Here is a 119,550-nt window from a genome sequence, read left to right as displayed (position 1 = left end):
CTGTCTTGAGCCATTGTAATATCTGGCCTTTAATATCTCTGGGTTTTGGTTGTTTTTATATTCGTGGGTTATTATTATGATGTTCCGTACGTAACGCTGTTTTAAGTACTTCTTGTAGGGCTGGTCTTGTCTTGGTGAATTCTCTGAGCCTTTGCTTGTCTGAGAATGTTTTTATTTCTCCTTCATAAACGAAGCTTAGTTTTGCAGGGAATAATATTCTAGGCTGGGCATTGTTTTGTTTCAAAAGAGTGAGAATGGGGCCCCAGTCTCTCCTTGCTTGTAAAGTCTCATTAGAGAAGTCTGATGTTATTCGAATTGGCTTTCTCTTGTATGTTACTTGCTTCTTTTGTCTTACAGCTCTTAGAAAGGCCTCTTTAGTTGATACTTTGGTCAGTCTGATGATTGCATGTCGTGAAGTCTTCCTGTTTGTGTTGCATCTCCCAAGCGTCCTCTGAGGTTTTGAACTTGTATATCAAGATTTTGAGCAAGGCCTGGAAAATTTTCCTCTATTATATCTTCAAACGGCTTGTCCAACACTTGAGTGTTGTCTTCTTCCCCTTCTTGTAACCTTATGACCCTCACATTAGGTTTCTTCACATAATCCCACAGCTCTTGTAGCCTTTGCTCTTTTTTTTTTGTTTCTCTGCTTTATTTCTGTGAGTGATTTTTTTAATTGGAGGGAGTTATCTTCAAGCTCTGAGATTCTTTCTTCTGTTTGATCTACCGTGTTCTTGAGACTTTCCACTGTATTTTGTAGTCCCTAGAATTGATTCTTCATTTCCAGGAGTTCGGTTACACATTTCTTCATTGTGTCTATTTCTTTTCCCATATCCTGGAGGCTTTTTGTGGTTTCTTTGTGTTGGTTATTCAGTTGTTGTTGCAGCTGGGTGAATGTTCTTATGATCCACATATGAAATTCCTCTTCTGTCATATTGGTTGCCTGATTTTGGTCAGTGTCCTTTTCTAGGGGGCTGGTGCTCCTCTTTGGGGTGTGTTTTCCGTTTGGTTCTTCATATTTCCTGAGTTCTTTCGCTGATTTCTTCCCATGTCGATCAGTTGTTGTTTCTTTCCTTAAGTTATTGTTTGGGTATTCACACACCTTGTTTAGTTTCTGAGGCTTTAGGTGGTGTCTGTGGGTGAAATTGGACCACTCCCTGTATATTGAGTCAGTGGGTGCCGTGGAAAGGCTGTGCAGGATTCCGTCCCTGTCAGTAGGTGGCGTTTGCTTGGAGGAACAGGCTATGCTGTTGATTTTGTGTCCTGTTATCTGCTTTTGTTCTGGGCGGAGCTGGGTTGGGTAAGCCTGCCCTCAGGCCGTTTGCAGGGGTCAAAATTCTGTGCTCTGCTTCCAGGGAAAGCTGTCAGGGTGGGGCTGAATTGTCCCGCTCAGCCAGAAAGTCTGCGTGTTGTGGTGTGGCTGTCTGATACCCGCAGTCTGGAGGGGGCCACACTTCTTTCCACCTTCCTCAATTCCGCAGCTACTCCTGGGCCTCTGCCAGCAGGCCAGACCACAAGCCACCAGGCCTCTCCGGACTGTCATGCCCATGGGGAAGTTCCCTGCAATGGAATGCCACCTGGGTTAGGCACACGGCCTCCTCCTGGGAGGAGGGTTGCCCTCTAGCTTGCTAATCCACCCCCGGAGGCACACACACCCCAGTAGGCTGTTCACGTATAACCTCTCTGTGCCCTGGGCAATGCTAGCCCTCGGTGCAGGGGATCTGGTCTGCAGGTCCCACCTCTGGGTCCCAGAGTTCAAACTGTATCCCCACCAGGGAGAGGATTTCTGGTCCTAATTCACCCACAGGGAGCCCAAGCTGGGTCTATGTCTCTCAGCCTCTGAGTCTGCACCGTTTTCCTGGGAACTCCGTGCCAGCTGCACCTGGGAGGGCGGGCGGGTAGGGAGCTCACAGTCTGAGTTCCCCTGAGTCAGCTGTAGGGTCTCAAAAGGGAAGGTCCCGTTCCCTGGAGGTGCCTCTGGCTGGTGGCTGTATTGTCTCTCTGGGCATCCGTGGGTAGGGCCGGCGGAGGGGAGGAGGAGGCAATATTGCGCCTGCCGTGCGGCTCGGGTCTGTGCACCCGGAGCTGCCCGAAGGAAGTTGGGAACCTGTTGCCATGTCTGCTACAGGCTCACCACTGGCTGGCGGCAGCGGTCTCTGGGCTGATGTCCGCAGGTCTCTCCACCCATTGGGAAGCCCACCAGCAGTCCCAAATGCAGGGGAGGGGAAATAGCAAATCCACATACCCTTGCCGTTGGTCTCTGGGCTGCTCCGGTGGTCTCAGCCTCCAGTTCTCCTCAGCAGCCTCCTCCCGTGGAGTCTCTCTGGGTCTCAGGTACCCCTCCTTCAGCCCTCGTCCGCTGTATGCTCGTCTTCTTGCTTCTTTCCTCTAATTTCTGCTAGAATCTGTCTTTTCTGCAGAGACACTCTGTCTGGCGGTGTTATTCGTCTGCCATCTTGCTCCACCTTACAATTTGTTTTGTGAGGCAGTCTGGATGATATGTTATGTTTGGACTAAGAAAAAATTGAATAGAATCAATTCGTCTAACAAAGGCAGTATCAATAACTGCACAAATTATAAAATAAATGGCAAAAAACTGGAGATAATTATGAAATGAAAGAAGCAGTATTTGCATTTATAAAATCTGAGAGTTGGTTGTTCTGTTTGTCTCTTCACTCCACAGGCAAAATCAATGACTTTTTTACCCTGGACATATTCAATTTCTTCTCTGGAGCCACTAGCTCACTCCCACAGAAATATTGACTGGTAATTATGAAGCATCTATTAGATATCTAACACTATCCTGTACTTATTTCTCCTATTTAAATATAAATTCAACCCCATAATTTATAAATCCTTCTAATGTTTACCTGAACAAAGTAGCCTGATAAACTCAATAAATCAAATAGTTCTATGACCAAAAGTAAAAGAAAAAGTAACCAAAAAGTGCTTTCAATATGCTTCCCTAATTAGAATGAAAATATAGAATGTACTAACTAAAATTAAATTACACGGTGGAATTATTCATACCTTCAGGTAATTTTATGAGCACCATTAAGTTTTATAACAATCCTTGCTGTAATTAATGAACTGGTCATATACACAATACTTAATGAACTTTGAAATAATAAAATAACATAGTTGGCCTAGCATGAGTAACAAGCATGTAATAACAGGGGATAGGCATGGGCAAGTTCCCATTCTGAAGCTTTAGGGTTTTAAACAATTAATTCAAATAAAGCGAACAAAATATCTATTTTCAGAAACTTGTAAGTTTCTAATTTGCTAATAAATTCTCTACACTGTTGAAATTACCCATTTTGTCTAATATTTCTTCTTTTCTGCTCAAAATAAGTGTACATCCACAGTCACACAAACATAATTACTTACTCTGTAAGTATGCTACAACTATAGTTCAACTTACCTGTGATGTATTTATATATTTGATTCAATATAAATAAAAAATAAGCTTATCTGTTTCACTGGCAGGAAGGTTGCATATTGAAAGAAAAATGTAGGCTAGAAATTAACAAGTACTCATTCCATGTTCAGAAATGTATGGCTTTTCATTAAGTGCAAAATCTTTATTATAAGTATTAGAGCAACAATGTAATTATAAATATAATGAAAAAAAGCTTTGGAAACATTATTCTTCAAAGTAGAGCCACTGATAAAAAGGATCACAAATGATGTCTTTGTACTGTGTAACCCAACAGTACATTTTTACAATCCATTATCTCCAACTATGACTAACATGGGATAGGTTAAAGTTGGTGCAAATAACACTTCATTCTATCTACAAAATGTTTGACACATTAAAAATATTTTTAATTTAATGAAACATATTAAGTTTACATGTTATCTAAAAACATTCCAAATATCATTCTACTTTATTATTGTAATGTGCAATTATAAAACAATTTATTTCTAATATTGTCATTTTTTCATTCTGATTATAATGAGTAGAATATGAGTCTGTATACCTACATCATACATCACTTGAAATACTGTTTGTTATAAGAAAACTCCATAGTACCTCTCCATTTCATAAATCTTACATATTAGTGTTTTCAATTTTCCATGGAAAAGTACATGAATAATGAGTACTTAATATAGAAAGACTGTATTCTTAAGATAGAATAAATGTGATGTAGCTATCATTAACCACACACATTCACATACACGCAAAGAATGAAAGCATAACATCTGGTATATTTAAAGTTGAAAAACATCAGTATTTGCATGTCAAAAATAGCAAAAAATTATACTTTATTACATTTAAACCGCACACTGACCAGAAAGTGTATATTACATGTAATTATAACTCTCAAAAAATCTCCCACTTTTTTAAAGCTGACATACAAAAAAAATCAACTAACTATTTTAACTGGGTGTTCTCTATAATAAAAAACTTGGTTTAAAGAAATGTGAGAATGTGTTAGTGACTCAGTGCATTGCTCTGTGAGTCCTCTGATATCTGTTTAGACTTGATTCTTGACTAAGTGCGTTCTGAAATTTATTATATCTGTATTGTAGTTTTAAGTATCAAATTTTTATTGTTCTCTAAGGTGTATCTTTTGCATAAATATATTTTCACATTCATTATATTTGTAAGATTTCTATTCCTTAAAATTTTTGTGATGTTGAGCAATGTTTGAGAAAATATTGGGGCATTTCTTTCAGTGTAAGTTCTCCCATGTCCAATAAGATCTCTGTTATAACTAAAGCTATTGTCAGCTCTCTACATTATTATAGTTTACTGTAAGTACTGTTGTGCATTTTAAGGCTAATACTTTGGGAAAGCAATTCCATACACATTACATTTATCTAACATTTATCTAGTATGATTTCTTTGATGTTCGATAAAATGTGAGCAGTTTTTAAAGATTTTGCCACAATATCCACATTTGTAGAAATTTTCTCTAATATGAATTCTTTTATATAGAGGTGTGAGCACTGGGACAATGTTTTGCCACATTCCTCACATTTGTATGGTTTCTTTCCTGTATGGATTCATTTAGGTAGAGTGAGGTCTCTTAGCCTGGTAAAGGCTTTGCCACATTCTTACATTTTTAGGGTTTCTCTCCAGTATGGATTCTTTTATGTGGAGTAAGGTGTGTGCACTGGGTAAATGCTTTGCCACATTCTTCACATTTGTAGGGTTTCTCTCCAGTATGAATTCTTTTATGTTGAGTAAGGTTTGAGGAGTGCTTAAAGGCTTTGCCACATTCTTCACATTTGTGGGGCTTCTCTCCAGTATGAATTATTTTATGTTGAGTAAGGTTTGTGCACTGGGTAAAGGCTTTTCCACACTCTTCACATTTGTATGGTTTCTCTCCCATATGAATTCTTTTATGTAGAGTAAGGCTTGTACGCCAGGCAAAGGCTTTGCCACATTCTTCACATTTGTAGGGTTTCTCTCCAGTATGGATCCTTTTATGTTGAGTAAGGGTTGAGGACTGGGTAAAGGATTTGCCACATTCCTCACATTTGTAAGGTTTCTCTCCTGTATGAATTCTTTTATGTTCAGTAAGGTATGTGCACTGGGTAAAGGCTTTTCCACATTCTTCACATTTGTAGGGTTTCTCTCCAGAATGGATTCTTTTATGTTGAGAAAGCTGTATGCACTGGGTAAATGCTTTGCCACATTCTTCACATTTGTATGGTTTCTCTCCCATATGCATTCTTTTATGTAGAGTAAGATTTGTACACCGGTCAAAGGCTTTGCCACATTCTTCACATTTGTAGGGTTTCTCTTCACTATGGATTCTTTTATGTTGAGTAGGGTGTGTGCACTGGTTAAAGAATTTGCCACATTCTTTACATTTGTATGGTTTCATTCCCATATGAATTCTTTTATGTAGAGTAAGGATTATACGCTGGGGAAAGGCTTTGCCACATTCATAACATTTGTAGGGTTTCTCTCCAGTGTGGATTCTTTTATGTTGAGTAAGTATTGAGGACTGGTTAAAGGCTTTGCCACATTCTTCACATTTGTAGGGCTTCTCTTCAGTGTGAATTCTCCCATGTATAATAAGTTTTGAGCAACAGTTAAAGGATTTTCCACATTCTTCACACCTGTAGGATTTCTCTGTCGTATGAAATTTCCTATGTCCAGATACATTAGAGCTGTGATTAAACATTTTGGCACATTCATTAAGTTTGAATCTTTTTTCTCCAGTATGTCTTGTTTTCTGTCTATTTAGATTTGATGATTTACTAAAGACTTTTATACATTTATAACATTTGAAGATTTTTCTATGGCAACTTGACAGACATTGGGTAAGACCATCAGAACATATTTTCTGCTTCTTACACTCAACCACACAATCCCATTCTCTTTTTAAGTGTACATTTTCAAGGCCACAGCTTCCATATAGTCTCAGTATTGATTTCTGAAATGGATCTTTTATGGCTTGCTCTGGCAGTAGGTCTTTGGTAGAATGGGAAGACAGTTCTGAAAGAAATGAAAATAACAAAGTATCTCACTGACTAGACTCAGGTGAATATATTTCACAATTTGAATATATAAAACTGTAGAAAGCAAATTAGCAAGGGTATCTATCATCCATGTATGACCTTAAAAATATACTGTCATATATACTATCATAGATGTATGACCTTAAAAATATACTGACAACCATGATTCTTTTAAAAATCATAACTTCTAATTGTTCATAGATATCTAAATTAGAATAACACCAAAAACCACATGGAAGGGGAAGGAAACTTTGTTGCATTTATCCACCAAAGCCCTTCCTCCATGCTGATACTGAGTTATGACTTTAGTAGAAAAATCCATGCCCTAGATTTCCTACCAAAAGAGAATGAAACTATAGGCAAATGTCAACATATCTGTTTTTTCATAGCCTTTCCAAAGAGTAGTTTCTATCTTCCAGGAAAACTACATAACTCTATGGGAAAAATATGCATATATCAAGAATAAAATTCTGCATTATCATAATGTTGGTGCAAAATCTTAATTATGCTATAAAATTTGAAAGGCAGTGGGGCGGAGCAAGATGGCGGATGAATAACACCTCCAGACAGAGGGTCTCTGCAGAAAAGGCAGATTCTAGCAGAAACTAGAGGAAAGAAGCAAGAAGACGAGCATACAGCGGACAAGGGCCGGAAATAGGGGTACCTGAGACCCCCGGAGACTCCACGGGAGGAGGCTGCGGAGGAGAACTGGAGGCTGAGACCACCGGAGCAGCCCAGAGACCAGCGGCAAGGGTAGGTGGATTTGCTGTTTCCCCTCCCCTGCATTTGGGACTGCTGGTGGGCTCCCCAGTGGGTGGAGAGACCTGCGGACACCAGCCCAGAGAGTGCCACCGCCTGCCAACGGTGAGCCTGTAGCAAACGTGGCACCAGGTTCCCAACTTCCTCCGGGCACCTCCGTGTGCATGGACCCGAGCCGCGCGGCAGGTGCCATATTGCCTCCTCCTCCCCTCAGCCGACACTACCCGCGGCTGCCCAGAGAGACAATACATCCACCAGCCGGAGGCACCCCCAGGGAATGGGACCTTCCCGTTTGGGACCCCGCCCGCCCTCCCAGGTGCTGCTGGCACCGTGTTCCCAGGAAAACGGTGCCGACTCAGAGGCTGAGAGACATAGACCCAGCTTGGGCTCCCTGTGGGTGAATTAGGACCAGAAATCCTCTCCCTGGTGGGAATACAGTTTGAACTCTGGGACCCAGAGGTCGGACCTGCAGACCAGATCCCCTGCACCAAGGGCTAGCATTGCCCGGGGCACAGAAGGGTTATACGTGAACAGCCTACTGAGGTCTCTGTGCCTCCCGGGGTGGATCGGCGTCCTACAGGGCAACCCTCCTCCCAGGAGGAGGCCGTGCGCCCAACCCAGGTGGCGTTCCTGTGCAGGGAACCTCCCCACCGGCATCACAGTCCGGGGAGGCCTGGCGGCTTGTGGTCTGGCCTGCTGGCAGAGGCCCAGGAGTAGCTGCGGAGTTGGGGAGGGTGGAAAGAAGTGAGGCCTGCTGCAGACTGCGGGTCTCAGACAGCCCCACCCCCACACCCAGACTTTGTGGCTGAGCAGGACCATTCCAGCCCCACCCTGACAGCTTTCCCTGGAAGCAGAGCACAGAACTTTGACCCCTGCTAACTGCCTGAGGGCAGGCTTACCCACCCAAGCTCCGCCCAGAACGAGAGCTGATAATAGGACTCAAAATTAACACCATAGCCTGTTCTTCCAAGCAAATGCCACCTACTGACAGGGACGGCATATTGCACAGCCTTTCCACGGCACCCACTGACTCAATATACAGGGAGTGGTCCAATTTCACCCACAGGCACCACCTAAGGCCTCAGAAACTAAACAAGGTGTGTGAATACCCAAACAATAACCTAAGGAAAGAAACAACAAATGATCGACATGGGAAGAAAGCAGCAAAAGAACTCAGGAAATATGAAGAACCAAACGGAAAACACACCCCCAAAGAGGAGCACCAGCCCCCTAGAAACGGACACCAACCAAAATCAGGCAACCAATATGACAGAAGAGGAATTTCGTATATGGAACATAAGAACACTCACCCAGCTGCAACAACAACTCAATAACCAACACCAAGAAACCACTAAGTCTCCAGGATATGAGAAAAGAAATAGACACATTGAAGAAAAGTGTAACCGAACTCCTGGAAATGAAGAATCAATTCAAGGAACTACAAAATAGAGTGGAAAGTCTCAAGAACAGGGTAGATCAAACAGAAGAAAGAATCTCAGAGCTTGAAGATAACACCCTCCAATTAAATAAATCAGTCACAGCAATAGAGCAGAGAAACAAGAGAAAAGAGCAAAGCCTACAAGAGCTGTGGGATTATGTGAAGAAACCTAATGTGAGGGTCATAGGGTTACAAGAAGGGGAAGAAGACAACACTCAAGGGGTGGACAAGCCGTTTGAAGATATAATAGAGGAAAATTTTCCAGGCCTTGCTCAAAATCTTGATATACAAGTTCAAGAAGCTCAGAGGACCCCTGGGAGATTCAACGCAAACAGGAAGACGTCACGACATGCAGTCATCAGACTGACCAAAGTATCAACTAAAGAGGCCCTTCTAAAAGCTGTAAGACAAAAGAAGCAAGTAACATACAAGGGAAAGCCAATTCGAATAACATCAGACTTCTCTAATGAGACTTTACAAGCAAGGAGAGACTGGGGCCCCATTCTCACTCTTTTGAAATAAAACAATGCCCAGCCTAGAATATTATTCCCTGTAAAACTAAGCTTCATATATGAAGGAGAAATAAAAACATTCTCAGACAAGCAAAGGCTCAGAGAATTCACCAAGACAAGACCAGCCCTACAAGAAGTACTTAAATCAGCGTTACGCATGGAACATCATAATAATAACCCACGAATATAAAAACAACCAAAACCCAGAGATATTAAAGGCCAGATATTACAATGGCTCAAGACAGAAATCATAGCAACAACATCCAACCCAACAGAATGATCAGTAATCTACCTTACCTATCAGTTCTCTCAATAAATGTGAATGGCTTAAACTCTCCACTCAAGAGACATAGGCTGGCTGAATGGATAAGAAAATACAGGCCAAGTATATGCTGTCTTCAGGAAACACATCTAACCTACAAGGATGCATATAGACTAAAAATAAAAAGGTGGAGATCAATATTCCAAGCAAATAGAAGCCAAAAGAAGGCTGATGTGGCAGTTCTAATTTCAGACGATTTAGTTTTTAAACCAACAAAAGTAGTAAAAGACAAAGAGGGTCATTATATAATGGTGAAAGGCACAGTCCAACAAGAAGAGATAACAATTTTAAATATATATGCACCCAACTTAGGTGCACCCAGATTCATAAAGCAAACCTTACTGGAGCTAATCAAAGGGATTAATAGCAACTCCATAATCGCCGGAGATTTCAACACCCCACTGACGGCACGAGACAGATCCTCCAAACAGAAAATTAATAAAGAAATAATGGAATTCAACAAAACTCTAAAACAGTTGGGTCTGACTGACATTTAAAGAACATTCTACCCAAAATCCACTGAATATACGTTCTTCTCATCAGCTCACGGGACATTCTCTAAGATTGACCATATCCTAGGACACAAAGAAAATCTCAAGAAATTTAAAAAAATAGAAATCATACCATGTACCTTCTCAGATCACAGTGGAATAAAACTAGAAATCAACCCCAACAGACTCACATTTCTACACAAAAACGTGGAAATTAAACAACCTCCTACTAAATGATGACTTCATAAATGAAGAAATCAAGACGGAAATAAAAAAAGTTCTATGAAGAAAACGACATGGAGAGACAAGTTATCAACTCCTCTGGGACACAGCTAAAGCAGTTCTGAGAGGAAGGTTTATCTCCATAAATGCCTATAACCAAAAGACAAGAAGATCACAAATAGACAATCTAATGAAACGACTCAAAGAGCTAGAAAAAGAAGAACAGACCAACCCCAAACCCAGCAGAAGAAGTGAAATCAACAAGATCAAATCAGAACTAAACTAAATTGGAAACAGGAAAGCTATTCAGGAGATTAATAAAACAAAAAGTTGGTTCTTTGAAAAAATAAACAAAATTGACACACCATTGGCTAACCTAACGAAAAGCAGAAAAGAGAAATCTTTAATAAGCTCCATCAGGAATAAAAAAGGAGATATCACAACTGATACCAAAGAGATACAAGATACAATTTATGAATACTACAAAAATCTTTATGCACACAAACTGGAAAATGTGGAGGAAATGGACAAATTTCTAGAAACACACAGCCTCCCTAGGCTCAACCAGGAAGAAATAGATTCCCTGAACAGACCAATCTCAACAGCTGAAATAGAAACAGCAATTAAAAATCTCCCTAAAAAGAAAAGTCCCGGTCCAGATGGCTTCACACCTGAATTTTACCATACTTACAAAGAAGAACTAGTACCTATCTTGCAGAAACTATTCCACAACATCGAGAAGAATGGAAACCTCCCCGACACCTTTTATGAAGAGAATATTACTCTGATACCAAAACCAGGAAAGGATGCAACAAAAAAAGAAAACTACAGACCAATATCCCTAATGAATATAGATGCAAAAATTTTCAACAAAATCTTAGCTAACCAATCCAGACACTTATCAAAAAAATAATCCATCACGACCAAGTGGGCTTCATCCCAGGGATCAGGGATGGTTCAACATACGTAAATCTATAAATTCAATTCACTACATAAACAGAGGCAAAAAAAAAGACCACATGATTCTTTCAATAGATGCAGAAAAAGCTTTTGACAAAATTCAACACCCTTTCATGATACAAACACTGAAGAAAATAGGCATAGAAGGGACATACCTAAAAATGATACAAGCCATATATGACAGACCCATAGCCAACATCATACTGAATGGAGAAAGATTGAAATCATTCCCACTTAGAACTGGAACCAGACAAGGCTGCCCACTATCTCCACTTCTATTCAACATAGTGCTGGAAGTCTTGGCTACAGCAATCAGACGGGAAAATGGAATCAAAGGTATCCAAATAGGGGCAGAAGAGATCAAACTTTCACTGTTTGCTGATGGTATGATATTGTATCTAGAAAACCCCAAGGATTCAATCAAGAAACTACTGGAACTGATCAATGAATTTAGTAAAGTCTCAGGATACAAAATCAATACACAGAAATCAGAGGCATTCATATACGCCAACAACAATGTAATTGAGAACCAGATCAAAGACTCAATTCCCTTCACAATAGCAACAAAGAAATTAAAGTACCTAGGAATATATTTAACCAAAGAGGTAAAAGATCTCTACAGGGAGAACTATTAAACACTGTGGAAGGAAATAGCAGAGGATGTAAACAGATGGAAATCCATACCATGCTCGTGGATCGGCAGACTCAATATCATCAAAATGTCTATGCTATCCAAACTGATCTACAGATTCAATGCAATACCTATTAAAATCCCATCAGCATTCTTCACAGATATAGAAAAAATAATTTTACGCTTCGTATGGAACCAAAGAAGACCCTGAATATCAAGAGCAATTCTAGGCAACAAAAACAAAATGGGAGGCATTAATATGCCAGATATCAAACTATACTACAAAGCTGTAGTAATTAAAACAATATGGTATTGGCACAAAAACAGGAATATTGACCAGTGGAACAGATGTGAGAATCCTGATATAAAACCATCCTCATATAGCCATCTAATCTTTGACAAAGCAGACAAAAACATACGCTGGGGAAAAGAATCCCTCTTCAATAAATGGTGCTGGGAAAACTGGATAGCCACCTATAGAAGGCTAAAACAGGACCCACACCTTTCACCTTTCACAAAAACCAACTCATGCTGGATAGCTGACTTAAACCTAAGGTATGAAACTATTAGAACTCTAGAGGAAAAAGTTGGAAACACTCTCCTAGACATCGGCCTGGGCAAAGAGTTTATGAAGAAGTCCCCAAAGGCAATCACAGCAGCAACAAAAATAAATAAATGGGACATGATCAAACTACAAAGCTTCTGCACAGCCAAAGAAATAGTCATGAAAGTAAACAGACAACCTACAGAATGGGAGAAAATTTTTGCATCCTATGCATCCGATAAGGGACTGATAACTAGAATATACTTAGAACTCATGAAAATTAGGAAGAAAAAATCAAATAACCCCATTAAAAAGTGGGCAAAGGACTTGAACAGAAATTTTTCTAAAGAAGACAGAAGAATGGCCAACAAACATATGAAGAAATGCTCAACATCTCTAACCATCAGGGAAATGCAAATGAAAACCACAATGAGATATCACTTAACCCCAGTGAGAATGGCCTTTATCAAAAAATCTGCAAACAATAAATGCTGGCGTGGTTGCGGAAAGAGAGGAACACTCCTACACTGCTGGTGGGACTGCAAACTAGTTCAACCTCTGTGGAAAGCAATATGGAGATACCTTAAAGCGATACAAGTGAATCTACCATTTGATCCAGCAATCCCATTGCTGGGCATCTACCCAAATGATCCAGTGACACTCTACAAAAAAGACACCTGCACTCGAATGTTTATAGCAGCACAATTCATAATTGCAAGGCTGTGGAAACAGCCCAAGTGCCCATCAATCCAAGAATGGATTAATAAAATGTGGTATATGTATATCATGGAGTACTATTCAGCTCTAAGAAACAATGGTGATATAGCACATCTTATATTTTCCTGGTTAGAGCTGGAACCCATACTACTAAGTGAAGTATCCCAAGAATGGAAAAACAAGCACCAGATATATTCTCCAGCAAACTGGTATTAACTGAGTAGCACCTAAGTAGACACATAGGTGCTACAGTAATAGGGTATTGGGCAGGCGGGAGGGGGAGGGGGGCGGGTATATACATACATAATGAGTGAGATGTGCACCATCTGGGGGATGGTCCTGATGGAGACTCAGACTTTTGGGGGGAGGGGGGGAAATGGGCATTTATTGAAACCTTAATATCTGTACCCCCATAATATGCCAAAATTAAAAAAAAAATTTGAAAGGCAAAATAAGAAAATTATTATTTCCATGTGTTAATTTGTACACAATATAAAGAGAATTAATTATTGACATCGATATCATAAAGGTGAGGGCAGAGGTAAAGATTAAGAATTTTTGTATGCAACCGAAGTTAAGTAGTTATCCATTTAACATAAGTTGGAAGTTCAAAAGATTTTTCATAGTTCTCAAGGTGAACATCAAAAAAATGTTTATAGAGATAAAAAAAGCTAGGAAAAGAAACAAAATATGTCACTAAAAATCAGTGGGGTACAATGCAGAACAGAAGGAGAGGAAAGAAAGAAAAGATAGTGACAAAAGTCATATAAAACAATTAGCATTATAGAAATTGTAAATCCTTCCTTTGAGAAAATTATATAAATATTTATGTACTAGTGTTTCCAGTCAGAAGACACAGTTAAATAAAGGCACTTAAAAAATCCAACTATATTGTATCTAAAGTGACTTGACTTCATACCTGGTGAGAACAATAGACTAAAACTTGCAGAATATAGCAAGATATATCAGGAAAACATTTAGCATCTAAGAGCAGTGGAGTTCAAAATTATATTAGACACATTATTTTGAAGTGAAAAACATTATAATTTTTAAAATATAGTTTAAGTAAAAACTGTCACAAGAGACAAACAAGGGCATTAAATATAAAAAGTGGTCATTCACTGAGGGCTTATGAAAATAATACCTATATATGATATCTATCATTATCTCACATCAAGGTTTTCAAATATATTTTAAATAGCATTGACAGAATTGAAGAAAGAAAGGGACAGCAAAATAATAGGGTATTTTGATATTCTACTTTCAATAATAATAAAACCAGTCAAATATTTAATAAGAAAACAAAATATTTGAAAACACTATAGAGCAATTAGACCTAACAGATGTATTGGAAACACTCTACACAATAATAGTAGAATATACAATCTTCTTGATAGCTCATAAAACATTCTTCCTAAACAACTACCTGTTCAGCCACAAGTCTTACCCAATTTTAGAAAGTTGAAATTTTACACACTTTAATTTTTTACTAGAATGGAATGAAACTGAAAATGAATTATAGAAGAAACATAGAAAAATTCACAAATATAGGAAAATCAACAACACACTCTTGAATATGTTCTTCTTCAAGGGAATAAGACCTACTGTTGTGAAGATGTCCAAATTGACCTACAGATTAAATGCAATTCCTTTCAAATTCTCAATTTCAGTTTTTGAATAATAAAAAAACAGCAAACTCTTCCTTCAGAAGTTTCATTAAATATAAATTGTTTAGACTCTCTAATGAAAAATAAGATGAATGTATCAATAAATACAAACAGAACCCTACAATATGCCATCCTTTACCTCTAAAAAGTCAAACTGGTTGAAAGTAATTGTAAAAAAAATCTACATAAAAAATAAAAGGAGGATATCTTGGCCATAATTAAAGACAATACACTTTAAGTCAAAAACCTTTCAAAGTGACAAAGATTTTTATAAGGACAAAATGGGTCATTTAGGAGATATCTATGGTACAGAATACACATACACAGATAATATACATGGAATATACATATTTTAGCATGGATGTTTTAAAAAATATATTATATATCAGTGCTTCTAAATATGTTAAGAAAAAATGAATAAAAGTATGGACGGAAGTGTGCCAAGGAACACCTAGCAACACACTAGTTATAGAGACTGCAAGACCTCACTTTCAATGATGAATACAAAAATTTGACAAAAGATAAATAAGAAAACAGATAATGGGAAAAATTTATAGACCAGTTAGATGTAAAAGATATTTACAGAGCTCTTCAGTCAAAAGCAGCAGAATACACTATAGTTTCAATCATACATGGCAAATGTTGTTAGGACACTTAAGTCTCATGAAGTTGAAGAAACCTAAAAACATACAACATATATTTTTTGACATAAATGAAGTGGAACTAGAAATCAAAACTAGAAATCAAAAGCACAACACAAACTCACTAATACAAAAATATGTCAAAATTCAACACAATCTTTAATGCATTCATGTTCAATGGTCAGATGATTTTTAAAAGTTAAGATGTCAATACTATCCACAATGACATACAAATGTAATCAATGTCTATAATAGTCCTATCATACTTGTTTTGAGAATACATAAAAATAAATTGAAAAGTGTATTGGAACAATAAATAGCCAGACGGTTTTAGAAATACAAACAAGGAGTAATAGCACTTCTTGATTTGAAAACAAATCTACAGGAATAAAATAACGTGCTACTGCACAAAGACAAATAATGAGATGAAACAACAGAATGGAGAACCCAGAAATAAACCTTTGTGTCCATGACAAAATTAAGTTCCTCAAGATTACAATGACCATGCAATGAAAAAGAAGAGTCACTTCAACAAATGTTGTAGAAAACTGAATACTTATGGGAGAAAAAAATGATGTTGGTACCTTCCCTTGCACTATATAGAATATATCTTAAATAAATTAAATATTAAAACATAAGAAATACATGTATAAAACTCTTAGAGAAAATGTAAAGGAAACAACAGGATATTGGTCCTGGCAGTGTTTTAGCAGATGTAACATCAAATGCATAATCAAGAAAAAGGAAGAGAAGAAAAATGAGATTCTATCATTCTGCACAGGGGAAAAACTTAGTTGAGTAAGAATGCCGCCTACAAAATGGGGTAAAATAGATGCAAATCACATATTTGATAGAAGCGAACATCGTGAATAAATGAACAATGATTAAAATTCAAAAACAAAGGTGAATAACTTGACTAACTAATGGACAATACATTGATCTGGCATTTCTGCAAAGAAGATATACTAATGGCCAAACATAATTTGAAAGCAATCTAAAAATTGTTAATCTTTAGATACATGCAAAACAAAAACACAATGAGATATCACCTCACACCCATTACATTGAGAACTTTTAAATAAGTAAAAGCATATGCAGATACATACATATGGTGAGAATATAGAGAAACTAAAATGCTGCTATGTCATTCTGAACCTTTGATTCTAAAAATTATAAAAATTGAAATACAACACATCATAAATTTAAAATATATAAGGAGAGGAAATCAGCTATATGGTAGGAGGGGAAGGATCCACTTGTTTTATTTTACTCTTTCCCAAAGATCAACAAAAATTTGGCAGCCTTCCACGGAAAATTTGGGGACTTAAATGGAAGGTTATTAAACTCTAGTGGAACCATAGATCTGGGGGGGTCATTTAGAATATTCAGGCTCTCATCCAGCTGACAAACTTAAGGACCTATTGTCCTGAATACAGACTGCAACATGGGTCAACCATCTTGGATACACAGAGTCTCCGATGGTTCCCTGTGACAAAGTGGGAGTGCTGCTCATCTAGAGACTTTGGGAGAGACACAGCTATCTGCAGCCATGGAGGCAGACCTGAATAACTTGGGCTTGCTATCATCTGTAAAGCAGAACTGTGACTCTGCTACAGCTGTCTCAACTATAGTCCATGTCCAGTTCTTTCAGTGCATAGATCCACACAGCAACCTGCAGGGACTCTTCCAAGGTACTCATTGGGAGCCACGCCCACCCATGCTTATGGTATTAGCCCTAAAATATGCAGACTGAAATGAACAACCATACCCTAGTATGTGTCATACACATCCAAATCCTGAAGGCAACCAATTTACCCAGAAACAAGAGAGTATTGAAAACCACCCAAGCTCTTTGGAACTGGCCCAGCAGATGCAGACTCCACTGCAGAACTAGGGGCAGACTTGTGTCCTAGCTACAGCCACTCTTCATTGAAAACCCAGTGGACATACCTTTAGTCTAAGTACTCAAAAGAAAAAAATCTTTACCTTCCAAATCCAGTTTATAAAACCTGGGAAAGGTATTTAATCCTTCATATGCACACATACCACCATAAGTATAATGTGCAACCACTGTTAATGCTACTATTTTATCATGTGACTACACCACCAAAGTAGAAATGTTTGGCAAGAACATAACAAGATCCACTCAAATTAGAAAAGAAAAACTAAAAATAACACTGTTTACAGATGACATTATCTTATAGATCAAAAACCATAAAGAAGAAAGGAAGAAAGCTATAAAAGTAATAAAACCTCTCAGTTAAGTCACAGGATATAAAATTTACATATAGATAGCAGTTGTTTTTCTATACACTAATAAAGCAGACAATGAAAAAGGAAAACACTCATTTATAATATCATCAAGAAAATAGATGTCTAAGAAATAAATTTAACTAAAGTGCTTAAAAAAACCCTTTACCCTGACTACCATAAGATATTAAAAAAAGAAATTGAAGATGGCATGAGTGAATAGAATGATATTATCCAAAACAATGTATACATTCAATGCACTCCCTATCCAAATTCCAGGGGCATTACTTGACAGTATTAACCAAAAACTTCTAATATTTGTATGATCTCTCAAATACCATTGATGAGCCCTATACAATAATGAGAAAGAAGAAGAAGGTTCCAGCATCACACTTTCTGATTTCAAACTAAATTTTAAGGTGGCAGTAATAAAATCAGCAAAATATGTGCATAAAAACCATCACAAATAACAATGGAGGAGAATGGAGAGCTCAGAAATAAACCAAAACTTACAAGATCAAGTAACATTTATCTAGGCACTAGCAATGCACAATGCAGAAAGTATGGCTCTTCAATGTTTGGTGCTGGAAAACTGGATACCCAAAAACAAATGAATAAAATAAGACTATTGTTTCTTATATGGCACCCACAAACTAACTCCAAATGTAATAAAGATTTAAATGGAAGACATAAAACTGTAATGTTTCTAAAAAAATAGTATAAAGAAAAGAAGAAATATGGGAAAGCCTTGACATAAGACTTGCAATTTTTTTTTTTTTGAATATGAAACAATGTGCACTGGAACAAAATTGGAAAAATTTGGCCTGCATCAAACTTAAAATCCTCTGTACAGCAAGAAAAAAAATAGAAAGCATATACGATGGGAGAATATATTTTCAAAGTTTATATTGTATAATATTTTAATATCCAAAATATATAGGAAACTCATATTTTTCAAATGCAAAACAATGTCATCACACACTTAAATATAAGCAAAAGTTTATGTAGATTATTTTCAAAGAAAACATACCAGTTTACAACAGGAAACACCTAGAGTAACTCAGCATCACCAAAACATCATATAAACACAAATGAAAACTATGATAAGGTATGACCTCACAAGTGCTAAAATGGCTAGTGTCCAAAACAAGAGACATAACAAGTGAGGACAAGAATGTGCAGGAAATCAATCCCTGTAGACTGTTATTGATTGTAAATGGATAGTGTCATCATAGAGATTTGTCAAAAAATGTAAATAATACAACTGCCTTATTATTCACCAATTCTACCTATGAGTATAACCACGTAAAATCAGTATCTCAAGAAGATTGTGCGCCCCTATATATATCGCAGCATTATGCACATTTGCCAAGAAAATAAAAACAAACTAAATGCCTGCTTTGATGAATAGATTTAAAAATGCCTGTACAAACATACCATATACTATTACTAAGCCATGAAAATGATAAATATCCTGCCATTTCAACAACATGGATGGACATAGTAGGCATTATGCTAAGTAAAATCAGCCATTCCCAGAAAGATAAATACTGCTCTGGATAATTATTTTTAAAAACATGAATTTACAAAAATAAAGAGTACAACAGTGGTTTCCAGGATATAGAGTCAGAAAAAATGAGGAGATGTTTAAGGGTAAAATCTTTTAGTTATAAGATGAATAGATCTTGGAGATCTATTGTATGGCAACATGATTAGAGTTATTAATAATGTATATGCTTAAAATTTGTTAAGACCATAGACCTCACTCTTAATAAATGTTCTCACTATAATTAAATGGTAAATATGTGAGATGATAGAACAGTTTATTACCTTAATTATATTGTGTTACTATTTATACACACATCAGATCACTACAGTGTGTACAATAAATATATACAGTTATATGATTATTATTTGTGGAAACTTCCACCCATTAAACACCCCACACACAGAAATGTATACACACATACACACATATGAATGACACAATTCTGATGCTACTAAACAGGGGGAAATTATGGAATATAAGTTATCAAAATATTATGAATCAATTGGGAGTATAAGTATATTCATGTATATGAAGCACTGAATGAAACAGTATATTTAGGAATTCTATAAGGGAGCATGCAAAATAAACTATATTATAGTTTTGGTATTTGGCTATAATAAAGTTGAAAATGTACTCTTATTTATACTAGAAAAAAATTATTTAGAAGTGAAATAACATTAGAATTTTTAAATTTAGGCAGAGGTTATGCATTTGCACAAAATTAGTGAGCCTGACTTTCTGTAGAATTGTCTCTGAAAACTTAGAATTGGAAATCATGATGCATAAAATATGACTATCTGTCCCTAGTGTTTCTGGTATTACAGAAACAAATCTAAATATCTCCACAGTTCCCCTTTACACATTTCAGAAATGAGGCATCAGAAGGAACTTAAAACATGGAGCTGGGGATGGAGGATCACACCTATAATCCCAGCAATTTGAGGCCAAGCAAAAAGGATCACTTGAGGCTGGGATCTTAATACCAGCCCTAGTAACATAAGGAGATTCCATTTTTACCAGAAAATAATAATAATAATAATAAATGGCTGGCCATGGTAGCTCATGCCCATAGTTATAGCTACTTGGAAGACAGAGGTTTTAGGATCCCTGGAGCCCAGATGTTTGAGTTTGCAGTGAGCTATGATCAGTCCCTGTACTCAAGCGATGGCAGGAGAGCAAAACCCTGTCAAAAGATGGTTCGATGTAGTGGTCTTCAAAATATGTACAGATAGTCCCATAACTCCTAAACAATAGAAATGCTGATAGATAATGGAGTCCCTTATAAGCCATGAAAAGAAGTTTGGTTCTCACTGACTTCTAAGAATGATCACTTCATGGGTAGAGTTCTTTGAGAGTTTAAGAGCCTGGGACAAAACATGTCCTTATGGAAAATAAAGAGCAACATACACAGGCTTTTAAAATTCATTTCCAACAGGGCAGAATATTCCAAGACATTTTTTAATATCTGCCTTCTTCCTTGAGCTTTGACTCTCCAACATTCGTTAATCTGCTTCACTGAATCACACCTACCTGGATATTTAGCTGTTGTTTCCTCTTTATTCATAATCCAGGGCTCTATCCTTTGCTCCAGGCATGTGATCAGCTCTGGCTTTGACTCAGCAAGACCTGTTTCATTAGAAAAGTTTTACATGACTCTAGTTGAAGACTTTCCAATTACTAATGCAGTACTATCCTTAGTAGAGAGAACATTAGAGAAGATTCTAGAAAATTCCTTTCCAACATATTGCTTTCTCACAGACCCTGTAGAATAATAAAAAATTGAACTAATTTATGACTAGAGCACCAATTCCCACTAGCACCAAATAAATAAGAGGTGGAAATTCTATTCCAAGGTGCAGACAACAATTATATACCCTGATTTTTAGAGTAACCACTAATCTAGTGTGAAATCCCAACAAAGGGAAAGGTTCAAGATAACATGAGACATCTAATGATTTTATTTTATGGACCAAAATCTTCAAATTTTCTTTAAAAGCATGGATATAAAATTCATTCATGTTGCTTTCCACAGAGGTTGAACTAGTTTGCAGTCCCACCAGCAGTGTAGGAGCGTTCCTCTCTCTCTGCATCCACACCAACATTTGCTGTTTGGGAACGTTTGGATTACATTGAGAACTTTTAAATAAGTAAACGTATATACACATACATACATACATATGTTGAGAATGTAGAGAAATTGAAATGCTGCCATGTTATTCTGAACCTTGGATTCTAATATTATACAACATAGACATAGAACAGATCAAAAATTAAAAATACATTAAGAATAAAATGATTTGCATTTCCCTGATGATCAGAGATGTTGAGCATACTGCAATAAGATATCATTTATCTCTAGTAAGAATGACCTTCCAGTAAAAAGTCCCCAAACAATAAATATTGGCATAGATGTGGAGAGATAGGAACACTTCTACACTGCTAGTGGGACTGCAAACTGGTTCAGCTTCTGTGGAAAGCAATATAGAGATACTTCAAAGCGATACACGTAGATCTACCATTTGATCCAGCAATTCCACTACTGGGCATCTACCCATAAGATCAAAAGTCACTTTATGAAAAAGACACCTGCACTCGAATGTTTATAGCAGCACAATTCACAATTGTGAAGCTATGGAAACAACCCAAGTGCCCATCAATTCATGCGTGGATTAATAAAATTTGCTATATGTATACCATGGGATACTATTAAGCTTTAAGAAACAATGGTGATATAGCACCTCTCATATATTCCTGGATACAGCTGGAACCCATTCTACTAAGTGAAGTATCTCAAGAATGGAAAAACCAGCACCACATGTACTCACCAGCAAATTAGTATTAACGGATCAACACCTAAGGGGACACATATGAGTAACATTTATCAGGTGTCAGGAGGGTGGGAGGGAGGAGGAGGGGATGGGTGTATACAACCACAACGAGTAAGATGTGCAATGTTTGGAGGATGGACATGCTTGAAACTCTTACTCAAGGGGGGAGGGGGGCATGGGCAATATAAGTGACCTTAAGACTTGTACCCCCATAATACACTAAAATAAAAATAAAAAAAATAAAATTCATTCATGTAAAGTAGAAACCTTTAAGAAACTATCAATAAAAAAAGTAATGGCCTTAATGTGGAATATGAATTCTGTATATAAGTGATCCTCACCAAGGGAGACCAGGTTTCCATAGTTCTCCAACATCACATCTCTATACAAATTCCGCTGAGCATTGTCAAGGCATGCCCACAACTCTGGAGAGAATTCTACAGCCACATCCCTGAATGTCACCAGCTCCTGTAAAAAGACACATATTTCCCAAGTGGTCATAGAGAGAGTTCTTAATTTGACTGCAAGCAAAATGAGTTATGAGAACTGTTTCTGACATATGAGTGACTGCAATTATCCAATAAGATAATTTTTAGCACATTGATATTCTTGAACATATTCTCTTATCCGCTGGAATGAGGATCACAAAAGATGTATGAAAAAGTGTGCACATGATTATGCTTTGGATGATAAATCATTGAATACACAATTAAGGGCCTTACAACAGTAATATAAATTTATGGGTGTTATATTTACATCACATTGATAAATTGTGCATATTTCTCACATAGAGAAACATAGTGAGTTAGAAAGTATCACCTAATTTTTACGAGTACAATGAAGAACTAGAGATTTTGTTAAAATACATATTCTGATTCAGGAGATCTGGGGTGGGGTCTGAATCTCTGCATGGCACATGATATAACTGCTGATATCAATGCTTCTTGCCTAAGGAGAGTATGTTGTCAACATCCAGTAAAAGGTAGAATTTATCTCAGTTCATCAGAACAGAACACAGATGATAGCCCTCATTTTTCAAAGCAAGCTACAAGAAGAAAGGGGAGCTTCCAGATTAAATATGATCCTTCATGCACATCACTCAGTAAATCTCCATGAGACACTTAATGATAAAGAGAAAAAAAACACAATTAACTTTATATGGGAACAATCTCTCAGAGAGCATCTTAAGCAAGTGAATGTAATTAATATCACTTTAGTGGGACAAATTGTTGTTAGGCATCATTGCAAAGAGTAGAATACAAAATCACCGCTGGGATAGTAGTGGCCAACAATATGTAACCATGAAAATTCATCAGTTGTATGCAAATTTCAGATACAGATGTTTCCCATGTTTTGTTATCTTTAATAATGTATGTAAATACTTTAGCATCACACAGAGTAAGTCTTCTATTTTCCTTTTTTTCCATAATTTCCTGGTTATCCTACACAATCAATGCTATCCTCTTCCTAAATTCTCCTAATGATATTTTATGTATAGCTGATAAAGCAACCAAATAAAACTTTGAGAGTACATGTTCCCCCTCTTCACTCAAATTCAAAGACTATATCCAATGCCCAACAGGAATTTCAGACATCCACACTATACTATCTTGACCTGTCACAATGGGAACATTTTCATATTACATATCATACAGTTCTTATAAAATCGGGTTATTGTATTAGGAAGCTTCTGGGCGAGAATGTAGAGTAGGCTCTGTTATATAGGAAGGAAGGATTTTCCAGAGCTTCTTGACTATCATAAGAAAAAAAAATGTACTTACAAACTTCTTAGGCATACACAACAAAAGTAAAAAAATAAAGGTTTACAAGTTCAAAAAACTGAAGTTCTACATGACTTTCTAGGAGAAACAGTGGGCACAACCTCTAATCTGGGACACACTTACTTGAAAACCAGCCATTTCTTCTTCCTCTTCTCCTACTCTGAAATTTCTTTTCAGCTGAGATTTTGTAAAACAATTAGAATTAAATGTTGAGACTGCACTTAAAGGAGTGAGCACAATTTCATCCCTTCTTTCCACCACATTGACAAGCAGGAGGAACATAAAATGCAGAAGGGCTACACTCAATTACTCTTGCTCACAGTAAAGAGTCAGCTATGATCAGCTCATTCATGGAGACCAAAATGTGAGGTTCTCCTGTTTTTTATTCTGGTTACCTTCCCCGGCTACAGGTGCCAGGAGTTTCTGCTACAGGAATGGGAATCTGACCACAGTGATCTGCCTCTAACAAGCCCTAGAGAGCAGAACCTGTGACTTTCCTCTACAACAAAGGCTAAACCCAATTCTCATGAATATATGCAGGAATCCTAATGCTTGACCTGTTATCAAATTAGAATTAGTTGGGGCACAATTAAAACCACATGGATGTTCCCATCAAGCCCAACAGGCAGGTGATGGTGTTTCTTCAATCTAGCCAGGTTATCCTAATTGAAAGCCTAGCTGAAAGGTAATTACCTTAAATTTGTGTCTGAAACATCAATGTGAATATAAATCATGTGGTACTGTAGGCCTCATTCTAAGAATTGTGGTCTGCTGGGGTGGAAGGGGCACATTAATTGGGTTCTTAGCCATGTCCCTTTTAGTGCTGATGTTGCTCAACATAGATCCATTATTGGTAGCACTCAGTAGAGACAGCAAGCACAGCATGCATACTGCCTTTTGCCCAACACTCATCACAGCATATACTTAATATGCATATGAAGAGCAGCATAATGCAATGTCTACTGAGCATGTCCTATGTGCTCAGAAGTATGGTTTGTTGCACTGTGTAGAAGCCTTTACATTGTGTGATTTAATCCTCATTATACAAGAAAAGGTGAGTAATAAGTGTTCAATAATTTACAGAAACATTTAGATGTGGTGCCAGCCTTTCTTTTCTCCTCATGCAACTATAATATGACACTACACAAGATCTGGAAGATTGTTTACAGTTATCCCTAATAGGTCTTTTCAACGTCCGCTTACAATTCCATGTTGATCTCTTACACTGCAGCATATTTCTCCCCGGAGATTTTGATCCATCCTCAGTCCAAAGCGTGTCCCTGTCTTGCAAATTCCAGGTTGAGGCCAGGTTTAGTTTGGATCAAATTTGTGTATTCTTTGCTTTTACAGAGAGGGAAGGAAAACAGGAAGAGAAATTCCTCTTTGGAAGCTGCTCTAATGCATCCTGAGGAACCTCAGACCTTGGATTCAGAGTTCAGAGCTGCAGATTTAGGCCTCTAGAGAGGCATGAATTCAGTAGGGCTCACTGCCCATTTCCTTGCATTTGGGCAAGAATTGAAGGCAGAAAGGGAGTTTATGTGTCCAATTCATTGTGCATAATATTGTTCCCATTTGTGTTTGAGGCCGATGGTATCTGAATCCATATAAGTTCTAAAGATGTGAGATGCATTTACAGAAAGGATAGAACTACTAATTATTATCCTATGAGAGTGTATTCACGAGAATCTGGTCTAACTATACTCCAGAGGGACAGTAGACACCAAAGAGGTCTAGAGAACTCACTGTGTTCAGATGTGGGGACAGTGAAGCTCTCTGCTGCAGACTTGCTGGTTACAGACTGGAAGCTCAAGACGGAATCTAGTGTTCAAAGCCCTTCTACTTTAGAAGTGGTGGGTACATTTTATGTTTATGTTGCAGTTTTAATTCTGGAAAGTGTTCAGGAAGTATTAATAGTAAAGAGTATCAAACTAAGAAAACCACTCCACAAAGGTAAAAGAGAATTAAAAGAAACCCTTTTATTACTCAAATCACAATGTGATGTGCACAGTGCCAATACACTGAGAGATTGCAAAGGGACACATAAAGTTGTTCCTGTACATAACTAAGCATATCCTAACTTTTACATAAATGTTATCTAGATGAATAATAATTAGCTTTGAAGAAAGAAGTCTAGACAGCCCTATTTGTCCTAAACAGTGCACCATAAACTTACTGGGTAATTAGTGAGACTTTTTTTTGATAATTGGTTAAATTCCAATAAAAAAACAAGCTTCTGAAATTAATACAGGAGGAGATAATTTTGCAACTTAAAGGTAGGTGCTCACTGCACTTTGGATCCCATCTTCAGATGGAAATTGTGGGATAGGGAGCTATTTTCCTTGATAACTGAAATTTCTTTTGAATAAGCTGAATCAATTACACCTAAATGTATTAATACTCCTTTTCATGTAACAAAAATATGACCAAATTATTAATATTAATGTGCCTGTTGGACCAGGACAAATAATGGCAAATTCTTAAAAGTTTTTTCAGCAGCCAGGTGATCCCCTTCCTCCATAAGGTGTCATTGGCGTGCGGTGGTGGGGAGCTGGTGCCGGGCTGCCTGGCTGAGCACAGCCACAGCATTGGTGGCTCAGCAGCCATGGCAGCGGTGGCACCATGCACTTTAATTTTGCTGGGCATAAAGCCGCTGGCATTTAGATTTAACATTATTAAAAGCCAATATATGGCAAACCATATTTCTTAAATTAGGAGGACTAATCATTTCTTGCACCATATGTTTCTTACAATCTAGCAATAAAATCTACATGAGTTTCATTAACATTTTGTTTAACATTTATATAGGAAGCTACAGTCTAAGAGAAGCTATCTTTTTCCATTCTTTAATACAGCACTGTTGAATTTGAGAAATAGCTTGATCATCATATTTTAGTTAAGCATTAATATCAAACCAAATTTCCTGTCCCATCATTTGTGCCATCAATTTTTACCGGTGGGTCCGTGGACTCATTTAGCTAGGGTTTCTGACATATCTAATCCCTGCACTAAGCGGTGAACTTTAAAAATTTACACGGAGATATAATGGTTCGCACAAGAGATTTCCAAACCCAAGGAATTAATCTTTCCATTTGAGCCAATTCTTTAAACGAGTTATTGGTGTAAAGAGTTTGTGCTGACCGGGTGCAGTGGCTCACACCTGTAATCCTAGCACTCTGGGAAGCTAAGGCAGGAGGATCACTCAATGTCAGGAGTTTGAAACCAGCCTGAGCAAGAGCAAGACTGTGTCTGTACTAAAAGTAGAAAGAAATTAATCAGCCAAATAAAAATATATAGATAAATCAGCAGGGCATTGTGGCATATGGCTGTAATCCCAGCTACTAGGGAAGCTAAGGCAGAAGGATTGCTTGAGCCCAAGAGTTTGAGGTTGCTGTGAGCTAGGCTGATGCCATGGCACTCTAGACTGGGCAACAGAGTGAGAGTGCTGTTTTTGTCATTCCACCTGTCATTCATAAACAAGGGAACTCTGATATTTACCAACAGATTAATAATGCAGCACAGAACAGGAAAGGGGCTTTAACAATTTTATTTGAAGCTAAAGACGCCTGTTCTTCCTGGTGCTGATGATTATGTTATGAAACAGACTAAAGATGTATGTGGTGCTCACTGTCTCTTCTCTGGCCACTGTGAACATAGAAAGCAGGATTGCATCCAAAATCACTAATGAAATTTTCAATCAAAAAGCAGCTATGATCCATGAGATTCCTCTAGAGAGAATGACCGAATCGTTTGTCAAAGTTAGATGACTAAAAATGAGAACTGTGCACTGTTTACTACACTCACTAAGATAAAGGAAGATAAAGTCATGTAAAATAAATTCTCTAGATTGAAATATCAGATAAATAGTATTCCAAATATTTTAAATACACAGAAATAATTCTATTATATTCTAACCCTGAAAATACACACTCATAAGTAGATTCTAGATGGATGCATATGTTGTACTATAAGTACTTTATAGAAAATTAAATTCAAACTTCTTTATTTACCCAAACTCTCTATTAAGAGATTGCCAGATTCTCATGTTTCTTTATATAGTACTTACTGTATGCATCACACTCTTATTTATGCTTTACTTATTGAAATTATTTTCATATTTATGGCATTATATGTTAGGATCTAATAACAGTTTGCTTTTACAAAGCAAACAATACTGAGTTCTTGATTTAATCCTCTGGCATTCAGAATTGTATATCTGTCTTTGTTCTTAAGGCTCTTACTTTAAGCTTAGGATTCTGAATCTCTCTAATCTTAATTAAGTAATCAGAATACTGCATGTATAGCCAATAAATTCCCTCAAATTCTATAGTTAAATGTTTTTCACCAAATTAAATTAATTCTACAATTCTCATCAGAACATTTAAAGTATTATGTGAACTCTCAGCAGGTGAGTACAACAGTGAGAATATTGTAGCCCAAGTGCAGGCAGAAAAAAGAATGGCATAGATACATTTGTAGAAGGAAATGAAGATAAAAAGAGACCAAAAAAAAAAAAAAACCACTAGAAATAATTAAGAAATGAAAGAAACTGAATTCCCACTGATAAATTCTGAGAGTTGTTTGTTCTGCAGGTCTCATCACTCCACATGAAAATCAGTGACATTTTTCACCCTGGACATTTCAATCTCTTACCTGGAGCCGCAATTAAATTTTATAAAAATCATTCTTATAATTGCAGAGTAGGTCATATATACAATAAATACAAACTTTCAATTAATAAAATAATATATTAAGCCTAGCATGAGTAATAACCGTGTAAGAACAGAAGATAGGCATGGGCAGGTTCTGAATTAGAGACTTTAGAATTTTAAACAAATTCATTCAACATAAAGCAAAAAAAATTGCTCTCAGAGTCTGTGGAGTTTGCTAGTGTATTCTGAACAATTATGAAATTAACTATTTTTCTCAATATTTCTACTTTTCTTTTCAAAATAAGTATACATCCATATTCACACAAACATAATTACTTACTCTATAAATCTACTGCAACCAAAGTTCATCTTATACGTGATGCATTTGTGTATTTGATTCAGTATAAATAAAAAAGTGTGTTTATTTCTGTTTAACTGGCCAGACGGGTGGCATGTTGAAAGAAAAACGTAGCATAAAATGTAACAAGTACTCATTCAGTGTTCAGAAATATATGGCTTTTCATTAAGTGGACAAACTTTATTATAAGCATTACAGTGACAATGAATTATAAAAATAATAAAAATTAAAACTTGTGGGAACATTATTCTTCAAAGAATTAGAAATTTGAAGCCACTGAAAAAAGATCACAAACGATTTAATTTTACTGTGTAACCCAATAGTACATTTTTACAATCCATTGCCTCCAACTTTGAGTAACATGGAATAGGTTAATGTTGGTAACAAACTAACAGTTCATTCAATCTACAACACGTTTGACACAACAAAAACCTTTTTTAATTTAATAAGACAAATTAGGTTTACATGTAATCTAAAAATATTTAAAAATTCACTGTTTCATTATTCGAATGCACAATTAGTAAAACAAATTACTTGTAATATTGTCATTGTTTTATTCTGATTTTAATGAGGATATTAATCTGTATACCTACATCATATATCACTTGAAATACTGTTAGAAGTCTACCACACAGCACCTCTCCATTTCATACATCTTACATTTCAGTGATTTTAGTTTTCTATGGAAAAGTATATGAATGATATGTACTTAATACACAAAGACTTCTAATAACTGTGATGTAGCTATCATTAACCATAGACATTCACATACACACTAAAAATGAAGCATAGCATCTACTGTTTTTAAAGTTGAATAACATCAGTATTTCCTTGTCAAAGGTTGCAAAAAAATTATAATTTATTGCATTTGCATATCACCCTGATGAGAAAGTATATTTTACACATCATTATAATTTTCAAAAAATCTCTCATTTTTAAAACTGATATAAAAATAATTTATCTAACTATTTTAACAGAGTTATTCTCTATACTCAACAACCTGGTTTAAAGAAATGTTTAAATGTGTTAGTGCCTCAGCACATTTTCCTGTGAGTCCTCTGATATCTCTTTAGACTTAATATTGATTATATGTGTTCTGAAATTTATTATATCTGTAAAGGAGGTTTAAGTATCAGTTCTTTGTTGTTCTCTAAGGTATACCTTTTTCATAAATATTTGTTCACATTCATTATATTTGTAAGGTTTCTATCTATGAAAATTTTTGTGATGTTGAGCAATGTTTCAGAAAATATTGGAGAATTAATTTCAGTGAAAGTTCTCCCATGTCTAATAAAATCTCTGTCATAACTCAAGATATTGTTGGCACTCTACATTATTATTGTTTATATAAGTACTGTTGTGCATTTTAAAGCTAATATTTTGGGAAAGTACTTCCAAAGTCATTGCATTTATCTCCCTTATATCTAGTATGATTTCTTTGATGATAAGTAAGATTGGAGCAGTTATTAAAGACTGTCACAATTTTCATTTATACAATTTTTTTCTGTTATGAACTCTTTCATATAGATTAAGGTGTGAGCACTGGATAGAAGCTTTGCCACAATCCTCAAATTTGTAGGGCTTCTCTCCATTATGATTTCTTTTATGAAGAGTAAGTGTTGAGCACCGGGCAAAGGCTTTGCCACATTCCTCACATTTGTAGGGTTTCTCTCCTGTATGAATTCGTTTATGTCGATTGACATGTCCAATCTTGTTAAAGGCTTTGCCACATTCTTCACATTTGTAGGGTTTCTCTCCACTGTGAATTCTTTTATGTTCAGTAAGGTGTGTGCTCTGGGTAAAGGCTTTGCCACATTCTTCACATTGGAATGGTTTCTCTCCACTATGAATCCTTTTATGTTCAGTAAGGTGTGTGCTGTGGATAAAGGCTTTGCCACATTCTTCACATTTGTGGGGTTTCTCTCCACTATGAATTCTTTTGTGTAGAGTAAGGGTTGAGCACCAGGTAAAGGCTTTGCTACATAACTCACATTTGTAGGGTTTCTCTCCTGTGTGAATTCGTTTATGTCGATGGACATGTCCAATCTTGTTAAAGGCTTTGCCACATTCTTCACATTTGTAGGGTTTCTCTCCAGTATGAATTCTTTTGTGTAGAGTAAGGGTTGAGCACCGGGTAAAGGCTTTGCCACATTCTTCACATTTGTAGGGTTTCTCTCCTGTATGAATTCGTTTATGTCGATGGACATGTCCAATGTTTTAAAGGCTTTGCCACATTCCTCACATTTGTAGGGTTTCTCTCCACTATGAATTCTTTTGTGTTCAGTAAGATATGTGCTCTGGGTAAAGGCCTTGCCACATTCTTCACATTTGTAGGGTTTCTCTCCACTATGAATTCTTTTATGTTGTGTAAGTTTTGTGCACTGGGTAAAGGCCTTGCCACATTCTTCACATTTGTATGGTTTCTCTCCAGTATGAATTATTTTATGTCGAGTTAGGGTTGAGCACCAGGTAAAGGCTTTGCCACATTCTTCACATTTGTAGGGTTTGTCTCCTGTATGAATTCGTTTATGTCGATTGAGGTCTCCAATCTTGATAAATGCTTTGCCACATTCTTCGCATTTGTAGGGTTTCTCTCCACTATGAATTCTTTTATGTTGAATAAGGTGTGTGCTCTGGGTAAAGGCTTTGCCACATTCTTCACATTTGTATGTTTTCTCTCCGTTATGAATTCTTTTATGTTGAGTAAGGATTGAGCAATGGGTAAAAGCTTTGCTACATTCTTCACATTTGTAGGGTTTCTCTCCTTTGTGAATTCTCCTATGTATAGTGAGATTTGTGTAGCAGTTAAAGGGTTTTCCACATTCTTCACACTTGCTGGGTTTGTCTATAGTGTGAAATTTCCTATGTCCAAGAACTTTTGAGCTGTGCATAAAAGGTTTGCCATATTCATTATGTTTGAAACTTTTCTCTCCAGTATGTCTTATCTTAGGTTTATTTAGATTTGAGGACTTGCTAAACATTTTTATACATTTATAACCTTTCAAGATTTTCCTATTGTTACCTGACAAACATTGGATAAGACCATCATAACCTACTTTCTGCCTCTTACACTCATCAACACACTCCCAGTCTTTTCTTAAAAGTACATTTTCCTGGTCAGAGCTTCCGCATAGTCTTATTATTGATATCTGGAATGAATGTTTTATGCCCTGCTCTGGCATTGGGTCTTCAGTGCAATGGGAAGAAAGTTCTGAAAGAAATGAAAATAACAAAGTATCTCACTAGTTATACTTATGTAAATATACTTCATAATTTTAATATACAAAACTATAACAAGCACATTAGCAAGAAAGTGCAATAGAATACCATAGTCTTACTTCCATCATAGATGTATGACCTTCAAAATATATTTGCAAACATGATTCATTGAGAAGTCATAAGTGATAATATTTCATGGCACCCCAGATGAGTATGACACCAAGAACCATATGGAAGGGAAAGGAACATTTGTTTTATTTACCCAGCAAAACTCTTCCTCCCCACTCATACAGAGTTCTCACTTTAGCAGTAAAATTCCATTTTCTGGATTCCCTTTCAAAAGAGAGTCAAACCAATGGCACATGTGTCCATACATCTGGTTTTTGATGGCCTTTGAATGTCTGGTTTCTGTCTTCCAAGACAATTACATAACATTCTGGGAAAGATATGCACATATCAAAAATAAAATTCTGCTGTATTATATTGATGGTGCAAAAACATTTAATTATGCTATCAAATTTGAAAGACAAAGTAAAAATGATCATTCCCACATGTTAATTGACATAATGTAAAGAGACGTAATTACTGACATCTATATCATGAAGTTGAGGGCAGATATAAATATTATGAATTTTTATGGACAATTGAAGTTAAGTAGTCACGAGTTTAACATAAGTTGCAACTTCAAAAATTTTAGGTAATTCTCACAGTGAACACCAGAAAAATGTTTAAAGCAATACAAAAATGAAGGTGGCCACAGAAGCAAAATATATCACTAAAATTCAGTGAGGTGGAATGAGGAGAAAAGGAGTGGAAAGAAAGACTAAATAGTGACAAAAGTTAAATAAACAATTAATATTAGGGCTATTTTGAATCCGTCCCTTTTAGACAATTATGCAAATATTTATGTACTAGTATTTCTACTCAGAAGACACAGTTAAATAAAGAAATTAAAAAGTCCAACTCTATTCTCTCTAAAGAGACTTGACTTCATATCTGGTGAAAGCAATAGACAAAAAGTGACAGGAAATAACAAGACATACCATGAAAATGCTCAGCATACAAGAGCAGTGGAGTTCAAAATTATATTAGGCACATGACTTTTGAAGTGCAAAATGTTATAGTTTATAAAATATACTTTAAGTCAAAACTGCCATAAGAGATAAACAAGGACATTTAATATAAAAATAGGTCTTTCACTGAGAACCCTTTAAATATAATAGATATATCTGATATCTATCTATATCTCACATAAAGGTTCTCAAATATATAAAAAGCATTGACACAATTGAAGCAAGAAATGGACATAAAAATAATAGGATAGCATGGTATTCCACTTTCAATACTAATAAAGACAGTCAAATTACTAGTAAGAAAACAGGAGATTTGAAAACACTAGAGAGCAACAAGACCTCACACATATATAGAGAACACCCTGTGAAATAATAACAGAATATACAATATTCTTGATAGCTCATAAAAATTCTTCCTACAAAATCTACCTGTTCAGACACAAAACATGTCTTAACCAATATTTGAAAATTGAAATTTTACACAATTTCTGATCAGAATGAAATGAAACTGTAGATAAGTGACACAAAAAACACAGAGAAATTCAAAAGCATAGGAAAATAAACAACATACTCTTGTACATGTTCTTGTTCAAGGGAAGACGACCTAATGTTGTGAAGATGTCCAAAGTGATCTACAGATTAAATACAATTCCTTTCAAATTCTCAATTTCATTTTTTCAAAAATAGAAATAGCAAACCCCAAAATAATATGAAATCTCAAGAGACCACAAAGATGTGAACAATCACCAAAAAGAGAAGCAATGCTATAGGTACCACACTTACTCATTTTAAAACTTTAAAAATGTATACTTTGGAGTACTATTCAGCTATAAGAAACAACACTAATATAGCACCTCTTGTAATATCCTGGATAGAACTGAACCCCATTATCCTAAGTGAAGTATCCCAAGAATGGAAAAATAAGCACCACATGTACTCACCAGCAAATTGGTTTCACTGATCAACACCTAAGTGGACATATAGGAATAACATTTATTGGGTGTCGGGCACGTAGGAGGGGGAGGAGGGGATGGGTATATACAAACATAACGAGTTTGATGTGCACCATCTGGGCATGGACACACTTAAAACTCTGACTCCGGGGTGAAGGCAACACACATAACCTAAACATTTCTACCCCCATGATATGCTGAAATAAAAATAGAAAAATAAAATAAAAGATACAGTAGTCAAAGAAGTTATCTAATGGAAGAGACACCTGGACCAATGAACGAGAAAGAAACACAAATAAGCTCTTGCATATATTGTAAAATAAAGAGTTCTATTCATATGCATATTTATTTCACCATAATTCACAAAAGTCAGTGGCTGATAGCAACCCAAACTGCCTTTGCCAAATGAACAGATAAATACTATTTGAAATGTAGAAATAATGGAGTATTTCTCAGTTTAAGAAAAAACAGATTCTCTAATAACATCCACAATATAGATAAACCTCGATGACAATATGCTTAATGAAACCTCAGTCACAATAAGACAGATGTATTTTGATTGTATGTATAGGATATTTCTAAGCTGTTACACTGCTAGGAACAGAAAACATAATGCTTTTTGTCAGCAGTTAGGCAATGGGCAAAACAGGTAGTTTTCTCATGTGTACTGAAATTCACCTTTACTTAGTACATACATTCCAGACAATATAGTACATGATGATGTAAATATAGCTCACATGACTGATGTTAACAACTAAAAGTAATTAAGCTTTCAATTTTTGTGATTTTACAATAATTAAAATAAAAAGAATATCTTAAAGAGATACAGAGATGAACTTTTCAAAACTTTCTTACATATTACAAAATTGTTTTTTTAATTTCAAAATATTATGGGAGTAAATCATTTAGAATATATATATTGCTTTTGCATCGACTGATCAGAGCTACAACTGTGCCCATCCACAGATCGTGTGCACCACACTCATTAGGAGTGGATTTTCCCAACACCTTCTCCCCCTTTCAACAGCCCAATACCCACTGAAATTTACTTCCATTTGTTCACATATGTGTTGATCGATTGGTAACAATTTGATAGGGACTATTTGGGGTGCTTGTTTTTCCATTCTTGTGATAGTTTACTTTAAAGAAAGGCCTCTAGCACAATCAAGGATAATATAGAAGGGTGTCATTTAGCCACTGAATTTGAGGCTCCGTAGTACTCCATGGTATACATATATCACATTTTATATTTATTTATAGATATATTTATATTAATGTATTTATAAGTACTAAGGATGTTTCTACCTCTTTGCAATTGTAAATTTTGATGTTATAAACATTCAAGTGCAGATGTATTTATTATAGGACGATGTTTTTACATTGGTTAGATAGCAAGTAGTGGGATTTCTGGATCAAATGGATGTTCTAAATTTAGTACTTTCCTGTGTCTCCATATAACTTTCCAGAGAGATTGTACCAGTTTGCAGTCCCACTAGTAGTATATAAGTCTTCCTACCTCTCTACATCCACACCTACACTTACTTTGGGCTTATTGATAAAAGCCATTTTCACTGGAGTAAAGAGATATCTCGCTTTGGTTTTCATTTGCATTTCCTTGATGAATAGAGATATACACACTTTTTTCATATGCTTCTTGGCCATAGTACATGTCCTTTTTAAAACTTTCTGTTCATATATTGGCACGCTTTTAATCAGGTTGTTTGATTTTATCTTACTGAGTTCCTGGACTTATGTATAAATTCTAGCTATTAGCAATATATTGAATATATAGCATGCAAATATTTTCTCCCATTCTCTAGGTTGTCTGCTTGCTCTAGTTATACTTTTAATGGCTGTGTAGGAACTTTTTAGTATGATGAGGCCTGATTTATTTATTTTTGTTGGTGGTGTGATTGATTTGGGGGTATTCTTCCTAAATTTTTTGTCTAGGCTTAAGTATGTAAGAGCATTTTCAACAGTTTCTTCTAAAATTCTATGGTTTTATGCCATAGGATAAAGTCTTTCATCCATTGTGAGTTGATTTTTGTGAGAGATGAGAGGTGTGGATCCTGTTTCACTCTTCTACATGTGGCTATCCAATTTTCACTGGACCATTTATTCAAAAGGGATTTCTTTCCCCTGTACACGCTCTTGTCTGCTATTCCATGGCTATATGAGGATGGTTTTATATCTGTGATCTCAGTTCTGTTCCTTTGTTCTATTTCCTGTTCTTGTGACAATGCCATGCTGTTTTGGTTACGATAGCCTTGTACTATAGCTGAAAGTCTAGTAAACGGATGCCTCTCAATTTGTTCATGTTCCTCAGTGTCGTTTTTGTTTTATGGGGCCTTCTCTTGTACCATATAAAGTATAGAATTACATTTCTAAATCTGTAAACAATGATGTTATTAGTTTAACACAAATTGTATTCAATCTGTAGATTACTTTGGGTAGTATAGATATTCTAACAATGTTGATTTTGCCTATCTTTGACCATGGGATGCTTTTCTGTATGTTTCTATTCTCTTCTATTTCCTTCCTCAGTGTTTTATAATTCTCCCTGTAGAAGTCCTTCTCATCCTTAGTAAATATATTCCTAAGTATTTCATTTGCTTTGTTTCAATTATGAAAGGCATTCATCTTTGATTTGGTTCTCAGTTTCACAGTTGTTGGCCTATGAGAAAGTTCCTGATTTGTGTACATTGACTTTGTAACCTGAGACTTTGCTGAACTTATGTATCAACTCCAGTAGCTTTTGGCAGACTCTTTGGTGTTTTCTGAGATCATTAATCTGTAAAGTGTGATGGTTTGACCTCTTCTGCTCTGATTGAGACTCCCTTAGTTTCTTTCCCTTGCCAGAAGCTCTGGCAATGATTTCCAGTACTATGTTTACAATAACTTAAAGGGATATATTATCTGTTTATAAGCAGGAATGCTTTCAAATTTTCTCTGTTCAGTGTGAGATTGACTGGGGGTTTGTCATATACGACCTTTATCATTTTGAGGTAAGTCCCCTCAATGCCTATCTTGTTAAGCATTCTTACACCAAAGAGGCCTGATTTTGTTAAATGCTTTTTCTGTATCTCTTGAGAGGATTATATGGTCTTTGTTTTTACTTTCCTTTTATGTATATAATTATATTTATGTATTTGCCTATGTTTAACCATGCCTACATCTCTCGGATGAAGCCCACTTAACCATAATAGATTACATCCTCAATATATAAAAATGACTACAACTCAAAAACAAAAATGAATGACTTGATTAAATAATGGACAATGGATTGATCTGGCATTTCTGAAAAGCAGATATACAAATGGCCAAACAGAATTTGAAATGGTCCTCAAAATTATTAATCTTTAGAGAAATGCAAGCAACATCACAATGGGATATTACCTCACATCCATTACATTGAGAAGTTTTAAATAAGTAAATATATATACACATACATACATATGTTGACAATGTAGAGAAATTGAAATGCTCCCATGTTTTTCTCAACCTTGGATTCTAATATTATAAGACATAGACATGGAACAGATCAGAACTTAAAAATACATAAAGAATCATGAAAGTAAACAGACAACCTACAGAATGGGAGAAAATTTTTGCATCCTATGCATCCGATAAGGGACTGATAACTAGAATATACTTAAAACTCATGAAAATCAGGAAGGAAAAATCAAATAACCCCATTAAAAAGTGGGCAAAGGACTTGAACAGAAATTTTTCTAAAGAAGATAGAAGAATGGCTAACAAACATATGAAAAAATGCTCAACATCCCTAATCATTAGGGAAATGCAAATCAAAACCACAATGAGATATCACTTAACCCCAGCGAGAATGGCCTTTATCAAAAAATCTCCAAACAATAAATGCTGGCGTGGTTGCGGAGAGAGAGGAACACTCCTACACTGCTGGTGGGACTGCAAACTAGTTCAACCTCTGTGGAAAGCAATATGGAGATACCTTAAAGCAATACAAGTGAATCTACCATTTGATCCAGCAATCCCAATGCTGGGCATCTACCGAAAAGATCCAATGACACTCTACAAAAAAGACACCTGCACTTGAATGTTTATAACAGCACAATTCATAATTGCAAGGCTGTGGAAACAGCCCAAGTGCCCATCAATCCAATAATGGATTAATAAAATGTGGTATATGTATATCATGGAGTACTATTCAGCTCTAAGAAACAATGGTGATATAGCACATCTTATATTTTCCTGGTTAGAGCTGGAACCCATACTACTAAGTGAAGTATCCCAAGAATGGAAAAACAAGCACCAGATATATTCTCCAGCAAACTGGTATTAACTGAGTAGCACCTAAGTGGACACATAGGTACTACAGTAATAGGGTATTGGGCAGGTGGGAGGGGGGAGGGGGGCGGGTATATACATACATAATGAGTGAGATGTGCACCATCTGGGGGATGGTCATGATGGAGATTCAGACTTTTGGGGGGAGGGGGGAAATGGGCATTCATTGAAACCTTAAAATCTGTACCCCCATAATATGCCAAAATAAAAAAAAAAAAAGAATCAAATGAGCAATATGGTCGGGTGGAAAATATCCAGTTGTTTTATCCCAAAAAACAAAAATTTGGCAGCTATCCACGGAAAATTACATTTATGTGAATTTGGGGACTTAAATGGATGGTCATTAAACCATAGAGGTACCACAGATCTAGGAAGTCATTTTCAATATTCAGGTTCTCATCCAGTTGGCAAAATTAAGGACTCCTTGTCCTCACTACAGTCTATAACATGAGTCAACCAACAGGAATGCGCAGAGGTTCCAATGGTTCCCTGTGACAAAGTTGGAGTGGTACTGCTCATCCAGTGACTTTAGGAGAGACACACCTATGTGCAGCCATGAAGGCAGGCCTGTATTACTTGGTCTTGCTATCATCTGTGAAGCAGACCTGTGACTCTGCTACAGCAGTCTCAACTACAATCCATGTCCAGTTTTCTTAGTATGTAGATCCACATGGTGAACTGAAGGGTAACTTCCAAGGTACTCATTAGTAGCCACACCCACCCACACAGCTGGTATCAGCCCCACCATATGCAGAGTCACTATACAACCAGGCCCTAATTGGTGTCATACAGATCAAACTCCTGAAGGAATGCAGTTTACCCAGAAACAAGAGAGGATTGAAAGTGGCCCAAGTGCTTCAGAACTAGCACACCAAACGCAGACTCCACTGCAGAGCAAGGGGCAGTCTTGTTACCGAGCTACAGCAACTATCCATTGAAAACCCAGAACCCTAAAGAAAACATCTTTACCTTCCAAAATCACTTTATAAAAACTGGAAAAGTAATCCTTCACATGCACAGATACCAATATAAAGATAATATGCAACGACTCTTAACACATCTATTTTATCATATTACTACAAGATCTAATCAGAAATTTTAGGCAACAACATAAGAAGAATCCACTCAAATTATAAACAGAAGAGTAAAACTAACACTGTTTGCAGATGACATTATCTATCAAAAACCATAAAGAAGATAGAAAAAAATTATAAAGTAGTAAAACAACTCAGCTATTCACAGGACATAAAATTTACATACAAATATCAGTTGTTTTTCTATACACTAGCAAACTATCCATTAAGTAAAGAAAACACTGTCAATTACAATAGCATCTAGATAATAGATTTCTAAGATATAAATTTAACCAAGTGGTAAAAAAGATACTTTGCACTCACTACTAGAAGATATTAATAAAGGAAATTGAATAAGACATGAGTAAATAGAAAGATATTATCCAAAACAATGCATACGTTCAATCCACTCCCTATCAAAATTCTAGTGGTATTACACATAGTATCAACAAAGAAATTCCTAATATTTGTACCATATCACAAATACTTTGATGAGCCAAAACAATGTTTAGAAAGAAGTGAAAAGGTTCTAGCATCACACTTTATGATTTTTAAGTGTATGTCAAGATGACAGTAATAAAAACAACAAAATATGAGTATTTAAAAAGCACAAAAAGGAAGAGAATGGAGAGCTCAGAAATTAACGGAAACATATAAGGTAACTAATCTTTATCTATGGCACTAGCAATGTGAATGTAGGAAGTATGGTGTCTTCAATGCTTGGTGCTGGAAAACTGGATACCCACAAACAAATTAATAAAAGTAGACTATTTTTTCTTACATGATACGCCAAAACTAACTTGAGATGTATTAAATATTTAAATGGTACACTTAAAACTGTAATGTTTCTTTAAAAAAAAAAGCATAAGTGAAAAGAAGAAATATGGGACAACCATGATATATGTCTTGAAATTTTGTTTTTTGTTTTTCTTTGGGGGGGATATATATGACAAAATAAGCACTGGAAAAAATATAAAAAATATGAGCTGCATCAAAGTTCAAATCCTCTGTACAGCAAGGAAAAGAAAAAAATAAGAAAACTTAAGATAGGAGAAAATATTTTCACACTTTATATTCTATAATATGTTAATGCCCAAAATATAAAGGAAACTCCTATTAATCAAAAGCAAAAACAATATTATCTTCAACATCATTACCCAATCAAAAACAAGAAAAATATTGTGTAGATTTTTCTCACAGAAAACCTACAAGTTTACAACAAGCAACATGAAGAAAAACTCAGCATCACTACAACATCATGCAAACACAAATCAAAATTTTTTTAAGGTATCCCCTCCCAACTGTTAATATGGGTAATGTCCAAAAGAAGAGACATAACAAGTGTGGGCAAGAGTGTGCAGGAAAGCAATCCCTGTACACTGTTATTGATTGTAAATTGGTACTGTCATCATAGAGATTCATTAACAATTGTAAAAAAGAGAATAGCCTCATCATCCATCAATTCTACTTATGAGTATAACCAAAGATGTAAAATCAGTATCTTAGGAAGATTCTGCACCTCCATGTATATCACAGCATTATGCACATGTGCCAATAAAATGGAAACAAACTAAATGACTGTTTATGATGAAAAGGCTAAAAAATGAGTATACAAACACATACAATAGAATATTATTAAGTCATAAAAATGATAAATATCCTGCCATTTCAACAACATGTATGGACATGGTAGGGATTATGCTAAGTAAAATAAGCCATTCCCAGAAACATAAATACTGCTATAGGTAATATAAAAAAGTTGAACTTATAAAAATAAATAGTATAACATTGGTTTCCAGAGTGCAGAGGCAAGAAAAGTGGGCAGATGTTTAAGGGAAATAACTTTTAGTTATAATTCTTGGAGAACTAATGCACAGCATCATGGTTACAGTTATTAAAAATAATTTATATACATGAAACTTGTTAATAACATAGACCTCACTATAAGTAAATGTTCTCACTATAAATAAATTATAAATGTGAGAGATGATGGATATGTTTATCACTTTAACTCTATTATTTTACAATGTATACACACATCAAATCATTACTGCATAAAAAATAAATGTATACAGTTATACAATTCTTATTTGTGTAAAAGTACACCTGTTAGACACACACACCACACACACAAATACACACACACACACATATATACGCACACATATGCACATATGTATCACACATTCCTGATGGTACTAATTAGGGGAAAATTACAAAATATAAGTTATCAAAATATTATGTATCAATTGTGATTATAAACATATTTAGCAATTTGAAGCACTCAATGGGACAGTATGTTTAAGAATTCTATGAGGTGAGTATGCAAAATAAACTATATTACTGCTTGGAAACTATGGTCTAAAAAAGTTGTAATTTTACTCTTATTTTCTACTAGAAAAAAGGATATTTAGAAGTGAAATAACATTAGGTGTTCTTATGTTTAGGAAGACGCTATGTATTTGTATAAAATTAATGAGTCTGAATTTCTGTAGGATTGCCTCTGAAACCTTGGAATTGGAAATTATGATGCAGACAATATGAACATCTGTCCCTAGTGTTTCTAGCATGACTGAAACAAATCCTAATATCTCTAATATTCCACTTTATAAATTACAGTTATGAGGCAACAAAAGGAACTTAAAACATGGAGCTGGGTATGGTGGATCACACTTATAATCCCAGCACTTTGGGAGGCCAAGGAAAGAGGAACACTTGAGGCCAGAATCTTGAAACCAGCCCAAGCAACATAAGGAGACTCCATTTTTTAAAAAAAAAAAACTATTAATAACAAAAAATAGCTTGCAATGGTAACTCCTGAACATAGTTAGTCCTAGCTACTTAGAAGACTAAAGTAGTAGGATCCCTGGAGCACAGAAGTTTGAGGTTGCAGTGAGCTATGATCAGCCACTATACTCCAGAAGGGGCAACAGAGCAAAACTCTGTCAAAAGATGATTGAATGTAGAGGTCTTCAAAATATGTACAGATATTCTCATATCCCCACATGCAATAGAAATAGAGACAGATAATAGAGTCCCTTATAAGCCATGACAAGAAGTTTGGCTCTTACTGAATTCTAAGGAAAATCAGTGCATGGGTAGACTTTGTAGAGAGTTTAAGAGCATGGGACAGAAGATGTCCTTCTGTAAGTTAAAGAGAAACATACACAGGCTTCTAAAAATCATTGCCAACACAGCAGAATATTCCAAGCCACTTTTTAATATCTGCCATCCTCCTTGAGCTTTACCTCTCAAACATTTGTTATCTGCTTCACTGAATCACACCTACCTGGATATTTGGCTGTTGTTTCCTCTTTCTTCATAATCCAGGGCTCTATGCTTTGCTCCAGACATGTGATCAGCTCTGGTTTTGAGACAACAAGACCTGTTTTATAAAAAAAAAAAACAAAAAACAAATTAACATGACTCTTGCTGAAGTCTTTCCAATTATTAATGCAGTACTATCCTTAGCAGAGAGAACATTATAGAATATTATAGACATTCCTTTGCAAGACATTGTTTTCTCATAGACCTTGTAGGATGATAAAAAATTATTTCTAATTTGTGACTAGAGCATTAATTCCCACTAGCACTAAATAAATAAGAGGTGGAAATTCTATTCTAAGGTATGGGCAACAATTACATACCCTGATTTCTAGAGTAACCCCTAATCTAGTGTGAAATATACATATCAGCCCAAAAAAAGGAAATGTTCAAGATAACATGAGACATCTAATGAGTTCATTTTGTACACCAAAAATCGTCAAATTTTCTTTAAAAGCATTGATATACAATTCATTCATGTAAAGTAGAAACTTTTTAAGAAACTATCTACAAAAATAAATTAATGGCTTTAATGTGGAATAGGAATGGTGTATATAAGTGATCCTCACCAAGGGAGACCAGGTTTCTGTAGTTCTCTAACATCACATCCCTATACAAATTCTGCTGAGCATTGTCAAGGCATGCCCACTCCTCTGGAGAGAATTCTACAGCCACATCCCTGAATGTCACCATCTCCTGTAAAAAAGACACATATTTTCCAAATGGCCATAGAGACAGTTATTCATTTCACTACAAGGAAAATAAGTTATGAGAACTGTTTCTGACGTATGAGTGACTAGAATTATCCAATAAGATATTTTTTAGCATATTGATATTCTTGAACATATTCTCTTATTCAGAGGAATGAGGATCAGAAAAGATGTATGAAACTGCGTGCATATGATTCTGATTTGGATTATAAAGTATTTAATACAAAATTAAGGGCCTCACTACAGTAATATAAATTTATGGGTGTTATATTTACATCATATCAATAAATTGTGCATATTTCTCACATAGGGAAACATTGAGATTTAGAAAGTATCACCTAATTTTGATCAGTACAATAAAGAACTGGAGTTTTTTTTTAAATACAGACTCTGATTCAGTAGATCTGGGGTGTGGTCTGAATCTCAGCATGTCACATAATATAACTACTGATAACAATGCTTCTTGCCTAAGGAGAGTATATTGTCAATATCCAGTAAGTGGTAGACTTTGAATTTATCTCAGTTCACCTGAACAGAACACAGATAATAGCCCTCATTTTTCAAAGCAATGTATAAGAACAAATTAGAGCTTCCGGATTTAATGTGATGGCTCATGCACATCAGTCAGTAAATCTCTACAGGACACTTAACATTAAAGAAAAAAAAATCAACTTTATATTGGATGAATCTGTCAGAGAGCATCTTAAGCAAGTGAATGAAATTAACGTAACTTTAGCTGCACCAATTGGTGTTAGGCACCATTGCAAAGAGGAGGATACAAATCACTGCTGAGATGGTAATTGCCAACAATATGTAACCATGAAGAATCATCAATTTATGCAAATTTCAGATACAGATACTTCCTATATTTTGTTATCTTTTTTTTTTTTTTTTTGAGACAGAGTCTTGCTTTGTTATCCAGGCTAGAGTGAGTGCCGTGGCGTCAGCCTAGCTCACAGCAACCTCAAACTCCTGGGCTCGAGTGATCCTTCTGCCTCAGCCTCCCAAGTAGCTGGGACTACAGGCATGCGCCACCATGCCCGGCTAATTTTATATATATATATATATATATATATATATATATATATAATCAGTTGGCCAATTAATTTCTTTCTATTTATAGTAGAGACGGGGTCTCGCTCTTGCTCAGGATGGTTTTGAACTACTGACCTTGAGCAATCCACCCACCTCGGCCTCCCAGAGAGCTAGGATTACAGGTGTGAGCCACCCCGCCCGGCTGTTATCTTTAATAATGTATGTAAATACTTTACCATCATACAGAGCAAGTCTTCTATTTTCTCTTTTCTCCATAATTTTCTGGTTATTCTTTTCAATCAATGCTATCCTCTTTCTAAATTGTCCTAATGACATTTATGTAGAGCTAATGAAGCATCCAGATCAAACATTGAGAGTACATGTTTCTCTTCCTCACTCAAATCCAAAGACTCTATCCCATCCCCAGGATGAATCTCAGACATTCCCACTGTTCTATCTTGACCTGTCACAATGGGAACATTTTCAATATTACATGTCATACAGTTCTTATGAAACTTGGTTATTGTAGTAAGAAGCTTGTGGGAGAGAATATAGAGCAGGTTCTGTTATATAGGGAGGAAGGATTTTCCAGAGCTCCTTGACTATCATAAGAAGAAAGAAAAAAATGTAGTTACAAAACTTTTTAGGCATATACATCAGAAGTAAAGAAGTAAAGGTTTACAAGTTCAAAAAATTGAAGTTCTACATGACTTTCTCGGAGAAAGAGTGGACACAACCCCTAAATTGGGACACACTTACCTGAAAACCAGCCATTTCTTCTCCCTCTTCTACTCTGAAATTCCGTTTCTGGTGAGATTGTGTAGAATGATTATAATCAAATCTTCAGACTACGCTTAAAGGAGTCAGCACAATTTGTTCCCTTGTTTCCACAATATTCACAAGCAGGAGGAACATAAAATGCAGAAAGGCTACACTCACTTGTTCTTAGTCATAGAAAAGATTCAGCTATGATCAGCTCCTTTATGGAGACCAAAATGTGAGGTTCTTCTGTATTTTCTTCCGGTTACCTCCCCCTGCTACAGGTGCCAGGAGATTCTGCTACAGGAATGGGAATCTGGACCAAACTGAGCTGCCTCTACCAAACCCAAGAGAGCAGAACCTGTGACTTCCCTCTAGAACAAAGGCTAAACTCAATTCACATGAATATATGCAGAAGTGCTAATGCTTGACGCTGATATCAAATTAGAGTTTGTGGGGCACAATTAAAACCACATGGATGTTCCCACCCAGCCCAACAGGCAGGTGATGGTGTTTCTTCATCTAGCCAGGTTATCCTAACTGAAAGCCTGGGCTCAGAGGTAATTATCTTAAAATTGTCTCTGACACATCACTGTGAATATAAATCATGTGGTACTGTGGGCCTCACTCTAAGAAATGTGGTCTGGTGGTGTGGAAGGGGGACATTAATTGGGTTCTTTGACATGTCCTCTTTTAGTGGTGATGTTGTTCAATCTAGATCCATTATTATTGGAACTCAGGTAGAGACAGCAAGCACAGCATACATACTGTCTTTTGCCCTACACTCATCACAACATATACTTAATTTCCAAAGTGAAGAGTAGCATAATGCAATGTCTACTGAGCATGTGCTATGTGCTCAGAAGTATAGTATGTTGCACTGTAAAGAAGCCTTTACATTGTGTGATTTAATCCTTGCTGTGCCAGAAAAGGTGAGTACTAAGTGTCCAATAATTTACAGAAAATTTTAGATGTGGTGTCCGCCTTTCTATTTTTCTAACACAATTATAATACGACATTACACAACACATTATAATACAAGACATTATAAGACATTATAATACGACATTACAGAAGATCTAGAAAATTGTCTACACTCACCCCAAAAAGGTTTTTTCAAACTCAACTTACAAGTCCATGTTGATCTCTAACACTGCAGCATATGTCTCCCCTGAGTTTTTGGTACATCCCTATTCCAGATTATGTCCCTGTCTTGCGAATTCTAGGTTGAGGCAGGGCTAGTTTCCTTCCCTCTCTGTAAAAGCAAAGGATACACAACATGTGTATACAACGTGTGTATACAACGTGTGTATACACTTGTGTATCCTTTGCCTTTACAGAGAGGGAAGGAAAACAGGAAGAGAAATTCCTCTTTGGAACCTGTCTAATGCATCTTGAGGAACCATAGACCTTTCATTCAGAATTCAGATCTGCAGATTTAGGTTTCTAAAGAGGCATGGATTCAGTAGCACTCATGCACACTTCCTGACATTTGGGCAAAACAGAAAGCAGAAAGGGAGTTTATGTATCACACACAGTGCACAGTTTCTTGTTCCCATTTCTGTCTGAGCCCCATGGTCTCTGAATCCATTTCAGTTCTAAAGATGTGAGATGCATTTAGAGAAAGGATAGAACTACTGATTTTTATCCTATGAGGGGGTATTCACAGGAATCTGGTCTAAGTATGCTCCAGAAGGACAGTAGGCACCAAAGAGGCCTAGAGAACTTACTGTGTGCAGATGTGGGGACAGTGAAGCTCTGTGCTGCAGACTTGCAGGTTACAGACTGGAAGCTCAAGAAGGAATCTAGTGTTCAAAGCCCTTCTAATTTAGAAGTGGTGGGCACATTTTATGTTTATGTTGCATTTTTAATTCTGAAAAGTGTTCAGGAAATATTTAAAGTCTCCAACTAAGAAACCTCTCCACAAAGATAAAAGAGAATTGAAAGAAAACTCTTTTATTACTCAATTAAAGCAGAATGTGATATGCACAGTTCCAATCCACTGAGACATTTCAAAGGCACACACAAAGTTGCTACTGTACATAGCTAAGCAAATCCTAACTTTTACATACATGTTATCTAGATAAATAATAATTTTCTGTGAAGAAAGAAGACGGGACAGTCCTATTTGTCATAAATGGTGCACCCTAAACTTACTTGGTTTTCAGTGAGACTTTCTTTTTTTGGTAATTGGTTAAATTCAAATAAAATACATGCGTCTGAAGTCAATGCAGGAGGAGATAATTTTGCAACTTAAATCTAGATGCTCACTGAAGATAGGATCACATCTTCCTATGGAAATTGTGGGATAGGGACCTAACTTCCTTGATGTTTTATTTCAAAGAGATGTTTTTCAGTTTCAGAAAAATCATTTGTTATAATAAAAAAAAAAACTTTTAAAAACCTTCAAAAGGATATACATATCTTAAGCAAATAGTGTGGATCTCTGGCTCTTCTCGGGACAATGGTGCCCTGTTTTGGTGCTGTTTCCAGCAATTGCTCCACCTGGCGAGATGGATAAGGCTGCCATTGGATTTCAGTGCTGCTCCATCCTTAATTCTACCCTGAGTCACTTCTACACCTGAGGATGGAGGGAATGCTTTATCAATCTAGCGTTTCCCTAGCCAAGGCTTAATAAGATTTACAATGTGACCTAGGGTGTGCTAAGGGTAATTAATATGTCATTAGCTTTAATCTGCATTGCAGTTCACCCTCCCCCATGGGGTTTCTTAGAGGGAGCTCCTGTAGTTTGATGAAATTTTCAGGACACCTTTTGATTATTTGATAAGAACCTATACCTCCGATGATACAAATTCTGATGAAATAAAATTAATGAGTGTGTTACAAATTTAAAGTAAAAAAATAAAAACCACACAAGAGCCTGACAACTCATGAGTGGATTATTAATATTTGGTATATGTTTACAATGAAATATTAATCAATTTTAAGAAATGACAGTGAGCTAACACTGCTTATATTTTCCTGGATTGAGTGAGCCCATTATCTGAAGTGAAGTGACACAAGATCAGAAGAATGGGCTGCACATGTACTCACCATCAAACTGGTACTGACTGATTAACACAATAGTGCTCAGATGGTGGTGGTGTTCACCAGGGGTTTGGGGTAGACCCACATCTGAGGGATGCCTTGATCACCATGGAAGGGAAGGGTATACCTCTAACCCTTGCTAGGGAGAGGCAAAGTTATAAAATGTGACTGAAATGTGTGTCCTTCATATTTCTGAAATAAAAATAAAAATAAAAACCATACTTCTTTCCTAAACTTAAAAAAATACCAATATTTTGGTATTGGTATTTATAAATATACCATAAATATACCATAAATATAAATGTATATAAAGTATAAATATACAAGTTTATAAAAATACCAATTATTGACTCACAAAGCAAATATAAATATCAAGCAATGATTTCAAAGTACCTTAAGCAAAAAAGTCAAGTTTATTTAAAATTATAAATGTATCAACAAATTTTGATTTAGTAATCTCATGCCTGGAAGTTAAGGTTAGGGTGACTTTAGGGAAAATTATAATTTAGAAAAAATTATACATTAAAAATATAAATTATTATATTGTCTATAATGGTAGGATTAGAAGATCACTACATTTTAATAGAGATAATTATGTAAGGATACCATGGTTCTTCTATTTAGAGGTATATGAATTTAACAAACTGCACAAACTGATACTTTGTACCCTTTGATTTTGTCTTTCTCCATCCCACTCTCTGTTGTAACCACATTTCTCAGTATGAAATCAGTTTTCTTTGATTCCAAAATGAGATCATACAGTATTTGTCTTTTTGTGCCTGGCTTACTTTACTTATCATCATGTCCTCCTGTTCAAAACATGTTATCACAAATGACAGAATTTCATTCTGTTTGAAGGCTCATTGTGTAAATGCACCTCATTTTCTTCATCCATTCATGTGCTATTGGACACTTGTGCTTGTATTCTTGGGCTAGAATGAATATTGTTGTAATGGAATATGGAAGGATAGATATATCTTCTACATACTGGTTTTGCTTCAATTGAATATGCATCTAGACATGGGAGAGATGGATCATATGGTAATTCAGTGTTGAGAAATCTCTGTGCTATTTTTTACAATGGCTGTATTGAGAAAATAGATTTTTAAGACTCAGAGGGATAAGGATGATTAGGATTGAGGGATCAAATCTTATCTACTGGGTGAAACCTATATTCATTGAATGAATGACACACTAAATGTCCCGTATTTAGCACTATATAATTAATACATGCATAAAGGAAAAAAATACGACTGGTACCCCTCAGTTTATTGAAATACAAATAAATTTGGCTGTTCCAATTTATATTCACAACAAAACTATGCAAGTGTTTCCTTTTCTCCAGATCCTCACCAGCACTTAGCATTCATCATATTGAGAACAGGCATTCTAATAGGTGTGAGGTAATAGCTCATTGTGACTTTAGCTTTCATTGCCATGATGATTAGATATGTTGAGCATTTAGACATATATCTGTTGAAAATTCATTTCTATCTTTTGAGAAATTTCAAGTAGTTTTATCATATCTTTTCCAAAGTATGCCTAGATACAATCATCAGACTGTGTCCAACATATACATATACAATTTTTTGTGAATTAAAAACAAATATATAGCAAAATAAATAAATGACCAAATAAGATGATTGCACAGGAATAAGAAATGGATATTGGATATAGTACACAAATAAGCCACATTCCAAATATATCACATTGGAGTACAAAAACAAAAATCAATAAAAGGAAGACAATGACCAATTGACATATCAACTTTCAAGACAGGATCATTTCTTTTTGTCTATTATCTGTTCTTAAAATATCTGGCTTTATAGTTAAATTCATCTGAATATGTTGCTCTACATATGGTAAATCTCACATTTCAATGTATAGATTTCATTGTTTTAGATTTGGATTTTCAGTGGAAAGTTAAGCATTTCATATTCCCTATTTTCTGAGAACTCTCCTGGGGCCCCAAAGACATCTCAATTTGTCAGATTGTAGATGAGAGGGTTGAGCATTGGAATTAGGATGGTGTAGATGACAGAGAGCACTTCTCCTGTTTATGGGAATGAGACTTTTGTAGAAGAGATCTGGTAATGGCAGCCACATAGAATAGAGACTCCAGGGGCTTGTGAAAGAAGTAAATGGCCAGGGTTTCCATGTGCCCCAGGCTTGCGACGGTCACCAGTTGAGTGTACAGTATAAATACATAGGAGGCCATAATAGCTAAGATAGGAGGGAAGAGAAAAATAACTCCATGGATAAAAAAGACCCAATAAATAGGTAATTGTCATCAGAGACTAGTTCAAATACAGCTGGGATCTCAGAAACAAAATGACGACCTTCCCTGGATGTGAAGTAATGGAAATTCAGAGGGCAGAGCACATGGATCAGGGCATTGAGCAATGTGCTCAGCCAAGATGGAAGCACCAGGAGAACACAAAGAACATGGGGAATGTGGATGGGGTAGCGCAATGGGTGACAGATGGCCATGTCTCAGTCCTAAGCCAAGACGGCCAGCATGTGACATTCTGCTGCCAACAGGGTGATGAGGAGGAGAGATGAATGCCATAGTCAGTGCAAGAGATGTGATGATTCCTAGGGAGAAACTTGAGGGCCATTTGAGGAACAAACATGGACATATAGAACTGGTACATGAGGGATGGCTTGCTCATCAGAAAATATATAGGGCAGTGGAGAGGTGGGTAGGGCCGAATGAGAAGGATGACTGTGGTGTTTCCAGAAAGGACCAAGAGTTCTGGCATGGTGAGGACAAAAAGAAGCCAGGAATCCTGGGGGCTATGAAACAGGCCTAAAGGATGACATCACCCCTTATGTCTGGTTGTTCTGCCATGCTTGTTCCTTATTTGTTAACTTTCAAGATAGATTGAAAGAAATATATTCACAATCTGTGTGGGGCGCGGTGGCAACGCCATTCCTAGATGGCGCCCGCTTCCTGGTCACACCCTACTCTGCATCTGACAAACAGATGTTCAGCGCATGTGCAAAGCCTTGCCTCCTCCCCTGTTCTGTGTTGGCCAATCAGGGTATGCCCCGTGTACTTACTGTCTATATAAGCAGCTGCTGAGAACACCTCGGCGTCTTCCGCATGTAACTAGCTAAGCAATCCCCATTAAAGCGCTGTCAGAAGAACTCAGGTTGCCGCGTCTTCCTTGCTGGCGAGAGGGCGCGACAAATCTGTACATAATTACTCTAAATCAGAAGGCACTTTCCAGCACTTCAAATTCATTTTTGTCCTACCCTTCTTCTTTTAGTTTTAGTAAATAATTACATTTCCCTTTCACTAGGATTTACTAAGGAATCATAAAAGAGTTCTAGAATATGACACTTGACACATTGGAGGAGAGAGCATAATCACTGTTGCATTTGAACATGTACTTTTGAAATATTTTTTTCTTAATTAAAGTTCTAGAAATTGAAATCCTCTCACAATTACAGTAAACATTCTGAAGAACCAAATACAATAATATAGTTACACTAGACTAAGAGCTAGTTAGAACTAAATAGCAACATGTGTTTAAAGGCTACAGCTTATACCACTGCATGGATACCGAACATTTTCAGTATTGAAGAATGTTCTGTTGGATGCCAAGCAGACGCCAGCCATGGGATCACACTGTACTGGCCTATACATAAGACAAACCCACAGGGCAGCCAAACAAGTATAGCCAAAGAATGATCTACACTCAGGAGTGTAAATGGTAACAGAAGAGCAAAATCTACATTCATCCATTCAGGTCATAATTCCTACTGCACTGGAGAAAAGGCTGTAAACAAAACAGAGAAGACTCCAAGGCTTTGTAAGCTTTCATTCTGTTTGTAGTGATGGGCACAAATATATAATGTCAGGTAAATGTAACTGTGATGGAGAGGAGTAAAGCAGGAATAGTGGAAGGAGAGTTGATGGTGGGGTGGGGTGTGGGTCTTGTGCCCCTAGGGAGATCCATTTGAGCAGGGCCTGGATGAAGGTAGTGAGTGCACTGTGTGAGGATATGTGGGAAGAACCTGAGTGTGAGCTTGGTGAGTTTTGGCTCAAGTGGTGAGATCTGTGTGGAGATAGAAAGAAAGGTGCAGATGTCAGTAGAGAACAGGGTCCTTATACTATTTCTCTCAAACTCCTAGAGTAAAATACTTTGGGGCATGCACCCCTAAAATTCATACATATACTCTTTATTTACTAGTACCAGTATATTAGCAAAGCATCATCACTACATTTAAGGATAAAAGTAAACATCTATACAAGTTCTAGTATTCTCTCTCTTTACCCCAATGTATCATTTGCCTAAGGGACATTAATTGAGTGATTGTGCTTCCTTATAAAGTCTTAAAGTTGTCAGAAGGGATTAATTAAATTGGTTGAATGGACCAAATTTTTGCCACTCAGCATATAGCAAAACTTCTTCACAGCCAAAAGCTCCTATAAGTAATGCAAACATTTCCATAAACAAGCCATTGGGAAAGAAGGCATATGGCATACTTATAAGTACCACTTTTGGGAAAATGAAGCTCCTCTACTTGGTATATAACTTTGAACGAGTTCTTTATGCTTACTGACTCTCAGTTTTCTCATTTGTAAAATGGGAATTAGACTTAATTTTTTTTCCCTGAAATTTGTGGCTGGAGGCTCCTAAAGAAAACCAGGTAAGTTATAAGTAAAGAAAACACACTATATTTTATCTCTGTAGTCAGGCTTCTATGGACTGTAGTTAATTAGGCACAGGAGTTGGAGAAGGAGTTCAGGAATAAAAAAAAAAAAACCACAATGTTTGTATAGGTAAAGTAGTAGAAAATGGCATGGTGTCATTAGGAATTCCATTTATTTGTAAATGGTGAGAGAGCATGGGCCATGTGTAGGATCCTTCAGCAGTGGCTGCTGCATAGTAGATACTTAAACATTTATGAAAATAACACAGGCGGAATGATGAAGGAGAGTATGGAAGGAAACTATCAGGTATTAGAGTCCAATCCAAAGGAGCTTTATATACTGATTATGAAAGCTCAGAGACTGTGGAGGGCTCTGAAGAATTTTATGGAGGGATTGATGTGTTAAAACTGGCTGTTTAGCATCCCTCTAGCTAGTAGTGGTGTAGGGGATGGGTTGGAGGAGCCAACTTTCAGGGGAAAAGCATAGTTGGAAACCCATCAGACCAGTCAAGGTGGCAGTGACTAGGGCCCTGTTGAGGCTTTGGCATTGAGTAAGGAGAGAGGTAGATTCAGGCAATAATTGAAGTGAGATGAAGTGCAGAATGGTATTTCTTACTGAGGTAAGAACATAGGAGTCAGGTAAGAGAAATATTAAGGAATTGATGGGATTTAAGCCTACTTACCACTGTAATATGGAATGAGACACCCCTTCCAAATTTACTATTTTTGAAGTCTATGAAAGAGGTTGGGGTGTGCAAAAAGATGTCTTCTCTTTCTCTATCACCTGCAACCCCCATCCTCACCCCTGACTCTTCCTTCCTGGGGTGCCCTCCCCACTCTTGCCCATGGGACCAATCACTATGTCTCTCACTTCTGGAGGGCATTTCTGTAATGATGAGTATAGACATTTTGGGTTAGTAGCTCCTTGTAGTACCTTTCCCAAAAGATTGAGGTCTTTTTAATTTTTTTTTATTTCAGCATATTACAGGGGTAAAAATGATTAGATTATGTATATGGCCTTTGCCCCACATGAGTCAGAGCTTCCATTATGTTCATCCCCCAGACGGTGAGCACTGCAAGCATTAGGTGTGTATATACCCAGCCCATCCTCCACCCTCTAAGCCATCTGACACAAGATCAATTTACTTTTGATGAATATCGTCTTAGATCACCTTCTCTCTCTGGTGTGCCATGGTGGCCTTGCCACTGCTGGATCCAGTCAAGGGCTCTCTCAGTACTCTCTGGCAGTTGGCCTGGTCCAGGGTCTTCTGCTGTCCTGAGACAAAAGCATTCCTGTGCTTCTCCTCTGCTGAAGTAGAGATCACTCAGGTCACCCATTTTCCTGTCTACACCCCTTCAACCATGTTCTCAACTCTCAAGATCTTCTTTCATGCCCCACCCTCTTCTTGCTCCACTCACATGCTCTGGCTTCTGAGGACCTTCCTTGTTACTAGAACTGCCCCTGAATGCTGCAAGGAAAGGGCTTGCTGCGTAGGGCAAACCCACAATGTAATGGACATAATATTGCAACTCAGCTTGGATATCTATTTTCTAAAAAAATATTTTGAAAGAGGTCTAAAACCTCTCCCAATTTTAAGCACATACATAGAATCAAAACCCTCTATGAGTTATCTGAATAAAAGCAAAAATGAAAACAAAAATGGGGGTTCATGACTGAGAAAACATTCTGGCCAATGTGGCCAATATCACCAATGTGATAATATAGAAAGAATGACCCTGTCCTATTCTAAACCACTTGGTGACTATATAGGTAATTTACAATTTGAAATTGTGGTAAAATGCACCCAATATAATATTTGCCATCTTTTTTTTTTTTTATTTTGGCATATTATGGGGGTACAGATTTTAAGGTTTCAATAAATGCCCATTTCCCCCCCTCCCCCCAAAAGTCTGAGTCTCCATCATGACCATATCCCAGATGGTGCACATCTCACTCATTATGTATGTATATACCTGCCCCCCTCCCCCCTCCCACCTCCTCAATACCCTATTACTGTAGCACTTTTGTGTCCACTTAGGTGCTACTCAGTTAATACCAGTTTGCTGGAGAATATATCTGGTGCTTGTTTTTCCATTCTTGGGATACTTCACTTAGTAGTATGGGTTCCAGCTCTAACCAGGAAAATATAAGATGTGCTATATCACCATTGTTTCTTAGAGCTGAATAGTACTCCATGGTATACATATACCACATTTTATTAATCCATTCTTGGATTGATGGGCACTTGGGCTGTTTCCACAGCCTTGCAATTATGAATTGTGCTGCTATAAACATTCGAGTGCAGGTGTCTTTTTTGTAGAGTGTCACTGGATCATTTGGGTAGATGCCCAGCATTGGGATTGCTGGATCAAATGGTAGATTCACTTGTATCGCTTTAAGGTATCTCCATATTGCTTTCCACAGAGGTTGAACTAGTTTGCAGTCCCACCAGCAGTGTAGGAGTGTTCCTCTCTCTCCGCAACCACGCCAGCATTTATTGTTTGGAGATTTTTTGATAAAGGCCATTCTCACTGGGGTTAAGTGATATCTCATTGTGGTTTTGATTTGCATTTCCCTGATGATTAGAGATGTTGAGCATTTCTTCATATGTTTGTTCTTCTGTCTTCTTTAGAAAAATTTCTGTTCAAGTCCTTTGCCCACTTTTTAATGGGGTTATTTGATTTTTTCTTCCTAATTTTCGTGAGTTCTAAGTATATTCTAGTTATCAGTCCCTTATCGGATGCATAGGATGCAAAAATTTTCTCCCATTCTGTAGGTTGTCTGTTTACTTTCATGACTATTTCTTTGGCTGTGCAGAAGCTTTGTAGTTTGATCATGTCCCATTTATTTATTTTTGTTGCTGCTGTGATTGCCTTTGGGGACTTCTTCATAAACTCTTTGCCCAGGCCGATGTCTAGGAGAGTGTTTCCAACTTTTTCCTCTAGAGTTCTAATAGTTTCATATCTTAGGTTTAAGTCTGTTATCCAGCGTGAGTTGGTTTTTGTGAGAGGTGAAAGGTGTGGGTCCTGTTTTAGCCTTCTACAGGTGGCTATCCAGTTTTCCCAGCACCATTTATTGAAGACAGATTCTTTTCCCCAGCGTATGTTTTTGTCTGCTTTGTCAAAGATGAGATGGCTATATGAGGATGGTTTTATATCAGGATTCTCACATCTGTTCCACTGGTCAATATTCCTGTTTTTGTGCCAATACCATATTGTTTTAATTACTACAGCTTTGTAGTATAGTTTGATATCTGGCATATTAATGCCTCCCATTTTGTTTTTGTTGCCTAGAATTGCTCTTGATATTCGGGGTCTTCTTTGGTTCCATACGAAGCGTAAAATTATTTTTTCTATATCTGTGAAGAATGCTGATGGGATTTTAATAGGTATTGCATTGAATCTGTAGATCAGTTTGGGTAGTATAGACATTTTGATGATATTGAGTCTGCCGATCCACGAGCATGGTATGGATTTCCATCTGTTTACATCCTCTGCTATTTCCTTCCTCAGTGTTTCATAGTTCTCCCTGTAGAGGTCTTTTACCTCTTTGGTTAAATATATTCCTAGGTACTTTAATTTCTTTGTTGCTATTGTGAAGGGAATTGAGTCTTTGATTTGGTTCTCAATTAGATTGTTGTTGGCGTATATGAATGTGTCCTGTTAACAGCTCTTGTTCTGGAAGGAGCTGGGTTGGGTAAGCCTGCCCTCAGGCCGTTAGCAGGGGTCAAAGTTCTGTGCTCTGCTTCCAGGGAAAGCTGTCAGGGCGGGGCTGGAATGGTCCTGCTCAGCCAGAAAGGCTGGGTGTGGGGGTGGGGCTGTCTGAGACCCGCAGTCTGCAGCAACCTCGCTTCTTTCCACCCACCCCAACTCCGCAGCTACTCCTGGGCCTCTGCCAGCAGGCCAGACCACAAGCCACCAGGCCTCCCTGGACTGTGATGCCGGCGGGGAGGTTCCCTGCACAGGAACGCCACCTGGGTTGGGCGCACGGCCTCCTCCTGGGAGGAGGGTTGCCCTCTAGGTTGCTGATCCGCCCCTGGATGCACACAGACCTCAGTAGGCTGTTCACGTATAACCCTTCTGTACCCCGGGCAATGCTAGCCCTCGGTGCAGGGGATCTGGTCTGCAGGTCCGACCTCTGGGTCCCAGAGTTCAAACTGTATTCCCACCAGGGAGAGGATTTCTGTTCCTAATTCACCCACAGGGAGCCCAAGCTGGGTCTATGTCTCTCAGCCTCTGAGTCGGCACTGTTTTCCTGGGAACACGGTGCCAGCAGCACCTGGGAGGGCGGGCGGGGTCCCAAGCGGGAAGGTCCCGTTCCCTGGAGGTGCCCCCGGCTGGTGGCTGTATTGTCTCTTTAGGCAGCCACGGGTAGGATCGGCGGAGGGGAGGAGGAGGCAATATGGCGCCTGCCGCGCGGCTCGGGTCTGTGCACACGGAGGTGCCAGGAGGAAGTTGGGAACCTGGTGCCACGTCTGCTACAGGCTCACCGTTTGCAGGCGGCGCAGTCTCTGGGCTGGTGTCCGCAGGTCTCTCCACCTGCTGGGGAGCCCGCCAGCAGTCCCGAATGCAGGGGAGGGGAAACAGCAAATCCACATACCCTTGCCGCTGGTCTCCGGGCTGCTCCGGTGGTCTCAGCCTCCAGTTCTCCTCTGCAGCCTCCTCCCGTGGAGTCTCCCAGGGTCTCAGGTACCCCTCCTTCCGGCCCTTGTCCGCTGTATGCTCGTCTTCTTGCTTCTTTCCTCTAGTTTCTGCTAGAATCTGTCTTTTCTGCAGAGACCCTCTGTCTGGCAGTGTTATTCGTCCACCATCTTGCTCCGAAGATCAGTTTTTTTTTTTTTTTAGAGAGCTCTTAATCTAAACAATTATCTTGCTGGTACCTATGGGAAGATCAAACTCCAATCCCAGGAAGGCTTTAAGAACTGGTGATTTCTAAAGGTGGCTTCACGAGAGCAGCCCCTAGTAACCGCAGCCTCCTCCCCCTCACCTAACGGTCACAAGATGGCCCCAGGTTCAATATTTGCCATCTTACGCATTGTTAGGTATACAGTACAGTAGTGTTAAGTATATTCACACTATGTGAAAGAAATTTGCAGAACTTTTTTACACCCAGTAAACATAGCTCCATTTTTCCATTTGTTCAGTCCCTGGCACCACCATTTTAATTTTTGTTTCTATGAATTTGATTTTTCTAGATACTTTGTATAATATAGGTATTTTTTAAAGACAAAAACAAAAGTATCTCCAGCAGAGAGAATAAAGACACCCCTGGTTTAGTAAGTACCTAAACACTGAGATTAAGGTCTGTGATGTTCCCCCCTGTATATTTTATTCATTCACTCATTCTTTCACTGAGGAAGGAATATATTCTACAATGTGTCTAGGACTGAAAAACACAGTGTTGAACATATGAGTTCTGTAGACATTTCTGCAATTTTCAGAGTCCAGCAAGCTATATCATCTACTAATATATATATATATATATATATAACGGATATATATAACTGATTATATATATAACTGATATATATCAGTAGATATATATCAGTAGATGGTATTAACAGGCCATTGTCACAAGATGGTTTTTGTTCTCTAAAATTACCTTTTGTGCCAACAGTCTCAGCCAAAAGTTACATTTTAAATGTCTGACCAGACCTTCTGGAAATTTCTTAAAAGTTTTTTCAGCCACCAGGTGCTCCACTTGCTACATAAGGTGCCATAGGTGTGTGGTGGTGGGGAGCTGGTGCTGGGCTGCCTGGCTGAGCACAGCCACCACCTTGGTGGCTCAGCAGCCATGGCAGCGGTGGCACCATGCTGCTTAATTTTGCTGGGCATAATGCCTTTGGCATTTAGATTTAACATTATTAAAAGCCCATATATGTAAAATACTATTCCTTAAATTATGAGGACTAACCATTTCTTGCACCGTATCTTTCTTGCAATCTAGCAATAAAATCTACATGAGTTTCATTAACATTTTGTTTAACATTTATATAGGAAGCTACAGTCTAAGAGAAGGTATCTTTTTCCATACTTTAATACAGCACTGTTGAATTTGAGAAATAGCCTGATCATCACATTTTAGTTGAACATTAATATCAAACCAATTTTCTTCACCCATAATTTGAGCCAGAAATTTTTACTGGTGGGTCTGTAAGCTCATTTAGCTAGGGTCTCTGACCCATCTTATCCCTGTACCAAGTGGTGAATTGTAAACATTTAATCAGAGATATAACTGTTCACACAGGAGATTTCCAATCCCAAGGAATTAACATTTCTAATTGAGCCAATTTTTTAAGTGAGCTCTTGGTGTCAAGAGAGTTTGTGCTGGCTGTGCCCAGTGGCTCACCCCTGTAACCCTAGCACTCTGGAAGGCAAAGGAAGGAGGTTCACTCAAGGTCAGGAGTTTGAAACCAGCCTGAACAAGAAGATGACCATATCTCTACTAAAAAATAGAAAGTAATTAATTGTCCAAATAAAAATATATAGCGAAATCAGCAGGGCATTGTGGCATATGCTTGTAGTCCCAGCTACTAGAGAGGCTGATGCAGAAGGATTGCTTGAGCTCAGAAATTTAAAGTTGCTGTGAGCTAGGCTGATGCCATGGCACTCTAGCCTTGGCAACAGAGTGAGAGTGCTGCTTTTGTCATTCCATTTGTCACTCATAAACAAGGGAACTCTGATATTTACCAAGAGATTCATAATCCAGACAGAGCATGAAAGGGGTTTTAATGCTTTTATTTGAAGCTAAAGACACCTGGACTTCCTGGTGCTGATGATTATGTTATGGAAGACACTGAAGAGGTATGTGGTGCTCACTGTCTCACCTCTGGCCACTGTGAGCATACAAAAAAGGATTGGATCAAAAATCACTAATGAAATTTTCAATCAAAAAGTGGCCATGAATCCTGAGATTCCTCTAGAGAGAATGACCAAATTGTTGGCCAAAGGTAGATGACTAAAAATGAGAACTGTGTATTGCACCATGCACATACTAAAATAAAGGAAGATAAAGTTATGTAAAACAAATTCTCTAAAATTGAAATATCAGATAAGAAAGGTTATTCCAAATATTTTCAATCCAGAGAAATCATTCTATTATATTCTAACACTGAAAATACACACTCATAAGTAGATTCTAGATGGATGCATGTTATAAGTAATTCATAGAAAATTAAATTCAATGCTCTTTATTTACCTAAACTCCCTATTAAGAGATTGCCAAATTCTCATATTTCTTTATATAGTACTTACCATATGCATCACCCACTTATTAATGCTTCACTTATTGTAATTATTTTCATATTATGACGTTATATGTTAGGATCTAGTAACAGTTTGCTTTTACTAAGCAAACAATGAGTTCTTGATTTAATCCTCTGACCTTCAGAATTGTTTATCTTTCATAGGACTTTAAGGCTCTTACTTTAACCTTAGGACAATGAATTTCTCTAATCTTAATTAAATAATCAGAATGCTATATGTATAGCCTGTAAATGGTCTCAAGCTTTCTAGTTAAAATGTTATTTTCCTCCAAATTATAAATACTCAACAATTCTCATCAAAACTTCTTAAAAACTTTGTGAACTGGCTGGGGGTGAGTACAACAGTGAGAATATCGTAGACCAAACACAGACAAAAAGAACAATGGCTAGATACAGTTGTAGAGGGAATGAAGATAAAAAATGGCAAAAAACTAGAGATAATTATGAAATGAAAGAAGCAGAATTTCCACTTATAAATTCCGAGAGTTGGTTGTTCTGTTTGTCCCTTTGTTCCACATGCAAAATCAATGACTTTTTTTTTTTTTTTTTTTTTTTGAGACAGAGTCTCGCTTTGTTGCCCAGGCTAGAGTGAGTGCCGTGGCGTCAGCCTAGCTCACAGCAACCTCAAACTCCTGGGCTCGAGTGATCCTTCTGCCTCAGCCTCCCGGGTAGCTGGGACTACAGGCATGTGCCACCATGCCCGGCTAATTTTTTTTTATATATATATCAGTTGGCCAATTAATTTCTTTCTATTTATAGTAGAGACGGGGTCTCGCTCTTGCTCAGGCTGGTTTTGAACTCCTGACCTTGAGCAATCCGCCCGCCTCGGCCTCCCAAGAGCTAGGATTACAGGCGTGAGCCACAGCGCCCGGCCTCAATGACTTTTTTTTACCCTGGACATTTTCAATCTCTTCTCTGGAGCCACATGCTCACTCCCACAGACATATTGTCTGCTAATTATGAAGCATCTATTACATATCTAACACTGTCCTGTACTTTTTAATCCTATTTAAATATAAAATCAATTCCATAATTTATAAGTCCTTCTGAGTATTTACCTGAACAAAGTCGCCTGATAAAGTCAATAAATCAATTAGTTCGATGACCAAAAGTAAAAGAAACAGTAGCCAAAAAATGCTTTCAATATGCTTCCCAAATTAGAATGAAAAGGTAGAATGTACTAAGTAAAATATTACTACACTGTGGAATTATTCATACCTTCAGGTAATTTTATGAGCACCAGTAAGTTTTATAACAATCTTTGCTGTAATTGCAGATCACATCACATAACCAATACTTAATCAACTTTGAAATAATAAAAAAACATAGTAGGCCTAGCATGAGTAATAAGCATGTAAGAACAGGGGGTTGGCATGGGCAGGTTCCCATTCAGAAGCTTAAGGGTTTTAAACAATTAATTCAATATAAAGCAAACAAAACATTTCCTTTCAGAATCTTTGAAGTTTCTAGTTTGCTAGTAAATTCTCAACACTTTTGAAATTACCCATTTTGTCTAATATTTCTTCTTTTCTGTTCAAAATAAGTATATATCCACATTCAAACAAACATAATTACTTACTCTGTAAATATAGTGCAACTATAGATCAACTTAACCATGATGTATTTGTATATTTGATTCAATATAAATAAAAAAATATGCTTATTTCTGTTTTACTGGCCAAGCAAGTTGCATGTTGAAAGAAAACTGTAGGATAAAATGTAACAACTATTCATTCCATGTTCAGTAATGTATGGCTTTTCATTAAGTGCAAAATCTTTATTATAAGCATTACAGCAACAATATAATTATAAATATAATAAAAAAAGCTTTGGGAACAATATTCTTCAAAGTAGAGCAACTAATAAAAAGGATCACAAATGATGTCTTTGTACTGTGTAACCCAACAGTACATTTTTGTAATCCATTACCTCCAACATTGAGTAACATGGGATAGATTAATGTTGGTGCAAAATAACACTTCATTCTATCTACAACATGTTTGACATATTAAAAATATTTTTAATTTAATGAAACAAATTAAGTTCACATGCAATCTAAAAACATTGCAAATTTCATTCTATTTTATTATAGGAATGTGCTATATTAAAACAAGTTATTTTTCATATTGTAATTTTTTCATTCTGATTATAATGAGGAGAATATTAGTCTGTATACCTACATCATACATCACTTAAAATACTGTTTGTTATAAGAAAACTCCATAGTACCTCTCAATTTAGTAAATCTTACATTTCAGTGTTTTTAATTTTCCATAGAAAAGTACATGAATAATGCCTACTTACTAGAGAAAGACCTCTAATAAATGTGATGTAGCTATCATTAACCACACACATTCACATGCACGCTAAGAATGAAAGCATACCATCTATTGTATTTAAAGTTGAATAATATCAGTATTTACTTGTCACAAATAGCAAAACAAAATCACTTTTTTTCACTATATTACAATTTCACCCCACACTGACAAGAAAGTATATTTTACATGTAATTATAACTCTCAGAAAATCTCTCTCGTTTTAAAGCTAACATACAAATAAATCAACTAACTATTTTAACTGGGTAGTTCTTTATAATGAACAACCTTGTTTAAAGAAATGTGTGAATGTGTTAGTGCATTAGTGTATTGCACTGCGAGTCATCGGATATATGTTTATACTTGATTCTTGATTAATTACATTCTGAAATTTATTAAAGTAGTTTTAAGTATCAATTGTTTTTGTGTTCTCTAAGGTATATCTTTTGCATAAATATTTTTTCACATTCATTATATTTGTAAGGTTTCTATTCTTAAATATTTTTCTGATGTTGAGCAATATTTGAGAATATATTGGAGCATTTCTTTCAGTGTAAGTTCTCCCATATCCGGTAAGATCTGTTATAACTAAAGGTATTGTCAGCAGTCTACATCATTATATTTAAGTTTCAGTACTGTTGTGCATTTTAAGGCAAATACATTGGTAAAGCACTTACATACTCATTACATTTATCTAACTTTTATCTAGTATGATTTCCTTGATGTTGAATAAGATGTGAACAAATATTAAAGACTTTGCCACAAATCTCACATTCGTAAAATTTTTCAGTGATAGGAATTCTTTTATGTAGATTAAGGTGTGAGCACTGGGAAAATGCTTTGCCACATTCTTCACATTTGTATGGTTTCTCTGCTCTATGGATTCATTTTTGTAGAGTGAGGCCTTTTAGCTGGATAAAGGCTTTGCCAGATTCTATACTTTTCTAGGGTTTCTCTCCAGTATGAATTCTTTTATGTTGAGTAAGGGTGGAGGACTGGGTAAAGGCTTTGCCACATTCTTCACATTTGTAGGGTTTCTCTCCAGTATGAATCCTTTTATGTCGAGTAAGGTTTGTGCACCGGGTAAAGGCTTTGACACATTCCTCACATTTGTAGGGTTTCTCTCCAGTGTGGATTCTTTTATGTCGAGTAAGGATTGAGGAATGGTTAAAGGCTTTGCCACATTCTTCACATTTGTAGGGTTTCTCTCCTGTATGAATTCTTTTATGTAGAGTAAGTTTTGTACACTGGCTGAAGGCTTTACCACATTCTTCACATTTGTAGGGTTTCTCTCCATTATGCATTCTTTTATGTTGAGTAAGGTGTGTGCACCCTGTAAAGGTTTTGCCACATTCCTCACATTTGTAGGGTTTCTCTCCAGTATGTATTCTTTTATGTTGAATAAGGATTGAGGACTGGGAAAAGGCTTTGCCACATTCTTCACATTTGTAGGGTTTCTCTCCAGTATGGATTCTTTTATGTCGAGTAAGGTGTGTGCACCGTGTAAAGGTTTTGCCACATTCTTCACATTTGTAGGGTTTCTCTCCAGTATGTATTCTTTTATGTTGAATAAGGATTGAGGATTGGGAAAAGGCTTTGCCACATTCTTCACATTTGTAGGGTTTCTCTCCATTATGGATTCTTTTATGTTGAGTAAGGTGTGTGCACCGTGTAAAGGTTTTGCCACATTCTTCACATTTGTAGGGTTTCTCTCCACTATGGATTCTTTTATGTTGAGTAAGGTATGTGCACTGGTTAAAGGCTTTGCCACATTCTTCACATTTGTAGGGTTTCTCTCCACTATGGATTCTTTTATGTCGAGTAAGGTGTGTGCACTGGGTAAAGGCTTTGCCACATTCTTCACATTTGTAGACTTTTAAAATGGCTAATGTCCAAAACAACAGACATAATAAGTGAGGAGAAGGGTGTGCAGGAAATATATCCCTGTAGACTGTTATTGATTATAAATAGATAGTGTCATCATACAGATTTGTTAAAAAATGTAAATAATACAACTGCCTCGTCATTCACCAATTCTACCTATGAGTATACTCATGTAAATTCAGTATCTGAAGAAGATTCTGCACCCCCATATACATTCCAGCATTATGCACATTAGCCAAGAAAATGGAAACAAACTAAATGCCTGCTTTGATGAATAGAATAAAACATGACTGTACAAACACATACCATATAATATTACTAAGCCATGAAAATGATAAATATCCTGCCATTTCAACAACATGGATGGACATAGGAGGCATTATGCTAAGTAAAATCAGCCATTCCCAGAAAGATAAATACTGCTATGGATAATTATTTTTAAAAAGTTGAATTTACAAAAGTAAAGAGTACAACAGTGGTTTCCAGGGTGTAGAGGAAGGAAAAATGAGGAGATTTTTAGGGTAAAATCTTTTAGTTATAAAATGAATAGATCTTAGAGATCTATTGTATGGCAACATGATTAGAGTTATTAATAATGTTTTATATGCTTAAAATTTTTAAGACCATAGAACTCACTATTAATAAATGTTCTCACCATAATTAACTGGCAAATATGTGAGATGATGGATATGTTTATTACCTTAATTATATTGTTTTACCATTCATACACACATCAGATCACTACAGTGTGTACAATAAATTTATGCAGTTATACAAATATTATTTGTGGAGACTTCCACCCATTAAACACCCCACACACAGAAATATATGCACACACACACATATGAGTGACACATTTCTGATGCTACTAAATAGGAGGAAATTATGGAACATAAGTTATCAAAGTATTATGTATCAATTGGGAGTATAAATATATTCAGTTATTTGAAGCACTGAATGAGACAGTGTATTTAAGAATTATATCAGGTGAACAGAGAAAATAAACTATATTATAGTTTGGGTATTTGGGTATAATAAAGTTGAAATTTTACTCTCATTTTATACTAGAAAAAGATTATTTTAAGTCAAATAACATTAGATATTTTTACATTTAAGAAGAGGATATGCATTTGTACAAAATTAGTGAATCTGACTTTCTGTAGGATTGCCTCTGAAAACGTAGAATTGGAAATCATGATGCAGAAAATATAAATATCTTTCCCTAGTGTTTCTTGCATTCCAGAAACAAATCCCAACATCTTCACTATTCCCCTTTACACATTTCAGAAATGAGGCATCAAAAGGAACTTAAAACATGGACCTGGTCATGGAGGATCACCCTTATAATCCCAGCACTTTGGGAGACCAAGCAAGAAGGAAGCCAGGATCTTGATACCAGCCCTAGCAACATGAGGAGACTCCATTTTTATAAGAAAATAATAATAACAAAATGGTAGCTCATGCCCATAGATCTAGTTACTTGGAAGACAGAGGTTGTAGGATCTCTGGAGCCCATAGGTTTGAGGTTGCAGTGAGCTATGATCAGCCACTGTACTCCAGAAAGAGCAGGAGAGCGAAAGGCTATCAAAAGATGGTTTAATGTCATGGTCTTCCAAATATGCACAGATAGTCCCATAACTCCTAACCAATAGACATGCTAATAGATAATGTATTCCCTTATAAGCCATGAAAAGAAGTTTGGCTCTCACTGAATTCTAAGGAAGATCACTGCATGGGTAGAGTTCTTAGAGAGTTTAAGAGCGTGGGACAGAAGATGTCCTTCTAAAAATCATTTCCAAAGAACAGAATATTCAAACCCACTTTTTAATATCTGCCTTCCTCCTTGAGTTTTGGCTCTCTAACATTTGTTAATCTGCTTCACTGAATCTCACCTACCTGGATATTCAGCTGTTGTTTCCTCTTTCTTCATAATCCAGGGTTCTATCCTTCGCTCCAGGCATGTGATCAGCTCTGGCTTTGACTCGGCAAGACCTGTTTCATTAGGGAAATTTCACATGACTCTTGCTGAAGACTTTCCTATTACTAATGCAGTACTATCCTTAGTAGAGAGAACATTAGTGAAGATTCTAGAAAATTCCTTTGCGATATATTGCTTTCTCCCAGACCCTGTAGAATGATAAAAATTGTTCTAATTTATGACTTGAGCACCAATTCCCACTAGCACCAAATAAATAAGAGTTGGAAATTCTATTCCAAGGTGCAGACAATTTTATACCCTGATTTCTAGATTAACCACTAATCTAGTGTGAAATCCCAACAAAAGGAAAGATTCAAGATAACATGAGACATCTAATGATTTTATTTTATGCACCAAAATCTTCAAATTTTCTTTAAAAGCATGGATATGAAATTCATTCACGTTGCTTTCCACAGAGGTTGAACTAGTTTGCAGTCCCACCAGCAGTGTAGGAGTGTTCTTCTGTCTCTGCATCCACGCCAACATTTGCTGTTTGGGGACTTTTTGATTACATTGAGAACTTTTAAATAAGTAAATATATATACACATGCATACGTACATACATATGTTGAGAATGTAGAGAAATTGAAATGCTGCCATGTTATTCTGAACCTTGGATTCTAATATTATACCAAATAAACATAGAACAGATCAGAAAATAAAAATACAGAAATAATAAAATGATTTGCATTTCCCTGATGATCAGAGATGTTGAACATACTGCAATGAGACATCACTTATCTCCAATAAGAATGACCTTCCAGTAAAATGTCCCCTAACAATAAATATTGGCATAGATTTGGAGATAGGAACACTCCTACACTGCTAGTGGGACGGCAAACTGATTTGGCCTCTGTGGAAAGCAATATGGAGAAACCTCAAAGAGATACAAGTAGATCTACCATTTGATCCAGCAATTCAATTACTGAGCATCTACCCAAAAGATCAAAAGTCATTTTATGAAAAGACACCTGCACTCGAATGTTTATAGCAGCACAATTCACAATTGTGAAGCTATGGAAACAACCCAAGTGCCCATCAATTCATGAATGGATTAATAAAATGAGGTATATGTATACCATGGAATACTACTCAGTTTTAAGAAACAATGATGATATAGCACCTCTCGTATATTCCTGGATACAGCTGGAACCCATTCTACTAAGTGAAGTATCTCAAGAATGGAAAAACCAGCACCACATGTACTCACCAGCAAATTGGTATTAACGGATCAACACTTATGTGGACATATAGGAGTAACATTTATCTGGTGTTGGGAGGGTGGGAGGAGGGGATAGGTATATACAACGACAATGTGTAAGATGTGCAACGTTTGGGGATTGGACATGTTTGAAGCTCTTATTTGAGGGAGGAGGGGGGCATGGGCAATATAAGTGACCTTAACACTTGTATCCTCATAAAATGCTAAAATATAAATAAATAAAATAAAATAAAATTTATTCATGTAAAGTAGAAACTTTTAAGAAACTATTAATAAAAAAGAATGGCCTTAATGTGGAATAGAAATTCTGTATATAAGTTATCCTCACCAAGGGAGACCAGGTTTCCATAGTTCTCTAACATCACATCCCTATACAAATTCCGCTGAGCATTGTCAAGGCATGCCCACTCCTCTGGAGAGAATTCTACAGCCACATCCTGAAATGTCACCATCTCCTGTAAAAAGACACATATTTCCCAAGTGGCCATAGAGAGAGTTATTCACTTGACTACAAGGAAAATGAGTTGTGAGAACTGTTTCTGACACATGAAGTACTGGAATTATCCAATAAGATATTCTCTAGCACATTGATATTCTTGAATGTATTCTCTTATCCGCTGGAATGAAGATCAAAAAAGATGTATGAATCTGTGTGCATATGATTCTTCTATGGATGATAAAGTATTTAATACAAAATTAAGGCCCCTACTACAGTAATATAAATTTTTGGGTGTTATATTTATATCACATCAATAAATTGTGCATATTTCTCACATACAGGATCATAGAGAGTTAGAAGGTATCACATAATTTTTACAAGTACAGTAAAGAACTGGAGATTTTGTTAAAATACAGCTTCTGATTCAGGCGATCTGGGGTGGGGTCTGAATCTCTGCATTTCACATAATATAACTACTGACAACAATGCTTCTTGCCTAAGGAGAGTATTTTGTCAATATCCAGTAAGTGGTAGACTTTGAATATATCTCAGTTCATCTAAACAGAACACAGATAATATCCCTCAGTTTTCAAAGCAAGCTATAAGAAGAAATTAGGGCTTCTAGATTAAATGTGATGGCTTATGGACATCAGAAAGTAAATCTCCACAAGACCCTTAATGATAAACAAAAAAACAATTAACTTTATATTGGATGAATCTGTCAGAAAGCATGTTAAGCAAGTGAATGAAATTAGCATAACTTTAGCAGAATGAATTGGTGTTAGGCATTGTTGGGAGGAGGATAGAAGAGGAGGATACAAAATCACTGCTGGGATGGTAGTGGCCAACAATATGTAACCATGAAGAATCATCAGATTTATGCAAATTTCAGATACAGATACTTCCCATGTTTTATCTTTAATAATGTATGTAAATACTTTAGCATCATACGGAACAAGTCTTTTATTTTATAGTTTTTCCAAAATTTTCTGGTTATCCTAGGCAATCAATGCTATCTTCTTTCTGAACTTTCCTAATAATATATTATGCAGAGATGATGAAGTATCTAGATCAAACTTTAGAGTACCTGTTTCCCTTCCTCACTCAAATCCAAAGACTCTATCCTATCCCCAATGGGAATCTCAAACATTCATACTATTCTATCTTGACCTCTCACAATGGGAACATTTTTAATATTATATGCCATATATTTCTTAGAAAACATGGTTATTGTAGTAAGAAGCTTGTGTGAGAGAATGTACAGTAGGCTTTTTTATATAGGAAGGAAGGATTTCCCAGAAAACGTTGACTACCATAAGAAGAAATAAAAATATGTAGTTACAAAACTTATTAGCCATACACATCAGAAGTAAAGGAGTAAAGGTTTACAGGTTCAAAAAATTGACATTCTATATGACTATCTGGAAGAAATAGTGGACACAATGCCAAATCTGGGCCACACTTACCAGATAACCAGCCATTTCTTCTTCTTCTTCTCCTACTCTGAAATTTCTTTTCATGTGAGATTGTGTGGAACAATTAGAATTAAATCTTGAGACTTTCCTTAATGGAGTCAGCACAATTTCTTCCCTTGTTTCCATCACACTCACAAGCAGGAGGAACATACAATGCAGAAGGGCTACACTCACTTATTCTTGCTCACAGTAAAGAATCAGCTATGATCAGCTCATTCAGGGAGACCAAAATGTGAATTTCTCCTGTCCTTTCTTCTGGTTACCTTCTCCTGCTACAGGTGCCAGGAGTTTCTGCTACAGGAATGAGTATCTGGACCACACTGATCTGCCTCTACCAAAACCCAGAGAGCAGAGCCTGTGACTTCATTCGGGAACAAAGGTTAAACTCAATTCTCATGAATATATACAGGATTCCTAATGCTTGACCCTGGTATCAAATTAGAATTATTTGGGGCACAATTAAAACCACATGGATGTTTTCACCCAGCCCAACAGGCAGGTGATGGTATTTCTTCAATCTACCCAGGTTATCCTGATTGAAAGCCTGGGCTGAGAGGTAATTACCTTAAAATTGTCTCTGAAACATCAATGTGAATGTAAATCATGTGGTACTGTGGGCCTCACTCTAAGAAATGTGGTCTGGTGGTGTGGAAGGGGTACATTCATTGGGTTCTTTGTCAGGTCCCCTTTATGCTGATGTTGCTCAACCTAGATCCATTATTAGTAGCTCTCAGGTAGAGACAGCAAGCACAGCATATATACTGCCTGAAAACCAGCCATTTCTTCTTCCTCTTCTCCTACTCTGAAATTTCTTTTCAGGTGATATTGTGTTGAACAATGAGAACTGAATCTTGAGACTGCTCTTAAAGGACTCAGAACAATTTCTTCCCTTGTTTCCACAACACTCACAAGCAGGAGGAACATAAAATACAGAAGGGCTACACTCACTGGTTCTTAGTCACTAGAAAAAGTCAGCTATGAGTGGCTAATTCATTGAGACCAAAATGTGAGGTTCTCCTGTGTTTTCTTTTGGTAACTTTCCCCTGCTACAGGTGTCAGGAGTTTCTGCTACAGGAATGGGAATCTGGACCACACTGATCTGCCTCTACCAAACTCAATAGATTAGGACCTGTTACTTTCCTCTGGAACAAAGGATAAACTCACTTCTCATGAATGTATGCAGGAGTCCTAATGCTTGACCCAGAAACAAATTAGAATAATTTGGAACACAATTGAAACCACATGGATGGTCCCACCCAGCCCAACACACAGGTGATGGTGTTTCTTCAATCTAGCCAGGTTATCCTAATTGAAAGGCTGGGCTGAGAGGTAATTACCTTAAAATTGTCTCTGAAATATCACTGTGAATATAAACCATGTGGTACTGTGAGCCTCAATCTAAGAAATGTGGTCTGCTGGTGTGGAAGGGGTACATTAATTGGGTTCTTTGTCATGTCCTCTTTTAGTGCTGATTGCTCAATGTAGATCCATTATTAGTAGCACTCAGGTAGAGACAGGAAGCACAGCATACATACTGCCTTTTGCCCAACACTCATCACAACATATACTTAATTTCCAAAGTGAAGAGCAGCATAGTGCAATGTCTGCTGAGCATGTGCTATGTGCTCAGAAGTATGTTATGTTGCACTGTGAAGAAGCCTTTACATTGTGTGATATAATCCTTATTATAACAGAAAAGCTGAGGCGTAAGTGTCCAATAATTTGTGGAAAAATTTAGATGTGGTGCCAGCCTTTCTATTCTTCTCAATCAAGTATAATACAACATTACTCGATATCTAGAAAATTGTCTACACTCACTGCAAAAAGGTCCTTTCAAAGCAAACTTACAAGTCCATGTCAATCTCATACACTGTAGCACATGTCTCTACTGAGTTTTTGATACAACCTCAATCCAAAGTATGTCCCTGTGTTGTCAATTCCAGGTGGAGGCCAGGTCGATTTTGCATCAAACTGGTATATTCTTTGCTTTTACAGAGAGGGAAGGAAAACAGGAAGAGAAATTCCTCTTTGAAACCTGGACTAACGCATCCTGAGAAACCTCAGACCTTGGATTCAGAATTCAGAGCTGCAGATTTGGGTCTCTAGAGAGGCATGTATCCGTGGGACTCACTGCACAGTTCCTGGCATTTAGGCAAGAAGAGAAGGCAGAAAGTTTATGTGTCCAACCCAGTGATAATTATCTTGTTCCCATTTGTGTCTGATCCTCATGGTCTCTGAAATCATTTCAGCTCTAAAGATGTGAGATGCGATTAGAGAAAGGATAGAACTACTGATTTTTATCCTATGAGAGTGTATTCATTGGAATCTGGTCTAAGAATGCTCTGGAGGGACAGTAGACACCAAAGAGGCCTAGAGATCATACTGTGTACAGATATGGGGATAGTGAAGCTCTGTGCTGCAGACTTGCAGATTACAGACTGGAAGCTCATGAAGGAATCTAGTGTCCAAAGCCCTTCTAATTTAGAAGTGCTGGGCACATTTTATGTTTATGCTGCATTTTAATTCTGGAAAGTGTTCCCAAAATATTAAAAGTCAAGAGTCTCCAAATAAGAAAACATCTCCACAAAGTTAAAAGGGAATTAAAAGAAAACTCTTTTTATTACTGAATTAAAGCAGAATGTGATGTGCACAGTGCCAATCCACTGAGAGATTTCAAAGGCACACATAAAGTTGTTACTGTATATAACTAAGCAAATCATAACTTTTACATACATGTTGTCTAGATAAAAAATAATTAGCTTTCAAGAAAGAAGAAAGAAGACTAGACAGCCTTATTTGTCATAACGGGTGCACCATAAACTTACTTGGTAATTAGTGAGACTCTCTTTTTTTTTTTTCATAATTGATTAAATTCAAATACAAATCAAGTGTCTTAAGTCAATGCAGGAGGAGATAATTTTGCAACTTAAAGCTAGGTGCTCACTGAAATTAGGATCCCATCTTCATATGGAAATTGTGGGATAGGAAACTATCTTCCTTGATCTTTCATTTCAAAGAGATGTTTTAGTTTCAGATAAAGCATTTCTTTTTTTTTTTTCCTGTTTTCTTTTTTCTTTTATTTATTTATTTTTTTCGGCAATTATGGGGGTACAGATTTTAAGGTTTCAATAAATGCCCATTTCCCCCCCTCCCCCAAAAGTCTGAGTCTCCATCAAGACCATCCCCCAGATGGTGCACATCTCACTCATTATGGATGTATATACCCGCCCCCCTCCTAGATAAAGCATTTCTTAAAAAAATATATTTTAAAAATCTTTAAAAAGTATTTACAAGTCTTAGGCAAATAGGATCTCTGGCTCTTCTTGGTTCAATGGTGCCCTGTTTTGGTGCTGTTCGCAGCAATTGCTTCACCTGGGGAGATGGATAAGGCTGCCATTCAATTTCAGTGCTGCTCCACCCTTAATTCAACCCTGAGCCACCTCTACACCTGAGGAAAGAGGGAATGCTTTATCATTCTAATGTTTTCCTAGCCAAGGCATAATAAGATTTGCAAGGTGACCTAGGGTATCCTAAGGGTAATTAATATGTCATTAGCTTTAATCTGCATTGCAGTTCACCCTCCACCATGGGCTTTCTTAGTGGGATATCCCATAGTGTGATGAAATTTTCAGGACACCTTTTGAATATTTGAAAAGAACCTAAACCCCTGAAGATATAAATTCTGATGAAATAAAATTAATGAGCATGTTACCATTTTATAGTAAAAAAATTAAAACCACCCAAGAGCCCGTCAACTCATGAGTGGATTATTAATATTTGGTATATGTACACAATGAAATATTACTCAATTTTAAGAAATGACAGTGAGCTAACACTGCTTATATTTTCCTGGATTGAGTGAGTCGTTTATCAGAAGTGAAGTAACACAAGATCAGAAGAATGGACGCCACATGTACTCGCCATGAAATTGGTACTGAATGATTAACACTACAGTGCTCAAATGGTGGTAGTGTTCACCAGGAATTTAGGTGTTTGGGGATAGACCCACAACTCAAAGACACCTTGATCATCATGGAGCAGAATGGCACACCTCTAAGCTTTGCTAGGGAGAGGCAAAGATACATAATGTGACTAAAATGTTTGTACTCTCATATTTTCTTGAAATAAAAAAATAAAAATAAAAACTATATATCTTTCCTAAACTTCATAAAAATACCTAACATTGAGTCACAAAGCAAATAGAAAGGTCAATCAAGTAATCATTTCAAAGTAACTTAAGCGAAAATTTCAAGCTTATTTAAACATTATAAATATATCAATAAATTTTGATTTAGTAATCTCATGCCAGGAAGTTAGGGTTAGGGTGACTTTAGGGTAAATTTATAATTTAGGAAAAATTGTACATAAAAAATATAAATTATTATATTGACTATAATCGTACCATTGGAAGATTACTACATTTTAATAGATATTATTATGTAAGGATACCATGGTTCTTCTATTTAGAAGTCTATGAATTTTAAAAAAGGCACAAACTGATACTTTGTACCCTTTGATTTTCACTTTCCTAATCCCACTCTCTGTGGTGACCACACTTCCTACTATGAAATCAGCTTTATTTAGATTCAACAGATAAGTGAGATCATGCAGTGTTTGTCTTTCTGTGCCTGGGTTACTTTACTCAGCATCATGTCCTTCAGTTCAAAACATGTTGTCACAAATGACAGAATTTCATTCCATTTGAAGGCTCATTGTGTAACTGCACCTCATTTTCTTTATCCACTCATGTGCTGGTGGACACTTAAGCTGCTTCTATACCTACAATAGAATGAATATTATTGTAAAGAATATGGAAGGACAGATATGTCTTCTACATACTGGTTTTGCTTCAATTGAATATGCATGAAGAAATGGGAGTGATGGATCATATGGTAATTCAATTTTCATTGTTGAGGAATCTCTATACTATTTTCTACATTGGCTGTAATGAGAAAATAGATTTTTAAGACTCAGAAGGGAGGAGGGTGATTGGGATTGTTCAATCAAATCTTATTTACTGGGTGAAACCTATATTTGTTGAATGAATGATACACTAAATGTCTTGAATTTAACACTATATAATTCATACATTTATCAAGGAAAAAAACTCTACTGGTACCCCCTAAATTCATTGAAATACAAATAAATTTGGCTGCCCTAATTTATATTCACAGCAACAATATTCAAGGTTTTCCTTTTCTCCTCATCCTCAGCAGCACTTAGCATTCTCACATATTGAAAGTAGGCATTCTCACAGGTATGAGGTAATAGTTCATTGTGGCTTCAACTTTCATTTCCATGATGATTAGATAGGTTGAGCATTTTGGCATATATCTGTTGAATATTCATTTCTGTCTTTTGAGAAATGTCAATTACTTTTTATCCCCAAGTAGGCCTAGATAAAATCATCACACTGTGTCTGACATATACATGTACAATTATTTGTCAATTCAAAACAAAATATATATCAAAATAAATAACAATGACCAAATAAGATGATTGCATAGGAATAAGAAATGGATATTTGATATAGTTCACAAATAAGCCACATTCCATATATATTCTATTGGAGTACAAATACAGAAATGAATAAAAGGAAGAAAATGACCCATTTACATACCAACTTTCAAGACAGGATCATTTCTTTCTGTATATTGATCTTTTCCTCAAAATATTTGGCTTTATAGTTAAATGCATATGAATATGTCTCTCTCTATATGGCAAATCCCACCATTTCAATGAATATGTTCCCTTGTTTTAGATTTGGATTTTCAGTGGAAAGTTAAATATGGTATATTCCCTATTTTCTACAAAGAATCCTGAGGGATCTGAAGATGTTCCCGTTCATTTCATTTTTGTCATGCCCTTTGGCTTTAGTTTCAGTAAATAATAACATTTGCATTTCACCATCATTTACTAAGGAATCATGAAAAAGTTCTAGAATATGACACTTGCCACATTAAAAGAGAGATGATAATCACTGTTGAATTTGAACATGTACTTTTGAAATATTTTTCCTTAAGTTCTAGAAATTGAAATCCTCTCACAATTACAGTAAACATTCTTAAGAACTAAATACAATAAAAAAATTCAGTGTTTAGTTACAGTAGACAGTTTTCAAGAGCTAAATAGCAACATGTAGTTAAAGGCTACAGTTTATACTACAGCATGGATACTAAACTTTTTCAGTATTGAAGAATGTTCTCTTGGATGCCTAGCAAAAACCAGCCACTGGGAGAGACAATACTGGCCTATACATAAGACAAACCCACAAGGCAGCCAAACAAGTTTAGCAAAAGAATGACCTACACTCAAGAGTGTACATGGTAACAGAAGAGCAAAATCTACATTCATCCATTCAGGTCATAATTCCTACTGCACTGGAGAAAACATGGGAAACAAAGCAGAGAAGGCTCCCAGGCTCCCTGAGCTTTCATTCTGTTTTTGGTGATTTACACAAAATATAATTTCAGGTAAATGCAGCTGTGAGGGAGAGAACTAAAGCAGGATAATTGGAGGGAGCATTAAAGGTGGGGTGGGGTATGGGTGATGTCCCCCTAGGGAGATCCATTTGAGCAGGGGCCTGGATGAAGGTAGTGAGGTCACTGTGTGAGGATATGTGGGAAGAACCTGAGTGTGAGCTTGGTGAGTTGTGGCTCCAGTGGAATGAGTTGGGTGGTGAGTAGAATTAAATGGACAGAGGTCAGTAGAGATCAGGGGACCCTATACTTTTTATCTCAAACTCCTACCAGTAAAAAACTTTGGGGCATGCACCCCTAATTCATGCATATAGAGAGTCTTTATTTACTATTATCAGTATATTAGCAAAGCATCATCACTACATTTAAGGATACAAGTAAACATCAATACAAGTTCTGGTATTCTCTCACTTTACCGCAATGTATCATTTGCCTAGGGGACATTAAGTGAGCAATGGTGCTTCCTTATAAAGTCTCAAAGTTGCCAGAAGGGTTTAATTAAACTGCTTGCATAGACCAAATTTTTGCCATTTAGCATATAGCAAAGCTTCTTGACAGCAGAAAGCCCCTGTAAGTAGCGCAAATACTTCCATAAACAAGCCATTTGGAAAGACGCTTTATAATATACTCATAAGTACCACTTTTGGGCAAATCAAACTCCTCTACTTGCTGTATACATTTGAGCAAGTTATTTATGCTTACTGACTCTCAGTTTTCTCATTTGTAAAATGAGAATTTGACTTAATTTTTTTTTCCTGAAGTTTGTGACAGGGGGCTCCTAAAGAACACCAAGTATGTTGTAAGTAAAGAAAACACACTACATTTTATCACTGTAGTCAGGCTTCTATGCACGGTAGTTAATTAGGCACAGGAGTTGTAGAAGATGTTCAGGAAGAAAAAAAAATCAATGTTTGTATAGGTTAAGTAGTAGAAAATGGCATGGTGTTTTAGGAAATCCATTTATTTGTAAATGGTGAGAGAGTATGGGACATGTGTAGGATCCTTCAGCAGTGGCTGGTGCATAGTGGATACTTGAACATTTATGAAAATAACACAGGCGGAGTGATGGAAGGGAGTATGGGAGGAAACTATGCAGGAATCAGAGCCTGATCCAAATGAACTTTATACGCTGATTCTGATAACCTAGAAACTGGGGGGGGGGCTCTGAAGGAGTTTAGGGAGGAATAGAGGTGATAAAACTTGCATTTTGGCAATCTTGTAGCTACTAGAGTTTTAGGGGATGAGTTACAGGGGCCAACTTGCAGGGAAAAAGAACAGTTGGGAACCTATCAGACCAATCAACGTGGCAGTGACTAGGGCCCTGCTGGGGCTTTGGTATTGAGAAATGAGAGAGGTACATTCAGGTAATATTAGAGGTGAGATGATGTGTACAAGGGTGTCTTTTTCTGAGGTTAGAACACATGGGTGAGGTAAGAGAAATGTTAAGTAATCCATGGGACTTACGCCTACTTAAGAATATGGAGTGAAGGATAGGCCTTGACAATGACACTTAGCCTTCCAAACGAGAGGGTGAATGATTGTGGTGTCTTTTGCTATGACGATATATTCTGAAGTACCACAGGGGGTTGTGAAAGAAGCTGCAGAGTGAGCCTAGCTTTCTACCTGGTAAGTGTGAATTTCCTATGGGTTCCCCAGGGAAGGCAGCTGAGAGGTGGTTTGATGTGTGGACCTGAAGCTGCATTTTAGCACTTGTAGCATTTAGGGGTGCTGATGTGACAAGATGAGATAAAACTGCTTAAGGTGTGTGCACAGTGAAGAGTGGAGGGTAAGGTTGTTTTATCAGGGGAGCAACACAGCACTAGAGGCTACTAGCTGTGGACTTTCAAAGATCTAACACAATATCAGAAGCCTGATATAAAATCTCTAGCTTATTAACCACTTCAGTACGAGTGTTAACTATAGTTGATATCCACAGATGAATGCGCACAGCTGAGCATCGACTATAGTCCATAGCCACAGATGAACATGCAGAGCACCTTAGCCGACAGCGGTGATAGGAAGGTGCACAGCCGAGCATCAACTAAACGAACAGCATGACATGACTTTTCTAATTTTTCATTTATCAAAATAAAATTGTGAACATTTAAAAATAATGTAATAAAAATATATATGTATATGTTACCTATTCTGATTTACAAGTAAAGCTGCCTGTAAAGTAAATCAAGCTTTCAGTGTTTTATATCTTTCCTCATCACACAAGAACAAAATGGATTCGTCGTCAATGCAAAGCACCAACTATCGTGTAGATATGAGTGCCATGTTGGCAAGGTTTCGGGGCCAGTGAGCACCATACTGAAGTGGTTAAAAACAAAAATACAAAAAAAAAAAAAAAAGAAACATAAAAATCTTGCAAAATATAATTATTTCCAAAGACATATTCTTAAAAGTCATTCTGCCCTTTTCCTACAACAAAATTATTGAATGATGATGTGTATGACTTTTCATATAGCTAATATGTCTAATGTAATGTGGGATGAGACCACTTCCAATTTATTATTCTCGAAGTCTATGAAAGAGGTTGGGGTATGTGAAAATGCATCTTCGATTTCACTAGTACCTGCAACACCCATCCCTCAGCCTCTGACTCCTCCTACCTGGGGTGTTCTCCCCACTCTTGCCTATTCTACACCTCAGCACATCCCTCATTTTTCAAGGAAATTCCTGTAATACTCAGTGTAGACTTTCTGGGCTAGTAGTCCCTTGTGGTACTTTTCCCAATAGATTTAGCACTTTTTAATTTTTTTTTTTATTTCAGCATATTACAATGGTAAAAATGTTTAGGTTATGTACATGGCCTTTGTCTCACCTGAGTCAGAGCTTCAAGTGTGTCCATCCCCAAGATGGTGAGCACTGCAGCCATTAGGTGTGTATACACCCATCCCCTCCTCCATCCTCCCATTAGCCCAACACCCAATGAATTTAGATGTGATGAACATTATCTTAGATCACCTTCTCCTTCTAGTGTGCCATGGTGGCCTTGCCTCTGGTTGATCCAGTCCAGGACTCTCTCAGTACTCTCTGGCAGCTGACCTGCTCCAGGGTCTTCTGCTGTCTCCAGAAAAAAGCATTTCTGTGCTACTCCTCTGCTGGGGTAGACCTCAAAGAGGTCACTCACTTCACTGTCAGCATCCTTTCCACCATGTTCTCACCTCCCAGGATCTTATTTCATGTCCCACCCTCTTCAAGCTCCAATCACATGCCCTGGCTTCTGAGGACCTGCCTTGTTACTAGAACTTCCCATGAATACTGCCAGGAAAGAGCTGCTCTATAGGGCAAACCCACAAGGTAATGGACATAATATTGGACCTCAGCGTGGGTATTTATTTTTTTAAATATATTTTGGGAGATGTCTAAAACCTCCCCCAAATTTAAGCAGATACTTAGAATCCAAACCCTCTAGGACTATCTGACAAAAACTAAAAATGAAAACAAAAATGAGGATTTCATGACTGAGAAAAATTCTGGCCAATGTGGCCAATGTCACCAATGTGATAATATAGACAGAACAATCCTGTCCTATTCTAAATCACTTGCTGACTATATAGGTAATTTAAAATTGTTAATTGTGGTAAAATACAACCAATATAATATTTACCATCTTACACTTGTTAGGTATTCAGTACAGTAGTGTTAAGCATGTTCACACTATGTGAAAGAAATTTCGAGAACTTTTTTTCCTCGAACACCGATTAAACATAACTCCATTTCTCCATTCTTCCAGTCCCTGGCACAACCATTTTACTTTTTGCTTCTATGAATTTGATTCTTCTAAATACTTTGGATAACATAGTTTATTTTTTAAACACACAATAACAAAAGTATCTCCAGTAGTGAGAAAGAAGAAACCACTGGTTTTAGTAAGTACCTAAATACTGACTTTAAGGGCTGTGATTTTCCTCACTGCATTTTTTTTTTTTTTTTTTGAGACAGAGTCTCGCTTGTTGCCCAGGCTATAGTGAGTGCCATGGCATCAGCCTAGCTCACAGCAACCTCAAACTCCTGGGCTCAAGTAATCCTTCTGCCTCAGCCTCCCGAGTAGCTGGGACTACAGGCATGCGCCACCATGCCCGGCTAATTTATATATATATATATATATATTAGTTGGCCAATTAATTTCTTTCTATTTATAGTAGAGACGGGGTCTCGCTCTTGCTCAGGCTGGTTTCGAACTCTTGACCTCGAGCAATCCGCCCGCCTCGGCCTCCCAGAGTGCTAGGATTACAGGCGTGAGCCACCGTGCCCGGCCTCCTCACTGCATTTTTATTCATTCATTTATTAATTCAGGAAGCAATGTGTTCCACAATGTGTTTAGACTGAAAAACACAGTGTTGAATATATGAGCTAGTAGACATTTATGCAGTTTTAAGAGTCCAACAATCTATCCCATAATGCCTCCCTTATTACCTCCTGCTGTTTTACCTGAAGGCTTCCTCCCTCCCATTTTTAACATCTGTCTGGAGAACATACAACAATTTTTCCAGACTTTATGGCCCACATTTTTATGTTTACTTGTGCTATGCTCTACCTGAAATCTAGAGGTACTTTACTAAATGTATTTTTATATGTAAGTTACTTAAAATGAACAAATATATCTGATCAATCTCTGCATTACTAATGTCTGACATAGTATGGAAATGTGTGTGTTGGGTAAGTGTGTGCTGGCTGACTGTGTGACAAGTCAGCACTGTACTTTTATTCTTCTGCTTATATCATTACATAAACCAAGTGCTTAAAAAATCAATAAATTAAACAAAATTATCTTTTAATAAAACTAATACTTTTGTTTTAAATCATTTTCATTAAAAATTTTTGTATAGAATTATTTCCCTTTCATTCCATTCATAATGTTTAGTTGGCTGTTGATTGTTTAAAGCAGCTATGGTGAAGGCAAATTTTTTTCTGTCAGATATTTGCAAAAGGATAGTAAAAAAAATCTTTTAAATCTATTATTATAATATGCCAATCCTTAGCCAAAAACCTTTAGATAAATTTTAATATCAGTTCCAGTATTTATAAATTAAACAAAAGATTTGTCATTTAGCTGAATTTCTAATTGAGGTTTTTAGTCATTAATAAAGTTTGCCAATATACTTTTGTTCCAGTACTTCCAGAACCTCCTTGTCTTAAAACATTAGATTTTTTAATTTGCATATTAATAGCAGAAGTTGTGCAATACAGTCTCTAACCTGAATAACATAATCGGAAGTGAAACTCATCATAACGGAAATTTCATTCGAATAAGCTGAATCAATTATACCTAAATGTATTATTACTCTTTTTAATGTAACAGAAATATGACCAAATTATTAACTAATATTAATGTGCTTGTAGGATCAGGCCAAATATATCTATAGGTATATATATCTCAGTAGATGGTGTTAAGAGTCCATTGTCACAAGATGATCTTTGTTCTCTGAAATTACCTTTTGGGCCAAGAGTCTTAGCCAAAGTTGCATTTAAATGTCTGACCAGACCTTTTGGCAATTTCTGAAAAGTTTTTTTCTGCAGCCAGGTGCTCCCCTTGGGCCATAAGGTGCCATTGGGGTGCGGTGGTGGGGAGCTGGTGCTGGGCTGCCTGGCTGAGCATGGCCACAGCCTGGGGGGCTCAGCAGCCATGGCAGCGGTGGCACCATGCTGCTTAATTTTGCTGGGCATAATGCCGTTGGCATTTAGAATTAACATTATTAAAAGCCAATATATGTAAAATCCTATTCCTTAAATTAGGAGGACTAATCATTTCTTGCACCATATCTTTCTTGCAATCTATCAAGAAAATCTACATGAGTTTCATTAATATTTTGTTTAAAATTTCTATAGGAAGCTACAGTCTAAGAGAAGGTATCTTTTTCCATACTTTAATACAGCACTGTTGAATTTGAGAAATAGCCTGATCATCATATTTTAGTGGAGCATTAATATCAAATCAATATTCTTGACCTGTAATTTGTGCCAGAAATTTTTACTGGTGGGTCCGTGGACTCATTTAGCTAGGGTTTCTGACACATATTATCCCTGCACCAAGTGGTGAACTGGAAAAATTTAGGCAGAGATATAATTGTTCGCACAGGAGATTTCCAAACCCAAGGAATTAACCTTTCTATTTGAACTACTTGTTTAATGGAGCTCAGGGTATAAAGAGTGTTTGTGCTGGCTGTGCACAGGGGCTCACACCTGTAATCCTAGCACTCTGGAAGGCCAAGGCAGGAGAATCACTCAAGGTCAGGAGTTTGAAACCAGCCTGAGCAAGACATTGACTATGTCTCTACTAAAAATAGAAAGTAATTAATTGGCCAAATAAAAATACATAGAGTAATCAGCAGGGCATTGTGGCATATGCTTGTAGTCCCAGCTACTAGGGAGGCAGAGGCAGAAAGATTGCTTCAGCCCAAGAGTTTGAGGTTGCTGTGAGCTAGGCTGATGCCATGGCACTCTAGCCCAAGCAACAGAGTGAAAGTGCTGCTTTTGGCATTCCATTTGTCAGTTGTAAGCAAGGAAACTCTGATATTTACCAGCAGGTTCATAATCCAGCACAACATGAAAGGGGCTTTAATGATTTTATTTGAAGCTAAAGACACCTGGACTTCCTGGTGCTGATGATTATGTTATGGAAGAGACTAAAGATGTATGTGGTGCTCACTGTCTCACCTCTGGCCACTGTGAGGATCGAAAACAGGATTGCATCCAAAATCACTGATGAAATTTTCAATCAAAAAGTGGCCATGATCCCTGAGATTCCTCTAGGGAGAATGACCAAATTATTGGCCAATGTTAGATAACTAAGAATGTGAAGTGTGTACTGCACACTCCAACTACTAAAATAAAGGAAGATAAAGTTATGTAAAATAAATTCCCTAAGATTGAAATATCAGGTAAAGAAAGATTATTCCAAACATTTTCGATGCAGAGAAATCATTCCATTATATTCTAACACTGAAAATACACACTCAAAAGTAGATTCTAGATGGATGCATATGTTGTACTATAATTAATAGAAAATTAAATCCAATGCTCTTTATCTAAACTCCCTATTAATAGATTGCAAAATTCTCATATTTCTTTTTATAGAACTTACCATATGCATCACACACTTATTAATGCTTCATTTATTGTAATTATTTTTATATTTATGACATTATATGTTAGGATCTAATAACAGTTTGCTTTTACAAAAGAAAACAATGCTGAGTTCTTGATTTACTCCTCTGGCCTTCAGAATTGTTTATCTTTCTTTGGCCTTTAAGGCTCTTACTTTAACCTTAGGACACTGAACCTCTCTAATTTTACTTAAGTTATGAGAATGCTGTATGTATAGCCTATAAATGGCCTCAAGCTGTCTAGCTAAAATTTTTGTTCACCAAACTAAAAAAATTCTACACTTCTCATCAGAACTTTTAAAGTAGTGTGTGAACTGGCCAGGCTTGAGTACAACAGTGAGAATATTATAGCCCAAGCACAGATGGAAAGAAGAATGGCTTAGATAGAGTTGTAGAAGGGAATGCAGATAAAAAATGCCAAAAAACTCGAGATAATTATGAAATGAAAGAAGCAGAATTTCCACTTATAAATTCCAAGAGTTGGTTGTTCTGCAAGTTCCTTAGCTCTACATGCAAAATCAGTGATTTTTTACCCTGGACATTTTCAATCTCTTCTCTGGAGCCACAAGCTCTCTCCTACAGAAATATTGACTGCTAATTATAAAGCATCTATTAAATATCTAACAATGTCCTGTACTTATTTCTTCTATTTAAATATAAAATCAACTCCATAATTTATAAATCCTTCTGAGTGTTTACCTGAACAAAGTAGCCTGCTAAAGTCAACAAATCAATTAGTTCGATAACCCAAAGTAAAAGAAACAGTAACCAGAATGTTCTTTCAATATCCTTCCCAAATTAGTATGAAAATATAGAATGTACTAAGTAAAATGTAATTACTACAATGTGGAATTACTCTCACCTTTAGGTAATTTTATGAGCACCATGAAGTTTTATAACAATGCTTGTTGTAATTGCAGATCAGGTCACATAAATGGTATTTAATGAACTTTGAAATAATAAAATAACATAGGTGGCCTAGCATGAGTAATAAGCATGTAAGAACAGACGATTGGCATGGGCAGGTTCCCATTCAGAAGCTTTAGGGTTTTAAAGAATTAATTCAACATAAAGTGAACAAAATATTTCCTTTCAGAATCTTTGAAGTTTCTAGTTTGCTAGTAAATTCTCAACACTTTTGAAATTATCCATCTTTTCTAATATTTCTTTTTTTCTGTTGAAATAGGTATACATCCACATTCACACAAACATAATTACTTACTCTGTAAATATACTACAACTATAGTTCAACTTAACCATGATGTATTTGTATATTTGATTCAATATAAATAAAAATATACTTATTTCTGTTTTATTGGCCAGGCAGGTTGCATGTTGAAGGAAAAATGTAGGATACAATGTAATAACTAGTCATGCTGTGTTAAGAAATGTATGGCTTTTCATTAAGTACAAAATCTTTATTATAAGCATTATGGTAACAATTTAATTATAAATATAATGAAAAAGAGCTTTGGGAACATTATTCTTCAAAGCAGAGACACTGATAAAAAGGATCACAAGTGATGTCTTGCTACTGTGTAACCCCACAGTACATTTTTACAACCCATTACCTCCAACTTTGAGTAACATGGGATAGGTTAATTGTGGTGCAAAATAACACTTCATTCAATCTACAACGTGTTTGACACATTAAAATTACTTTTAATTTAATGAAACAAATTAAGTTTACATGTAATCTAAAAATATTCCAAATTTCATTCGATTTTATTATCTATCATAATGTACAATATTAAAACAAGTAATTTCTAATATTCTAATTTTTTCATTCTGATTATAATGAGAAGAATATTAGTCTGTATACCTACATCATACATCACTTGAAATACTGTTTGTTATAAAAAAATATCCATAGTACCTCTCGATTTCAAAAATCTTACATTTCAGTGATTTTAATTTCCATGGAAAAGTACATGAATAATGCCTACTGAATACACAAAGACTACTAATAAATGCGATGTAGCTATCATTAACCACACACATTCACATACACGCTAAGAATGAAAACATACCATCTACTGTATCTAAAGTTGAATAACATTAGTATTTGCTTGTCAAAACGGAAAAAAAAATTACCTTTTATATTTTTATCCTACCCTGACCAGAAAGTATATTTTACATGTAATTATAACTTTCACAAAATCTCTCTCTTTTTAAAGCTGACATACAAGTAAATCAACTAACTATTTTAACTGGGTGGTACTCTATAATCAACAACCTGGTTTAAAGAAATTTGTGAATGTCTTAGTGCATTAGTGTATTACACTGTGAATCCTCTGATATTTGTTTAGACTTGATTCTTCATTAAATGTATTCTGAAATTCATTATATCTGTAGAGTATTTTTAAGTATCAATTCTTTGTGGTTCTCTAAGGTATATCTTTGGCATAAATATTTTTTCACATTCATTGTATTTGTAAGGTCTCTATTTCTTAAAATTTTTGTGATGCTGAGTAAAGTTGGAGAAAGTATTGGAGCATTTTTTTCAGTGTAAGTTCTCCCATGTCCAATAAGATCTCTGTTATAACTAAAAGTATTGTCAGCACTCTACATTATGATTGTTTACTTGAAGTATAAGTACTGTTGTGCATTTTAAAGCTAATACTTAGGGAAAGCACTTCCATACTCATTACATTTATCTCACTTTTATCTAGTATAATTTATTTGGTGTTGAATAAAATGCGAGCAGTTATTAAAGACTTTGCCACAATTCTCACATTCATAGAATTTTTCTCTGTTATGCATTATTTTATGAAGACTAAGGTGTGAGCACTGGGAAAATGCTTTGCCACATTCCTCACATTTGTATGGTTTCTCTCCTGCATGGATTCATTTATGTAGAGTGAAGTCTCTGAGCTGGAAAAAGACTTTTGTTACATTCTACAACATTTTAGGGTTTAACTCCAGTATGAATTCTTTTATGTTGAGTAAGGCTTGACTACTGGGTAAAGGCTTTGCCACATTCTTCACATTTGTAGGGTTTCTCTCCAGTATAAATTATTTTATGTAGAGTAAGGACTGAGGACTGGTTAAAGGCTTTGCCAAATTCTTCACATTTGTAGGGTTTCTCTCTAGTATGAATTTTTTTATGTCGAGTGAGGATTGAGGACTGGTTAAAGGCTTTGCCACATTCTTCACATTTGTAGGGTTTCTCTCCAGTATGAATTCTTTTATGTAGGGTAAGGATTGAGGACCGGTTAAAGGCTTTGCCACATTCTTCACATTTGTAGGGCTTCTCTCCAGTATGAATTCTTTTATGTAGAGTAAGGTTTGTGCAACAGGTAAAGGCTTTGCCACATTCTTCACATTTGTAGGGTTTCTCTCCAGTATGAATTCTTTTATGTAGGGTAAGGATTGAGGACCGGTTAAAGGCTTTGCCACATTCTTCACATTTGTAGGGTTTCTCTCCAGTATGAATTCTTTTATGTAGAGTAAGGTTTGTGCAACAGGTAAAGGCTTTGCCACATTCTTCACATTTGTAGGGTTTCTCTCCAGTATGAATTCTTTTATGTTGAGTAAGGCTTGAGAACAGGTTAAAAGCTTTGTCACATTCATCACATTTGTAGGGTTTCTCTCCAGTATGGATTCTTTTATGATGAGTAAGGATTGAGAACTGGTTAAAGGCTTTGCCACATTCTCCACATTTGTAGGGTTTCTCTCCAGTATGAATTCTTTTATGTACAGTAAGGTTTGTGCACCAGGAAAAGGCTCTGCCACATTCTTCACATTTGTAGGGTTTCTCTCCAGTATGAATTCTTTTATGTATAGTAAGGTTTGTGCAACAGGTAAAGGCTTTGCCACATTCTTCACATTTGTAGGGTTTCTCTCCAGTGTGAATTCTCCTATGTATAATAAGTTTTGAGCAACAGTTAAAGGGTTTTCCACATTCTTCACACTTGTAGGATTTCTGTGTGGTATGAATTTTTCTATGTCCAGAAACATTAGAGCTGTGGTTAAAAGTTTTGCTACATTCTTTAAGTTTGAAACTTTTCTCTCCAGTATGTCTTGTCTTGTGTTTATTTAGATTTGATGATTTGCTAAAGACTTTTACACATTTATTACATTGGACGATTTTTCTATGGCAAGTTGACAAACATTGGGTAAGACCATCAGAACATACTTTCTGCCTCTTACACTCAGCCACACACTCCCAATCTCTTCTTAGGTGTATATTTTCAAGGCCACGGCTTCCATATAGTCTCATTATTGATTTCTGAAAGGGGTCTTTTATGCCCTGCTCTGGTAATAGGTCTTTGGTGCAATAGTGAGACAGTTCTGAAAGAAATGAAAATAACAAAGTATCTCACTAACCAGACTCAGGTTAATATACTTCACAATTTGAATATATAAAACTATACAAAGCACGTTAGCAAGAAAGCACAATAGAATACCATGGTCTTATTTCCATCATAGATGTATGACCTTAAAAACATACTTACAACCATGATTCTTTTACAAATCATAACTGCTAATAGTTCATAGCACCCCAACTGAGAAAAACACCAAGAACCACAGGAAGGGATGGAAACTTTGTTGCATTTACCCACCAAAGCCCTTCCTCCATGCTGACACTGAGTTATCACTTTAGTAGTAAAATCCCATCTCCTTGATTCCCTTTCAAAAGAGAATGAAACTATGGGCACATGTCCACACATGTGTTTTTTGTGGCCTTTCCAAAGGCTGGTTTCCACCTCCCTTGACAACCACATAACTCTCTGAGAAAAATATCCACATATTAAGAATAAAATTCTGGAATATCATAATGATGTTGGGCAAAATATTTAATTATGCTATAAAATTTGAAAGGCAAAATAAAAAAAGATCATTGCCATGTGTTAATTTCTATACTATATTAAAAGACATAATTATTGACATTGATATCATAAAGGTGAGGGCAGATGTAAAGATTAAAAAATTTTATATGCAACTGAAGTAGTTATTCATTTAACATAAGTAGTAAGTTCAAAGATTTTAAGTAGTTCTTACAGTGAACATCAGAAAAAATGTTTATAGAGATAAAAGAAAGCTAGGCAAAGAAACAAAATATGTCACTAAAAATCAGTGAGGCACAATGCAGGACAGTAGGAGAGAAAGAAAGAAAAGACAGTGACAAAAGTTATATAAAACAATTAACATAAGAGAAATTGTAAGTCCTTCCTTTGAGAAAATTACATAAATTTTATGTACTAGTGTTTCCAGTCAGAGGCACAGTTAAATAAAGAGTTAAAAAAAATCCAACTATATTCTATCTAAAGCGACTTGACTTAATTCCTGGTGAGAACAATAGACTACAACTGGCAGGATATAGCAAGATATATCAGAAAAACATTTAGCATCTAAGAGCAGTGGAGTTCAAAATTATATTAGGCACATTATTTTGAAGTAAAAAACGTTATAATTTTTAAAATATACTTTAAGTCAAAACTGTCACAAGAGAAAAAAAGGCAATATATATAAAAAGTGGTCATTCATGGAGGGCCTATGAAAATAATACATTTATATGATATCTATCTTTATCTCTCATCAAGGTTATCAAATATATTTTTAAAAAGCATTGACAGAAATGAAGCAAGAAATGGACAACAAAGTAATACGATACTTTGATATTCTATTCCACTTTCAATAATAATAAAACCAGTCAATTATTAATAAGAAAACAAAAGATTTGAAAACACTACAGAGCAATTAGACCTAACAGATATATTGGAAACACTCTACAGAATAATAGTAGAATACACAATCTCCTTGATAGCTCATAAAACGTTCTTCCTAAAAAACTACCTGTTCAGCCACAAGTCTTAACCAATTTTAGAAAATTGAAATTTTACTCACTTTAATTTTTGACTAGAATGGAATGAAACTGAAAATAAATAATAGAAGAAACACAGAAAAAATTACAAATATAGGAAAATAAACAACACACTCTTGAATATGTTCTTCTTCAACGGAAGAAGACCTAATGTTGTGAAGATATCCAGATTGATCTACAGATTAAATGCAATTCCTTTCAAATTCTCAATTTCAGTTTTTGAATAATAGAAACAGCAAACTTTTCCTTCAGAAGTTTCATTAAATGTAAATGGTTTAGTCTCTCAAATGAAAAATAAGATGAATGTATGTATAAAAACAAACAGAACTCTACAATATGCCACCTACAAAATCCTTCCTTTAAAAGCTCTAAAAAGTCAAATGGTTGAAAGTAATGTAAAAAACACTACATAAATAATAGGAAGGGGATATTGTGGCCATAATTAAAGAAAATACACTTTAAGTCAAAAACCATCAGAAGAGACAAAGACTTTTATAATGACAAAATCGGTCATTTAGGAGAAATCTATAGCACAGAACACACATAGACAGATGATATACATGTAATGTACACATTTTAGGTTAGATATTTTTTAAATATATATTATATATCAGGGCTTTGCATGATATATGATTATTTCAATGATGAATATATAAGGCTTTGCCTCATGTATATGATTTCAATGATGAATACAAAAATTTGACAGAAGATAAATAAGAAAACAGATAATGGGAAAGACATTATAGACTAGTTAGATGTAAAAGACATTTAAAGAGGTCTGCAGTCAAAAGCAGCAGAATACACTATGGTTTCAATCATACATGGTAAATGCTATTAGGACACTTAAGTCTTATCAAGTTGAAGAACCCTAAAATCATACAACATATATTTTTTGACAAAATTGAAGTGGAACTAGAAATCAAAAGCACAATATAAACTGGCTAATACAAAAATATGTCAAAATTAAACACATTCTTTAATGCATTCATGCTCAATGGTCAGATGATTTAAAATTGTTAAGATCCTGACACTGTTTTAGTAGATGTAACATGAAATGCATAATAATGAAAAAGGAAGAGAAGAAAAATGGGATTGTATCACACTTCAAATTTTTTTGCAGAAAGGAAAAACTTAGTAGAGTAAAAATGCCTCCTTTTAAATGGGTAAAAATAGATGCAAATCAAATATTTGATTGAAGTTAACATGGTGAATAAGTAAAAAATGATTAAAATTCAAAAACAATGGTGAATAGTTTGACTAATAAATGGACAATAGATTGTTCTGGCATTTCTGCAAGGAAGATATACTAATGGACAAACATAATTTGAAAGCATCCTAAAAATTATTAAACTATAGAGAAATCAAAACAATATCACAATGATTTACCATCTCACATGCATTACATTGAGAACTTAAAAATAGGCCGGGCGCGGTGGCTCACGCTTGTAATCCTAGCACTCTGGGAGGCCGAGGCGGGCGGATTGCTCAAGGTCAGGAGTTCAAAACCAGCCTGAGCGAGACCCCGTCTCTACTATAAAAATAGAAAGAAATCAATTGGCCAACTAATATATATATATATAAAATTAGCCGGGCATGGTGGCTCGTGCCTGTAGTCCCAGCAACTCGGGAGGCTGAGGCAGTAGGATTGCTTGAGCCCAGGAGTTTGAGGTTGCTGTGAGCTAGGCTGACGCCACGGCACTCACTCTAGCCTAGGCAAGAAAGCGAGACTCTGTCTCAAAAAAAAAAAAAAAAAAAAAAAAAAAAAGAACTTAAAAATAAATAAAAGCCTATGCAAATACATACATATGGTGAGAATGTATAGAAAGGGAAATGCTGCCATGTTATTCTGAGCCTTTGATTCTAAAAATTACAAAAACATTGAAATAGAACAGATCACAAATTTAAAATATATAAGGAATCAAAATCAGCTCTATGGTGGGTAAAGAAGGATGCACTTGTTTTTCCCCCAAAGAACAAAAAAATTTGACAGCCATCCATGGAAAATTACAATTATCTGAATTTGGGGACTTAAATGGAAGGTCATTAAACTCTAGTGGAACCATAGATCTGGGAGGGTGATTTAGAATATTCAGGCTCTCATCCAGCTGACAAACTTAAGGACCCATTGTCCTGAATACAGACTGCAACATGGGTCAACCATCTTAGATATGCAGTCTCCAATGGTTCCCTGTGACAAAGTTGGAGTGGTGTTTCTCATCCAGAGACTTTGGGAGAGACACAGCCATCTGCAGCCATGGAGGCAGACTTGAATAACTTGGTCTTGCTATCATCTGTAAAGCAGAACTGTGACTCTGTTACAGCAGTCTGAACTATAGTCCATGTCCAGTTCTTTCAGTGCATAGATCCACACAGCGACCTGCAGGGACTCTTCCAAGGTACTCATTGGGAGCCACACTCAGCCACACATATAGTATCAGCCCTAAAATATGCAGACTGAAATGCACAACCATACCCTAGTATGTGGCATACACATCCTAATCCTGAAGGCAACCAGTTTACCCAGAAACAAGAGAGGATTGGAAACTATCCAAGCCCTTTGGAACTGGCCCACCAGATGCAGACTCCACTGCAGAGCAAGGGGCAGCCTTGTGACCTAGCTACAGAAACTCTTCATTGTAAACCCAGTGGAGATTCCTTTAGCCCAAATACTCAAAAGAAAAAAATCTTTACCTTCCAAAACCAGTTTATAAAATCTGGGAAAGCTATTTAATCCTTCATATGCACAGATACCAATATAAGGTTAATATGTAACCTCTCTTAATGCTTCTATTTTATCAAATTACTACAAGACCTAAGCAGAAAAATTAGGCAATAACATGACCAGATCCACTCAAATTAGAAAGGAAAAAATAAAAATAACACTATTTGCAGATGACATTATCATATATATGAAGAACAATAAAGAAGATAGGAAGAAAGCTTTAAAAGTAATAAAACCCCCACTTAAGTCACGGGATGTAAAATTTACATACAGATATCAGTTTCTTTTCTATACACCAATAAAGTACACAATAAAAAAGGAAAATACTCTCATGTACAATACCATCAAGATAATAGATTTCTGAGAAAAAAAAATTAACATTTGGTTAAAAAAACCTCTTACACTGACTACTCTATGATATTAATAAAAGAAATTGAAGATGACATGAGGAAATAGAAATATATTATCCAAAAGAATGTATACATGCAATGCACTCCCTATCAAAATTCCAGGGGCATTACTTGACAGTATTAACCAAAAATTCTAATATTTATATGATCTCACAAACACCATTGATGAACCCTATACATAATTAGAAAGAAGAAAAAAGGTTCCAGCATCACACTTTCAGATTTCAAAATAAATTTTAAGGTGGGAGTAATAAAAACAGCTAAATATGTGCCTAAAATCCAACACAAATAACAATGGGAGAGAATGGAGAACTCAGAAATAAACCAAAACATATAAGGTCAAGTAACATTTATGTGGGCACTAGTAATGCACAATGCAGAAAGTATGGCTCTTCAATGCTTGGTGCTTGAAAACTGGATGCCCAAAAACTAATGAATAAAAGCAGACTATTTTTTTCTTATATGACACCCAAAATGTAACTCCATATGTAATAAAGATTTAAATGGAAGATATAAAACTGTAATGTGTCTTAGAAAAATTGTATAAAGAAAAGGAGAAATATGAGAAAACCTTGACCTAAGACTTGCAATTATCTTTTTTTTGGATATGACACAATAAGCACTGGAACAAAATATGAACAATTTTGGCTGCATCAAACTTAAAATCCTCCGCACAGCAAGGAAAAAAACAAAATAAGAAAATATATAGGATGGGAGAAAATATTTTCAATGTTTATATTGTATAAAATGTTAACAACCAAAATATATAGGAAACTCATATTTTTCAAATGCAAAACAATGTCATCACCCACTTAAAAATAAGCAAAAGTTTATGTAGATTATTTTCAAAGAAAACATACCAGTTTTCAACAGGAAACATGAAGAGTAACACAGCATAACCAAAACATCATGTAAACACAAATGAAAACTATGATAAGGGATCACCGCACAAGTGTTAAATGGCTAATGTTTGAAACAAGAGACATAACATGTGAGGACAAGAGTGTGCAGGAAATCAATCCCTATAGACTGTTACTGATTGTAAATGGATAGTGTCGTCATAGAGATTTGTTAAAAATATAAATAACACAACTGCCTTATCATTCACCAATTCTACCTATAACCATGTAATATCAGTATCTGAAGAAGATTTTGCACCCCATATATATCGCACCATTATGCACATTTTCCAAGAAAATGGAAACAAACTAAATGCCTGCTTTGATGAATAGATTAAAAAATGACTGCACAAACACATACCATATAATATTACTAAGCCATGAAAATGATAAATATCCTGCCATTTCAACAACATAGATGGACATAGTAGGCATTATGCTAAGTAAAATCAGCCATTCCCAGAAAGATAAATACTGCTATGGATAATTATTTTTAAAAAGTTGAATTTACAAAAATAAAGAGTACAACAGTGGTTTCCAGGGTGTAGAGTCAGGAAAAATGAGGAGATGTTTAAGAGTAAAATCTTTTAGTTATAAGATGAATAGATCTTGGAGATCTATTGTATGGCAACATGATTAGGGTTATTAATAATGTTTTATATGCTTAAAATTTGTTAAGACCATAGACCTCTCTATTACTAAATTTTCTCAGTATAATTAAATGGAAAATATGTGAGATGATGGAATAGTTTATGCCCTTTATTATATTGTTTTACTATTTATACACACATCTGATCACTACAGTGTGCACAATAAATATATACAGTTTTACAATTCTTATTTGTGGAAACTTCCACCCATTAAACATCCCATACACAGAAATATATGCACACATACACACATATGAATGGCACAATTCTGATGCTACTAAACAGGGGGAAATTATGGAATATAAGTTATCAAAATAGTGTGAATCAATTGGGAATATAAATATATTCATGTATGTGAAGCACTGAATGAGACAGATTATTTTGGAATTCTATAGGGTGAGAGTGCAAAATATAGTATATTATAGTTTTGGTATTTGACTATAATAAAGTTGAAAATTTACTCTTATTTATACTAGAAAAAGATTAGTTAGAAGTGAAATAACATTAGATTTTCTTACATTTAGGCAGAGGCTATGCATTTGTACAAAGTTAGTGAGCCTCACTTTCTGTAGACTTGCCTCTGAAAACTTAGAATTGGAAATCAGGATGCAGAAAATATGACTATCTTTCCCTAGGGTTTCTGGTATTACAGAAACAAATCCAAATATCTCCACTATTCCCCTTTACACATTTCAGAAATGACGCATCAAAAGGAACTTAAAACAGGGAGCTGGGCATGGAGGATCACACGTATAATCCCAGCACTTTTGGAGGCCAAGCAAGAAGGATCACATGAGGCCAGGATTTTATACCAGCCCTAGCAACATAAGGAGATTCCATTTTTACCAGATAATAATAATAATGAAAAATAATGGCTGGCCATGATAATTCATACCCATAGTTCTAGCTACTTGGAAGACAGAGGTTTTAGGATCCCTGGAGCCCAGATGTTTGAGTTTTCAGTGAGCTATGATCAGCCACTGTAGTCAAGAAATGGCAGGAGAGCAAAACCCTGTCAAAAGATGGTTTAATGTAGTGGTCTTCAAAATATGCACAGATAGTCCCATAACTCATAAACTCCGCCTGCACAGATAGTCCCATCTATTAGCAATGCTAATAGATAATGTAGTCCCTTATAAGCTATCACAAGAAGTATGGCTCTCACTGACTTCTAAGGATGATCACTTCATGGGTAGAATTCTTAGAGAGTTAAAGAGCCTGGGACAAAAGATTTCCTTCTGGAAGATAAAGAGCAACGTACACAGGCTTCTAAAAATCATTTCCAACTGAACAGAATATTCCAAGCCACTTTTAAATATCTGCCTTCCTCTTTGAGATATACCTATCTGACATTACTTATGTGCTTCACTGAATCTCACCTACCTGGATATTTAACTATTGTTTCCTCTTTCTTCATAATCCAGGGCTCTATCCTTTGCTCCAGATATGCAATCAGCTCTGGCTTTGAGACAGCAAAACCTGTTTCATTAGAAAAATTTCACATGACTCTTACTGAAGACTTTCCAATTACTAATGCAGTACTATCCTTAGTAAACACAACATTACAGAAGATTCTATAAAATTCATTTGCAACATATTGTTTTCTCACACACCCTGTAGAATGATAAAAAATTATTTCTAATTTATGACGAGAGCACCAATTCCCACTAGCACTAAATAAATAAAAGGTGGAAATTCTATTCTAAGGTGCAGGCAACAATTATATACCCTGATTTCTAGTGTAACTACTAATCTAGTGTGAAATATACATATCACTCCAAGAAAGGGTAAGGTTCAACATAACATGAGACATCTACTGATTTTATTTTACACAACAACAATCTTCCAATTTTCTGTAAAAGCATGGATGTTAAATTCATTCATGTAAAGTTGATACTTTTAAGGAACTATCTACAAAAATATACTAATGGCCTTAATGTGGAATAGGAATTCTGTACATAAGTGATCCTCACCAAGTGAGACCAGGTTTCCATAGTTCTCCAACATCACATCCCTATACAAATTCCTCTGAGCATTGTCAAGGCATGCCCACTCTTCTGGAGAGGATTCTACAGCCAAATCCTGGAATGTCACCATCTCCTGTAAAAAGACACATATTTCCCAAGTGGCCATATAGAGAGTTATTCATTTGACTACAGGGAAAATGAGTTATGAGAACTTTTTCTGACATATGAGTGACTAGAATTATCCAATGAGATATTTTTTAGCATATTGATATTCTTGAACACATTCTCTTATTCACACGAATGAGGATCAGAAAAGATGTATGAAACTGTGTGCATATGATTCTGCTTTAGAGGATAAAGTATTTAATACAAAATTAAAGGCCTCAGTACAGAAATATAAATTTATGGGTGTTATATTTACATCATATCAGTAAATTGTGCATATTTCTCACATAGGGAAACATAGAGATTTAGAAAGTATCACATAATTTTGATCAGTACAATAAAGAACTGGAGATTTTTTTTAAAAAAAAGCAGGTTCTGATTCAGTAGATCTGGGGTGTAGTCTGAATCTCTGCCTGTCACATAATATAACTACTGATAACAATGCTGCTTGCCTAAGGAGAGTATATTGTCAATATCCAATAAGTGGTAGACTTTGAATTTATCTCAGTTCATCTGAACAGAACACAGAGAATAGCCCTCATTTTTCAAAGCAATGTATAAGAATAAATTAGAGCTTCCGGATTTAATGTGATGCCTCATGCACATCAGCCAGTAAATCTCCACAAGACACTTAACAATAAAGAAAAAAAAAACCAATTAACTTTATATTGGATGAATCTGTCAGAGAGCATCTTAAGCAAGTGAATGAAATTAACATAACTTTAGCTGCACAAATTGGTGTTAGGCATCATTGCAAAGAGGAGGATACAAATCACTGCTGGGATGGTAGTGGCCAACAATATGTAACCATGAAGAATCATCAATTTATGCAAATTTCAGATACTGATACTTCCTATATTTTGTTGTCTTTAATAATGTATCTAAATAGTTTAGCATCATACAGAGCAACTCTTCTAGTTTCGTTTTTCTCCATAATTTTGTGGTTATTCTTTTCAATCAATGCTATCTTCTTTCGAAATTTTCCTAAGGATATTTTATGTAGAGCTAATGAAGCATCCAGATCATACATTGAGAGTACATGTTTCCCTTCATCACTCAAATCCAAATACTCTATCCCATCCCCAGGACGAATCTCACACATTCACACTATTCCATCTTGACCTGTCACAATGGGAACATTTTCAATATTACATGTCATACAGTTCTTATGAAACTTGGTTATTGTAGTAAGAAGCTTGTAGGAGAGAATATAGAGCAGGTTCTGTTATATAGGGAGGAAGGATATTCCAAAGCTCCTTGACTATCATAAGAAGAAAGAAAAAACATGTAGTTACAAAACTTTTTAGGCATATACATCAGAAGTAAAGAAGTAAAGGTTTACAAGTTCAAAAAATTGAGGTTCTACATGACTTTCTAGGAGAAAGAGTGGATACAACCCCTTAATTGGGACACACTTACCTGAAAACCAGCCATTTCTTCTCCCTCTTCTTCTACTCTGAAATTCCTTTTCAGGTGAGATTGTGTAGAACGATTATAATTAAATCTTCAGACTACGCTTAAAGGAGTCAGCACAATTTGTTCCACAATATTTTTTCCACAATATTCACAAGCAGGAGGAACATTAAAATGCAGAAAGGCTACACTCACTTGTTGTTGGTCATAGGAAAGATTCAGCTATGATCAGCTCCTTTATGGAGACCAAAACGTGAGGTTCTTCTATCTTTTCTTCTGGTTACCTTCTCCTGCTACAATTGCCAGGAGTTTCTGCTACAGGAATGGGAATCTGGACCAAACTGATCTGCCTCTACCAAACCCAGAGAGCAGAACCTGTGACTTCCCTCTAAAACAAAGGCTAAACTCAATTCACATGAATATATGCAGAAGTCCTAATGCTTGACGCTGGTATCAAATTAGAATTTTGTGGGGCACAATTAAAACCACATGGATGTTCCAACCCAGCCCAACAGGCAGGTGATGGTGTTTCTTCAATCTAGCCAGGTTATCCTAACTGAAAGCCTGGGCTCAGAGGTAATTATCTTAAAATTGTCTCTGACACATCACTGTGAATATAAATCATGTGGTACAGTGGGCCTCACTCTAAGAAATGTGGTCTGGTGGTGTGGAAGACGGACATTAATTGGGTTCTTTGACATGTCCTCTTTTAGTGGTTATGTTGTTCAATCTAGATCCATTATTATTGGAACTCAGGTAAAGACAGCAAGCACAGCATACATACTGCCTTTTGCCCTACACTCATCACAACATATACTTAATTTCCAAAGTGAAGAGCAGCATAATGCAATGTCTACTGAGCATGTGCTATGTGCTCAGAAGTATAGTATGTTGCACTGTAAAGAAGCCTTTACATTGTGTGATTTAATCCTTGCTGTGCCAGAAAAGGTGAGTAGTAAGTGTCCAATAATTTACAGAAAATTTTAGATGTGGTGTCAGCCTTTCTATTCTTCTAACACAATTATAATACGACATTACACAAGACATTATCATACAAGACATTATAAGACATTATAATATGACATTACAGAAGATCTAGAAAATTGTCTACACTCACCCCAAAAAGGTTTTTTCAAACTCAACTTACAAGTCCATGTTGATCTCTAACACTGCAGCATATGTCTCCCCTGAGTTTTTGGTACATCCTTATTCCAGAGTATGTCCCTGTCTTGCGAATTCTAGGTTGAGGCCAGGTCTAGTTTCCTTCCCTCTCTGTAAAAGCAAAGGATACACAACATGTGTATACAATGTGTGTATACATGTGTATACACTTGTGTATCCTTTGCTTTTACAGAGAGGGAAGGAAAACAGGAAGAGAAATTCCTCTTTGGAACCTGTCTAATGCATCTTGAGGAACCATAGACCTTTCATTCAGAATTCAAATCTGCAGATTTAGGTCTCTAAAGAGGCATGGATTCAGTAGCACTCATGCACACTTCCTGGCATTTGGGCAAAACAGAAAGCAGAAAGGGAGTTTATGTGTCACACACAGTGCACAGTATCTTGTTCCCATTTCTGTCTGAGCCCCATGGTCTCTGAATCCATTTCAGTTCTAAAGATGTGAGATGCATTTAGAGAAAGGATAGAACTACTGATTTTTATCCTATGAGAGTGTATTCACAGGAATCTGGTCTAAGTATGCTCCGGAGGGACAGTAGACACCACAGAGGCTTAGAGAACTTACTGTGTGCAGATGTGGGGACAGTGAAGCTCTGTGCTGCAGACTTGCCGGTTACAGACTGGAAGCCCAAGAAGGAATCTAGTGTCCAAAGCCCTTCTAATTTAGAAGTGGTGGGCACATTTTATGTTGCATTTTTAATTCTGGAAAGTGTTCAGTAGATATTAAAAGTAAAGAGTCTCCAACTCAGAAAACCTATCCACAAAGTTAAAAGAGAATTGAAAGAAAACCCTGTTATCTCTCAATTAAAGCAGAATGTGATGTGCACAGTACCAATCCACTGAGACATTTCAAAGGCACAACATAAAGTTGTTACTGGACATAGCTAGGCAAATCCTTTTACATACATGTTATCTAGATAATAATTTTCTGTGAACAAAGAAGAAAGAAGACTGGACAGCCCTATTTGTCATAAACGGTGCACCCTAAACTTACTTGGTTATCAGTGAGACTTTCTTTTTTTGGTAATTGGTTAATTTCAAATAAAATACATGGGGGTGAAGTTATTGCAGGAGGAGATAATTTTGCAACTTAAAGAGAAATGCAGGATAGAATGTAATAAGTAGTCATGGTGTGTTAAGAAATGTATGGCTTTTCATTAAGTACAAAATCTTTATTATAAGCATTATAGTAACAATGTAATTATACATATAATGAAAAAGAGCTTTGGAAACATTATTCTTCAAAGTAGAGACACTGATAAAATGGATCAGAAGTGATGTCTTTTTACTCTGTAACCCCACAGTACATTTTTACAACACATTATCTCCAACTCTGAGTTACATTGATAGGTTAAAGTTGGTGCAAAGATAACACTTTGTTCAATCTACAACATGTTTGACACATTAAAATTATTTTTAATCTAATGAAATAAATTAAGTTTACATGTAATCTAAAAATATTCCAAATTTCATTTGATTTTATTATCTATCATAATGTATAATATTAAAACAAGTTATTTCTAATATTGTAATTTTTCATTCTGATTATAATGAGAAGAATATTAGCCTGTATACCCACATCATACATCACTTGAGATACTGTTTGTTATAAGAAAAATCCATAGTACCTCTCCACTTCATAAATCTTACATTTCAGTGATTTTAATTTCCCATGGAAAAGTACATGAATAATGCCTACTGAGTACACAAAGACTACTAATAAATGTGATGTATCTATCATTAACTACACACATTCACATACACGCTTAGAATGAAAACATACCATCTACTGTATTTAAAGTTGAATAACACTAGTATTTGCTTGTCAAAAAGGAAAAAAAAAATTATACCTTTTATATTTTTACCCTACCCTGACCAGAAAGTATATTTTACATGTAATTATAACTCTCACAAAATCTCTCTCTTTTTAAAACTGACATACAAGTAAATCAACTAACTATTTTAACTGGGTGGTACTCTGTAATCAACAACCTGGTTTAAAGAAATTTTTGAATGTGTTAGTGCATTAGTGTATTGCACTGTGAGTCCTCTGATATTTGTTTAGACTTGATTCTTCATGAAATGTGTTCTGAAATTCATTATATCTGTAGAGTAATTTTAACTATCAATTCTTTGTGGTTCTCTAAAGTATATCTTTTGCATAAATATTTTTTCACATTCATTGTATTTGTAAGATGTCTATTTCTTAAAATTTTTGTGATGTTGAGGAATGTTGGAGAAATTTTGGAGCATTTTTTTCAGTGTAAGTTCTCCCATGTCCAGTAAGATCTCTGTTGTAACTAAAAGTATTGTCAGCACTCTACATTATGATTGTTTACTTGAAGTATAAGTACTGTTGTGCATTTTAAAGCTAATACTTAGGGAAAGCACTTCCATACTGATTACATTTATCTCACTTTTATCAAGTATAATGTATTTGGTGTTGAATAAAATGTGAGCAGTTATTAAAGACTTTGCCACAATTCTCACATTCATGGAATTTTTCTCTGTTATGCCTTCTTTTATGAAGATTAAGGTGTGAGGACTGGGAAAAAGCCTTGCCACATTCCTCACATTTGTATGGTTTCTCTCCTGTATGGATTCATTTATGTAGAGTGAAGTCTCTGAGCTGGTAAAAGACTTTGCCACATTCTACAACATTTTAGGGTTTACCTCCAGTATGAATTCTTTTATGTTGAGTAAGGCCTGAACACTGGGTAAAGGCTTTGCCACATTCTTCACATTTGTAGGGTTTCTCTCCAGTATGAATTCTTTTATGTAGAGTAAGGATTGAGGACCGGTTAAAGGCTTTGCCACATTCTTCACATTTGTAGGGTTTCTCTCCGGTATGAATTTTTTTATGTCGAGTAAGGATTGAGGACTGGGTAAATGCTTTGCCACATTCTTCACATTTGTAGGGTTTCTCTCCAGTATGAATTCTTTTATGTAGAGTAAGGCTTGAGGACAAGTTAAAGGCTTTGCCACATTCTTCACACTTGTAGGGTTTCTCTCCAGTATGAATTCTTTTATGATTAGTAAAGATTGAGAACTGGTTAAAGGCTTTGTCACATTCTTCACATTTGTAGGGTTTCTCTCCAGTATGGATTCTTTTATGTTGAGTAAGGATTGAGAACTGGTTAAAGGCTTTGCCACATTCTTCACATTTGTAAGGTTTCTCTCCAGTATGAATTCTTTTATGTACAGTAAGGTTTGTGCACCAGGTAAAGGCTTTGCCACATTCTTCACATTTGTAGGGTTTCTCTCCGGTATGAATTCTTTTATGTACAGTAAGGTTTGTGCACCAGGTAAAGGCTTTGCCACATTTGTCACATTTGTAGGGTTTCTCTCCAGTATGGATTCTTTTATGTACAGTAAGGTTTGTGCACAAGGTAAAGGCTTTGCCATATTCTTCACATTTGTAGGGTTTCTCTCCAGTGTGAATTATCCTATGTCTAATAAGTTTTGAGGAACAGTTAAAGGGTTTTCCACATTCTTCACACTTGTAGGATTTCACTGAGGTATGAATTTTTCTATGTCCAGAAACATTAGAGCTGTGGTTAAAAGTTTTGCTACATTCTTTAAGTTTGAAACTTTTCTCTCCAGTATGTCTTGTCTTGTGTCTATTTAGATTTGATGATTTGCTAAAGACTTTTATACATTTGTCACTTTTGAAGATTTTTCTCCGGCAAGTTGACAAACTTTGGGTAAGACCATCAGAACATACTTTCTGCTTCCTACACTCAGCCACACACTCCCCATCTCTTCTTAAGTATATATTTTCAAGTTCAGAGCTTCCATATAGTCTTGTTATGGATTTCTGAAAGGGGTCGTTTGTGCCTTGCTCTGGTAATAGGTCTTTGGTGCAATAGTGAGATAGTTCTGAAAGAAATGAAAATAACAAAGTATCTCACTAACCAGACTCAGGTGAATGTACTTCACAAATTGTATAGATAAATCTATAGAAAGCACATTAGCAAGAAAGCACTATAGAATACCATGGTCTTACTTCCATCATAGCTGTGTGACCTGAAAAATATACTTACAACCATGATTTGTTTATAAATCATAACTGCTAATTGTTCATAGCACCCCAGATGAGAAAAACACCAAGAACCACATGGAAGGGGAAGGAAACTTTGTTGCATTTACCGACCAAATCCCTTCCTCCACGCTGACACTGAGTTATCACTTTAGTAGTAAAATCCAATCTCCTGGATTCCCTTTCAACAGAGAATGAAACTATGGGCACATGTCCACACATGTGTTTTTTGTGGCCTTTCCAAAGGCTGGTTTCCACCTCCCTTGACAACTACATAACTATCTGGGAAAAATATGCACATATTAAGAATAAAATTCTGCATTATCATAATGATGGGGCAAACCATTTAATTATGCTATAAAATTTGAAAGGCAAAATAAAAAAATGATCATTCCCATGTTTTAATTTGTATACATTATAAAAGACATTATTATTCACATCAATATCATAAAGGTGAGGGCAGATGTAAAGATTAAGAATTTTTATATGCAACCAAAGTTAAGTAGATATTCATTTAACATAAGTTGCAAGTTCAAAAGATTTTACATAGTTCTCACAGTAAACATAAGAAAAAAAATATTTATAGAGATAAAAAAGAAAGCTAGGGAAAGAAACAAATGAAATATGTCACTAAAAATCAGTGTGGCACAATGCAGGACAGGAGTGGAAAGAAAGAAAAGATAATGACAAAAGTTATATAAAACGATTAACATTAGAGGAATTGTAAGTCCTTCCTTTGAGAAAATTATGTAAATATTTATGTACTAGTGTTTCCAGTCAGAAGACACAGTTAAATAAAGGGATTTACAAAATCCAACTATATTCTATCTAAAGAGACTTGACTTCATACCTGGTGAGAACAATAGACTACAACTGGCAGGATATAGCAAGATATATCAGGAAAACATTTAGCGTCTAAGAGCAGTGGAGTTAAAAATTATATTAGGCACATTATTTTGAAGTGAAAAATGTTATAATTTGTAAAATATAGTTTAAGTCAAAACTGTCACAAGAGACAAACAAAGGCATTAAATATAAAAAGTTGTCATTGACTGAGGGCTTATGAAAATAATACATATATATGATATCTATCTTTATCTCACATCAAGGGTTTCAAATATATTTTAAATAGCATTGACAGAATTGAAGCAAGAAATGGATATCAACATAATACAATATTTTGATATTTCACTTTCAATAATAAAACGATTCAAATTATGAATAAGAAAACAAAAGTTTTGAAAACACTATAGAGCAATTAGACCTAACAGATATATTGGAAACACTCTACAGAATACTAGTGGAATATACCATCTTCTTGACAGCTCCCAAAACGTTCTTCCTAAACAACTACCTGTTCAGCCACAAATCTTACCCAATTTTAGAAAGTTGAAATTTACACACTTTAATTTTTGACTAGAATGGAATGAAACAGAAATAAATAAATAAATAAATTTAAATTTATAAATAAAATAAATAGTAGAAGAAACACAAAAAAATTAACAAATATAGGAAAATAAACAACACACTCTTGAATATGTTCTTCTTCAAGGGAAGAATACCTAATGTTGTGAAGATGTCCAAATTGATCCACAGATTAAAGGCAATTCCTTTCTAATTCTCAATTTCATACTTTGAATAATAAAAAACAGCAAACTCTTCCTTCAGAAGTTTCATTAAATATAAATCGTTTAGAGTATCTAATGAAAAATGAGATGAATGTATGAATAAAAACAAACAGAACCCTACAATATGCCACCTACAAAAGCCTTCATTTACTTCTAAAAAGTCAAACTGGTTGAAAGTAATTGTAAAAAAAATCTACATAAATAATAAGAGGAGGATATTGTGGCCATAATTAAAGAAAACACACTTTAAGTCAAACACCATCAGAAGAGAAGAAGACTTTTATAATGACAAAATGGGTCATTTAGGAGAAATCTAAGGAGCAGAATACACATAGATGATATACATGTAATTTACATATTTTAGCATAGATATTTAAAAATGTATATTATATATCAGGGCTTTGCCTGATATATGAAGACTTCAATGATGAATATAAAAATTTGACAGAAGATATATAAGAAAACAGATAATGGGAAAGATATTATAGACCAGTTAGATGTAAAAGACATTTACAGAGCTATTCAGTCAAAAGCAGCAGAATACACTATGGTTTCAATCATACATGGCAAATGCTGTTAGGACACGTAAGTCTTATCAAGTCAAAGAAACGTAAAAACAAACAACATATACTTTTTGACAAAAATGAAGTGAAACTAGAAATCAGAACTAGAAATCAAAAGCACAACACAAACTTGCTAATACAAAAATATGCCAAAATTAAACACAATCTTTAATACATTCATGCTCAATGGTCAGATGATTTAAAATTTTTAAGATGTCAATACTATCCACAGTGATATACAAATTTAATCAGTGTCTATAATAGTCCTATTATACTTGTTTTGGAGATATATAAAAATAAATTCTAAAGTGTATTGGAACAAAATAAAGCCAGACTGTTTTAGAAATACAAACAAGGAGGAATAGCACTTCTTGATTTAAAAACAAATCTACAGGAATAAGAAAAACATGCTACTAGCACAAAGACAAATAATGACATGAAACAACAGAATGGGGAACCCAGAAATAAACCTTTGTGTCCATGACCAAAATTGTGTTCCTCAAGATTGCAATGACCATGCAATGAAACAGAAGAATCCCTTTAAAAAATGTTGTAGAAATTGAATATTTATGAGAGGAAAACATGATGTTGGTACCTTCCCTTGCACTATATAGGATATATCTTAAATAAATTAAATACTTAAGCATAAGAAATACATATATAAAACTCTTAGAGAAAATATTAGGGAAACATCATGATATTGGTCCTGGCACTGTTTTAGTAGATGTAACATCAAATGCATAATCAAGAAAACGGAAGAGAAGAAAAATGGGAATGTATCACACTTCAAATGTTTTGTAGAAATGAAAACTTAGTGGAGTAAAAATGCCTCCTACAAAATGGGTTAAAATAGATGCAAATCACATATTTGATAGAAGTTAACATCTTTAATGAAAAAACACTGATTAAAATTGAAAAACAAAGGTGAATAGCTTGAATAACAAATGGACAATAGATTGATCTGACATTTCTGCAAAGAAGATATACTAATAGCCAAACATAATTTGAAAGCATCCTAAGAATTGTTAATCTTTAGAGAAATGCAAACAATATCACAATGAGAAATCACCTCCCATGCATTACATTGAGAACTTTTAAATAAATAAAATCATATGCAAATACATACATATGGTAAGAATGTAGAGAAATTGAAATGCTGCCATGTTGTTCTGAGCCTTTGATTCTAAAAATTATAAAAATTGAAATACAACAGATCACAAACTTAAAATATATAAGGAGAGCAAAACAGCTATATGGTGGGAGGGGAAGGATCCACTTGTTTTATTTTATTTTCTCCTAAAGAACAACAAAAATTTGGCAGCCATCCATGGAAAATTACAATTATCTGAATTTGAGGAAATGGAAGGTCATTAAACTCTAGTGAAACCATAGATCTGAGAGAGTCATTTAGAATATTCAGACTCTCATCCAGCTGACAAACTTAAGGACCCATTGTCCTGAATACAGACTGCAACATGGGTCAACCATCTCGGATACACAGAGTCTCCGATGGTTCCCTGTGACAAACTTGGAGTGGTGCTGCTCATCCAGAGACTTTGGGAGAGACACAGCTATCTGCAGCCATGGAGGCAGACCTGAATACCTTGGTCTTGCTATCATCTGTAAAGCAGAACTGTGACTCTGCTACAGCAGTCTCAACTATAGTCCATGTCTAGTTCTTTCAGTGCATAGATCCACACAGTGACCTGCAGGGACTCTTCCAAGGTACTCGTTGGGAGCCACACCCAGCCACACATATAGTATCAGCCCTAAAATATGCAGACTGATATGCAGAACCATGCCCTAGTATGTGTCATACAGATCTAAATCCTGAAGGCAACCAATTTACCCTGAAATAAGAGAGGATTGAAAACCACTGAAGCCCTTTGGAATTGGCCCTCCACATTGAGACTCCACTGCAGAACAATGGGCAGTCTTGTGACCTAGCTATAACAACTCTTCATTGAAAACCTAGAGGAAATACCTTTAGCCCAAGTACTCAAAAGAAAAAAAATCTTTACCTTCCAAAACCAGTTTATAAAATCTGGAAAGGGTATTTAATCCTTCACATGCACAAATACTGATATAAGGATAATTTCCAACCTCTCTTAAAGCTTTTATTTTATCATATTACTTCAAGACCTAAACTCAAAATTTAGGCAAGAACATGACAAGATCCACTCAAATTAGAAAGCAAAAAATAAAAATAATATCATTTGCAGATGATATTATGTTATATATCAAAAACCATCAAGAAGATAGGAAGAAAGCTTTATAAAGTAATAAAACCCCCAGTTAAGTCACAGGATGTAAAATTACATACAGATATCAATTGTTTTTCTATACACTAAGAAAGTAAACAATAAAAAAGGAAAACACTCTCATGCACAATACCATAAAGATAATAGATTCCTAAGAAATATATTTAACCAAAGTGGTTAAAAAAACCCTTTACACTGAGTATTATAAGATATTAATAAAATAAATTGAAGATGACATGAATAAATAGAAAGATATTATACAAAACAGTGTATACATTCAATGCACTCCCTATCAAATTCCAGGGGCATTACTTGACAGTATTAACCAAAAAATCCTAATATTTGTATGATTACACAAATACCATTGAGGGGCCCTATGCAATAATGAGAAAGAAGAAAAAAAGTTCCAGTATCACACTTTCAGTTTTCAAACTACATTTTAAGGTGGGAGTAATAAAAACAGCAAAATGTGTGCATAAAAAGCAACAGAAATAACAGTGGAAGAGAATGGAGAGGTCCAAAATAAAACAAAACATAAGGTCAAGTAACATTTATCTAGGCACTACCAATTCACAATGCAGAAAGTATGGCTCTTGAATCCTTGGTGCTGGAAAACTAGATACCCAAAAACAAATGAATAAAAGCAAACTATTTTTACTTATATGATACCCAAAAACTAACTCCAGATGTAATAAAGATTTAAATGGAAGACATAAAACTGTAATGTTTCTAAAAAAAATAGTATAAAGCAAAGAAAAGCTTATGGAAAAACCTTGACATAAGACTTGCAATTTTCTTTTTTTTTTTTTGGATATGAAACAATGTGCACTGGAAGAAAATCTGAACAATTTGGGCTGCATCAAACTTAAAATCCTCTGCACATCAAGGAAGAAAACAAAATAAGAAAGCATATAGGACGGGAGAATATATTTTCAAAGTTTATATTGTATAATATGTTAATACTCAAAATATATAGGAAGCTCATATTTTTCAAATGCAAAACAATGTCATCACACACTTAAAATAAGCAAAAGTTTATGTCGATTATTTTCAAAGAAAACATACCAGTTTACAACAGGAAACACGAAAAGTAACTCACTATCACCAAAACATCATGTAAACACAAATGAAAACTATAATAAGGTAGCCCCTCCCAACTGTTAAAATGGCTAATCTCCAAAACAAGAGACATAATACGTGAGGACAAGAGTGTGCAGGAAATCGATCCCTGTAGACTGTTATTGATTGTAAATGGATAGTGTCAACGTAGAGATTTGTTAAAAAATGTAAATACTACAACTGCCTTATCATTCACCAATTCTACCTATGAGCATAACCATGTAAAATCAGTATCTTAAGAGGTTCTGCACCCCCATATATATCGCAGCATTATGCATGTTTGCCAAGAAAATGGAAACAAACTAAATGCCTGCTTATGATGAATACACTAAAAAATTACTGTACAAACAAATACCATATAATATTACTAAGCCATGAAAATGATAAATATCCTGCCATTTCAACAGCATGGATGAACGTAGTAGGCATTGTGCTAACTAAAATCAGCGATTCCCAGAAAGATAAATACTGCTATGGATAAATTTTTTTTAAAAAGTTGAATTTACAAAAATAAAGACTACCACAGCGGTTTGCAGCATGTGAAGTCAGGAAATGTGAGGAGATGTTTAAGGTACAATCTTTCAGTTATAAGATGAATAGATCTTGGAGATCTAATGGATGGCATCATGATTAGAGTTATGAATAATGTTTTATATGCTTAAAATTTGTTAAGACCATAGACCTCACTATTAATAAATGTTCTCACCATAATTAACTGGCAAATATGTGAGATGATGGATATGTTTATTACCTTAATTATATTCTTTTACCATTTATACACACATCAGATCACTACATTGTGTACAATAAATATAAACAGCTATACAATTCTTATTTGTGGAAACTTCCACCCATTAAACACACCAAACACAGAAATATATGCACACACACACACACACACATGAGTGACACATTTCTGATGCTACTAAATAAGGGGAAATTATGGAACATAAGTTATCAAAGTATTATGTATCAATTGGGAGTATAAATATATTCAGTTATTTGAATCACTGAATGAGACAGTATATTTAAGAATTCCATAAGGTGAGCAGGGAAAATAAACTATATTATTAGTTTGGGAATTTGGGTATAATAAAGTTGAAAATTTACTCTGATTTTATACAAGAAAAAGAGTATTTACAAGTGAAATAACATTAGATTTTCTTACATTTAGGAAGAGGCTATGCATTTGTACATAATTAATGAGTCCGACTTTCTGTAGGATTGCCTCTGGAAACTAAGAATTGGTAATCATGATGCATAAAATATGAACTTGTGTCCTTAGTGCTTCTGGCATTCCAGAAACAAGTCCCAATATCTCCACTATTCCCCTTTACACATTTCAGAAATGAGGCATCAATAGGAACTTAAAACATGGAGCTGGGCATGGTGAATCACACCTATAATACTAGCACTTCGGGAGGCCAAGGTAGAAGGATCACTTGAGGCCAGGATCTTGATACCAGCCCTAGCAACATAAGGAGACTCGATTTTTACAAGAAAATAATAACAATTAAAAAAGGGCTGGCCATGGTAGCTCATGCCCATAGTTCTAGCTACTTGGAAGACAGAGGTAGTAGGATCCCTGGAGCCCCGATATTTGAGGTTGCAGTGAGCTATGATCAGCCACTGTACTCCAGAGAGGGCAGGAGAGCAAAGCCATGTCAAAAGATGGTTTAATGTCGTGGTCTTCAAAATATGCACAGATAGTCCCATAACTCCTAACCAATAGAAATGCTAATAGATAATGTAGTCCCTTATAAGCCATGAAAAGAACTTTGGCTCTCACTGAATTCTAAGGAAGATCACTGCACTCACTCTTAGAGTTCTTAGAGTTTAAGGACATGGGACCGAATATGTCTTTCTGTATGATAAAAAGAAACATACACAGGCTTCTAAAAATCATTTCCAAAAGAGCAGAATATTCAAACCCACTTTTTAATATCTGCCTTCCTCCTTGAGTTTTGTCTCTCTGACATTTTTTATCTGCTTCACTAAATCTCACCTACCTGGATACTTAGCTGTTGTTTCCTCTTTCTTCAAAATCCAGGGCTCTATCCTTTGCTCCAGGCATGTGATCAGCTCTGGCTTTGAGAAGGCAAGACCTGTTTCATTAGAAAAATTTCACATGACTCTAGCTGAAGACTTTCCAATTACTAATGTAGTACTATCCTTAGGAGACAGAACATTATAGAAGATTTTAGAAAATTCCTTTGCAAGATATTGTTTTCTCACAAACCCTGTAGAATGATAAAAAATTACTTCCAATTTATGACTAGAGCACCAATTCCCACTAGCACAAAATAAATAAGAGGTCAAAATTCTATTCTAAGGTGCCAGAAACAATTATATACCCTAATTTTTAGAGTGACCACAAATCTAGTTGAAATATACATATCAGTCCAAGAAAGGGAATCGTTCAAGATAACATGAGACATCTAATGATTTTATACACCAAAAATCTTCAATTTTCTTTGAAAGCAGGAATATAAAATTTCATGTAAAGTAGAAACTTTTAAGAAACTATCTACAAAAATAAAATAATGGCCTTAATGTGGAATAGGAATTGTGTATATAAGTGATCCTCACCAAGGGAGACCAGGTTTCTGTAGTTCTCTAACATCACATCCCTATACAAATTCCACTGAGCATTGTCAAGGCATGCCCACTCCTCTGGAGAAAATTCTACAGCCACATCCTGGAATGTCACCACTTCCTGTAAAAAGACACATTTTCCCAAGTGGCCATACAGAGACTTCCTAATTTGACTACAAGGAAAATGGTTATGAGAACTGTTTCTGACATATGAGGGACTGAAATTATCCAATAAGATTTTTTTTAGCACATTGATATTCTTGCACATATATTCTTATTCATAGGAATGAGGATCACAAAAGATGTATGAAACTGTGTGCATATGATTATGCTTTGGATGATAAAGTATTTAATACAAAGTTAAGGGCCTTACAACAGTAATATAAATTTATGGGTGTTATATTTACATCACATCAATATATTGTGCATATTTCTCACATAGAGGAACATAGTGAGTTAGAAGGTTTCCCCTAATTTTCCGAGTAAAATAAAGAACTGGAGATTTTTTTAAAGTAGAGATTCAAAGATTTGGGGTAGGGTCTCAATCTCTGTATGTAACATAATACAACTACTAAAAAAATGCTTTTTGCCTAAGGAGAGTATTTTCTCAACATCCAGTAAGTGGTAGACTTTGAATTTATCTCAGTTCATCTGAACAGAACACAGATGATAGCCCTCATTTTTCAAAGCAAACTATAAGAAGAAAGAGGGGTTTCCTGATTAAATGTGATGATTGATGCACATCACTCAGTAAATCTCCATGAGACACTTAATGATAAAGAAAAAGAAACAATTAACTTTATATTGGATGAATCTGTCAGAGAGCATCTTAAGCAAGTGAATGAAATTTACATAACTATATTGGGACAAATTGGACTGAGGCACCATTGCAAAGAGGAGAATATGAAATCACTGCTGGCATGGTAGTGGCCAACAATATGTAACCATGAAGAATCATCAGTTTTATAAAATTTCAGATACAGATACTTCAAATGGTTTGTTATCTTTAATAATGTATGTAAATACTTTAGCATCATACAGAGCAAGTCTTCTATTTTCTCTTTTTCTCATAATTTTCTGGTTATCCTAGGCAATCAATGCTATACTGTTTCTGATTTTCCTAATAAAATTTTATGTAGAGCAGACGAAGCATCCAGATCACACTTTGAGAGTACTTGTTTCACTTCCTCACTCAAGACTCTATCCCATCCCCAATGGGAATCTCAGACATTCACACCATACGCTCTTGATCTGTCACAATGGGCACATTTTCAATAGTACATGTCATATATTTATTAGGAAACTTGATTATTGTATTAAGAAGTTTGTGGGAGAGAATGTAAAGCAGGCTCTGTTATATAGGGACGAAGGATTTTCCAGAGCTCCCTTGACTATCATAAGAAATAAAAAAATGTAGTTACAAAAGTTATTAGGCATACATATCAGAAGTAAAGAAGTAAAGCTTTACAAGTTTAAAAATTGAAGTTCTACATGACTTTCTAGGAGAAATAGTGGATACTACCCAAATATGGGACACACCTGAAAACCGGCCATTTCTTCTACCTCTTCTCCTACTCTGAAATTTCTTTTCAGGTGATATTGTGTAGAACAATGAGAAATAAATCTTGAGACTGCCTTTAAAGGACTCAGAAAAATTTCTTTCTTTCTTTACACAAAGTTCACAAGCAGGAGGAACATAAAATGCAGAAAGACTACACTCACTTGTTCTTAGTCACAAGAAAGAGTCAGCTATGAGCAGCTAATTCACTGAGACCAAAATGTGAGTTTCTCCTGTGTTTTCTTCCAGTAAGAAAAAAAAATGTACTTACAAACTTCTTAGGCATACACAACAAAAGTAAAAAATTAAAGGTTTACAAGTTCAAAAAACTGAAGTTCTACATGACTTTCTAGGAGAAACAGTGGACACAACCTCTAATCTGGGACACACTTACCTGAAAACCAGTCATTTCTTCTTCCTCTTCTCCTACTCTGAAATTTCTTTTCAGCTGAGATTTTGTAGAACAATTAGAAGTAAATGTTGAGACTGCTCTTAAAGCAGTGAGCACAATTTCATCCCTTGTTTCCACTACATTCACAAGCAGGAGGAACATAAAATGCAAAAGGGCTACACTCAATTACTCTTGCTCACAGTAAGAGTCACCTATGATCAGCTCATTCATGGAGACCAAAATGTGAGGTTCTCCTGTTTTTTATTGTGGTTACCTTCCCCTGCTACAGGTGCCAGGAGTTTCTGCTACAGGAATGGGAATCTGACCACAGTGATCTGCCTCTAACAAGCCCAAGAGACCAGAACCTGTGACTTTCCTCTACAACAAAGGCTAAACCCAATTCTCATGAATATATGCAGGAATCCTAATGCTTGACCCTGGTATCAAATTAGAATTATTTGGGGCACAATTAAAACCACATGGATGTTCCCATCAAGCCCAACAGGCAGGTGATGGTGTTTCTTCAATCTAGCCAGGTTATCCTAATTGAAAGCCTAGCTGAAAGGTAATTACCTTAAATTTGTGTCTGAAACATCAATGTGAATATAAATCATGTGGTACTGTAGGCCTCACTCTAAGAATTGTGGTCTGCTGGTGTGGAAGGGGCACATTAATTGGGTTCTTAGCCATGTCCCTTTTAGTGCTGATGTTGCTCAACATAGATCCATTATTGGTAGCACTCAGTAGAGACAGCAAGCACAGCATGCATACTGCCTTTTGCCCAACACTCATCACAGCATATACCTAATATCCATATGAAGAGCAGCATAATGCAATGTCTACTGAGCATGTCCTATGTGCTCAGAAGTATGGTTTGTTGCACTGTGAAGAAGCCTTTACATTGTGTGATTTAATCCTCATTATACAAGAAAAGGTGAGTAATAAGTGTTCAATAATTTACAGAAACATTTAGATGTGGTGCCAGCCTTTCTTTTCTCCTCATGCAACTATAATATGACACTACACAAGATCTGGAAGATTGTTTACACTTATCCCTAATAGGTCTTTTCAATGTCCGCTTACAAGTCCATGTTGATCTCTTACACTGCAGCATATTTCTCCCCGGAGATTTTGAGCCATCCTCAGTCCAAAGCGTGTCCCTGTCTTGCAAATTCCAGGTTGAGGCCAGGTTTAGTTTGGATCAAATTTGTGTATTCTTCGCTTTTACAGAGAGGGAAGGAAAACAGGAAGAGAAATTCCTCTTTGGAAGCTGCTCTAATGCATCCTGAGGAAACTCAGACCTTGGATTCCGAGTTCAGAGCTGCAGATTTAGGTCTCTAGAGAGGCATGAATTCAGTAGGGCTCACTGCCCATTTCCTTGCATTTGGGCAAGAATTGAAGGCAGAAAGGGAGTTTATGTGTCCAATTCAGTGCGCATAATGTTGTTCCCATTTGTGTCTGGGGCCGATGATATCTGAATCCATATAAGTTCTAAAGATGTGAGAAGCATTTACAGAAAGGATAGAACTACTAATTATTATCCTATGGGAGTGTATTCACAGGAATCTGGTCTAACTATACTCCGGAGGAACAGTAGACACCAAAGAGGTCTAGAGAACTCACTGTGTTCAGATGTGGGGACAGTGAAGCTTTCTGCTTCAGACTTGCTGGTTACAGACTGGAAGCTCAAGAAGGAACCTAGTGTTCAAAGCCCTTCTAATTTAGAAATGGTGGGCACATTTTATGTTTATGTTGCAGTTTTAATTCTGGAAAGTGTTCAGGAATTATTAATAGTAAAGAGTATCAAACTAAGAAAACCACTCCACAAAGGTAAAAGAGAATTAAAAGAAACCCTTTTATTACTCAAATCACAATGTGATGTGCACAGTGCCAATACACTGAGAGATTCCAAAGGGATACATAAAGTCGTTCCTGTACATAACTAAGCATATCCTAACTTTTACATAAATGTTATCTAGATGAATAATAATTAGCTTTGAAGAAAGAAGTCTAGACAGCCCTATTTGTCCTAAACAGTGCACCATAAACTTACTGGGTAATTAGTGAGACTCTCTTTTTTTGATAATTGGTTAAATTCCAATAAAAAACAAGCTTCTGAAGTTAATACAGGAGGAGATAATTTTGCAACTTAAAGGCAGGTGCTCACTGAAGTTTGGATCCCATCTTCAGATGGAAATTGTGGGATTGGGAGCTATTTTCCTTGATAACTGAAATTTCTTTTGAATAAGCTGAATCAATTACACCTAAATGCATTAATACTCCTTTTCATGTAACAAAAATATGACCAAATTATTAATATTAATGTGCCTGTTGGACCAGGACAAATAATGGCAAATTCTTAAAAGTTTTTTCAGCAGCCAGCTGATCCCCTTCCTCCATAAGGTGCCATTGGGGTGCGGTGGTGCGGAGCTGGTGCTGGGCTGCCTGGCTGAGCACAGCCACAGCATTGGTGGCTCAGCAGCCATGGCAGCGGTGGCACCATGCACTTTAATTTTGCTGGGCATAAAGCCGCTGGCATTTAGATTTAACATTATTAAAAGCCAATATATGTCAAACCATATTTCTTAAATTAGGAGGACTAACCATTTCTTGCACCATATGTTTCTTACAATCTAGCAATAAAATCTACATGAGTTTCATTAACATTTTGTTTAACATTTATACAGGAAGCTACAGTCTAAGAGAAGCTATCTTTTTCCATTCTTTAATACAGCACTGTTGAATTTGAGAAATAGCTTGATCACCATATTTTAGTTAAGCATTAATATCAAACCAAATTTCCTGTCCCATCATTTGTGCCATCAATTTTTACTGGTGGGTCCGTGGACTCATTTAGCTAGGGTTTCTGACACATCTAATCCCTGCACTAAGTGGTGAACTTTAAAAATTTACACGGAGATATAACGGTTCACACAAGAGATTTCCAAACCCAAGAAATTAATCTTTCCATTTGAGCCAATTCTTTAAACGAGTTATTGGTGTAAAGAGTTTGTGCTGACCGGGTGCAGTGGCTCACACCTGTAATCCTAGCACTCTGGGAAGCTAAGGCAGGAGGATCACTAAAGGTCAGGAGTTTGAAACCAGCCTGAGCAAGAGCAAGACTGTGTCTGTACTAAAAATAGAAAGAAATTAATCAGCCAAATAAAAATATATAGATAAATCAGCAGGGCATTGTGGCATATGGTTGTAATCCCAGCTACTAGGGAAGCTGAGGCAGAAGGATTGCTTGAGCCCAAGAGTTTGAGGTTGCTGTGAGCTAGGCTGATGCCATGGCACTCTAGCCTGGGCAACAGAGTGAGAGTGCTGTTTTTGTCATTCCACCTGTCATTCATAAACAAGGGAACTCTGATATTTACCAACAGATTAATAATGCAGCACAGAACACGAAAGGGGCTTTAACAATTTCATTTGAAGCTAAAGACACCTGGACTTCCTGGTGCTGATGATTATGTTATGAAAGAGACTAAAGATGTATGTGGTGCTCACTGTCTCCCCTCTGGCCACTGTGAACAGAGAAAGCAGGATTGCATCCAAAATCACTAATGAAATTTTCAATCAAAAAGCAGCTATGATCCATGAGATTCCTCTAGAGAGAATAACCGAATCGTTTGTCAAAGTCAGATGACTAAAAATGAAAACTGTGCACTGTGTACTACACCCACTAAAATAAAGGAAGATAAAGTCATGTAAAATAAATTCTCTAGATTGAAATATCAGATAAATAGTATTCCAAATATTTTAAATACACAGAAATAATTCTATTATATTCTAACCCTGAAAATACATACTCATAAGTAGATTATAGATGGATGCATAGGTTGTACTATAAGTACTTTATAGAAAATTAAATTCAAACTTCTTTATTTACCCAAACTCTCTATTAAGAGATTGCCAGATTCTCATGTTTCTTTATATAGTACTTACTGTATGCATCACACACTTATTTATGCTTTACTTATTGAAATTATTTTCATATTTATGGCATTATATGTTAGGATCTAATAACAGTTTGCTTTTACAAAGCAAACAATACTGAGTTCTTGATTTAATCCTCTGGCATTCAGAATTGTATATCTGTCTTTGTTCTTAAGGCTCTTACTTTAAGCTTAGGATTCTGAATCTCTCTAATCTTAATTAAGTAATCAGAATATTGCATGTATAGCCAATAAATTCCCTCAAATTCTATAGTTAAATGATTTTCACCAAATTAAATTAATTCTACAATTCTCATCAGAACCTTTAAAGTATTATGTGAACTCTCAGCAGGTGAGTACAACAGTGAGAATATTGTAGCCCAAGTGCAGGCAGAAAAAAGAATGGCATAAATACATTTGTAGAAGGGAATGAAGATAAAAAGAGACCAAAAAAAAAAAAAAAAAAACACTGGAAATAATTAAGAAATGAAAGAAGCTGAATTTCCACTGATAAATTCTGAGAGTTGTTTGTTCTGCAGGTCTCATCACTCCACATGAAAATCAGTGACATTTTTCACCCTGGACATTTCAATCTCTTCCCTGGAGCCACAATTAAATTTTATAAAAATCGTTCTTATAATTGCAGAGTAGGTCATATATACAATAAATACAAACTTTCAATTAATAAAATAATATATTAAGCCTAGCATGATTAATAACTGTGTAAGAACAGAAGATAGGCATGGGCAGGTTCTGAATTAGAGACTTTAGAATTTTAAACAAATTCATTCAACATAAAGCAAAAAATATTGCTCTCAGAATCTGTGGAGTTTCTAGTTTGCTAGTATATTCTGAACAATTATGAAATTAACTATTTTTTTCAATATTTCTACTTTTCTTTTCAAAATAAATATACATCCATCTTCACACAAACATAATTACTTACTCTATAAATCTACCGCAACCAAAGTTCATCTTATACGTGATGTATTTGTATATTTGATTCAGTATAAATAAAAAAGTGTGTTTATTTCTGTTTAACTGGCCAGACGGGTGGCACGTTGAAAGAAAAACATAGCATAAAATGTAACAAGTACTCATTCAGCGTTCAGAAATATATGGCTTTTCATTACGTGGACAAACTTTATTATAAGCATTACAGTGACAATGAATTATAAAAATAATAAAAAATAAAACTTGTGGGAACATTATTCTTCAAAGAATTAGAAATTTGGAGCCACTGGAAAGAAGATCACAAATGATTTAATTTTACTGTGTAACCCAATAGTACATTTTTACAATCCATTGCCTCCAACTTTGAGTAACATGGAATAGGTTAATGTTGGTAACAAACTAACAGTTCATTCAATCTACAACACGTTTGACACAACAAAAACCTTTCTTAATTTAATAAAACAAATTAGGTTTACATGTAATCTAAAAATATTTAAAAATTCACTGTTTCATTATTCGAATGCACAATTAGTAAAACAAATTATTTGTAATATTGTCATTGTTTTATTCTGATTTTAATGAGAAGGATATTAGTCTGTATACCTACATCATATGTCACGTGAAATACTGTTTGTTAGAAGTCTACCACACAGCACCTCTCCATTTCATACATCTTACATTTCAGTGATTTTAGTTTTCTATGAAAAAGTATATGAATGATATGTACTTAATACACAAAGAATTCTAATAACTGTTACGCAGCTATCGTTAACCATAGACATTCACATACACACTAAAAATGAAGCATAGCATCTACTGTTTTTAAAGTTGAATAACATCAGTATTTCCTTGTCAAAGGTTGCAAAAAAAATTATAATTTATTGCATTTGCATCCCACCCTGATGAGAAAGTATGTTTTACACATCATTATAATTTTCAAAAAATTTCTCGTTTTTAAAACTGATATAAAAATACTTTATCTAACTATTTTAACAGAGTTATTCTCTATACTCATCGTGGTTTAAAGAAATGTTTAAATGTGTTAGTGCCTCAGCACATTTTCCTGTGAGTCCTCTGATATCTGTTTAGACTTAATATTGATTATATGTGTTCTGAAATTTATTATATCTGTAAAGGAGTTTTAAGTATCAGTTCTTTGCTGTTCTCTAAGGTATACCTTTTTCATAAATATTTGTTCACATTCATTATATTTGTAAGGTTTCTATCTATGAAAATTTTTGTGATGTTGATCAATGTTTCAGAAAATATTGGAGAATTATTTTCAGTGAAAGTTCTCCCATGTCCAGTAAAATCTGTCATAACTCAAGATATTGTTGGCACTCTACATTATTATTGTTTATATAAGTACTGTTGTGTATTTTAAAGCTAATATTTTGGGAAAGTACTTCTAAAGTCATTGCATTTATCTCACTTTATGATTTCTTTGATGATGAGTAAGATTGGAGCAGTTATTAAAGACTTTGTCACAATTTTCACATTTATATAATTTTTTTCTGTTATGAACTCTTTCATATAGATTAAGGTGTGAGCACTGGATAAAAGCTTTGCCACAATCCTCAAATTTGTATGGTTTCTCTCCATTACGATTTCTTTTATGAAGACTAAGTGTTGAGCACCGGGTAAAGGCTTTGCCACATTCCTCACATTTGTAGGGTTTCTCTCCTGTATGAATTCGTTTATGTCAATGGACATGTCCAATCTTGTTAAAGGCTTTGCCACATTCTTCACATTTGTAGGGTTTCTCTCCACTATGAATTCTTTTATGTAGTGTAAGGGTTGAGCACTGGCTAAAGGCTTTGCTACATTCCTCACATTTGTAGGGTTTCTCTCCTGTATGAATTCGTTTATGTCGATTGAGGTCTCCAATCTTGATAAAGGCTTTGCCACATTCTTCACATTTGTAGGGTTTCTCTCCACTATGAATTCTTCTGTGTTCAGTAAGGTGTGTGCTCTGGGTAAAGGGTTTGCCACATTCTTCACATTTGTATGTTTTCTCTCCATTATGAATTTTTTTATGTTGAGTAAGTATTGAGCAATGGGTAAAAGCTTTGCTACATTCTTCACATTTGTAGGGTTTCTCTCCTATGTGAATTCTCCTATGTAT

At 35.8% G+C, this 119,550-nt stretch overlaps 1 protein-coding gene across 1 annotated transcript; it reads right to left on the bottom strand.

The window, feature by feature from the left end:
• Window positions 1-5,069: 5,069 nt before the first annotated feature.
• On the bottom strand, window positions 5,070-113,676 carry LOC142862594 (uncharacterized). The gene is given in 7 exon segments (XM_075995594.1): window positions 5,070-5,521; window positions 63,535-63,786; window positions 86,091-86,993; window positions 101,056-101,432; window positions 101,853-102,261; window positions 110,582-110,708; window positions 113,620-113,676. Coding segments are annotated over 7 exon segments (2,577 nt in total).
• Window positions 113,677-119,550: the final 5,874 nt, after the last annotated feature.

Source organism: Microcebus murinus, chromosome 20, assembly GCF_040939455.1.
Source record: "Microcebus murinus isolate Inina chromosome 20, M.murinus_Inina_mat1.0, whole genome shotgun sequence".
Lineage (NCBI taxonomy): Eukaryota > Metazoa > Chordata > Mammalia > Primates > Cheirogaleidae > Microcebus > Microcebus murinus.
This window is presented reverse-complemented; position numbering and strand designations above follow the sequence as displayed.